The sequence below is a fragment of the Podarcis bocagei genome (assembly GCF_964188305.1).
Source record: "Podarcis bocagei genome assembly, chromosome: 14".
NCBI classification, from domain to species: Eukaryota; Metazoa; Chordata; class Lepidosauria; order Squamata; family Lacertidae; genus Podarcis; species Podarcis bocagei.
The window spans coordinates 30562861-30706497 of NC_138139.1; the positions used below are offsets into that span (position 1 = coordinate 30562861).

The window sequence follows — 143637 nt, forward strand, 5'->3', positions numbered from 1 at the left end:
ACCATTTGGCTGTAAAACTGTAATATTAATGACTGCCTTATTTATGGTCATATTACCCCATAGCAAGGCCTTGATATCATTCGGGGAAGAGCAAGGGGGGTTGTCTGCTTGGGTTATAAATCTTTACCTAGTTCTGAGTCCATGGAGAGGTCTGTCTGACAACTGGAGCCAAGCCAAAACAGGGGGCAGGCATTCATGACAACAGTTCACTTTTCACTCTCTCACACAAATGGAAATAAGAACCTATTTTGCCAATCTTGTGTGTGCAGGGCTGACAATATTTGCTTCCTTTGAAATCCTGTTGTGCACTCCTCTTTCCTGTGGAGTGCTTTGCCAAGAGAAGGTGGTGGATCATGGTTGAGCAGTAGCAACAGCAATACAATGAATGGGTCCCCCCCCCCACAATGAATCCTCCTCTTTTGCAGACAACTGTAACCCTTCCTGCCCCATAATGGCAGCTTCCACTGTGAAAAGTGAACCCCATCAAAACTGAGTGCAGCTTTTTATACAACACAGTAGCCTTGTAATGTCTAATCCAGTCACAGGGGCTCTCCAGAGTGTGTGGCAGAAAGAGGAAATCTTTCACAAGAACGTAAGAACACAGTGGCCATCCAGATACCCATTATGGAAAACCTCCAAGCAGGAACTGAGCACAAGAGCAGTCTCTCCTGTGGTTTCCAGTAACTGGTATTCAGAAGCATCATAGGCTCAGCCCATGAAGGCAGAGCATGGCCAAGGAGGCAGACTATAATGGTTGATCATCACCACCACTGACAGATAATAGATTTCATATAACCTGTTTCCCGGGAGGTACTGGGTTTTCTATATGTAAAAAACATGATCTGCCATTGCAGAGCTGTGGTCCCTCTGTGGGTGGGCTACTTGGGCCGCCATCAGGTCCACAAAAGAGGTTTAAAGACTGTCTCAAAGCAAATCTTAAAAAATGTAGTATAAACACTAACAATTGGGAAACACTTGCCTACGAGCACTCCAATTGGAGAACTGCCTTTACCAAAGGTGTCATGGGCTTTGAAGACACTCAAACTCAGGACGCAAGGGAGAAACGTGCTAAGAGGAAGGCACGCTTGGCAAATCCACACCGTGACCAACTCCTGCCCAGAAACCAATGTCCCCACTGTGGAAGGACCTGTGGATCCAGAATTGGCCTCCACAGTCACTTACGGATTCATTATTAAAACTGTGTTTATGGAAGACAATCTTACTCAGCAATGAGTGATCGCCAAAGAAGAAAGAATGTAGTAATGTGTGTGCTGCAAGGGTGCTGTCCCGGGTCCTGAAGAGCCTGCCTCTCACGTGTTAATTTTAACTGCAACAATTTCCAGCTATGTTAGGGATCATCCACACATCCACTTGCCTGCCACTTTCTCCATGGGAAACCCATTGTTTACTGCTGAATTGGAGCAAACTTCAATTGGGTTTTCTCTGGATTGACATTTGCTCCGATTTAACACTAAAGAGTGGGTTTTTCCAGGGGAAAGGCCTCTCAGTTCACACCTAGAAAGCATGGAACTGCTCCAACCCATGCTTTCTGGACACAGGACAAGAAGAAGTGTAGACAAGCCCGGAGTCTATTGCCCCCAAGCAAGAAAGAGCCTGGCTGTATATTAAAGACCACCACATTGATTAGCTATGATTCCTGCATTGCAGAGGTTTGGACTAGATTACTCGTCTGATCACTTTGAGCTCTACAATGCTATGATCAGGCCATCAGATTTCATGGACTACAGTGCAGTTCATCAGATGCATCTTATGCCATGATACCATAAAATACCCAGTTTGACATTTTGGGTCTTGCTGAGATCTTCTATAGGCTTCCCCTCCAGCATTACTGAGCAGCTGCCTGTTTCTCCTCAGCCCAGCCAATCTGCCAAGCGTTGCCACTTTCTGCCCTGTCTCTTCACCCCACCTGTATCTTCACCCCACCTGCATGTCCTTTTCTAGGGCCAAAGCGAAGAACTCCCACTCTAGTAGGATCCCCTGAGAAATGGATTTTGCTATCAAATCTCAGCCTTTCAGCGTTATGAAATGGGCTTGGGTGTGCGGTGTGTGGGAGATTGTTTGGATCTCAGTCCTGTGGTTTCTTGAAGGAACACAGAAACATGAGAAACTGTCATCTTGAGTCAGACCATTGGTCTATCAAGCTCAGTCCTGTCTACCCTGTCTGGCAGTGTCTCTTCAGGGTTTCTTTCAGGCAGGGGTCTTTGCCCAGATCTACCTGGAGATGCCACTGGGGTATTGAACTTGGGACCTTCTGCATGCAAAGAAAGGGCTCTATCGCTGAGCTTTGGCCCTTCTTCAGGCAGCTCTCCCCCACCCCAAGCCAAAGAATCCGACCTCAAACACCCTCTACCCCCTGATGTGCTCAGCACAGCAGCCAAGTCTTTTCATTGAAAGTTCCAGTGAAAATCGATAGCATTTGAAACAGTCCGGACTCTGCTCAGTCACACTTTCCAGCCCACAAATTAAGAATCCATCAGTGAGAAAATTTCAGAGAAGCATTTTCACCTTAGGAGCGGGGGTGGGGTGGGAAACTTAACTGGAATTTGCTCAGAGACAGCTTTGCTCTCTCCCCACATCCCCACATTGAGGATGACGGTTGCCACTCAGCCAAGTATGCTATCTTTTTCAAAAAAAAATCGCTGTGTGCAAATCCTGCCACTCATGAGTTCAGAGTGAGGGATTTTCAGTCTAATCTGTTGTTAACAGAGCTATTAAAGAAAACGTTTAAGCTGCGAGGATCTAACTGATTACAATATTTAATCATCTTGCTCCGAGACATCTTTAGGAAAACAATCCCAGTGAGATCCTGAGCTCCCTCTGCTTGCCTGCTCCCTCCCCTCACAGCAGGGAGAGTGTGTGTGACAGCAATAGATCTCGGGAGGCTCTGGCAAGGGAGGCTGAAGACCCTTGACAGAAGCAGGAGGGCGCTGTGGAGAGCCACTGAGTTGGGTCAGCAGCAGGATAATCTTACACCCAAGAGAGAAGCAAGATGTTCGCACTGCACATATTGAGAGCATTTTGTTTTGTTTTAAGGTAGTCATGTTGGCCCATGAGAAGAGCTCCTACAAGAGGCAGAGATGGCCACCAACCTGGGTTAGAAGAAGACTAGCAAAATGTATGGAGAATAAGCCTACAGGATCAGGTCAGTGGCCCATCTTGGCCAGCATTCTGCTCTCACAATGGCCAGCCAGATGCTCATTGTTGAAAACCGGCAAGTTGGACCCAAGCACAAGAGCAACACTCTCCCCTCCTGTGGTTTCTAGCAACTGGTATTCAGAAGCATTTACTGTCTCTGACTGTGGAGGCAGAGGACAGGCATGAGGCATAGGCAGAGGAGCTTTTTTGGGTTGTGCAAGCTCTAACAGTCTCTAAGCAGACTCTTAACAGTCTGGCCCAAAGGAAGTGATAGAACTGATGGTAGCTCCCTGTGTCTTGTTTGCAAAGCATTTTGAGGACAAAATTGCTTGAATCCACCAGGATCTTGACTATGTTATTACAGCAAATGATTCTCAAAGGGTGTCCAGAGCACTGTCTAGTTCTGTTGTGTTGGATGAGTTTCAATTAGTAAGACTCGAGGATGTGGACAAGGAGCTTGGATCAGTCAGTGTGACCACATGCACTCTGGACCCTCGTCCCTCTTGGTTGATAAAAACTAGCAGGGAGGGGAGACCAGGGAGGTACTGTAACCAATGCCTCCTTGTGAGAGGGAGTGGTTCCTGAGTGCTTGAAGAAGGCAGTGGAAAACCACCCTTCAAGAAACCCTCCCTGGATTCAGAAAATCTAAGTAACTACCAGCTCGTTGCCAATCTGCTCTTCTCAGACAAGGTTCTTTAGTGGGTGGTCACAAACCAGATACAGATGCTCTTGGAGGAAACTGATTTTCTAGATCCATTTCAATCAGAGTTTAGACCTAGTTTTGGCACAGAAACTGTTTTTGGTTTTGGTTGCCCCATATGAGCACCTCTATTGGAAGAGAGACAGGGGAAATGTGTCCCTGTTAATTCTCCTCAACCTCTCAGTGTCTGTTTTTAGAGACAGATGAGTATTTGGAAATAGAAGCCAAATTGCAATGTTTGAACTGAATAAGGGCTCTGGAAGCAGAAATATTTATTGGCCAACAACTCCCCCAAATCTTGCGCAAGAGGCCCCCAGTCTGGGTGGGCAAGCAGAATGAGCAAATGCATCTCAAGAGAAGGTGAACTCAAATAGGGGGAAAGGAGCCCATAGCCCTTAGCTGCTGTTTGTATTCTGTGAGAGATATTAACTGTAGAAAATCTGAGGTCAAGGCAGTGTCATATAATTTCATGGTTGAAGACGCTGGGCCTTAGCAATGAACTCGCTGACAAGGTGTTCTGCACTCGAGGGGAAATGTCAGGTGACAGTTTCTGAGCACATCTGGGACCAAGGAACAAAGCCCCTAATGCGCCAAGCTTTGCTCCTCTGTAGGATTTGGGGGAGGCAGAGGAAGGAGAAGGGAGGGGTTAGCTCAGCAAAACACCCAGGGGAGGATTCTGTAGGGAAAGCCCAACTTATTGCCAAGCTCCTGTTGCTGTGCAAAGGGAGATGTTGGCCTCACAGGAGCTACAGAACACATCAGGGTCCCCTTTGGCATGGAGTGTGTGAGGAAAGTGTGTGTGTGTGTGTGTGTGTGTGTGTGTGTGTGTGTGTGTGTGTGTAGCTTCTTTGTGTGTGCGCTCAGTCAGACTTCCAGCAACTTTTAATCAGAAGCATTACTGCTTCTCACCATGGAGGTTGAGCTGTGCCATCATGGATAGTAGTCATGGATATCCTTACTCTCCATGAATTTGATCTTGCAGCCTTGCTTCTTCAGCTGGGCTTAGAGATGCTGCTTCTCCACTTTCCAAAAGAGACAGTTTTGTGTCCTGCTTCTCCCCCTCTATTTGCCACCGGGAGATACCTTGCCATGGTAAGTCACCCAGTTTCTCTCCCTTCTCTTCCCCATCACCAGCAGCCTGTTTAAACTCTCAGCTGTTGCTTTTCATCTCGCCTCTCTCTCCACAAGAGCTTGCCGTGGGAGGAGACCAGAATCCATTAAGGAGTGAGTCTCTGCGTGTCAGGCTATGTTTAGGATGACGGGGCTTGCCGACTCAGCGGTGTGTTGGCTTTGCTCCTTATTGGCAGCTGTGGCTCACCTCTGGCTTTTTTGTGCTCAGAATGGATTTGCGTTGCTCAGTTCCATGCAAGTGAAGCACCAGCATAGGGGAGAGCTCATTGCTTATCATGCGGCATTACACACTGAGCACATCAAATAGTCCAGTTTAGGTTCAGAAGTTGCTGTGAGTGGGTAGTTGGATATCCAACTGTCCCCATTAGAATTACTGTGGTCAAAGAAGGTCCATGCATCCTGTTCAATTCCCACTCACAGGCTAGGCAGCAGGTCCAGAAATTCCCTCTGGATCTCTTGCTTCCTTCAGGGAATCTCAACTGGAACCCAGTTAGGTGCCTCTGGAGCTGCTGATGTTGAGTCTGTGCACGGGAAAATGAAAAGTCAGTGAACATCCCTGAGAAAAATGATATGATTGCAAAGAAGAGAGTGCCTTTGGGCATCTTCAGAGTGCCCATCACTCATGCAGTAGGATCCGTCAGTAACCAATCTTCACAAACGCAGAATTTGAGAATGGTGTCCCCAGTCAGTATATGTCAATCTGAGCATTTTAAAATGCATTATCCTGCATTTTAAAAACAGATTTTAGATATGCACCAGTTCCTCTTGAATGGTCTGGGGCTGTAAAGGCTGTGACCCGCCTTGGCTCACTTCCAGGAAGCAGAGTCCTGCACTAGGGTTTTCTTCCTGGCACGACCTGGAGCCCAGAATTTAAAGGCTCTTTCTCAGAGCACTCAGTGCAGCAGTGGTGGGGTGGGGGGGCTATGATCCACATTATCCCACCCCCTGCAGAACATGGTTGCAATGAATCATTTGACCTGAGGCCCCCTTCCAATGTCATCTGAGCGGAACAAACATTATCTTTCCAGCTGGCCCTTCTCTTTCCCTGCCCTCATTCCCAAAACATGTCCTTCATTTGTTGGCTAAACATTCTGTTTATTCCGTTTTCATGCCTACAGAAATGCAAACAAGCAAAATAAAAACACAAGTAAGTAAAAAAAAAAAAAGATGCCAAGATCCAAAACCCTCCAAGAGTTGGAGAAAACCCAGCTCTCAGATTCGTCCTGAGAAGGAGTTGGGAGAAGAGGAAAGTGGGAGGGTGCCTTTCTTCTGGGAATGCCACGTACAAGTCAAATTGAAAGGCAGAGTCAGAGACTATAATGGATTAGCTCCTCAAGAGATAGGCAGACATGCAAGTCTTGAAGGCTTTCTTCAAAATGGGAACTGTCATTCCAAACAGAATCCAGTCTCTGTCATTTCCTCCTCTTCTCCCCCTTGGTTTGCAAGGCAATTTGGCCCGCAATTAACAAGTCCCAGACCCTGCCAAACTATCAGTGAAGAGAGGGGAGGTTTTGGCTCCTCCACTGCACACACAATTAAAGTGTGCAATACTTCAGTTTCTACAGATTCACAGCTCATAAAAGAGAGACAGAAATCCATGATTGCAGTAGCAGCATAGGGAAGGGGCGCCACCTCCACCACCCCATGCCATTCAGATTTGGGGAACTTGGTTGCAGGATTCACATCAGACACAATTTATTTGCCAATACTATAGGCCAAGGGAAAACAATACCACAGCGCAAAATGTGAGTAAAGGCATCTGTTTTCTTTGCCACTGTCAGGTCTCTAAATCAACTCCCATGGTAGCAGCACAGGAATGTGGCCTATCTACCTACCTAATATACTTGCACACATAGAAAAATGGAGTTGGAAGGGATCCCAAGGGCCATCTAGTCCAAGCCCCTGCATTGCAGGAGTCACAGTTAAAGAATATAATAATAATAATAATAATAATAATAATAATAATAATAATTTATTTATACTCCTCCCTCCCATCTGGCTGGGTTTCCCCAGCCACTCTGGGCAGCTTCCAACAGAATATTAAAATACAATAGTCTATTAAACAGGGTTGCCTTCAGATGTCTTCTGAAAGTCTGGTAGTTGTTTTTCTCTTTGATATCTGGTGGGAGGGCTTTCCACAGGGCAGTTGCCACTACCATGAAGGCCCTCTGCTTGGTTCCCTGTAACTTGGCTTCTTGCAGCGAGGGAACCACCAAAAGGCCCTCGGCACTGGATCTCAGTGTCTGGGCAGAACGATGGGGTTGGAGATACTCCTTCAGGTATACTGGACCAAGGCCGTTTAGGGCTTTAAAGGTCAGCACCAACACTGGCAGATTATCATCCAACCTCTGTTTAAAAGCCTTTAATGAGGGAGAGCCCACCACTTTCCATGTAAGTCCATTCCTTTCTTGAACGACTCTTTCTACCAAAAAATTCTTCATAATGTTGAGTCAGAATCTCCTTTCTTGCCTTTTGAATCCATTGGTTTAGGTCCTCTACTCTGGAGCAGCAGAAAACAAGCTTGTTCCATCCTCCATCGGACAGCCCTTCAGATATTTGAAAATGGCTCTTCTATCCCTTCTCAGTTTTCCCTTCTCCAGGCTAAACACCCCCAACTCCCTCAAAACACACACACCATTGAACTCCCACTGTTTTGCCCTACTTTTGTAGCAGGTATTGACGAGCGAGTGTTTCTCCTTCTTACAGTTTTGACTTTCATACTGTAAGGTGTTTGGGTTCTCCCCCTCCCACCTCCCAGTGTGCTTAAATCTGCTGGAGTTTAAAATTCAGCTCTGTTTGTAGGAATTCAATTATCCCTGAAGATTACACAAAGATTATCAAAGCTGTAAACAGCCGAAGATGCTCTAAGATCAATGAAGCACAACAAAGACCATATTTAACGGGAGGCATAAAAGTGCGAACGTGCAGACAGACCCTGACAAGTGAGCAGAGCGCCTCACCATCACCAGGATGAAGGTTAGAGAGTCACAGAGATCTTGGCTGCAACCTAAGCCAGGACAGGGCACAGCACTGCTGCCTGGGAGCCCAGATTTCTCCTTCATAGCTGAGCAACAAATTTGCTCCAAGAAGGGGCACCCATTAGATTATTGTGCTCCTATTATTGAGCCTGAAAGGTGAGGTTCATAGTTAGAGTTGTGCAGAAGCAGATGAGAGGAAGCGGCAGCTCACTTGAGGGGGAAATGTTAGAGAGGGAACCTGCAAGCAAAGTTTCTGCATTTTAGTTGAGGGAAAGCTCAGCTGGTAGAACATGAGACTCTTAATCTCAGGATTATGGGTTTGAGCCCCACAATGGGTGAAAAATTACTGCATTGTTGAATTAGATGACCCTCATGGTCCCTTGCAATGCTACAAATCTGTGAATCTGTGATTCATTATCTTTGCCACTGATTCATTAATCACCTTCTAAACCACAGTTTCAATACATTTCAAACAGGACTAAAACCCTAATAAGTAGATTCTCATGATAAAGACCTATTTGTCCAGCTCAGAGAGGCTTAGCCTACAGCCTCTACCCTGCCATATCCCAGTTCAGAGGGATGATGGTCTTGGCATCATCCAGTCTTAGGCAATGAGAACTTATTCCTTTATTGGGATCACTGGGAGGTGCAGGGAACCCCAGTTTCAGAGCCAGAATCAGTTTTCCTTGCATGTCCTGCTAGACGTGGCACAGGGTGTTCCAGAACAGAAGTTCTCATCTCATCATTCTCATCTCATGTCCCAGGAACTGAGCTGAAACAACCCAAAGGCAGCTTTCCACACTGGAGTCTCAGTATTGCTTCTTCTGCCTGTATACAGCAACCTGTTCACCATGGCAGCTTGAGCTGACTGAGTCTTCATATAGTTCCACTTTAGATGTTCTGTTGTGGGGTGCCACTTATCTGTGAGCACCTCAACAGAAAGACTTGCACAAGAGATCCCCACCCCCAGAGTTATGGCATTGTGGGATGGGGTGGGAAACACAGCCACATGAGAATGGCTCCTTTTAAGCAAGTCCTGTGTGGATCAAAGAAGGCAACTGGAAGTCTGTGTGTTGGGGAAGGCTTAGAGTCATGGGTTGAGTGATGCTGTGTAATCGACGGCCTCAAAGGATCAAACTATTCAAAAAATGACCCAAACTGCAATTCTGGACTATTTGACAGGCATACGTTCTGCCTTCTGGAGTCAAGAAGCTTTGTTTGCTGGCCCCACAGACTGTGGGGTGGGTAATCTAATCAGAACACTGCATGGTGCATCTCCCCACTGCCCCTGCACCAATATTTACCGGTACCTGCCGGCCATCCTTCTCCATCCCCAGTGCGATTGCCTCCCCCTAACACTTTTTTGCCTTCCAAGTCCTCCCACTTTGAACAGGATCCAGCCAGCTGCTTCTCCTTCTCATAATATATTGTCGCTATAATACCAAGCCTACCAGAACAATGAACTTTACAGGATGGAAATACCGGCCTCCTGTTTTGCAAACTAAACATTATTTGTATTAGCAATCAGATTTGTGGTTGCTGCAGCTGGTGAGTGATGATGGAAGCAGAGAGAGGAAAGGCGGGAGAACACTATGCAGGCAGGAGTGTGTGTGTGTGTGTGTGTGTGTGTGTGTGTGTGTGTGTGTGTGTAAACACAGCTTCCTGGGTGTAGTCACGTCTTTGGGGGTATCTCAGGAGCACATTATCCAGTAAATTGAACTGTCTGTGTTGAGCCTTAAGGAGAGGAAGGTGCCCAAGGCAAATGGTTGCAAAAAATATTTGGGATGGATTGGCCATGTGGGGTGAATCAGAAATGGTTTTTTTCTCTTCCTTTCCCTAGTTCTAGTCCCCACCCCAGCAGGAGGGTGTGAGATGCTGCTGGGAGTTGTTAACTGATAATAAATTAGGCAAGCACCTTTTGCTAGCAATCAATGTAAAATCCCAGAGCCATGGCTTTTACTTCAGTATCTGCACTCTGTCTTCCCCAACTTGGTGCCCTCCAGATGTTTGGAATGACAGCTCCCACCAGCCCCAGCGAGCACAGCTGTATGAGGCTGGTGCTGATGGGAGCTGTAGCCCAAAACATCTGGCTGTCACACAAGGCTTGGGAAAGCTGACTGCATCCAGCCTCCTTTTTCATCTCTTTCCTGACATTGGCATTCCAGTGGTGTTTCCCTCTTTGTTTCCTTGCTAAGTGCCAGAAGTTATTTGGGAAGAATCTCTTCCTGCTCCAGAAGACTCCTGCCTGCCTGACCCCCTTCCCCTTCCCCAGGCCTGTGGTCTCATTCTATTTCTCCCCCTGCCAATGCCTTTCCCCTTTATTTACTTCTGCTTTAATCTGCATATTATCAGCCAGTGCAAAAGTCCTCCAGAGGAATGCCTGACAAATGATGCCGGTTTTTACAAAACCCTCCATACTCTCCTCTCTTGCTGCCTTCTAATTTGTGCTGGCATTATAACTATGCATCAATAGACAGGCAATATTATGTTAAGAACATGATAAAATGCCAGCAGCTTCATAATGGCACCAGCCAAATGGTAATTTCTGCTTCAGAAATTGGTCATTTATTTTGCCTGGTCCGTTCCTATGTTCAAATTAGATGAAGTTTAATATACTGTAAAATTGAATGTATTCTATCCTTTTCAACCAGCCTGGCATGTGTGCTGTGATTTATGGTCCCCACAAACCTTCAAATGTTAAATAACCTCCTTTTTGAGGTGTTGCCTCTCGTGCCAAACACTTTAAGTAACAGGCAGGCACAATTTTATGAGCTTCCTCTGCTCAGCCGCCACTTTCCTTGGCCCACATCTCAAACACCAACACCACCAGGAGCAGCATTTAACACACGAGATGGAGTTTTAAAAGCAGCTATATTAATTGGTACATTAATTTTCTCCTATTAACTGTAATTGGGAGGGAAGCAATTCTTTCCCAAGCAAGGGCTGTGATTTGTGATTTACATGTTTAATGGTGTCACGAGAAAATGGAAAGTGCCTGGAATATGTGAGTTCTTTCCCCAAGAACTGGGGGTGGGAAGTGGGGAGGGATGTGAGGCTTGTAGCACTTTCCCCAGGTGTGCCCTTTGAGCTTTCTTCACTCACTGTAGGTGGCACTACCTGCCCCTGGGCAACTGCTGCACTTGAAGTGCCATTTAGGAGAGGCAAGCGGGAGATGGAAGCGAGTGGAAAGAGCATGTGTGGGATAAAGTGGTGAGAAATAGCAACAGTGAGAATCCTGCCTCTTTTGCTTCCAGCAGAAGATGGCTGCAAGGAGATGGTGGGGTGGCTCCCTCTTCTTTTGTGGAGATGCTGTGCCGTCAACTCCCCTCTGCTGGACCAGGCAGGTCAGGGCTTGCGCTAAAAGGCTGTCTTTCCTTTCCCAGCAGGATGAGAGAGATTTGGGTGTGTGCACAGTCCCTGTCAAAACAAACAAACAAACATCCAAGTCCACTTGGAGGAAACCCTAATGATGCCTATAATTAACCCACCTGGTGTGCAGGAAGGCCTTACACTATGGCCTTCTTAGCAATGTGCTCCTCAACTTATTTTTTTAGCATCCCTTCTTGCCTTCTTGCATTGTGCTGGCCATAGATTGGGCAAAATGTCATTCGGACAAAATGAAGGAAGCCTTCTTGGCTCAAATAGCTTATTTGCCTCTGCTCATCAACCACACTGACGTCCTCTTGGCCCTGGTAGTACTTTTCCCAATCTGTTGTTTCCTTTCCCACGGAGCTGCTCTTATTGTGGTTTGGTACAACACCCAGGCATTTGGGAGAAATTTGTCTGTCTTTCTCTTTCAGTTTCCTTTTTTACCGATCCCCTCATTTCTTTTAAAGCAAAATGTAAGCACACTGGATTTTCTTGGCAGTTGACATTTGCATATATTTGGGTTTGATAGCAGTAAATATTGCCTATTCCCAATTGGATTAACAACACTTACATCTTGTACCAGGTCCTGGGCACCACTTAAGATTAAGTCCAATGTCACTGCCCCTCTGGTGAATTCTAGGGCACAGCCATTTATGGTATTCAGAGACTTTACCTCTTTGTCATCACTGGAACCCATAAGTAGCCAGTCTATGCGAGGTCAACTGAAAGACTGCTCTGTGTAGGTACCACTCCTCATTTCCCTTGCACAGCATCAACACTGCAAAGTAGGCTAGCCTGAGAGACAGTGAGAGGCTCACTGTCATCCAGTGAGCTTCATGGCTAGGAGAGGATTTGAGCTCTGGTCAAGGAGGGGAGACTATTGGGGTTCCCAGGTGGGTGGGTGTTCAAGGCTGGCTCTTGAAGAGCCCCACAGGTTGGCACTGTGGACACATTCTACTCTTGCTACAAGGCATGCCTGGTCTGGTGATCAGCCCATCCCCAGGAAGACTCTTCACACTAACAGGTAAATCACTGGGGGATTGCAAGACCTTCGTCCCCCCTCAGGCCTTCTCAGTTGTGGCACCCAAATCCTGGAACTGAATCGACCACGAGACCCTTCCTTGACTGTCTTTAGAAAAAAGATTATGCTCACCCTCTTCCGATGGGCTTAACACTATTGGATGACATGCTCCCGTGACCATTGATTTCCTGATCCCTTGTTTTTAGTGTTCCTTTCATTGCAATCATGTTGTTTTAAATTATTATTATTATAGTATCATTGTGAATGCACATTTTAAAACATTTGTTTATTTCTGAAAATGACATCTGATCCTTACCAGGGTGGTCCTCAAGAGAGTGAAAAGACTGTTGTCCACCTTCCCCCCATCTAAAACAGCAAGAAAATAGAACTCCAGGAAGTAGGCATTCAGAACAGTGCAGGAGAGTTAATAAATTAGCATTGCTCACAGGCCTGGGGGAGCGGGGAAAGAAAAGTCTTTGCCTGGCCATGCCATGGTGGCAAAGTGGGCACCAGGAGCAAGAAGGGCATCACCACAGTTGGGAAACCATCACTGCAAAGTGTCTCTCCCTGTCTGCCACCCTCTCCCTGTCTGCCACCTGCTTTTTAAAGGTAAAGGGACCCCTGACCATTAGGTCCAGTCGTGGCCGACTCTGGGGTTGTGGCGCTCATCTCGCTTTATTGGCCGAGGGAGCCAGCGTACAGCTTCCATGTCATGTGGCCAGCATGACTAAGCCGCTTCTGGCGAACCAGAGCAGCACACGGAAACGCTGTTTACCTTCCCATTGGAGTGGTACCTATTTATCTACTTGCACTTTGACGTGCTTTCGAACTGCTAGGTTGGCAGGAGCAGGGACCGAGCAATGGGAGCTTACCCTGTCGCAGGGATTCGAACTGCCGACCTTCTGATTGGCAAGTCCTAGGCTCTGCGGTTTAACCCACAGTGCCACCCATGTCCCTCTACCTGCTTTTTAGGGACACCCTAAAAAGAGCCTCAGGTGTAGTTCCTGTCACACAGGGCAAGGCAGTCCATCACATACCTGATTCCTAAGCCAGGCCAGTCTTTAAAGGCAAGCAGAACCAATATCTTGAACTGTGCCATAGTTGATGGTGCTGAACTCAGCTGAGGGAGCCCCTGTGCTGCTCATAAGAACACTGGAAAAACCTGGTCACAACTGGATCAGGCCAAAGAGGGAACCATTGATACCCTTATCCTCCTCCATTGTCTAATTCATATTGGGCTAAGTTGGATCTTCCCTTCCCTTCCCTTCCCTTGTCCTTGCACAGCCATCTCGAATTGACCAGATTTAAATGCCTTGAACTTACAAATTGCAGTATGCAAAACGTCCAGATAGGAATCTCTCTGCATGAGAGATTGAAACAAGACACCTCAGTCCAGCAGGAATTAACATGTGCATCAAGATAAAGACAGCACAGGCGTCAAATGGGGTTTACAAGAAGACAAGGGGGAAAGATGCAATGCCAAGAATTAAGCAATGCTGCAGCCTTCACCAAGCTGATCCCCAACCTGATAGCAGTGGATTAGTACAATTCCCATCAGCCACAACAAATAGGACTTCATGATGCTGCGGCTGATGGGCACACCAGGTTGGGGGAGGCTGAAGTTGGTTTCCAAAGGGGTTCCTCAAAAAGCAAAGGCAGCCAAGTTGCTCCCTCAGAAGGTGTGTGTGTGTGTGTGTGTGTGTGTGTGTGTGTGTGTAACAAATCCATCATCAGACAACATCTTTATTAGGACCATCTGAAATGTCCCAGAATAGTGAGCAAACTCTTCCAGTGACAGTTTCACAGTGATGCCTGCTTGAGTGTATCATTTCTCTGGGCCAGGTACACATTTAGAACAGGGGCCTTTCTCCCCCCCTCCCTTGTTTGTTTTGAAAAATTGGATAATTGATTGGTGACCTTTACCTGCTTTTTGTTCTGTTTGTTCAGGCTCCTCATATTTCTGGCTGCCTGATTTGTATTTCTAGCCAGACTTGGCTGTGTAGCATGTGCCTGTATGTTGATTTCCACCTGAGTGCACTAGCAAATGCCCTTTTGGGTGCCCCACCCTGTCCCTGGGGACAGTTCCCCAATACACCATTCCATCCTAGAAACCAGAAACCAAACTCATTTGTGCACCTGAGATGGGGCCTGGAAAGCTCCTGTTACTTTATCAGTGTCCCTGGGACTTCAGGAGCTCTGGTTGTTGAGGGGCTCCTCCCTCCCTCCTTGTCATAACAACCCAGGAGACCAGCAGTGACCAGGAGCCAGAGTCAGAGGCTACAGTGTTCCTGGCTAATGAGCTGGTTCCTGGCCCTGATCCTGATCCTGATGCTCACAGCCTGAGGCTAGTAGACAGGACCCCACTTACATCAGACCCCACAGCACCCAGGCCCATAGAACTGAGGTACAGACACCTAGGGGAACCTTTCCCTGGGCCTTAAGGTGCCAAGTACATCAACACTCCTGTGCCAGTCTAATGGTGCAGGGAACACACCAGACAAGAGGTCCTTGAGCACAGAAGTGACTGTCCTTAAGCCAGATTTTAGTTTGCCAAACGTGGTCAGAGCTTGAGGCTGAGGCTTAGAAGGGCTCAGTTCGCTTCCAACCCTTGTCAGAGGAAGTTGCTCTCTTGGAGCTCTCCAAGGTTCTGCTTTGCTGCTACTGCTGCTGCTGCACTTCCTTGACCTTCAGCTGTTCCACTGGATTAGAACCAGGCACTCCTGTTGCACCCCTCTCATGTCTCCTTCTGCCTCTGCACAGGCAATGCCAGCAGGGACCCAGAACCACACATACCATTCAAAGTTCCAGTCCCAGAGCTTCCTTGGTCTCTCCTGTGTGTTCCCCACCACCTGAGATTCTGGGCCAGCAGCTGCTTGTTCAACCTCTTCCTAGTTCTGTCCTGACGCTGCTTCTGTGCAGCTCCAGCAAATCTCATAAGACCTGGGGGCCACATATAGAAATGAACCATCAGGCAGGTATGATTCCCTCCACTCCCCTTGTGGTGTTGGGCTTGCAGCCCCAGCCTGGCTCCCTGGATTCCCCCCCTTCCCCCTCTGACCAGCAGAGTCATTTGTGAAGAGAGAGAGAGTCCACAAGACATTTCAAGAGAGCCAGTCAAGTATTGTGGTTGGACTAGTATGTTAGACTTGGACCTCAAAGACCAGGTTCAAATCCTCTCCTAGCCATGAAGTTCACTGGATGACGTTAAGTCACTCACTGTCTCTCAGGCTAGCCTACTTCTCAGTGTTATTATAAAGGTAAAGGTAAAGGGACCCCTGACCATTAGGTCCAGTTGTGGCTGACTCTGGGGTTGTGGCACTCATCTCGCTTTATTGGCCGAGGAGCTTCTTCCCAAAGGGATATTTGGTGTGTGTGCATGGGATCTTCATTGGCATTATGGCTGGGGAGGGAGTGGGTAAACCTCCCCTCTCCCTGGATGGTGGTCCCAATACAAATTGCCACCTTGCATCAAAAGGATCCTTTTCAGGTATGCCCCTCCTTCTCTTGTGGTTGGTCCCACCAGGTTCCAGGACATCCATCTCCTCCACTCCCCACATGGCCAGGTATGGTGCTGTCTATGGGCCCTGAGCTGGAGCTGTGCTGGGTGCCTTCACAACCCTTCCACAGAAACATCTTGCATCCAGTTAGTAAAATATGCAGATTAGCTGCATAACTGAAGAGCTGCACATTAATTAATTCAGGAGGTTCACTGTTCCATAACATTAGAAAACCCACACGGCAAGACGGAGCTCAAAATTAGCTGCTGCCGAGAAGTGTTTCCTTGGGGGAAAGGAGACAGCGCGGATGGACTAAATATTTTACAAAAGATCAAATTTGTCCGTTGCTCATCTTGAAAACTTTCAAGTCAGTTGCAGCAGCCGGTTGAGTTCCTCCGCCCATCACCCCCCCCCACACACTGATGGGATAAAACTGCAGAAACCTCATGGGTGGAGAGGGCTGGTTGGGAGGAAGCGGGTTTTGACTGAAGAGCAAGCAGCCACCTCTTGAGGAACAGGAGGCTAAGAGTCGCACTACAGAAAATGATCCAGGGGCAGAGTTGGAAAAGAGTTTCCTCACACACACATACCCCTCCCAGTAAAGCCTGGGACCCCTTTCCTGCCTGTGTTGTCTCCTCCAAGCACTCTCCTGGATGGGTTTAAAAAATGTTTTCAATGCAATAAAATATCCACGGGGTGATGGCAAGGATGAAGGGCAAGAACCCAGCTGCCTCTGGAAAGATATTTCAAAATTTCTCTGGCAGGGCAAGAAACCTAGAATAAAATTCAAGATTTTAACTGATGCAAAGGAAAGGGGGGGATTTGCCCTGCCAGACTTTAAACTTTACTATGAATCAGCAGCTTTCTGCTGGTTGAAAGACTGGCTACTTCTTGAGAATACAGATATCTTGGACTTAGAAGGATTTAATAATATTTTTGGGTGGCATGCATATTTGTGGTATGACAAGGTTAAAGCTCATAAAGCTTTTAAAAATAATATTGTCAGGAAAGCACTATATAATGTCTGGATAAAATATAAAGACTTGGAAAATAAAACCCCAAGGTGGTTGTCGCCAATGGAGGCAAAGGCTCTGAAAAAGCTCAATATGGAGGCCAAATGGCCAAAATATTGTGAAATTTTGGAACAAGAAGGGGATAAATTGAAATTGCAGAGTTTTGAGAAATTAAAAGATAAAGTGTGAGATTGGCTTCATTATTATCAAATAATGGAGGTTTATAAGTTGGACAGGAAAATTGGCTTCCAGGTGGAAAAATCAAAATTAGAAACAGAATTGTTAGAACCCAATACTAAGAACTTGTCAAAAATGTATAACTTGCTGTTGAAATGGAATACACAGGATGAAACGGTGAAATCAGCCATGATTAAGTGGGCACAAGATATTGGTCATAACATTATGTTTGCTGACTGGGAACAATTGTGGACCACCGGTATGAAATTTACGGCATGTAATGCCTTAAAGGAAAATATTATGAAAATGATTTATAGGTGGTACATGACCCCAGTCAAGCTTGCAAAAATTTACCACTTGTCTGATAATAAATGCTGGAAATGTAAAGAGACTGAAGGTACATTCTTTCACCTTTGGTGGACGTGCCCAAAGATTAAGGCTTTCTGGGAAATGATATATAATGAATTGAAAAAGGTATTTAAATATACCTTCCCGAAGAAACCAGAGGCTTTTCTCTTGGGTATGGCCGGCCAATTGGTGCCAAAGAAGGACAGAACATTTTTATGTATGCTACAACAGCAGCAAGAATACTCATTGCAAAGTATTGGAAGTTACAAGAACTACCCACCTTGGAAGAGTGGCAGATGAAGGTGATAGACTATATGGGACTGGCAGAGATGACCGGCAGAATCCGAGACCAGGGAAGAGAGACAGCGGAAGAAGACTGGAAGAAATTTAAGGACTATCTTAGGAAACATTGTAAAATTATTGAATGCTAGAATGACGTTGGTTTAGAAATTATGTGGTTTCTAGCTGTAATGATTAAGTAAAAGAAAAGAAAGGCTAAAAATTTAATTGGATAATAAGGGAGAGGATTTGCTGAATTAATAATTGGAAATTGGAATACAGAAAGGGGAGGTATGAGGAAGTCAGGGAAGTAAGTTACAAGAAAATAAGGGATTGAAATTATACTTTTTTTGTTGTTTGTTTGTCTGTATTAATGTCTTGTTAGTTATTAAATAATTTGTGAAACTTCAATAAAAGTCTTTTTTTTAAAAAAAGAACCCAGCTGCCTCCGACAGCTGAGCTACTAGAAGTCCAGGAAAAATAGGCTGCCAATAAATGGACATTTGGAGGGGCTGCCCTCAGGCACAGAGGGCTACATCTTGAGCAAGCCAAGGAGAGGCAAGCCCAAAGCAACCAGCATGGGTTCAGGGGGTCAGGCAGCACCAGTTCTAGGTAAAGCCTCTCTCTCATACCCCCCAACATGCCACAGAGGAAAATCACAACGTACGACTTTGGGGCTGTGCTCTTTTCTGGAGCCAAGTGACTTGCACAAGAGTATACCCCCCCAAAAAACCCCCCACACGTGGCTTTTGGGACTGCACTCCCACACGAGTTATGTAACTTGCATGATGGCAACACTCTAGCAGGGGCCAGGTGACTGGTCCATGGGCCCAGACCAGAAATGGGCATCTTTGGGGACCATCCACTCAGAAACTGGGATGGCTTCTGTAATTCTGGGATTACCTGCTAAAAGTAGGACATTTGAGGGGTATGCTCTCTTGACCTCTCTGCTAGCAGGCTGGAGGCAAGAGCTGTCCCTAAATTCTCACAAGCAGGAGAAGGCAGGAAGGAGACTCCCCCCCCCCAAATATCAGTATAACCCTGGGAGTGATGGAGCACAGATGAGGGCCACTGTATGCCCCCCTGTGCCAAGAACTCTTATTAATCCCTGGGCAACTCACCAGCAGGCCCTTCTCTAACAAGAGGACTCAACTTACTTTGTTCTAATCAGTAGCCATACCTTTCGCTTTGAGTGCCAAGTTGCCCCTTTGGGCTCACTGAAGTGATCGTCGTTGTGAAAATCCACCTGCTGATCATGCAAATATGCCCAATGATCAGCCTGGCAAACCCCCCCCCCAGCGGCTGGCATTTGCACCCCCTGGCGAGTGGTGCACACATGCCTGGCGTGTGGTTTTATGCAATCGGCGGTCAGATCTTCACGATTGGCAGTGGACGCGATCTGTGGGCAAATCTGTTTTGCGCCCAACCCTCCCTAAAAATTGGGTTAACCTAAAAAAAGCTTAACAACTCTGGACAACGTTCCCAAATATTGCAATGTGGGGGGTGTGTGTGACAAAAACGAGTGGTTGGCTCCCATCAGACCACCCTCTGGTGCAGGACACACCTATCAGCTGCACTGGCTAGGAGCACCAGTCCATTTCCAGGCCCAGTTTAAAGTGCTGGTTTAAACTTTCAACACCCTGTCTGCACAGCTTTGAGGCCAGGGGATCTTCTCCCGAATGAACCTAGCCAGATCTTAAGATTTGCTGCAGAGGTTCTGCTCCAGGGGCCACCAGTCAGTGAAGTAAGGCAGATGACCACCAGGAAGATAGCCTTTTCAGTACTGGACCCCAGTTATGGGACAGCTATCCCAGATACTGACCTGACACCTTCCTTGGAGTCTTGTTGGCTCTAGGTGATGAAGACCTTTCTATTCACTCAGGCCTTTTATAAGGGTGGTATGTATATAGATGCAGCTATCATATTTTAATATAACTTCGTCTTGCTGGGTGGTTGACAAATGTCACAAATAAACGAACAAAAACTGGCCTTTCAGACTGCAGGAAAGGATGCCTGCCTCATAACAGTAACTTGGAGCTGGGCTTCCAACATTGACTTCCTCAGTTCTGTGGAATAGAGTTCATTATGAGATGTGACAGGTGCCCACTGTCTGTACATTCTGGAAACAATTGGAGACATTGATGTTTTGACAAGCTTTTCCATGTGGATGAAGGCACCTGCCATACCTGTTCATTTTTTATTGTTTAAAAACCCCATTAGTTATTTTCTCTACTGTTCTTATCACACATTTGTTAATAGCCTTGAGATACATATAAAATGGGATATGTTGTTGTTGTTATCATCAGTGCTTTTTTCTGGGGGTACGCAGGAGTACACATTCCCCTAAACATTTTGTGAATCTAAGTTTGGCCTCATTGAGGGGCAGTATTTCAATATGAGTAGGAAAATGAGAGTACCCCTAAACATTTTTTTTGAAAAAAAAGCACTGATGATGTTGATGATTATAATACTTGCCTGCCTATCTATCTAGGGAAAGAGGGTGGAGATTTCCATCTCTCCTCCTGCCTCATGGCTCCCTGCAACAAGCTAGCCCTTTAGCTTCCTGGTTGCTGGGGTTCCTGAGGGCAATGATATCCCTAGCTAGTTCAGAGGGTCCTTTAGAAAAAGATGAAGGTATTGTAGGATCCCTTCTGGCAAAACCAGGGTGAAAGCCTTTCTGTTCCCTGAATGTAGGCACAAGACGGTTCTGTTCCTGCTGCCTCTGCTATGGTACTTAAAGCACAGAGAGTAGATTGTTGGTGTTGCTTTACAGGCTTGCACCTGCTGCATATGCCCCCACCAGGGGCTGCATCCATCTGACCACTCATGTATGGAGTCAATGGGTTTTTGGGGCTCGTGTGCCTGTCTTGGACTGCAAAAACTGAGCAGGGGTGTCTCAAGATTCTGGCAGACCACATCCCATGGAGAAAGGGATGTGTTCCATTTGGTGCATCACAAATTGTGCAGATCTGCTCTTTAAGAAAATCTGCAAAGATGCTTGACACAACTCCCAGAATTCTTTGCTTTTCTCACAAGCTGCTTTTGTTTTAATGCTGTACAGCAGCAGACAGCATTTTCCCTTAGGCTCAAGTTCAGGGGAGAGTGGAAATGCCCAATCAATCAATCATCATAGAGTTGGAAGGGACTTCAAAGTTCCTCCAGTCCAACCTTACCTGCTCAGTACTTGTGTAAATCTGATGAAGCTGAGTATTATAAAATACAAGACAGACAAAAGGAAGTACTTCTTTATGCAGTTCAGAGTTAAACTATGGATCTCATTCCCACAGGAGGCACTGAAGGCCAACAGCTTTAAAAGAGGATTAGACAAATTCATGGAGGGGAAGGCTATCCATGGTTATTGAGCCATGATGGCTATGCTCTACCTCCATGGTCAGAGGCAGCAGTGCTTCTAATTACCAGTTGCTGAAAACCACAGGCAGGAGAAAAGCTCTTGTGCTCAGGTCTTGTTTACTGGTTTCCCACAGGCAACACATTGGCCACTGTGAGAACAGGAGTCTGGACTAGAAGGGCCATTGGTCTCATCCAGCAGGCTTTTCTTGTGTTCTTAGTTCATGAGATCCACTTCCAAGGCATTTCTGATAGAACGCCTCTACTTACAACTTCTGAAGAGGGAGAATTGGCCAACTTCCCAGGCCTTCCCTGCTCCACTGCTCCACAGTCTGTACCATTAGGACTTCCTTCCTCCTGTTTTGCCTCAATCCCCTTCCTAGCAACTGGGACCCTCTAGATCAGGACCTGCCCTCTGGAACAGCAGAAAACAAATTTGCTCCTTCAACTTCCTGACATCCCTTCAGATTCTGAAGACGGCTGTTGCACCTCTTAATCGCCTCTTTTCTGGACTAAATATACCAAACTCTTTCAACCTTTTCACATAGAACTTTGTATCCAGATGAAAGGGAATAGAGAAATCTTGTGACTCACCATCCTATTAAGGAGAAAAGACACTATTTCTGAAAGGAATTGTCATTTGAAAGCTTGTTAGGCAGGAAGCACGACCAGTCCTGCTCCATTTTTGCAAACTCTAAATCAGGGGTAGCCAATCAAGTGACTTCCAGATGTTTTGGACTACAACTCCCATCATCCCTCATGCTTACTGAGGCTGATGGGAGTTGCAGCCAAGCCTGCTCTAAATCAGAGGCAGATTTAGGGTGGTGTGAGCCTACACCAGGCGTGCAGCTGAGGAGCGTGCCTTCCTAAAGCCCAGTAAGTGCTTGTCTGGCTTTGGAAAGGAGGCATGGTGGTTCTGACAGGGTCCAAAAGTCTTCCTTCCTCCTTTCCAAAGCCAGGCAAACACTTTCAGGCTTTGGGAAGGAGGTGTGAGGGCTCTAGACCCCTGCCAGATCCTCATGACTCCTTCTCAAAGTCCGGCTTGGCTTAAGCCAGGGCTGCAAGGGCTTTGGGGAGGGCATCAAATGGCCTCGCACTGGGTGGCATATTATAAAGGTCTGCCTCTGCTCCAAATGCTGCCATTGTGAAGAATGCCAACCCATGAGGGACTCCTACCATTTCCATTCTACGCTTTTGCATTCGGCTCCCAGGCCTGAGATTCCCCCAACCCTGATCTATACTGAGGCCTCAATTATCTGAGGCTTATACCATAAGCATTCGGCAACGCTCAAATGGAAAGAGAGGGTGGTGATGTATCTGCATAGGATAGGACAAATATCATGGGAAACATCCATCCCAATCCTGAATGAGTGACCGAGCAAGGAATGTACCTCTTCATAAGTGTGGTTCATGCCATGCATGAATCAATTCAACAGACATTCTGAGTCTTGTGGCCTTTGTCATTCAAGCTCAAATGTACACAGATTTCACTTTCCGCTTCTCAGGACTCTGTTGCTGTCTCACCCAAGGCTGGTGCTCTTTGTGGGTGGTGGGGGAGAAGCTTTCCTTTAATAGCAAGACCCACACTTTATTTTGGGCAGTGGCTCCAACTGTGGGACACCAGCCTAGGCAGGAGGGGGAAGGGAGCCAGCTTTCTGCTTGGCACACTGATGGCAGAGCCCTGCAAAGCTTTCAAGGGAACAGCAGGTGGGCACAGCCCTCTGTCTGATTATCTAAAAGTACAATGGCCCTTGCATCTTCAAAGGGCACACAAAGAGGAGAGTTTTCTGCCTTTTCCTTGCTTTCATCTTAATTCTGGTGATTATTTTGTACAGCTGCAAGGATCTGTCTAACTGAAGCTGAAAACCTTACTCAAAATATTTGCCTGTTTGCCTAACACAATGCCACCACATCGCCATTTGATATCTAATTGAACCTCTGGTGACTTTTTTAATGTCTGGTGGAGGCGTGGAGTGGCTGCAAGGAGAGTGAGTGCACTCAGAGATGCTTCCTGAGCAGGAAGGGCTTTGGCACCAAAACCTTTCTCTTTTGCCTAATGAATATTCCACCCTGCTTTGGTAACACCCACCGCTAATAGTGCTTAATGGTGCCTGTAATTGGTGTCTCAAGTTATTCAAAAGTAAATTTACTAGAAAATAATTAGCAATTTTATAGTTCACTACTTCTTCATTTTGTTGATTAAAAAAAAAGAGAGAGGGGAAAAACCCAGTTGCTTTTTATCAGATGACACAATAGCATGAGGTTGTGAAATAGCTAATCCCAGCTTCCTGAACTGGGATGAGTGGGTGCCAGACAGGAAACCTCCAAACCTATTACCCTTTGGGGTCATTATGCAGCACAAGGGGAGGATTTAACAGACCTGACCTTACCCACTTTCCTTTTAGCCAGGAAGTCTAGGCAAAGGCATTGCCACAGCTGCATTCAGATGCCCTGCAAAACCCAGCTGTGGAATATCTTGCAGGTCTGAACTTCCATCAGCTTCAAAGTGGACAGTTCATGAAGGACCTACTAAACCACAAGCTGGTTGGCAGGTGGAGTCACAAGTCACCATTATGGCCATGGCTCCTCCTCACATGGATTTATGAAGCTGAACAGATGGAGAGCAAAAGTAGGCAAGCAGCCACCACCATCTACCCATTGCACTCTGGGAAGCTCAGATCATGCAGAACTGTGGTTAGTGCCAATCATAGCTTGGTGTGATGTTAGAGTTGAGCCTCACTGAGATGAGGGGCCCTTTCCTGTGCAGGGCAAGGAGACAGGCAGCTCCATAGCTTACATCAGGAGCTGAAGAGGCAAGATAAGGCAGCTGAGAGGCTGGGGTGGCTGGGACTGGGTTCTGATCTCCACTTGGCATTGAAGGTCACAGTGCTTCCGCCGGTTTCAAGGGAGTCCCAGTCTTTCATTCTTGCTGCCCTGTCTCACAGGGTTAGTGGCAAGAACGAAGAAGGAAACTTTCCTGAGCACTTTTAGAATGTAAAAAGAGCCTGCTGGATCAGGCCAAATGGGCCCATTTAGTCCAGCACTCTGTTCTCACAGTGACCAACTAGATGTCTGAATGGGAAACACTGTTTCCCCCTCTGTGGTTTCGAGCAACTGGCATTCAGAAGCACTGCAGGCTTTGGGAGAAATAAGAGGATGGAGACATATGTGGGATAAGTGCCACGGTTCCTCCTTGGACCTCTCCTCCTGCCTCACCCCACACCGTAGTTCTCCAATCAAGGTCCAGCTCTGTCTAGCAAAGAGGCAACAAGGCTTCCTTCTGTTGACACCAATAGCCCCAGCTAAAATTCAAAGGGTGTGTGTGTCTGTTGTGCTTTGTGCTCTTTCACTACCTCATATTTAATCCTCCCTTCCTCAGGTAAAACAGAGAGTGGCTTTGTCAGGTTTCCTGCTGGCCGATCAAATCCCGCCCCCCCCAAAAAAAACAACAGTGGCAAATGCAGCAAGCCCAGCCCTCCCCCACCCCCCTGCCCACCTCATAAAGGGAGCAGAGAAAGGCAACTGCCATGACAAGGTTTTTATTGTTTAGTCAGGTTTGGCTCCAGATTCACGCTTGGTATTTCCATATCTCTCAGGTAGAGGGTGATGACACAGAGGGGGGAGGGGAGGCGTGAAGACAGCGAATGGATGGAAGAGGGAGGCAGCTTAAGCAATTTAGCTCCTGGGCGATGAATGCTCCCATTGTCAATCTCTGAACTCCCCCCTCCCCCAGCTTTCCAGGACAATGACTCATCCAGTCTCTGTGAGTAGAAAATTAAATATAATTTATGCTTTGCTAATTGAAATCAAATACAAAATTCAATCTTCTGTGTGCTGGGAATGCTGACATTTAAAGAGGGGAGGCAAAAGCCCAAATCCAAGGGAGCGCTTTCTGAGCTGGTGGCGAATGAGGAGGTCTTCTTGCGTAGCAAAAGCGGATGGGTGGAGCTGAGGACTTTCACCAGTGTGGCTGATGCAGGCTAACTGCCAGGAAGAATAAATCCCCCAGATGCCATCAGCTCTTTGCACTGGGAGCTCACCAGTATGCTGAGACTCCAGGCCAGCAACTTCTCCACAGAGGTGGAGGGTGGGTCACATGAACGGTAAAAAAACAACACACACGCACACACGTAAATAGCCCCACTTTTTTGTGCTTGGGAAGAACACTGGGATGCTAGTCAGATTTCCTGAATCTCTGGGTGGGCGAGACCCAGGCCTTCCCTTCCCTTTGGCCTTGTGGGGCCGCTCCCGAAGTCAATCTCAGGGGTTCCACCCATATCAAAAATAAACATCTGAATGTATGGTGCAGGATGCAGGGTGTGTGTGGAATGGCTCTTGCCCTTCACTCGCATCAACTGGGCATTTCCCCAGCACAGTGGCCACCTCCTGCTGCAAAGGGACTCTGGACAGAAAGAAGCTCCTAGCATCTCTTGCCAAGGTCTCAGTCAATCCTTCTTCCTCTCTGGATGCACAAAGAGGATCAGTTGACTCCACCAAGAGTGGCCAAAGAGGGTCTTCCCTCGGTGTGTCCTTTATGCTCAGGATCCTGCTGGTCTGGAAATGTGGGGCGGAAGGAGGCGATAGTCCAGGTGCAAAAGGGATGGTGTTGCCCCCATCTTTGTCCATTGAGCAAATTCCCTTCAATTATGGTGGCCAGTTCTGGACCCAGATTTCAGGCTAGGCAAGTCCGGCCCTTTCCCCAACTCAGGCAGATTCTGTGTGGAGTGAGGAGGAGAAAGGCAGCAGTTAGAGACAGCCAAGACATAAAATCATAGAACTGTAGAGTCAGAAGGAATCTCAAGGGTCATCCAGGCTAACCCCACACAATGCAGCAATCACAGCTAAAGAATCCCTGACAGGTGGCCATCCAAACTCTGTTGAAAAACCTCCAGTGAAGGAGAGCGTCCACCACCTCTTGAGGGAGTCCGTTCCCTCTGGGAGCCAGTGTGGTGTAGTGGTTAACCCTGAACTGTGTTCGCATCTCCACATGCAGCTGCTGGGTGACCTTGGGTTAGTCACACTTCTTTGAAGTCTCTCAGCCCCACTCACCTCACAGTGTTTGTTGTGGGGGAGGAAGGGAAAGGAGAATGTTAGCCGCTTTAAGACTCCTTCGGGTAGTGATAAAGCAGGTTATCAAATCCAAACTCTTCTTCTTCTACTGTTGAATAGCCCTTACTGTCAGAAAGTTCTTCCTAATGTCAGAAACTCATTTCTTGTCATTCAGGCCTTAGACCAGGCTTCCTCAACCTCGGCCCTCCAGATGTTTTGAGACTACAATTCCCATCATCCCTGACCACTGGTTCTGCTAGCTAGGGATCATGGGAGTTGTAGGCCAAAATCATCTGGAGGGCCGAGGTTGAGGAAGCCTGCCCTAGCCTCCGGAGCAGCAGAAAACAAGCTTGCTCCATCTTCCATCTGATAGCCTATCAGGTATTTGAAGATGGCTATCATACCATGCTCTCAGTCTTCTCTTAACCAGGCTGAACATCCCCAACTCCCCCAACCGTTTCTCATAAGGCTTGGTTTCCAGACCCTTTGTCATCTGGGTCACCCTCCTCTGCACACCTTCCAGTTTGTCTATGGCTCCAAAGTCCCACACATGAGGATCTCTTTGGCTTTGCAAAGAGCTATGGCTACTTTGCTGTAGCTCATGTGTGTGTTTAGTTTGAATAGCTGTGGCTGGCAGGCCACTCCACTTTTTAAGTTATTCTCCTATTTGTTTTTATTAATGGTCCTGATCTTGGCCTCTTGTAACCTGAATGTTCCCCCTCCATCAGCTGATCTCCAATTGCCATTTCTCACCTAGAGGAAGAACCAAAGAAACTTTGTCACTGTTTTGTTCTGGCTGGTGCAAGATGACAAAGGAGCAGCAGGTGAGTGCCATTGCTCCAATTTTACAGCATAGTCCCAACTCCCACTTGACTAGCAAACTGTCTTGGTCCTGAGCAGAGGGGTGGCTACATGACTCCCACTGTATTTATCCAACATGCTTCATTTTACCATGGGGTCAGGATTGTGGGGGTAGGGAATCATGCTGAGCTGCATGATGAGGGCGCAGTTGTGCCCAGTGATTTCCCCTCCACTGAACACTGGTGGTTTTTTTTTTCAATGAGGGGCATCCCCCAGCTAGTCAATGAGGAGCTCAAACCTGGTAAGAGTTAAAAATGAGTCCTTCACCTGAATCCATTCATCACTGTGAATTAAATTGCACAACAACATGGCTCTCATTTAGCAGAGGAAATGACAGTTTAATAACATGTGAAACAATTTAAAGTCAGCCCTGGTGCAGATTTCCAATTTTCATGCAATAATAATTTGAGTGGGGGGTGGAGATTGCGGGGTGTGGGGGGGAGGAAAGAATGTTTTATGTCAGATGCTGTTTTTACTCCTAATCGGGCTAATATGAACCGACATTTACTTGTGTGGAAACAAATGGTCCCATCCTGGAGCCCAGCCTCCTGCCAAAAGTTGACAAATGAATTTAGCACCTTTTTCCTGATCCCAAGCTCGGGGGCCACTTGACTGGGTAATGAAGCGCATGATGTGCTCTCAGCCCCGGGGTGGCTTTGCCTCGTTACGGAGCCATAGCTGCCTTCCATGGCATTTCCAGTATTTAGCTTGATCAAGAGGGCGTCTGCATGCCAGAATCAAAGCTGAGCCTGGAGTTTGGCAACAGGCATCATACACGTGCATCTGTGGCAACGAGGCCAGGCTGACAGATGCGGGGAAAGAAAAACAGCTGCGAAAACGGCTCTAACTCTCATTAAAAAAACCAGAGGGGGACTAAAATGGACTGATGTGGAAATGAACTGCCGCAGATACCCCACCCCCCTAATACATGAATGGCAGTGGAATGGACTCCCTCGGAAGGTGGTCAACTCTCCTTCCTTGAAGGTTTTTATATGGAAGTTGGATGGCAAGCTGTCGTGGATTCACCACCACCACCACCACCACCACCACCACCACCATCATAAATTTATATCCTGCCCATCTGGCTAGGTTTCCCCAGACAATCTGAGTGGCTCCCAACAGCATATTATTATTATTATTATTATTATTATTATTATTATTATTATTAGAGCAATAAAACATCAAACATTAAAAACTTCCCTAAATAGGGCTGCCTTCAGATGTCTTCTAAAAGTCAGGTAGCTGTTTATTTCCTAGACACCTGATGGGAGGGCATTCCACAGGGTGGGCGCCTCTACCAAGAAGGCCCTCTGCCTGGTTCCCTGTCACCTCACTTCTCACAGTTAGGGACCGCTAGAAGGCCCTCAGTGCTGGACCTCAGTGTCTGGGCTGAATGATGGGGGTAGAGATACTTCTTCAGGTATACTGGGCCAAGGCTGTTTAGGGTTTTAAAGGTCAGCACCAACAATTTGAATTGAGCTTGGAAACATACTGGAAGCCAATGTAGGTCTGTGATTCCTGTATGACAGGGGGTTGGACTTTGGGTCTCTACAGTTCCATGATTCTAAACTTTCTTCTTTACAAAGCTTTGTTTTCATACCCACTTACATGGGCTGAGGGAAGACCAGGGAGGTAGCTATGACAGGCAGGAAACTGGGCAGCCTGGCTTGAACTTAGGAAGGCTAGAGGAAGCGGCCTTACACTAAGCCAGACCACTGGTCCATCAAGCTCAGTGTCGTCCACAATGGCTAGCAGCAAAGGCTCTCCAGGGTTTCAGGCAGGGTGTCTCTTCCAGCCCTACCTGGAGATGCCACCAGTGGGGATTGAACCAGGACCTTCTTCATGCCAAGCAGGTGCTCTACCTCTGAGCTATGAGGCGCCTTCCCCAGAAGTGGTGCAATTTCAACTAACCCTGGCAAAAAAAACTTTCTCCGAGGGAAGGAGAAATTCTCAACTGTGTCCTGGAGCCCCTCCCTTTCATTGCAAATAGAAAGTGAGTCACTGATGGAAGCCCTAAGGCAGGGGTAGCCAGCACAGTGACCCCCTTCAGACATTGCTGAACTCCCAACTCTCATCATTCCCAACCATTGCCCAGGCTGTCCACTGGGGCTGATGGGAACTGGAGTCCAACCACACACCTGGTTGTCTCCCCCTGCCCTAAGGAGTGCATCTGGAGAAACCCCAGGCAGAATCTTAGAGGTTCTTTTCCAATGGGAAAGCCTTCCAGGAACCCAAAGTCCAGTTTTGCAACCCTATCAGGCCCTACAGAAGTGTTCCATCACATGCACACACACACACATACTGCTGATGACAATTCATTTACCTCTGGATAGGAGACAACTTCTTTCTGCCTGCCACAGCATCACTTATCCCCCTCTTCCTGCTCCCACTGGAAATCCTGGCCCGTCATTTGGTAAAACATGACATTGAAGGGCTTGTAAAATTTCCGGAGCCTCTGAATTACATCCCGATCAATTTTGGGGTGAGTTCGGCCCTTGGACTTGCCCAGGCACCGGGGGGCGCTGCTGTCCTCCGGCTTCTTCAGGCAAGGGAACCCCTTGGTCTTATTGAAATAGAAATATTTCTCCGACACCACCCTCTTGAGGCCCAGGAAATCCTGCACTTTGGCCATTTCTCCGGCAGGGTCCGTGATGAGCCGTTCCCCGCTGACAAAGTGGATCTGGGAGAGCGGGAAGTACTGGAGCCAGCTCTCCAGGTGCAGAGCATAGATCCCAATGCGGATGGCGCTCCAAGAGGCATCGATCAGCCCGAGAGTCCGGTTCTTGAAAGCCAGCACCTCAAAGGTGGGGATCTCCGGCTTCTTGGAGAGCGTCTGGGTGTAGTCGGAGATGGCCCTGGTGACGGGGTTCCTGACCACCACAATCAGCTTGGTGTCCTTGGCCATGGAATGGATGCGCTTGGGGGCCTCATTGGTGACAAAATAGCTGGGCGTCTTCTCCATGGTGAGCTGGCCCTCCAGAGTCTTGGGCATCACATCCCTAGAGGGCAAGAGAAAAGAGGAGTTTTGTTGGCCACAGACAAAGGCAGTGCCTGGATGTCCCACCCACCTGCCAAAGGATCAGCCTGAGCACAACATCAGAGTTGGAAGAGCTTCAGAAAAGGGCAACTAAAATGATGAAGGGGGTGGAATGGCTCCCCTATGAACAGCATTTGGGGCTGTTTAGACAAAAGGCGAGTAAGCGGTGACCTCATAGAGGTTTATACAATTATGCATGGCATATCTCCTGACACTAGAACTCTTGGACATGCAATGAAGCTGAAGGTTCAGGACAGATAAAAGAAAGACCTTCTGAACACAGCACATAGTTAAATTGTAGAACTCAACCTTCCCCAGGAGGCAGTGATGGCCACTAACTACTTGAATGGTTTTAAAAGAGCATTAGAGCAATTCATGGAGGAGGGGGCTATCAATGGCTACTAGCAATGATGGCCATGCTCTGGGTCCACAATCAGAGGCATTAATGCTTCTGAATCCCAGTTGTTGGAAACCACAGGAGAGGAGAGAGCTCTTGTGCTCAAATTCTGCTTGTGAGTTTCCCATGGGGGCGTCTGGTTGGCCACAGTGAGAACAGAACGTTGGACTAGATGGGTCATTGATCCAACAGGCTAGTGCTCTCAGCCCTTCACTGCAACAGAAGATAGAGCTTGGCCACCCCTTGCCTTTGAGCTCCAGGGCATGGCAAGTGTTAAAAGTGGCCTCAGGAAGCCATTATACAGTCAATTTGCCATAGGCATATGTAGACAAAAGTTAATTGACAATAAACCTGTCCCATACCTGCCTGAGCAGCAAGCCATCTGCTCAATTAAGCCTATTCACTTCAGAGCCTTGTACCAAAGTGGTACATTTAGGATTACACAAGACCTTTTTGTTATGATGACATGCTTTTAAATGTCTCTGCTAATAAAACTTAATACAGACGAAGATCCCCTGCCTCTTGTCCCATAATTAAATTTATTTACTATCTTGCGTGCAAAGGAGGAATGACTTTTCTTTTATCTCTAATTCACATGCTCTGTCAATAATTAACTGCTGCTGGGTTTTGAGGTTCCTCTGCAAAGTGTTTTTTATGAGGCAGGAGGAACTTGCTTGCCACTTCACTAGTCGCGGAGCTGCATGGAGCTCATTGGCAAGGCGGTTGCCTGCGCACCATGGCAGCTGCAATGCAAAGGCTGGCCCAGCCCACCAGGGAAGGGTAGAGCAGAAGGGGGTCCACCAGCATTCCAGATGCCCCTCTGCAGGGTGTAGCAGACTGGAATGTTTATGATGACACTCTGTGGATTCCCATTTGGACCTAGTCAGCTGCTCAGACGTAATTGGGCAACAACCAGAGAAAATGGCTACTGGCATGGCCAGTTTGGTGTAGTGTCAGACTAGGACTTAGGAGAGACCAAGGTTTGAATCCCCACTCAGTCATGAAGCTCACTGAGGGCCAGTCACTGCCTCGAAGCCTAACTTACTTCACAGGATTGTTGTGGGATTAAATGAGGAAGGGGAGAACTCCTTGGAGAAAAAGGTGGAATATACAGTGGTACCTCAGTTACAGACGCTTCAGGTTACAGACGCTTCAGGTTACAGACTCCGCTAATCCAGAAATAGTACCTCGGGTTAAGAACTTTGCTTCAGGATGAGAACAGAAATCGTGCAGCAGTGACGCGGCAGCAGCTGGAGGCCCCATTAGCTAAAGTGGTACTTCAGGTTAAGAACAGTTTCAGGTTAAGAACGGACCTCCAAAATGAATCAAGTTCTTAACCTGAAGTACCACTGTAAATGGAAATAGATAGATGGACAGATGACAGACAGGCATCCCCCACATCCAGCTCTGCTCTGGTAGCTTCTGGGGTTGTTTTTTGGGGGGTGGGAGGTGGGGGTGGGGAGCCTAAGCTGCAGGATAGGAGAACCCTCAGGACTTTCTTGAAAAGTGAGGCGTTATCTGGCTCCGAAATGTCCAGCATTTTTTCAAGAGGAAGATGATGTAGAGGCATCCATATGAAAGGCATTTTGCTACCAGAGGCTTCTGCTGCTGCCACCCGTCAAGCTCTAGCACCCATCACAGCTGGCTCTTCCATGCTCCCCCCCCACCTTTTCCCTATCACTGCCTCAATCTGAGGCTCTCGGGGTCATTGTTGATCACATGTCTTTGTGCAGCACCTCTGCCATTTCTGCAGTGGCAGATACTGTTGGAGGTTGGATTAACTGTTTGGTTTTAGATTATTCATATACTTCTGGGCATTTCCAAAAGGGAAATCTCTAAGTGGTCTGGAGACATCACAGCCAGAAGGCAAAACCCCATAGATTAAAACCCCATAAAAAATTACAGATAAAAATCAATGCCAGTCAATAAATAGCAGAAATCCCATCATTTAAATCAATGCAGTCAGGAACCACAACAAAGTGTGAAACTTTGAACAAGTGCTGTCTGTGGCCACCTCGCCTATAATGTCTCTTTCTGGAGAATAACCCTTGGTGTTAGGAGCACTGCAAGCATTTTACTGCAGTGACAAAGTGGCAGTGGTGCTCCTGGTGAGCCTCTGCTGGCCTGGGGCCTTGGTCCCTGTATGACTGGGGTATCAGCAGGGTCAGCAGGAGCAGCAACCTCTAGCTGGGTACAATGGAACAGTGGCAGGCAGCAATGGCAGCATAGGAAGCAATAGGCCAGAGACAGCAGAGGGAGCCTCTAACAGGTGGTCCTGGAGGAGCCTTGCGAGCTCAGCATTTCCTCCCAGGAAATCTTCCTGCTGTCTGTGATGCAATAAGAGGAAGGAGAGGGAAGGACCCTCGCCAACATCAAGGGATGATGCTAATGCCAAAGACAAATTAATTTCAGTCAGCCACTAATAATAATAATAATAATAATAATAATAATAATAATAATAATAATAAAATTTATTTATATCCCGCCCTCCCCAGCCGAAGCCGGGCTCAGGGCGGCTAACAACAATAAAACAGTACAAAAGTACAGCATAAACAACATTCTAAAATCATTCATTATAAAATTAATTAATTCAAGCCACTGGCAACCATTGGGCCAGAGCTCCACGAAGATTTCCGAGGGAGGGAGTCAGGCTGTGCCCTGGCCAAAGGCCTGGTGGAACAGCTCTGTCTTGCAGGCCCTGCGGAAAGATGTCAAGTCCCGCAGGGCCCTGGTCTCTTGTGACAGAGTGTTCCACCAGATCGGGAGCAACATTACAGTAGGGAAACTTGGGCAGCAGCCATTTTTCAGTGAAATTAGCCGGGGGGCTTAGTTCCTTTCTGTCACTATTCCTTTTGAATGTTGTGGAGGTCTGGATCCCATATCTGTTTGCAAACAGCAAAGCCACCCAAGTGAGGTCCAGCTTGCTCCCCGCTCCCCTAAATGAAGCCAGTGCTTCCATGCAAAAGGGAGGGTGCCACCCAGGAGTGCCAGCTTGGCCCCATGACTGTGGGTGCCCAGGGCCGTGGGTGCATAGCTGTCAACTTTTCCCTTTTCTTGCGAGGAATCCTGTTTGGAATAAGGGAATTTCCCTTTAAAAAGGGGAACAGTTGACAGCTATGCATGGGTGCCATGAATCGTGCAGGGCCCTGGCACTGAAATTTGTGGGTTCCCAGCCCTTTCATGGGGAATTTTGAGGGTGCTTGGGCACCCAGGGCCCCAGAAAGTTGGCACCTATGCTGCCACCTTTTCCAGAAAGGGAGCAACTGAGCTCAGGCAAGTCATCTTGGCTGTGCATCTTGAGGACTGATGCAAGGAGTGTGTGTGTGTGTGTGTGTGTGTGTGTGTGTGTGTGTGTACGCCTGGGAGGGCATTTTGGGCCCATTGCACAGTGTCCCACCATGTTTGCCTCTCTCCCTCCTGGGGCCACAGAGGCAGGGCTCATGAATAAAAGGGAGAGGCCAGCAGAGCAGAAAAAAACCTCATGCTCTTCCGTTCTCACCGCATCCCTCCTTGTAATTTTCATGAGTTATTGGAGAAGGTCATTGGCTGCTCTGGCTGGCCAAATATTTGATTAGCTGGCACTGCAATCCAAATGCTGGAGCTGGTGGGCACTCAAGCCTTCCCCTTGGCAATCAGACCTCCCCACAGCCCTCTAGGTCAGCTGCACCCATTGCTTTGGGCTCTGGGAAGCCTGATGGTGACGCCCCCAGATGCTGCTCCTCCTCTGCATCGAAATGGGGCCCAGAAGTCTCTTGGTATATTGGGGGTATTCCTGGGGTGCTCAGAGGGGCTGACGGTGCCTTCATCCTCTATATGCGAAGCTCCAATATCCTCCCTGGATTATGACCCTGCCTTAGGCAGGAAAACTTGATGGGATAATTCCTCTCCTGTCGGAACAGCCCACCTCTCTGTTCCATTTAGGGCACATATTATTTATCTGCAAGCGGGAGGAAATTTGTCTCCCGTCCCTGGTTGCGGCAGTGAAGGCTGGCTCCGAAATGCCTTTGAGGGGGAAAAGAAGGTGGCTGAATAATGGCTCTTAACTGCTGGCTTCAAACAAGCTCTTAATTCTGAAAGGATACATTTTATAAATTTGCGAATTTGCATGTTGCCAGCCCACCCCCCACCCCTTTGTGACTTATTTAAATCCAGATTATCCTGTTTATTCCTTCAGTCACAGCTGTCATTTATCTCTGCGTAGGCTGCTTGTTCATTATACGGGCGGAGGCTTCCTGCAATCCTGCACGGAAAGGCACCTTTTGTTGGCTGTGTTTTGATGCTTTTGCTGCAGAAGTTTAACAGGAACTCCCGCAGATCAGGGCCACTGAAGCGAAGGTGTCCAATGGGTGCCTCGCCAGGGGTGGCCTCTGAGCAGCAACCGTCTCCTCTGAGTGGCGTGGAGCCAGCTGCTCACCAACATAGCATGGGAGAAACATCTGTTTTCATCTTTAAACAAGAAGCTTGTGGCTTCCTCCTCCTCCTTCCCCATTTGTACATTAACACATCCGGCTGTAATTGCTTGGCCTCTCAACTGTGCCCTGTTAGTATCCCAGTCAGACAAGCTAGGAATTTTCAAGGGGATTGAGCCTGCCTGCCTGCCTGCCATTAAAGGCAGCAATCTGCATGAAAACCAAAGTCTATTTGCTGTAAGCCCTCGAGTCAAATCTCTTGTTGAATTTGCTCAACAAAAAAAAGAAGAAAAAAGAAAGAAAGAAAGAAGGGAAATGGGGGGGGGAGAACCCACCCTTGGTTTCTGCTGGAATTTGCATAGAAGTAATGTCTTGTAAATCTCTTTCTGCTCTCTGAATCCATATTCAAGACCAAAAGCATTAACTTTGAAATGTTGTGCTTAATGCTGAAAATAATTTTAATCTCTCCAAAGCCCCATCACCAAAGTGTGCCCTCCAATCCCTTTGAATAAGCAACGCAGACCCCACAGCTGCCGCTCCATAATGGGGGCATATTGCTTTAATTCCCTGGGGTTTTTAACAAACCTTAAACACGGCTTGTAAAGAGCTTTACTGAGGAACATCCTGGTTACCCATATGCTCCTCATGGAACAGGAACTAGCCCACAGCAGGGAAATGGGGAAGCCATCTTCCGCAGGGTATTGGTGTGCACTGAAGGTGCTTGACGGGTTGGGTGGCAGCAGAGGGGGGCCTGTAGATGTGGCAGGAAGGAGGGGTACAGTCTGGCCTCCAAGGAACTGCCATATGTGGACAGAAGGTGATCCAGGTTGTATGGAGGTGACCTCAACACTGGAGGGCAGCAGAGGATGCCTTGTGTGAGCCAGACCAATAATTCAGTGTTGTCTGCACTGACTGGCAGCAGCTCTCTGAGGTTTTAGAGAGGAATCTTTCTTGGAGATGCCATTGGGGATTGAGTTTGGGACCTCCTGCACACAAAGAAGAGGCTATTCCTGCTACAGGTGAGAGCAAGGAACATCCCACCATGGAGAGAGGCTTTGCAGTTCAGCCACCACCCCTTGCAAGAGGTCAGGGGCTGCCCTGTGAGTGAAAAGTCATTTCCCCTCTAGGTCTCTTTTGCTCTGCTTAAGGGAAGCATTCCTGTGTTGGAAAGAAGTCTGTCCTGCTGCTCAGCAGGTGCTTCCAAGGAAGTTGACACAAAATAATAATCAATGTCTAACATTAAAACATTAAAGTATTTTTAAAACAGCACAATAATAACAAAAACAGCAGTAAGAGCAGCAATAAAGACCGAGAAACTACAGGAATAAAATTAACCATCCATGAAAAGCTATGGGGATTATCGTTGTCTTCTTCACTATCCTCCCAAAGGCTGTCCATCACAGGGAACAGCACTTCTGAAGTCAGAGGAACCGAAAGCAAGATTCCTGCCACAGACCTTAAAATCTGGGCAGGATCGCACAGGAGTCCCAAACTTCAGGGGGCAGTTGTGCTTCCAAAACCCAAAGTAGGTAGTTCATGTCCCCTGGAACAGAATCAGTGGTGTACCATGTGTTGCCAGTGTCCAGGGCCACACCAAGTGGAAACGGATGGAGTATGCATGCACATTCAACTGCCTAATGGTGTCCACACCACCCAGAAGACTGCAGTCACAGATAGAAGAAGAGTTGTTCCATTGCCTGGAGAGGTCACTTCCTGGTTCACATGGAGAAGCTGTTTTCACCAGAGCCCAGTGATGGAAACATTCAGCTGTATTGGGATAGCATTGGGTGTTGAAATTTTGTGCCCCTAACAATTTTGCACCCGGGGCAACTGCACCTGTGCCCCTCTCCCAGCTATGCCACTGCATAGAATAGAACATGGGTAGGCAAACTAAGGCCCAGGGGCTGCATCTGGCCGAATCGCCTTCTAAATCTGGCCCATGGACGGTATGGGAATCAGCGTGTTTTTACATGACTAGAATATGTGCTTTTATTTAAAATGCATCTCTGGGTTATTTGTGGGGCATAGGAATTCGTTTCCCCCCCCCCACAAAATATGGTCTGGCCCCCCACAAGGCCTGAGGGACAGTGGACCGGCCCTCTGCTAAAAAGTTTGCTGACCTCTGGAATAGGACCTTACAACAAAACCATACATATCTTTACTCAGAAGTGATTAGCTTTCATACTGATGAGACACCCCTCCTAGGAAATCCTGTTTAGGAGTGCAGCCTCCAATCAGCCAAGGTCTCCTTGTCACTGCCACTCAGAACAAGCACCGGTTTATCCTCCTTTCCAAGTTCAACAGTTGTAGCACTGGTGGGGGAAATAGGGACATTCAGGGATCAAATCTGTGTGGGGGTTTGATTTCTTTGGGAGAGGCAAATATCCAATTTTTCCAGTTTTGAAAGGTGTCCACAGGCCTCTAAAGGCGCGTGCACACACATACACACACACACACACCTGGCTGAAGGCAGGAATCTAAGCCTGGAGCCCCCGCCCTGAGCAAGGGTTTCTTTTCAAACAGGGCATCAGGGCAGCTTCTTTCTCTGTGAGCACCTGAAACTTGCATTTGGTATCCTTCAGAAAAGTGTGGATGCTTCTCCTCCCCCCTGCCCCCCCCATAATACCATGTCAATGGAATGTGTTTGTGAGTATTACCATAACAACCAAGGTGCCAACGTCAGCTACAACCTGATAGGATCAGGAGAAGCAGAGGATGGAAAGAAAGGAGTGAAGTTGCTACAGCAACCAGACCGTGGACTTAGAGACTGTGTCAACAGACAAGTTACAGAGGAAATCAAATGGTATCTCCACCCGCCACCATCTGAACAGCAGTGTTGCTGCTCAGGTATTCAAGGAACATGTGCAGAGGGTGAAGAGGGTGCATGCGCTGTGGTGCATTTGCGGCACCTCCCCACAACGCCCTGCTCCTGGCCTGCAATGACTTCCCCAAATTGAGCAGGAAAGGCTGAGGGCGGCTCACCAGTGTATCCACCTGAACATGCTTAGAAGCCCCGGCCAGGGTGCAGCTCATAATGCAAGGCTCCTGATTGTGTGCCGGTGTGCATGGCGCATGTGTCTATATGTGTATTTGGGTTTCTCCAGACCTGCACTCTTGAATCCATTCATTCAGCTGCCCAAATATTATTCTTCCCCATACAACTTCCCCATCCCTGCCTCAGCTCTGAGCCTTTGTCATAGATGGATTTCCCTTAGCAATAAAGGCTGCCCTGCATCCTCCAGGATACCCCTGGAGCATGGGTAGGCAAACTAAGGCCCGGGGGCCGGATCCGGTGCAATTGCCTTCTAAATCCGGCCCACAGACAGTCCGGGGATCAGCATGTTTTTACATGAGTAGAATGTGTGCTTTTATTTAAAATGCATCTCTGGGTTATTTGTGGGTCCTGCTTGGTGTTTTTACATGAGTAGAATATGTACTTTTATTTAAAATGCATCTCTGGGTTATTTGTGGGGCATAGGAATTCGTTCATTTTTCTCCCTCCAAGATATAGTCTGGTCCCCCACAAGGTCTGAGGGACAGTGGACCGGCCCCCTGCTGAAAAAGTTTGCTGACCCCTGCCCTGGAGTATCCTCAGTGCTGGTGAGTTCCAGACAGACACTTTCTGCAAGACCAGGATTAGGAATAGGTTCTAAAGTGCTTGAAGGCTGCCTGAACAATGTGCCCGGTCGAGGACATCTAAAGCATCCTCCATCCCTTTTAATCTGGCTATGTGACAGAGACAGCATCCCCAGTCCAACACCCTATAACCTCTCACTAAGCGAGGCAAAGAGGTCATTCCCGACGCCTCCCAACGGATGCCCGACTTTCTCAGTCACTCTGGCTGCATCTTTCCCTCTCCCTGCCTGTTGCTTCTGCCAGCAAGGCAGGGGGACGATCTCAGCACAGCAATTCACCCAGATTGCAAAGAGGCCACTCAGAACTCCCCTGGGGTGGGGAAGGAGTTCATCAGTGGAGAGGAAATAAGGAGAGTGCGTGTGTGAGAGAGAGACAGAGATGTGACCAGGCAATCTGAAGAAGTGTCAGAGATAACAATCATCAGGGCCTCAGCAGACACTGTGGCTCCCTGTGAGGCAGCGCAAGGCCCAAAGGCTGCTCTCCACAGACAGAGCTCAAGAGGTCTCTGCTGCATGGCAGGAAGAAATAAAGGAATGTCTGAGAATCGGAGGGGGGCTGGTCGAGGTCAAGGAACTTTCCCCCCACCTGTCTCCTCCTCCCCTCACTTTGCTCCCAGGGATGTGGGTGGCGCTTTGGTCTAAACCACTGAGCCTCTTGGGCTTACTGATCAGAAGGTCAGTGGTTCAAATCCCCGTGATGGGATGAGCTCCCCTTGCTCTGTCCCAGCTCCTGCCAACCTAGCAGTTTGAAAGCACACCAGTGCAAGTAGATAAATAGGTACTGCTGCGGCGGGAAGGTAAATGGCGTTTCTGTGCGCTCTGGCACTCGTCACAGTCCTCCGTGCGCCAGTAGCGGTTTAGTCATGCTGGTCACATGACCTGGAAAACTGTCTGTGGACAAACATCGGCTCCCTTGGCCTAAAAGTGAGATGAAAGCCACAACCCCATAGTCACCTTTGACTGGACTTAACCATCCAGGGGTCCTTCAACTTTACCTTACTTTGCTCTCATCTCCAAGAGGAGAGAGGAGGTAAAGACTGTCCCCCACCCCAGTCAACAAGTCGAGTGAGGGATGGAATCAAACTGCGTTTGTGTGTGTTCTAGGGTTGCCATATTTCAAAAAGTGTTGAGCTTTTTTTTTTTTTTACACTACCAACATGTGCCGCCATATTTCTGGATTTTCCAGGACATTTCAGTGATTACTGCCCAGATGCTGCTTAAGAGGGCTGAATACCAGCTGTGCCCAGAAAATTCCAGACGTATGGCAACCCTAGGTGTGTTTGCAGGGGGGGGGGTGCATTCCCAAACAAACCCTTCTCCCAGAAATCAGCTCCAGAAAGGATGCAGTGGTCATCTGAAAAGCAGCCCCAGTTTTGGGCACCGCCATCCATGTTTTCCTGCTTGGCAGGGGGTTGGACTCGATGGCCCTTGTGGTCTCTTCCAACTCTATGATTCTATGATTCTATGATTCAGAGGAAAGTGCATAAATGGCCCAAAAACATCAAAAACATTTAGCAGAGCTGCTGACAAATGCCCCTCAAAATAATTTCAAAGTGGTATTTTTTTTTTTGACAAACCTTCAAGAACTTCCCCATGTGAGAGAAAGTGGAGACAAGCATGCTCAGTGCTACCTGCACCCCCTTTCGGGAGAACACCACAGTAGATCATCAGGGGGGAGCATCCCAGGTTTACTCCCCATGGGTGTCATCTCCAGGCTGGCTGGGAAAAGACTCCTAGCTGAGAAACTTGATTGTAGGACAACCCTAAAGGCTCTCTATTCAGTCAGTTTTGGACACTTAGCTCTGTGTCCCGCCCCCCCTCTCTCTCTGTGTGTGTGTGTTTGTGTCTTGTGCTTGGGTCCTGCTAGCAGGTTCCCCACAGCCATCTGGTCAGCCATTCTGTAAGAAAAATGGCCTGACCCAGCAGGCATCTCCTGTTCTTATATTTTGCTGGTGTTGTTTTTTTTTTTTTTTAACATGCCTCGCACTTTACATTACGAATTTATGATTTTTTTGGTCCTTAATATTCTGGGTTTGAGTACGTTCTATTCTGCCTTGGAAGGGACCCTCTAAACAGTGAGATACAAAGTAAACACAATAAGGAGGGTATTATGCTGAAAGTGGTTCACAGAAGACAGTAAGTCGAATAGCCATAACAGCTAAAAAAAGAGAGAAAGATGTCCTGCCATGTACCATTGACATTTCAACCATTACAATTCATTTAAAACATAACAACAGTTTAAACAAGGATGAAGCGATATCCCCAACACCAATAATATCAACATTATATCCACAAGGAGCAATTCATTTAGTGGTTCCTATTAAGAGACTGAACAATCAGATAACTCACCCACGCCAAACTACCAGCAAAAGAGACCCTCCTACGGTTTTCAGCAACTGGGATTCAGAAGAATTGCTGCCTCCAACTATGGAGGCAGAGCAAAGCCATCATGGTGAGGAGCCATCAGTAGCCCTCTCCCCCTTGAATTTGTCCAGTCCTCTTTTAAAGTCATCTAGAGGTTGGGTGCTATTACTGCCTCTGGTGGGAATGAGTTTCATCATTTAACTATGCACTGTGTGAAGACTCTGTCCTGAATCTAGTAACCTTCAGCTTCATTGGATCTCCATGAGTTCTAGTCTTTTGCGAGAGCAAGAAAAACTTTTCTTCCACCCACTTTCTTCATGCTCTGCATAATCTTATAAAATGAAGTTTACAGCATCTCCCCACTAGGAATGCTGGAAAATTCCAAGAGAAATGGAAATGGGAGGAGGAATTGCAGGTGCTCACTTATTTTTCCCCCCAGGCCCAGAATGGAAATTGATCCAGTGAGTAAGATTGGGATTTGCTGTTTCTGTTGTTTTCATTCTGTAAATCATATGCAATTTATGAAGTTTCCCCTCCCACATTTGCACTGTGTTTTCTTTGTGCTGAAATGGATGGTGTGGAGTGTAACAATAATGTAATTAGTAACATTAAATTTTACCACAACAGACAGCGAGATGAATAAAGTACGCTTTGTCAGAAGCTGGACTGCAGGGGAAGAGAAACAGTGCTGCTTGCGACAGAGATGGATTTGAATGGCAGGGGGTTGGACTCGATGGCCCTTGTGGTCTCTTCCAACTCTATGATTCTATGATGCCTTCTCCCATCTCAATTTCCAGTTCCACATTTTTACAGCTGAGCAATGCAGGAGCCTCCCATTTCTGCCATCTCAGCCAGGTAGGCCCGCCCTGTGAGGTAGCGAAGAATGGCTCTGGAAAGCAGTACCCCCTGCAAATCTCTCAAAGGCTTTGGGGGAAGAGAAAGACATTTTGGGGAGGCGAAAAGCAATGCAGCTCCAGGTTGCACAAGCTTCTTCAAACTCAGCCCTCCAGATGTTTTTGGCCTACAACTCCCATGATCCCTAGCTAGCAAGACCAATGGTCAGGGATGATGGGAATTGTAGTCTCAAAACATCTGGAGGGCTGAGTTTGAGGAAGCCTGCTGTTGCAGCATAAGAATGTAAGACCCCCACAGTAGGATCAGGACAAAGAGGGACCCCCAGTCTTCTGCTCTCACAGTGGCCAACTAGATGCCCCAAAGGGAAGCCCAAGCAGGATCTGAGATCCTTCTTCTACTCTTTTTCTCCAGCATTCCAAAGTAGACTGGCTCTGTCCATGGAGGTTCCAATTAGGAATAATAAGAAACTAAGAAGAGCTCTGCAGCAGCTCAATCAGGCCAAAGGGTGTGCGTCTCATCCAACATAGTCTTCTGCTCACAGCGGCCATCCAAAAGAAGCTCACAAACAGGGCCTGAGCAAAACAGCAGCAACTCTCCCCGCTTGCAATACGCAGCAACTGGTATTATTCAAAGGCATTCCCCACTTCCAACAGTGGAGGTATAGAGTACAGCCATCAGGCATGCCTCCCCCCAGTGAACAGAAAGAGAGGAGTTAGGGGAAGGCACTCTTGGCCTCAAATAAGCTGTGCGGATCAGCTTGCATTGTGACTAAGGGTGTGTGTGGAATGCAGGGAATCCGGGCTAAGAGTTTTTAAAGCCCGTTCTCTTCTTTTGTTAAAGCTCTAAGGAGCTTTGAGAAGCCTTCCTGCTATCATTTGCCTGCATCGGTTTTGGGTGGGGTGGGGCTGGGACTGAGCAGTGCGTCTCGAGTGGGGTATTCTCTGCCTTTTAATGCCATCTCTAAAGGGCCTGGAGGGAAATGCCTTGACCGTCTTGATCCCTTTGCTCCCTGGATGCTCCCTTCTGGGCCCATTTCCCAGCTACTCATAAGACAAGGACATAAGAAGAGCCCTGCCAGATCATGTCAAACGAAGCCCATCCCTTACTCACAGAGGCCAGCCAGATGCCCATTATAGGAAACTCTTAAGCAGGATCTGAGCCCTCTCCTTTCCTGTGATTTCCAACAACTCGGATTCAGAAGCATTGCTGCCTTCCACTGTGGAGGCAGAGTGTAGCTATCAGGACTAGTAGCCATCACTTTCCTCCATGAATTTGTCTAATCCTCTTTCAAAGTCATCCAAGTGGATGGCAGCCATAACTGCCACCTGTGGGAGCGAGTTCCATAGATTAACTCTGCACAGAGCCTAGGACTTGCCGATCGGAAGGTCGGCGGTTCGAATCCCCGCAACGGGGTAAGCTCCCATTGTTCGGTCCCTGCTCCTGCCAACCTAGCAGTTCGAAAGCACGAAGTGCAAGCAGATAAATAGGTACCGCTCTGGAGGGAAGGCAAATGGCATTTCCGTGCGCTGCTCTGGTTTGCCAGAAGTGGCTTAGTCATGTTGGCCACATGACCCGGAAGCTGTACCCTGGCTCCCTCGGCCAATAAAGTGAGATGAGCACCGCAACCCCAGAGTCAGCCACGACTGGACCTAATGGTCAGGGGTCTCTTTACCTTTATGTGAAGAAGGCGTTTTTCATCCCAGATGCTCCCTGCAAGCCCAAGTCCAGTCCTTGGCACTGAGGGGCATAGGGTCTCTTTGGAGCTAAGCTGAGGGTTTATGCTAAAGGAAGAGAGAACTGCGTAGGGGTCACAGGAGGGGAACCTGGGATTTCAGGGAGCAGAGAGGGAGAAACAAAGATGGAATCCATTTTCCTTCCTGGGTAACGGATGCCAGGAATCACAAACCTCCAAGAGAGCTGCCTTCCTCTGTGGATCCTGCAGAAGTGTCAAGGGGTTTGCTAATACCCAATATTAATATTATGGGTTTCAATTGCCGGTGTGAATCTGCAAAGTGAGCCAGCAAAGGGAAACCAGGCGGCTTCAGCCAAACCAAGGGAAATAAAAAATTGACTCATCTGTGCAATTTAGGGCTATCTCACCCTGCACCCCCCTCCCCAAAAAAGAGAGCAGTTGGTGTTTCTGAGGAAGAGAGGGAGGCTGTCAAAATGGAATGTTTAAAATATAATGCAGTAGGTCTCTCTGGTGACGAGTTCAGTTTCATCGCTGGGGGAATTTACTCCCACCCAAAAGAGCAGATGAGAAATAATGGTCCTCTAAATGAAACCCCCACCCCCCACTGGATCAGCTTAAAAAGCTTTTAGGAGGAAAAAAGGTAAATAAATTCCACTGCTGAGCTGTGGATATGGATGTTATCCTAACCCAGCACGAATAGCCAGAGCGATAGTAATGGGGGAGTCATCAACAGCTAAGAAGATTGCAACTCTTAAGGGAGAGTGGCAGCTATGATTGAGCTGGAGGAGAGGAGGGGTGGGCAGGGGGACTACATGCACACACACATCCTGCTCCCCCCTCATTGTCTTCCTATTTCAGGAGGAATTTAGGCAGGGGTGCTAAATAGAAATTTCCTATTTATTGGCAAAGGGGAGGAAGCATCACCCCGGTCCTGGTTTCAAAATCAAATCTGATGGGCCCTGTTCATGCATTATTCATACGTTGGGCACCATTGTGTAGTCTGTGGAGTGGGTCCTGATGTTGTCTTTACCAACCTGGGAGCACCTGGGAGCGTCAGTTCGGAGGGGATCCCTGCATCCGGGATGCCCACAGAGCCAGGTGCCACAATGATGTGGGAGACCCTACTTGGGAGCAGGTGCCTGCGTGTTGTACTTTCTTTTCCGATCATCTGCACACAGCACAAGGTTGTTGAAGGAAGATGTGATTTGGAGGCTGTGCCGGAGGCTGGTCTATGCAGTTATGCCACATGGTTGAGCAGAGTGTGAGTAGGGCTGCTGTGACATCATGACACTGGTGCCAGGATCACTGACTGGCTGGATCACACAGCCAGCAAGAAGGGCAAAACTCTTAAGAACCGCAGCAGCAGCAGCAAGGTGGGCATGGTGGTGAAGTTGGGTGAAACAAGGTGAAAATGGCAACGTTTGGAAAAGTCATCTGGATAATGTTTTGAGGACCCAGAACTCCACCTTTAACCACCTACAAGGTTCTGCCTGCAAAAATGTAGCTTGGTCCTCCTAGCAGCTAGAGAGTCACTCACAGTGGTGGGTTTTGCACCACAAAGCTCAAACAGCAAAATGACACGGCCCTTATAAAATATGTTAGGTTGCAGAGAGAAGAAGAGGGAGCATGTGGTCCTCTCCCTTTGGCCTTGAAGGGAATTCCCAGCCATTTCAGTGATTGCAGGTAGGTGGAATATAGAATCATAGAATTCTGCAGTTGGCAAGCACCCCAAAGACCATCTAGTCCAGCCCCCTGCAATGAGGGAATCATAGCTAAAAAATCCCATCCAACCTCAGTTTAAAAACCTTCCAGGAAGGAGAGCCCACCACTTTCTAAGTTAGTCCCATTCCACCGTTAAGCAGCTTTTACCCTCAGAATGTTCTTCCTAATGTTAAGTCGGAATCTCATTTATTGTAGTTTGACTCCATTGGTTCAGGTCCTCCTCTTTGCCTGCTCTGGTCTCTTGCCAGCCCACAGACCAGATGCATACCCCTCAACTGTACTGATTAAATTGGGAAATCCAATTTTTTGGGGGGGCATGCTCTCATGGGTCATGCAAGTCATGCAGGAGCGTGGCCCAAAAAGACAGGTGTCCAGGTTTTCAACTGCAACATGTTGGAAGGTATGCAGATGGACCAGACCAGCCTACCCAGAGCACCCAGGAGGCTTCATTAAGAGGACTGAGAAATGGTCTGGTTGTGCAATGCTCTTTTCCTGGGAAGCACCCCCTTTGTGGGCACTTGCCCTGCACCAACGTAGAGCAGGCTGCCTGCTCCCTTCACACCAGAAACTGCTCTTGTGGTGGGAAAATGGATCAGCATTGCTCAGCTTGCCAGTGCCTCTTCACCACCACCAATGCCATCTGTGCATACAAAAGATCCCATCTTCAGCACCCAATGGCACCTCCAGGTAGACCTGGGTAAAATCCCTGCCTGAACCCCTGCAGAGCCATTGCTGCCAGTCAGTGTAGACAATACTGAGCTAGATGGAGCAAGGCAAGTTCCTATGTTCTCTTTTCTGCAGCTGCAAAGTTTGGTGTGGCCTCCCACTGAGTTGCTTGCCCCCACTCAAACAGTCTGCCCTTTGACCTTGTCATGGGCCAAGCAGGATCAGAGCCTGCCCTGAATCTTCCAACATTCAGCTTCATTGGATGTCATGTGGCAGTAAGCTCAGTATCATGAGAGAGAGAGAGTTCTGCTACCAGCAGCCTGGTGGTCAGATGTGCTTTAGAGAACCTTCCTTCTCCTCCCCATTCTGAGTACTAGCTATGAACAAGCAAAGGTTGCCACCCTGAGCCAGGCCACTGGCCCATGTGGTTGGCAATAAATCTTAACAACAACAACAACCCCTTTGCCCAGCACTGACTGCTCTGAGTTACGTCAGCTCTCAAGGGTGGGAAGAACTTGTAAATCCTCCTATCGCCTAAGGCAGTCAGTTGACCCTAAGGACACCACAACTCCCACCCACCTAATATTGAGCCAGAAGGAGGCAGCTGTCACCCAGGCCAGCACCCAAGGGCAGTCCTGCTGTTTGTGCCTTCCCTGCCTTGCTCGTGCCAGGGCTGAATTTCATTCATTATCCATGCAACTATGGTAATTCCCCCCATCCCCCCTGCATCTGCCTGTGTAGCATCCAGCATCCTTATTATTCCAAGTATTTCCCCCCCCCCCATCATTTACTGGCTGGCCTTATTATGGTCCCTGCACCCTCCCTGTTCTGTAAGGTGCTTAATTGCAACAGAGGTGCAATCAGAGCCAGCCATGTGGCTGGTAATTGACTGAATTCTAATAACCGCCAGCCCAGCAGAGCCACAGTGGCAGGCAGAGCCAGTTGGAGGGGGCAAGGGGAGCGCTTCCTGCCCCCCAGGCCCACGGGCAGTGCCTGGCTGGGAGTGCCAGCAAAACAGACCCGCTCACGCACTGGCATACCGGGTGACAGTTTGGGCATTAACATAGATAGAGTGCTATTTATATCAGTTTGTACATTTAATCAGATTTTTTGCAGTTTTCAGCAAGATGTGGACTCCATCCCTGTCCAAGGCATTTGGTTCAAATCAGTTGAGACAGAGAATAATCAAGATTTATGATGCTCATTCTGAGTCCGGATCACACAGTCAGTGCAGCTGGAACGGCTCCGGTGCTGCCTCTCCCAGAGCCCGGCTGGCTGGCGAAGGCTTCGCTCTCCCTCGTGCGGGAGATTTAATGTCCATCTTGCAAACTGTCAAAACATGTCAGCTGCTGCAGATAAGGGCAAAACAACACACACACTGTTTCTGATCAGCACTTTCCCTCTGACTAAGGTGGGCATCTGTGCCCAGGAGCTATTTACCTCCAATGCATCTAACAGAGGCTGAGAGGACAATAGAGTCTTCCTGGAGGTGATGCTTTTAAGAAGCAAAGCCAGTGGGAAGTATCCAGCCCACCTGACGTCATCACAGGAATGCTGCTTCACACATCATCAGGCTACCTGTCCATCTGGCTCAGTATTGTCTACACAGGCTGGCAGCAAAGCCTATCCAGTGTTTCAGGCAAGGACTTCCCCAACCCAACCTGGAAATGCCAGTGGGGACTTTCCATATGCAAAGCACTTGCTGTATCATTGAGCCATGCCTCCTTCTATCACAAGTAGCTATGGCGGCCTCTGCTAGTTGTGAGCCAAAACTGTGCAGGCCATCACAGGCTGATAGCAATGGCTGGAGGGAAGGGGAGGTGCTGCAGGTCTCCACTTCAAGATGCTTATTGCCCCCCAGAAAGGCCAGGATTGTCTTGGTGGGGGAGAAAGAAGGGAAGCTCAGTGAAGCCACTTTTCAGACCACATAAATGCCATTGAATTTCCTTTTAACAACTGTGGTGGTAGTGGTTTTTATGGTTGTTTTCACCATGAGGTCCCTGGGAAGGATGTAACAATTTAAAAAGGCTATATTAAAACAAGGGAATAGGATGGGCCTTTCCATCTCTTTCTCTCTCTCTGGTGTCCAAGGCCAGAGGAAAGAGATGTGTCTTCAGCAGATGACAAAAAATGACACACAGAAAGTGCCCAATATCTCTTGGTGAGGAGGAAATTCCACAGCTCGGGGTCTGACACAGATAATGTCATTTCCTGGGCCAATCCCAAAAAACTTATGAGGATGCAACTACCACCAACCTCATGAAAACAAAACCCCTAAACAGGGCCGTCTTTAGCATATGTGCTGCCGGGGTGCAAAGATCCGCCCAGTGCCCCCCAATTTAGTTTAGCCCCCAAATTAACTTTTATTATGCTTATGAACTGTAAGTGATGAAATTAAAATGCTGTGATGGCCTGGGATTTGGACTCAGAGGCTGAACCTGAGGAATCCCAGCCTGCACAGGAGTCCCCGCCTCCAGAACCAGCTGGGGCCTGAGCCTGAAGGGTCCTCACCTGTGCTGGATCCTCAGGTGCAGGCACCAGCTGAGTCTGCTCTGGCTCCTGAGGGGATGGAGGACCCATTGCCTGCAGGTGCTCCACTCTCAGCCCCGTCAGGGGAAGAGGAGGTTGCCTCTGGGTCTGGTAACCCTCCAGCCTATCCTGAGCTGCGGAGGCTCAGGGCAGAGAGGTGGAGGGAACTAAGTTCCTGCAGGAGGAGTGTTCACCTCCAGGTCAGGAGAGGCAAGTCACCTGTGGAGTGGGGCCACCCTATGCCTTGGGGCAGATAAAAGCCAGTCAGCCCCAGTACCAGGTTGCGGAAGCAACATTGTTGCCAGCCTGTTCCTGCCTGCACCCTGTCCTGCTCTTCTGCCAGAGTTCCTGACCCCACCAGACTCCCTGCCTTGGACCCAGCTACAGCTTTGACGGACAGCCTCCAAACCGCACCCCCTACCTCGGACTGGACTCGGACCTCGCCTCTCGGTAGCCCCCAGGACCAGCACAAATGCGATTTGCAATGTTTCACTTGGGGTCAGCGACACCTTTGACACGACTGATCTTGCACTGCCTGCCTGCCTCGAGATCAGTCATGTCAAAGGTGCCGCTGACCCCACTGCCGCATAGCAGTTCAATACAATACGTAACATAATATTTTGATGTAAGAGTTAATTTCGCGTGCACGGTGCCATTGAGTCTGACAAGCGCTGTCATTGTGAATGACAAGCGCTGCCACTGGCGCTGGCGCAGCGTGGCTTTGGTAAATAAGTGCACAAAGTCGAAAGTCCTTTAGTGAAACAGTAGGTATACAATTTGGTAATACCTAGGTATATATGTATTTTGTTTTTCTAGCTTGATCAGAATTATTTATTATTTCATAACAGGTAGATAGTTAAGTGCTTAGGTGGCTTCAGTGGTGGGCGCCTGGCACCCCCAGAATTCAGCGCCCGGGTGCACCACACCCCTTGCACCCCCAGGTAAAGATTACCCTGCCCCTAAACTTCAGAAAAACCCAGTGGTGGCAATTTTATTTATTTATATAATTCAGACATTTATATACCATTTAATGGTATATAATGGTTTGCATTTCTAAGCAGTGAACATACAAACAATCCACAGCAAATGGCACAATAAAACAATAAGAAATTATCATAAAACTGAATGGGGCACCACCCCACCAGTCCCAGTGTCTCCTCTCCTCAGCCAGCCTTCTGACTCCTATCTAAGGAATGGTGGTCCTGGCTGTCAGCTTTCACCTCCTCAATCTCAGCAGCGGGGATGAGGATGCAGACAATATCCACTCATCATTGGTTCTGGTTCCACCTACTATGGGGCCCCCTGCTTCCTGGCTTCCTGACTTCCTAGTCCCTTTGGGCACCAGCTACCACTTGAGAAACACATGCAAGAAATCCCTGGGCCCTGCCCTGGGGTGGATTTCTAGTATCACTGGGTGGAAAAGGGCTCAGCATCCTTTAGAGAGGCAGCCAGATGAATGCAGTACCTGGAAAGTCTTGGGCACAGTCATCTTAATTTCCTTCCTTAGGAATGTAGAAAGCTGCCTTGTACAGAGTCAGAACTTTGGACCACGTAACTCAATGCTACCTACACAAAGTGGCAGTGGCTGCCCAGGGTTTTAGATGGGGCATCTTTCCCCACCCTGCCTGGAGATGCCATTGGGGACTGAGCTGTGGTGGTGTAGTGGTTAGAGTGTCAGATTAGGACCTTGGGAGATGGGTTCAAATCCCCACTCAGCCATGAATGAAGCTCACCTTGGGCCAGCCACCACCTCTCAGGCTAACCTACCACACAGAGCTATGGGGACTGATGGAAGAGAGGGAGAACCATGTTCACCACCTTGAGCTCCATGGATAAAAGGTGGGATATAAATGCAATAAATAAAAAACATGCTAAGCAGGTGCTCTACCATAAAGCTATGGACCTTCCCACAAATCCTGCCCACCCTTGATGCTGGTGTGCGAAGCTGCTTGGAATGAAAGAGGGTTCAACTCACAGCTTCCTCCCAGTGTGTGAAACCCAAGAGCAATTCCCCATCAAGTCAATAAGGTAAACAGAGCCCAATTTGGGTAAACAGAATTAGTGGTGCTGAAGAGCTGTGGGCATTGCTGCACATACTGATTAGCATAAATGCTCAACACAAACCAATTAACACTCTCCAGTCAGCTTATCCCATGTCACTTTGCACAAACACAAAGCCCGACACTAAACACACATCGATTTCTTCGTAAAGCCCAGCCTCATGCGATCCCAAACTCAGCAAAACTGAAGGCAATTACTCCTTCCAAAGCTCACATTTCCTGAGAAGCTGATGAAGGTGTGCTGAGTGAAGACCCAACCTGCCTCGAGGGGGTAGACTGCAGCATGTGTCTCCCCTCTCCTCAAAAAGGATGTTCAGAAAAGGGCAACCCAAATCATCAAGGGGAGGCAGAGACTCCCCTATGAAGGAAGGTTGCAGTGTTTGGGACCTTTTTGTTTAGAGAATGGACAGGTAAGGCAACATGGTAGAAGTTTATAAAATTATGTATGGCATATCTGCATAGAGTCTGACACAGCAGACTCTCCTTATGTTCTCTCTTCCTGCGGCTAGTGGTAAATCGCCTTCAAAAGCCCAGCCCCAGAAGACACATGTTGCTTTCTGGCCAGGGACCTTGCTAAAGAGCCTGTTGGCATTCCAAACAAGGCAGCACTGGCTGGGAGCCTTATTGAAAGGGGTTGCTGAAATCATCTCCCCCCACCCCCACCCTACGGATGGCTCTCAGCAATGGTTGCATTAACGAGTTTGGGTCCCTGAAAATGGCTCATGTTCAGGTGCCCAACAACTTGAAGTCCCTGCTCCCTCTCACTAAATCAAGCAGTCCGGAACAGCTGCACTGGTTGTTTGTTTAAGGCCCCTATGTCCCAAAAGACGATCCTAGGGCATTTTTACACAAACCCTTTAGCACAGAGCCTCCAAGTGTCCCTGTTTTCCAGGTATAGTCCCAAATCGACAGAAGCCGTCCTGGTTTCTGATTTGATCCTGGAATGTCCCACTTTTCCTTAGGATGTCCTTATTTTCATTGGAGAGGTGATGGAGGGTATGATGGTAGGACATCAATTATTGCCCAATAGCTTGTTAGGGGAGGAGAACTTCCTGAGACCAGAGTATGGTACTGAGGATAGCCTGGTGGAGTAAAAGATGATCAGCACTAGTTGGTTGTTGGAAAAGACAACAGTGGCATGGAGAGCAGCATTGCTCTCCTGTCTCCACAGTTTCTTCCAGACATTTAGTCTGGAATACGAATAATTCATTTGCTCAATTTTTATGGAGAATCCAGATGCTGTTGCTGCCAGGTTATTGCATTTCACTCTGCTTGTGTTGTCTTTTTTTATATATATATAAAATCTAATTTGTTGTGGTCTTTTGTGTGTGTGTGTTGAAATGCAGCTGCAGCACCAGCCTGCCCACTGTGGCCTGCAAAGCAATACTGAGGCTTTCCAGGGCTACTGTCCCTTTAGTTTTCTATCCCTTGATTTGTTTCAGCCTCTTAACTCATGACATTCCTGAACCAGCCCCTTATTCAGTAAATTCCTGGGATGGTGGCTCTAATTACTAGATGCCTCTTGCGTGGACAGAGCAATTACTTACTTTTTAGGACTAAGCAGAAATCCTCCATCTGCTTGTGTGGTTCCATTCATGGACCATGAGAGGGGAGGGCATTTTTTGCTATTTTTGGTGGGTGGTGGCATGAAATCACTGTTGCTCCCCTGCCACCTTGGTTGCTGCTGGCTGACATGTTTAAATCTCTACAGTGGCTCAGGAATGCATCATCCACAAGGAGTTGGGGAAGTGGCAGTGAGCCTCACCCTCAAAATTCAACCCCACCCTTGAAATATGAAAGTGGGGAGGCTGCTTTGCACTCCCCTTTCACCATGACCCACCCCCTTTCAGGATTCTGAAAGTTCAGCCCAACACTATTTTATTTTATTTGTAAGGATCAGAGCTGTACAACTGCAATTAATTTTAGAAATGCAAAGAGGAAACTAGAATTTAAAGCGGCCACTGCCATGATCCCCCCCCCCCCGGGAAGGAACAGGAACTGACTAAGAGCTCACCCACACTTACCTTTGCTTCACATTTCTATGCACAAGTCCTGGCTTTCCAGGTCTGTGTCCTGGGTTCGGTTTTGTTTTCTCCCAATGCTTTGCCTGCAAAAACCCTCTCTTTACCACTGAATCAGAGCAAACAGCAATCCGTGAAAAACCTGAATTGCTATTTGCTCTAATTGGATGGTAAAGATCAGATTTTCCTGGAGAAAGCAGTGAGGCAAAAAAAAGTGTGCCTAGAAAGTGTAGGGCAAAAGAAAAGTGTGAATGAGCCAGGATTAAGAACTGGATGCAAGAACACTGCAAGTGAACAGGAAGCACTAAAATAGCAGAGCTGATTTCAGAGAAAATGGAGATGAGAGGGCAATGAATACACAGGGACAGTTGCAAGGAGAAGCAGGATGCGAGATTACTCCTACATTGCAGCATTGCAGGAGGTGAACCAGATGACCCTTTGGTTCCCTTCCAGCTCAACAGTTCTATGATTCTGTGGGAAAGATGGTGGGATCTTGCTCATGGAGAAAGGGTGCTGCTGGATTTGTAAGAGGAATTTAACACTCTATTAGGGGCTTTCTGAACTGCTGTTTTAATTCTGCTTCCAGCTGTGTGTGGAAGAGCAACACTTTTATCAGTGCTAACTGCCCTCCAACATTTCTCCAATGAAAATAGGGACACCCAGTGTCTGTTTTTCTAGAAAAAGAGGTGCTGGAACTCACCATGAACACCTCCCTTGTTCTAAGAGTGTGCAATGGCACCCACCTGAGAGGTGCTGGAACTGAGTTCCGGTGAGTTCCAGCTGAAAAAAAGCCCCGAGGTTTGGGTCCAACCTGGTGGGGCAGTGCCTGAGCTGTTCCCCTTTCAGAGGAGGGGCAGGACAGTGAGATGCATGAGCCGAGAGAGCCATCTGCTAACATGCCTAATTGCACGAGCTAATTCCAATGCCATCCAGGTGTTGCAGCCATCAACAAGGTTAATAAAAGATGAGGGGGGCACAGCTGGCACTGCGGCTTGCAAGGTGGACAGGCCAGGAGAGCCAGCTTGGAGCAAGGCGCAGACAGTTTGGCTCCAGCCCTCAGCAAGCACTGATTAAAAATAAATCTCCTTTTCGTTTTGGAATCTGCCCGTCAGCGCCTCCTTGTAGGTGGAATCCATTAAAAAATTATCCTTTGCAAAGGTGCTCAAGTCTTTTTGACGGTTAGCAGCAGCAACAGCCTGCATCAAGGAAGGTGGAGGGGGGAGAGTCAGGGGAGCTAATTGGTGCCAACCTGCCTCCATTGTGGGCCAGCATCAATAAGCAAGGCTGTGCCAACAGGCCGCTGACTCAGGCAGAGCCCATTCAAGCTCTCCTGCTGTGGTCGGGAAGGAACGACTTCTGCGCTTCATGCTAATGAAAGGTAATTGAAGCTCCAGTCATGACTGCATCTTGCCAAGCAAAGTCTGGCTGCTGCAAACTCAGGGTGGGCCAGTGAGTAAGTAGCTAGCAAGGTCTCATTATCTCCGCAGAACCAAGCCGTGGAGGGGGGGGAGGGGGGAGGAGGACGAAGGGAGAGAGAATTCCTCTCCATAAAAATTAACACTTTAGCAGGGAGCCAAATGGTGACAGCTAATGCACTTTTGAGCGAGATCTAAATTTTATTCATAAGCTTCAGTGTCAGGCCTAAAATAACATTTTTACAGACACTCTGAGCATAAACAGCCCCGCTGACTCCAAATCAGGGAATCTGGGCCTGGGAATGAGGCAACTCAGTCATTTGGAACAAGGAGAGGCGCGTTTTGAGCCATTGCTCCCGATAACAAAGGAGGCCGATGTGCTCCTCACACCATCTGCTTGCCTGCAAGGGAGCCCGTCTGCTGGAGGGATGGCAGCCCAGGGCTCCAGCCGAGGAGGAGGAGGCGGCAGAGGCAGCAGCACACTAAGACTTACACAGGGTCCTCAAAGGGAGCTAAGCCCACAGCAGGTCCTGAGACTCTGATGTCCAGAGGGGCACCAGCCAGCAATCCAGCCATGGCATCATCCCCACAGCTCTGGCCAAAGGAGGAAGCCATAGGCAGGAGAGCAGCCACATGGTCCGGAGCTGTCTTCATGCATCAGGAACTCTAAAGCAGCACTCTAAAGCCTTCAGACTACAATTCCCTGCCAGCACAGTCATTGGCCATGTTGACTAGGGCTGATGAGAGCCGTAGTCCAAAATGTGTGCAGGGCACCAAGCTGGGCATGGCTGCTCTCCAGGCTTCCAGGTGAGGGATGCTCAGAGTCCATTCCAGCTGCTCCCCAGCCCTGGTCCATGGCTTAACCAGGAATAGGTCTTGCTTGGAGCCCCTCTGACTTCATCTCTCAGTGTCTTGGCCCCACAGCAGGGCTTACCTAAGACCATTTGTGGAGACAATACCCTCAGCACACTGGCTTGAGTGAACCAAGAGTGCCCAGGATGGAGGGGGAGCCTTTGGAAAGACTTGGGCCCCACTCCTTTTAACTCTGGTCCCTGCTTCAATATTCATAGATTTATTTTAAATCTATTTATTTAGAGCAGCTGGCCAATCTCTGTCATAACGAAAAGGTTCAAGGGGCAGGGAAGCGTTCTCGACACATAGGAGACACCTCTCCTGGGAAACAAGGCACCCCAGGGCTTCTTCCTAAGAAACATTGAGCCCTCCCATTTGGCAGCTTTTCTGCCACTCAAGTCTGGAATGGATCAAGCTGGGGAGGGACGCACACATACAAAGAAAACCCAAACAAACGTGGGAGCAGAGACAGGCAGAAGGGAAGCCCAGCAGCACCCACAGCACCCAGCTCTTCCTGCCAAACTAAATCTGTCTCCCAAGGAAGCCGGGGTCACTCTACCAAGCTGCCACCTACAGTTGCCATTGGGATGTTTCCCAGAAAGGGCGGCGATGGGTGGGCGGCCACAAGCCTTCAATCAATATTTACTCAACACGTAGGCTACCCTTTGGAGACCCTTAATTGCAAATTAATCATCATTAACTGACAGTAATTGAATTTGCTTAAAGGCAAGTCTCCCGCTTGCTCCCATCAGCAAACAAGGCACTCGGGATGCTGCTGCTGCTGCTGCTCTCAAGGGTCTGCAGAGGGACATGGAGCCTTCTGCTGAGTCGGACAATTGGTCCATCCACTTCAGTAATGTCTACACTGACTGGCAGCAATGGCTGTCCTGGGGTTCAAGGAGGGTTCAGACACCCAGCTGAGCTCAACTTGGACTAAGTTTGAACCCTTGCCTTGTGGCTCCCTCTCTGGCAGCCGCCTTGCTCCAAAGCATCCCAGGGAACTCAGAGCACCAAATGAGGAGGAGGAAGAAGAAGGAGGGCACAATTTTTCTAGAGGGACTTGTGCTTCAAAAGGCACCTCCACCAAACAAGTCGGGGAGCATTTCAAGGGAGTCCCCATGGTAAGGCTGCCTGCAGAAGGAGCAAGATGGGACTCTTGATCTGGAGAGACAGCAGATCAGGGCTCTGTGAGCTGATGACTGAAGCCATGAAGACGCAGAGAGTTCCTGTCTCATGTCAGCACTGTTAGGCAGAGGCACTGAAATGGCACTTTAGCCAACCAACCACCTACACTGATAGGGAACTTGTTTTTCCTGCCATGCCCAAGAAACAGAATGTCTGTATCACCAGTCCTCTTGGCAGGTTTGGCATGTAGAATCACAGAATTGTAGAGTTGGGAGGGACCTCAAAGGCCATATAGTTCAACCCCCTGCAAGGCAGGAATCACAACTATAGAATCCCTGACAGATGGCCATTCTGTGGGGAAATCTGTAGTTAAAATGATAATTAGGTTGGCTAAATAAGCATACAAAGTGGTTGAGACTTGCAGAGTTCCTGTATTCCTGGTGAAGACAGGTCTGTGTGATGTCATTTCCCCTACTTCCTGTGGCAAAAAATGGGACAAATGATATTAATCTTTTCTCCTTCCTCCTTGCCTCACTTCATCTTTTTCTTTCAAGCCAGCAGTGTGAGCAGACATCCATGCCTGGGGTTGGCTCAGAGCCCAGACTCTATTTTGGAAACTAATGTTGTATTTTGCAAATAAGAGGGATTTTTACCTGTGTACTACTTTAATATATATGCTGCCTGCATTGGAATGTAAGTAAACCTTTTAGTTTTTACTAAAATGTGTGGTTCATTCTTAGCAATGGGGACAGAAAGGGGAAAGGTCAGCAGACCACAAATAAATAGGGATAATTCCTAGCTTCCAGTAAGCTGCAAAAGCACATAAGTGTTTTTACTTTGCTAAAAGGGCTTCAGAGCCTGCTTACTCTTGTATTTCTACCACACATGTGGGACAGGAGGTTTAAATTTTAATTTACAGATTTAATCCTCAATCCATCTCCATCATATCTGACCTTTGTTTAAAAGCCTTCAATGAAGGAGGGTCCACCACCTTCTGAGGGCATCCATTCCACCAGCAAACAGCTCTTACCATCAGAAAGTTCTTCCTAATATTTGATCACAATCTACTTCCTTGTCATTTGAATTCATTGATTTGGGTCCTACCCTCTGGAGCAGCAGGAAAAAAGCTTGCTCCGTCCTCGAAGGGACAGCCCTTCAGATATATGAAGGCTGCTGTCGTATCACCTCTCTGTCTTCTCATTCCCAGGCTGAGCATTTGCAACTCCCTCAACCATTTCTCATAAGGCTTGGTTTCCAGAAATGAGAGATCCTGTCTCCTCTAAGTTCAGTGCAGGGGTAGCAGTCAACATCTAGCCCTCCAGGTGCTGCTGTTGGACTCCAATGCTTATAAGCCCCAGGAGCCGGCATTCACAATGGTCAGGGATGAGGATGGGAGTGGGAGTTGCAATAACATTGGGGTGGGGGTGGGATCAGACTGGCTACCCCTGATTTGGGACAAATACCTCTGGGGACACCTGGCCTGCTGTGGGAGAAATGATAGAAAGCAGGGAAATGTGCAGTTCTGCTTCACAAAACAGTCAAGGAGCAAACACGGCCTCACAGAGGTCCAAGCAGCAGCCAATAGTCCTTGGGGCTGGTAGGGAGGAAAGCAGGGAAGCCAATTGTAGATGGCACCGGAGAAAAAACAAGCAAATCATGTGTGTCAAAATGAGATAAATCTCATTTCTTCTTTTGATGGAGTTACAAGCTTGGTGGATCAGGGAAATGCATTAGTGTCTCTTGATTTCAGTAAGTCTTTTGATAAAGTCCCCCATGATATTCTTGTGAGGAAGCTGGTAAAATGTGGGTTGAATGAGGTAACTATTAGGTGGATTAGCTGGTTGACTGACTGAACTCAAAGAGTACTTACTAATGGTTCCTCATCATCCTGGAAAAAAGTAACAAGTGGGGGTGTTGCAGGGTTCTGTCTTGGGCCCATTGTTGTTCACTGTCTTTATAAATGATTGGATCAAGGAATTGAGGAGATGCTCATCAAATTTGCAGATGACACCAAACTGGGAGGGGTAGCTAATGCCACAGAAGACAGAATTAGGATTCAAAATGACCTTAACAGATTGGAGACCTGGGCCCACCCTAAATGAGATTAGTTGTGATTCCTGCACTACAGGGGTTGAACCAGACGACCTTTAGGGACCAGCCACCAGTGGCTCCAAGTGTTTTAGAAGTAAAGAGCCAAGTGTGGGCAAGATCCCCAAAGCACAGGTTGGAAGAGCTTCCAACTCTTCTCTTCTGAGCCAAGGACTAAGAGGCTGAAAAGCCATTTCATCTTGGCCAGCCACTCAGCCAGCCACTCAGCCGTTCTGCTGATGATCTGGATCCCATTCTTGGCTATAGGCAGCAGAAAGTCTTCTCTCTCTCTCCTCTGCTCCCTGGATGGTGCCCTTCCACCTTTGCTTAGGAGCTACTGGGGCAATGAATGATTTACATCTGAGCCAGGAATGGAGCCTTGGAGGATCTTCATAAATTCTCCCCACCACCACCACCACTGGAGTGACTGCCATATTTCATCTGGGAGGGTGTCATCTCTGTGTCTTCTCCTTTGTTGTGATCCACACAGAGCCCCAGCAGTTGTGTGATGTGGGCGAGGAGGGCAGCTCCTCCTGCGTCTGCCTTTTTCCATGGGGCTTGACAATGTCATTTCAAAGGGAGCAACCACTGTTTAAAGATGAGGCCGCATGTTTTTCGCCAGCTCTCGCTCTCCCTGGCAAGCTCGTTTTATTTTTCTGAAGGGAAGCGACGGCTAGGAGATATCAGCATGCAGGCCTCTGCACATGTTGAGCTAGGGAGGGGAGGGAGGGGTGTACAGGGGTGAAAGGGGAAGCTGGTTTGCATGCAGCAATGGCAGCAGGAGCCAGCCGGAAAGCAATCGCCTCCTCTGCCTTTTGTAATGTCAACAAAGGAGCCCAGCTGCAGGGCAGCTCGAGACAAACTGCTGCTCCTGGGAGGCGTGCAGCACCCAGCCAGCCCCTGAGCCTCCAGCAAGCCAGAGGGACATAGAATAATAGAACTGTAGAGTTGGAAGGGACTCCAAGGATCATCTAGCCTTTGCAATGCAGGAATCACAGCTAATCTTACATACACCCTTCTTACGCACAATCAGCCTAGAAGGTCGCTTCTTTCTCCTTAGCTTCAGTGTTGTCATTGGAGACTTCAGAGGAGAGTGGGGAGGAGGACAAAGTCCAAATCCATGGGCTCTGCTTAGAATCTCAGAATTGTCATTGGAAGGGACCTTAAGGGTCATCTAGTCCAACCCCCTGCAATGCAGGAATCTCAGCTAAAGCATCCATGATAGATGGCCATCCAACCTCTGCTTAAAAAGGAGAGTCCACAACCTCCCAAGGGAGTCTGTTTTCAAATATCTAAAGGGCTGTCACATGCAAGCATATCATATGTCCTCTCAATCTTCTCTCCTCCAAGCTAAACATACCCAACACCACCCCCAGCTAATCTGTGCGGTTCAGTTGGGCAGAGAGGGGCTATTGCCCGCCCACCTTGCTCATTAAATTACCAATCTGATGGCCAGAGAATGAGCAGGTAGCAGCACCATAAGAGTGCTGGGCTCTGCCCACCGCCTCAGCCTGGTGTCTATCCTATATTCCTTTCTCCACCCCCCCTTTTTTTGCTGCCACAGTTAAATTCAGGGGTGATACCTCCAGGTAAATCTGGCCTGGGAAAAGACTCCCTGCTGAAACTCTGGAGAGCCACTGCTGCCAGTCAGTGTAGATAATACAAGATGGATCAATGGACTGACATGGTATAAGACAACTTCTGGTGTTCCTATGTGCTTAGCAGGCTGGGTCAGGCTCCCAAACTGGGTAGTTAACCAGGGGTAGCTCTGATACAAGGGTAGGGAAAATTTTTGGTCCCAGGGGCCGCAAACCTTCCTGGGGAACTTTCTCAGGACCAATTTCTATGCTCCATCCAGGCAAGAAAGAGCAGTCCGGATGCCCCCAGAGGACGTGTAGGAAATCAGAGGACAACTTCTGAGAATTCCCACATCATGACTGGCTGCTGATACAGAGCTGCCTGGAGCCTCCAGGTACCTCTGCAGACGGGCAGGTCAAGTGGACCTGGGGAAGCAATAGTCCTACCAAGTAAAGGTAAAGGTAAAGGTAAAGGTAAAGGTAAAGGTAAAGGTAGAGGTAGAGGTAGAGGTAGAGGTAGAGGTAAAGGTAAAGGGACTCCTGACCATTAGGTCCAGTTGTGACCGACTCTGGGGTTGTGGCACTCATCTCGTTTTATTGGCCGAGGGAGCCGGCGTACAGCTTCCGGATCATGTGGCCAGCATGACTAAGCCGCTTCTGGCGAACCAGAGCAGTGCATGGAAATGGCGTTTACCTTCCCGCTGAAGCGGTACCTATTTATCTACCTGCACTTTTGACGTGCTTTTGAACTTCTAGGTTGGCAGGAGCAGGGACCGAGCAACAGGAGCTCACCCCTTCATGGGGATTCGAACTTCCGACCTTCTGATCAGCAAGTCCTTGGCTCTGTGGTTAACCTACAGCGCCACCTGCGTCCCTTAGTCCTACCAAGTAGAAGGGTGTAAAAAGAGCAACTTGCCTCCCTGGTCCTGGACACAGCAACCTTGAGAAAAGCAAACCACTGCCTTTTAGACTCTTATAATCTAGATGGTGGGGGTGGGGGTGAAGAGAAAGCCCAGAGAGCAAAAAGTGGCTTCTAGGTACCAAATGCCTTATTTAAAGAGATACCCAGATGCCCTCCTGAACCATTTTCTTGCCCCTCACCTCTGTCCTGGAAAGGCAACTACAAGGGAGCCAAATCTCCTCAAATCACTGCAGAGATTCCCTTTGCCTAGCTGGGCATGGAAGCTGCAGTTTACCTGGGAGCAAGAGCAGGGTGCTGGGGTGAGCCACAGCTCAAGCGCCAATGACAAATTAGACCTTCCCCCCAAGATGAAGCAATCACAGATTTACGGTTTCATCTGCAAGGGCCTCAACACCTCCTTCTGTGCAGTTATGTGGCCATTATGAGGGCGATTTAGCAATAAAATGTGACTGACTTCATTAAGGGCAAAGAAAAAGAGCACGGCGGCTCTTAAATCACAGGCAGGCCACACACAGGAGGAGCGGGACACCCACGCTGGCTTTGCGCAAGGACCCTGGTGCTGCAAGGGTGTGGGGTGTGTGTGTGCGCACAGTGATAGTACTGCATTTTAAAACAAAAAAACAGTTCCTGAATTATGTTCCCTAGTCCAGACCCCAAAAGAGGAAAAGGTTCTTCCTGGGCAGAGGACTGCCTCAGGCTCTGGCAGTGGCGTAGCGTGGGGGTGCAGGGGGGCCCCGCCGCACCGGGCGCAACATGGGGGGTGGCGCTCATACTTGCAGCTCTCTGCCCCCTGCTAAAATCCATGGGTTAGGGGGCGCAAATTACTTGCCTTGCCCCGGGTGCTGACAACCCACGCTACGCCACTGGGCTCTGGTGTGTGCTGTGCTGGATTTGAAATGGCTACCAATGGCTACTAACCACAATGCTTTGCTTCCACAGTCAGAGGCATCAATGCTTCTGAATACCAGTTGCTGGAAAGCACAGGAGGAGAGAGGCCCCTTGTGCTTGGGCCCTGCTTGTTGGGGCATCTGGTTGTTCATCAGGGACCAGATAGCCCATTGACCTGATCCATCAGGCTCTTCTTATGTTCTTAAGGCTGGGGGCAGGGAGTGATCACTGTCAGTATTGTGCTAAGGCCACCTCTCCCCACTCCAAGCCCAGAGCAGGAGGAGAGCAAAATCTGAAGGCTTGGCAAATGGGGCACGGGGCACAAGATCACAGCACAGGAGGCCACAATAGTGTCCTGCTTGTGGGCTTCTTCCCATTGGGGCATCTGACTGGCCACTGTGAGAACAGGATGCTGGACTGGATGGGTCCCCTTTGGTCTGATTCAGCAGGGCACTTGGTGCCTGTAGATTCAGTGGTTACCAGATGACCCCTGACAGATTCTTCATGGAGCGGCTCAGCCACTAGCAGAGAGGGAATCTGCTTTCCATCTCCCAGCCACTGCTGCCTCTTAATTTTGTTGTTGAAGGGTTCACACCAGGGGTTTGGGGGTTAGGCATTTCTTCACCGGGGGTTGCCCTCCCCCTGCCACTGGTACAGAATTCAAGGCCGCCAACGGCCAGGGCTGCATCTAATAATGTCTCTTTAAAGCTGTGGCACGTGTTGGGGGTGGCGGGGGCAGGGGAGGAAGTTGGCAGGCTGTGCCAGCAAAGGCAGGGACTGACTTTCTGTTCTTGGATATATTTAGACACATGCTAAATGGGAAAACCTAGAAAGTTTAGGCAGAGCTTATAGGTGGAGGACAGCTGGATGAATGGCTCTCCTGCAGAGATGGCAGACTGGCAGGCCAGCAGGAGGCTTCAACCAATGGAAAGTTCCCCCTTTCACAGAGGCAGGTTCTCTTTGCAGAGGGATTTGAGGCTGGTTCCCTGGGCACTTTGTGTGGCTTCCTTTCTCCCCTCTCACCACGGGGGGGGGGGACTCAAGAGGTGAAGCAGGTCCTCCAAATGCTTCACCACAAATCCAGTCTGAAGTCATGGCCAACTCAGGAGATGGAACATCGATGGCAAAACACTGCCCCTGTCCATGCTGACAGTAACAACAAAAGGTTGTGTCAACCAAGGACCTGATCTGTGTAGCTGACGCAGCTTCATAACTGGGACAGAGCCAGAAAGGGAAGGGGGGTGCAGATGGGGAGACCCAGCAAATGTAGTAGGCAGAGCCCACAGGAGGAGAACAGTTGGGTGAGAGGCTTTCCTGCAGAGATGGCAGGCTGGCAAACCACTGTGCACCCAGCAGTTTCAGCTGAGAAGTGGCTGTTGAGGCTGCCTCCTTTTTGCAATCCCCGCTGGCTTCCCTGCTGTGCTTGGAATGTGGGGGTGTCAGGATTTCCACCTGGCATTCCTGGAAGCAGCTACCAAATGGGCTGGAGAAGGGATGCCATCTGCCCAGCAGCACTCTTGCCGCCGCCTCCTCCCCATTCAGGGTTCATTAATAAAAAGAGCCAAGGAGAGAGGTGGTTGCCAAGTGGGGAGAGGCTCCAGCATCTCTAACCTATCAGCTCCCAAAATGACACCCAAAAACCCTTCCCAGGCAGCAAAGACAGGTTGAATAAATATGCACAATAGGCTCTGCCCAGCTCCTTCTGCCCCATCCTCTCCTGCACTGCTAAGGGTCATCTGGACAGAACTGCTGCCTTCTCTCTCTGCATTGCAGGGGGTTGGACTGGATGACTTCTTGGGTCCCTTCCAACTCTACAATTCAGTTGGGCTGCCAGCATACTGAATACTCCTCCATGATTATCTGAAAGGGGGCAGGAAGGGAACTTGAGATGGGGGAGGCAGAAGACATCTGCCAGGCAGGAGACACCTGCCCTTCCCAAATAGCAGGTGCACATCTTGAGACAAGGGAAACTCCTCCCTCTTGCTCCCCAGGTTGGGAGAGGGGAGATGTTGCAATGAGTAGTGGAGTGGAGGACAGTTCCTAAAGGAGCAAGGTGAACTCTCAGGGCAGGATGACACCAAGGAAACTCAAGAGAGAGAGAGAGAGAGAGAGAGAGAGAGAGAGAGAGAGAGAGAGAAAGAAAGAAAGAAAGAAAGAAAGAAAGAAAGAAAGAAAGAAACCCTCTGATCAGGAGAGTGTGTGTCTGTGTGGAGGTGGCAAGATGAGTGAGAGCCAACCCTGCCTTCCCAAGGCATCCAAGGCAGGAGGCAGTGGTGTAGCATGGGTTGCCAGCACCCAGGGCCGTGCAGAGGGGAGTGGAAAGGAGGAAAATGCAGTACACATGCACATTCAACTGCCTAATGGTATCTGCATCACTCAGGGGATTGCAGCCACAGAGATAAGAAAGAAAGAGTTATTCTGTTGACTGGAGAGGTCACTTCCTAGTTTGCATGGAGAAGCCATTTTCAATGGAGCCCAGTGATTGAAGCACACAGCTGTAATGAGGCAGCACTGGGGATTGAAATTTTGTGCCCCCAACAATTTTGTGCCTGGGGCAACCACCCCTGTGGCTCCCCCATGCTACACCACTGGCAGGAGCAGAAAAAGCCTGCCTAGGCCATTATTTTCACACCTGGACGCTTGTGATGGGGATATTGAAGGAAAAGGGCTAATTGCTTCTTTGTCCCCTCCCTTCCCCTCTGTCTTAAGCCCGCTTTCTTGAAGGAGGGTGGCAGCTCAGTGGCAGAGCATTTGCTCTGCATGCAGGAAGTCCCAGCTCCAACCCCTGACAGCATCTCCAGGTGGGGCGAGGAGAGGAAACCCTGGAGAGCTGCTGCCGGTCCTAAGAGCATAAGGCAGGACCTGCTGGATAAAGTCAAAGGGGGACCAAGCAGATGCCTCTTCCAGGAAGCCCACAAGCAGAACCTGACTGCAGCAACAGCTGCTGCTGCTGCACTCTCCCCACTTGTGATCCCCAGCAGCTGGCATTCGGGGACACCATGCCTCTTACAGCAGAGGGAGGACACGGCCATGAGGGCTACTCAGCGTAGACGATGCAATGAATGTTCCGACTCGGTACAAGGCAGCTTCTCGGCTGCTGCTCTGTTCAGTGCCCATCTGTGCCGAAAGCACAACCAGGCACACAGAAGCAAGCAGCCCCCAGCCTCTTCCCCGCCTCTCCTCCGCATTAAGAGCTGTGAAATCCTAAATGTGCTTGTTAAATGGAGAGCCTTCTCTGCACTCGGGCAGCTCCGCTGTTATCTCAGATAAGTCAGAGCCAAAATCAATTTTGCTTGACAGGTGATGCACTTCAAGTAAACCTGCTCTACAGGCCTCGGGGCGCTGCTGACTAGCTGAAGCAACTTGGCTTCTGTGAAGAGAATATAGAGTGGGATGGGCTGCTGCGGGCACGGAGGCAGTGAGCAGGGTTGGAGGGGGCAAAGGGGGCCTTGAGCGAGCAGCAGAGCATCTAGAACCAGCCAACACTCTGCGAAAAAAGAGGAGGGGAGTGGGCGCTGTGGACTGTGCCCTGCTCTCCCAACCCAGGAGCGTGACCTGGCCATTCTGCTGCAGAGAGAGATGTTGAATCCAATCTGCAGGCAAAGGGCAGGGCTGGTGCAACAGGAATGCAGCTGGCTTGCGCAGCCACATAGGGTGTGTGTATGCATGAATAAGGTAGTTCTTTCAGATTATGGGGGGAGGAGAATGCACCAGAGGGTAGAGGGGTTCCCCAGAGAACACCCCACTTGAATTCTGCCTAGGGCCCCCTTTATAGCTGCTTGCAAGCTCCTGGTTTTTATCAGGGTTAAATACCAGTGGCAAGGAGAACATAGGCTGGAACTGAGGCCCAAGCACTGAGCCCAGCAAAAGGGTCTGTGTCATTTTCCTGCCCTTAGAATCCGCTTGCACACTGCTGCCTGGGGATCAGGGGATGCTACTGGAGGGCTCAGTTTTCCCTACATTTTTCAAATCAATAGTGCTTCTGTTCCTGCAGTGAGGCTCCTACAAAACCAGGTGTCTGCAATTGCATGTGCTCCAGTGAGTCTTCTGCTGCCCCTGGTGAGGATTAGGAGGCCACAGCCCTCGGCAGTGCAAGGCAGAAATGGCAAACTTTGCTGGCAATGTGCAGGGGAAGTGCTCTCTTTGGAGCTGCACTTCCAAGGCACTCCATGGAGCAGGGGTGGGGATCCCCTCCATCACTGTGCTGTGCTCCAGAAGGGCTCCATGCTAGAAGCAAAGGAGGGGAGCTGGCAACGCTCACTGCCCCCCTTGCACTCCCCTCTTGAGGCACAGAGCAAAGTGAGGGAGATGTCTTGGTAACACAAAATGTTGTTCAGCTACCAAGGCTCCTGCACAACACCTTTGCATGACATGGGCCTGATTCAGCTCTTGTGTAGGGAAGGATCCTGCCCACTCAGAGCCTCAAAGCAGCAGGTGCAGGGACAGTGCTATGGAAGGAGCAACAGCCACCAACTGTCAAGTTTCCCTGTCGGATCCCCTGGATCTCCACTAGGGATGGGCAGAAGAGCTGACTCTGCCATTAGGCAGACTGAAGTGGCTGCCTCAGGTGGCAGAAGCCTGCAAAGCATCAGCCCTGCAGGCCCCCCACCTGCTCTGCCACCGGTGCAGAAGCGGCACCAGTATTGGCTGAAATTGCATCCAAAATCACATAGGATCCCGCAGTGCTCAGAGATCTCATGCAATTAGGTGAGATCTCACCAAAATAGGTGGGACATCACCCCAAATTGGTGTCAATGGAGGCAAAACTTCTCCACCAGCAGTGGAGACAGCAGGGTGGGCGGAGAAATGGCGTGGCCCCAGCAGGTATGGTGGCAGTGGCAGGGCAAGGTGGCACTTTCATTTCAAGTGACATGCCATCACTGGTGGGCAGGGCTTATCTTCCAGAACCCTCTGCAACCAGATCAGCCCCACCATGAGGCAGGGAGAGTCTGGGGTGTGATTGAAAAGCAGCAAGTAGTTATTTAAAACTTACTGTTAATTGTTTTTTATATCTTAGAATCATAGAATCATAGAATCATAGAGTTGGAAGAGACCACAAGGGCCATCGAGTCCAACCCCCTGCCAAGCAGGAAACACCATCAGAGCACTCCTGACATATGGTTGTCAAGCCTCTGCTTAAAGACCTCCAAAGTAGGAGACTCCACCACATCTTACTGTTAATTGAAGGGACATGGGTGGTGCTGTGGGTTAAACCACAGAGCCTAGGACTTGCTGATCAGAAGGTTGGCAGTTCGAATCCCCATGACGGGGTCAGTTCCTGTTGCTCCATCCCTGCGCCTGCCCACCTAGCAGTTTGAAAGCACGTTATGTGCAAGTAGATAAATAGGTACCGCTCTGGTGGAAAGGTAAACGGCGTTTCAGTGTGCTGCTCTGGTTCACCAGAAGCGGCTTAGTCATGCTGGCCACATGACCCGGAAGCTGTCTGCGGACAAACGCCGACTCCCTCGGCCTATAGAGCAAGATGAGCGCGCAACCCCAGAGTCGGTCATGACTGGACTTAATGGTCAGGAGTCCCTTTATCCTTTACCTTTACTAGATTTCTTAGTCACCTACTGCAAACAATTCCTCAGGTGACTTGCAGAAAATGCAAAGCATACAAGATGTAAAAGGAAATAATATTCTCAACACAGAATCCGAAAAAATGACAACATCTTATAATGTGGCAAAGACAAGTGTAGTCAACAGATACGAAACACAGCTTGATATCCATCACTCAGATACCATCAGATACCGCCAAATGCCTTCAGTGCCTGGGAGGAGAGAAAAGTCTTATCCTGGTGTTACAAAGACGATAAGTTGGCACCAGGCAGACCTCTTACTGGGAAGGACATTCCACCAATATGGTTCAGAGACAACTGCAAAGGCCCTTGAATTTTTACTGCCAGGAAGGGGAGAGGTACTTGCAATATTTTCTGCCTCAGGGGCCAAAAGAACTTGGCTGGCCACTTTGGGTACTAACATGCACCTTGATCAGGGGGCTGGGGATCATTTGCAGCTCTGCTTCAGGCAGCACAATGTCTTGGGTTGGCCCTGGCACTGCACATTTGATACATGACGCTCTCTCCTCCCTGGTCCTTGCCCTGATTAGCCTAACTTAGCCAAATGCTGGGTGCTCTGCTCTCCAGACAGTAGCTGGGTGACTTTGCCATGGGACAACCTACTCCCTTTTCAGGTGATCAGACTCTATATAAAAAAAGGTATGTACCCATTGGGGTGAGGCATTGCTTGGAATCAAACAGCTAAACAGCTAAAAAGGAGCAGAATGATAGCAGCCTCTCTTAGGGGTACCCCGCAGCAGATGCTCTACAGTAGCAGAATGGCTCTGAAAGTGTGTGTGTGTGTGTGTGAGAGAGAGAGAGAGAGAGGGGGGGGGACTATCATCCCGGCACCAATTTGCATCAGTGAGAGCAACCATTTGAATCGGGGGCATGCAGATTTTTATCAGCAGTTATTGAGAGGGGACACGGGTGGCACTGTGGTCTAAACCACTGAGCCTAGGGCTTGCTGAAAGTTCGAATCCCTGTGATGGAGTGAGCTCCCGTTGCTCAGTCCCTGCTCCTGCCAACTTAGCAGTTCGAAAGCACGTCAAAGTGCTAGCAGATAAATAGGCATCACTCCGGCGGGAAAGTAAATGGCGTTTCCGTGCGCAGCTCTGGTTTCGCCAGAAGCAGCTTAGTCATGCTGGCCACATGACTGTCTGTGGACTGTCTGTGGACAAACGTCGGCCCCCTCGGCCAGTAAAGCGAGATGAACGCCGCAACCCCAGAGTCGTTTGTGACTCGACTTAACTGTCAGGGGTCCTTTACCTTTACCTTTTTATTGCGAGGTGGACAATGATGGGTCCAAAGAGGCAGAGGCCCCTGTGGTGGTAGAGAGAGGTTTAATGGTTCCCTCTAGAGCACCAGGAGGCTCCCACCTCAGTGGAAGGAAGTGCTGTCACATGGAAGATGGAACAATCTTGTTTTCTGCTGCTACAGAGGGGAGTACCCAAACCAACAAATTCAAATTGCAAGAAAGGAGATTCCAGCTCAACATTAGGAAGAATATTCTGACAAGGAGAGCTGTTCAACAAGGGAATGGACTCCCTCTTCTTTCACTGGACATTTTTAAGCAAAGGATGGATGGATGGCCATCTGCCAGGGATTCTTTAGCTGTGATGCCTGCCTTGCAGGGGGTTGGACTAGATGACTCTTGGGGATCCTGACTCAGCAACTCTATTATTCAATGGGGCAAAAGGGTTTGGCAAAGGCAGCCCGCGGCTTATGAGGGGTCTGTGGCAGCAGCGGCAGCAGCTAAGCCCCACTCCCCCCACCCCACCAGAGCCCTCTGAGGAAGAAACCCTTCTTCATATCAAGGGCAAAAGGAGCCCCAAACCTTTACAAGCCAATTTGCCAATGACACCTCTGCCTCCCGCAGCCGTAAATCCTACCGGTACTGCGGGGGAACAGCTGGCTTTGCCAGTCAGATTTGTAAGTCACTTTTATAGTAGCCACAACTCTGATATATCTGTTTTACTGCGGCTCCATTTCTACCTCCTTAAGGCAGGCCTGACTCAGCACTTCCCACCTGGAACGTTACTGCTGCTGCTGCTGCTAGGACTTTATGGCTCAGGAATTAACCCTGGCAGCAAAAGGGGGGGGGAGGAGGAGGAAGGAGCCTGGATCCCATCCCTATCCCCCATAATAGTCCACTGTGGCTCACACAAACTGCCACTCATTGCACCCCACAGAGGCCACTCCAGCAGCAGGTGAGCAAGGCAGGAGTGGGAGGCTCTTTCTTCACTGCCCCCATCTGCTCATTCACCCTGTCCCAGTCCAGGCACAGTTGCCCCCCTCCCAGCTTTGGGCTGCGGCCTCTGTCTCCCTCTTGACCTTTCTTCCCTGAGTCCACCTAGGCAGATACTGTCATTATGCAGTTTAGTCCCTAGGTGGCACTAGGCTGAGTTGCTCCTAAATTGGGGTGTTTTGTTGGAGTGGGAGGTGTTGCTGTTCTCTCTCTTTTTGGAACCTTTATTTTATATCTTGTTGTGATTTATGTTGAAATTCATAGAATCATAGAACTGGAGAGTTGGAACGGCCCTGGGAGTTATCTAGTCCAACCCCCTGCAATGTAGGAATCTCAACCAGGTCATATACAGTGGTACCTTGGGTTACATACGCTTCAGGTTACAGACTCCACTAACCCAGAAATAATACCTCGGGTTAAGAACTTTGCTTCAGGATGAGAACAGAAATCGTGCTCCAGCGGTGCGGCGGCAGTGGGAGGCCCCATTAGCTAAAGTGGTGCTTCAGGTTAAGAACAGTTTCAGGTTAAGAACGGACTTCCAGAATTAAGTACTTAACCCGAGGTACCACTGTAAATGGAATCCATTGGTTTGGGTCCTTGCCTCCGGAGCAGGAGAACACAAGCTTGGTCCATCTTCCATGTGACAGCCCTTAAGATATTTGAAGATGGCTATCATGTCTCCTCTCAGTCTCTTTTCCAGGCTAAACATACCCAGCTCCTTCAACCTTATAAGGCTTGGGTTCCAGACCATTGATCACCTTGGCTGCCCTCCGCTGAACACATTCTAGCTTGTTCAGTTTGGTTATTTTTTTAATGTCTTATTTATTGTTTATGACTGCTGGATACATATTTTTTTCATGTTGTGACCCACTTTGAGCATGGTTTGAACTGTGGAAAGGCACCATACAAATAAAATTATGTGTGTATGTCTATATGTATGTTATGACCCCCGGGATGGTCATGCCGAGCGAGCCCCAGCCTTTACTCCAGGGTCCATGACTGCCCCCATAAGCAACTCTTTTACACCTGGCTCTGGTTGCTGGACTTTGGGGTTGTAGCAAGAAACAAAGTAGACCCTGCAAGGCAAGAGCCTCCCCACTACTGGCTTAGAAGGCAGCCCAGTCAGGAGGCTGGATAAGGACTTCATACCCAACAAGGGTCCCATTTTAAGTGGGACACTCCAGATCACAGAAGCCAATCCTGGCTTCTGTTTGGATCCTGAAATGTCCCATTTTTTGGTCTGGTACTCTGGCATGAGTCCTCATGCAAGAACAGCAGACAGAAAGATGTTTGCTCTGGCATGAGTTAGCAGGGTCACTCCAGCTCTGACTTGCCCCAGAGCGCTGGACCAAAAGGTGCTCTGGTGTGACCATGCTGAGGAGCACCAGAGTTCCTTCTGCTCTGGCACTCTGGTGCAAGTCAGCAGGGTTGCACAGAGGAGCCTCCTTCCAGCTTCCTGAGATGCTGCTGCAGACGATCAGCAGAGCACCGGACTGAAAGGCACCCCGCTCTTGACAGTCTAATTGGGAACGAAAATGTTGGGAGGTATGTAACTTTACTGTCTCTTCTTAAAGGAGAACAGAACAGATGGGCCACCCTCTGCATGCAATGCAGATACTCTGTAAATGAGCTATACTGCCTTCTGTTGAGTGAGGCCATTGCTCCATCCAGGTCACTACTGTCTGCATTGAATGACAGTGGCTCTGCAGGGCTCCAGGACACTCACAGTCCTGCCCAGAGGCTGAACCTAGGATCTTCCGCATGCAGTGTGTGTTCTCTGCCTGTGAGAACACAACCCTTCTGTTGGCTGATGGAGGGTGTGTGCCTGCCCCACCCGGCCCCCATCTAGCTGACAGGGCAGCTCTCCAGGCTGGTGGGGGTGGGGGCAAGAAAGGCCTCATTTTAGCCAAGTGTAAGTCTCCTCCTTAATGTGCTTCCTGGAGGGCAGGTGTTTGGCAAGAGCACTGCCCATTAAAGAAATCAATGGCCTTCGACTTTCCTTCCTGTGGCCCACCCTCCAGGGGGATTTGACAATGATGGAAAACAGATTTGTGTTAAATACTGCCAATAGGGCTTCATTGTTCAAGGTTACACAGGCTCTGCGGGAGCACCAGCGGCTTCTAATCCACTGTATGCACGGGGAAAGGCTGCTTTGCACCATCAATTATGGCGGGGGCGGGGGCGAGGGGGAAGACTCAGAAGTTGAAAGAAAGACAAGATGGATATCTGTAGAGCCCAGCTCTCACTCCATGCAGGAGGCTAGGTGTGTTGAGGATGGGGTGGTCTGCAGCACCTCACTGGGACCCAGTCCACCTGGAGAGGCACAAGACCTATGTCTCATGGATGACACCAAAGCTCATCCTTCTGCAGCACATCCTCGAGATCTGCATATTTCAGATCAGAATTTATCACCACCTGTTCCGGAAAAGCTGATGGGTGTCAGGCCATTTCTCTCTGTGTGTTCAGTGAAGTCCAAATTACAGGGTTTGGATTGACCAATTTAGCCTGGATTTTCAATAGTCTCCACCTCCAAATTTCTCAGTTTGCTAAGTGCCCTAAATGCCAGCTCTGGTCTCGGATAAAAAAACCAAAACACCTCGATCCTGTTTTGAAAAACAAAGCTAAAATGGGAGGGAGTGGATTTGGCTTTCCTATATGCAAATAGCAGCTGTGGGGTGGGGAGTGGGGATGGGGATGCCACAAAGAACACCAGAAGACCTCTGTAGTGCTGGATTGGGCCAAAGGGAGGGCATCAAGTCTAGCATCCTGTCCTCACAGTGGCCAGACATATGCCCTAATGGGAAATCTGCAAGGGGAGCAGGATGGCAATAGCAACCCTCTCCTGACTGGTAGAATAGAGCCATTATGACTAGTAGTAGCCAATGGCTAGTAGGAGGAAAAGGTGCTTTGCAAGCCCTCCTCTGTTTCAAGACTGCTACCACCTTGGACTGGCTCCATAAGGGGAATGAGATGGGGACAGGACAAAGGGGTGCTTCAAAGGCTAATGCAAGTCAGGACAGGCCCATTGAAATTAATGGACATGATTAACTTAGGTCCATTCATTTCAACAGGTCTAGTAAAGTTATATACAATCCCAAATCTCCAGACGATGGCAAAATGCAGCTGTTCCAGGAGTTGGTGACAAGGAGAACTTCACAGCTTCGTAGGCAAGATGCAAACGCTCCCATTGCAGGCTGGCTCAGGACCACGCCAGAGAAGGTGCTCAGCAGGACAGTTGCTGCCCCCACAGGACTCTTCTATACAAGCCAGAAAGGTCACCCAGGCACCACTGTAGCAGCCACAGCTTCTTCTGGTTCTTCAATGGAACAGAGAGCTGGGTGCTCAGCCATGAGAGAGTGTCACTGCACCATGCTCCTAAAGGCTGAGCACCAGAAAATGAAAGGAGCATCAGGAGATGCCTAGGAGTGTGTGTGTGTTGGGGGGGGGCTGGAGCATGCAGTACCAAAAACCCACAAATAATTTTTGTTTGAGAAGCTCAAAACTCGAGGAGCGATATTTGTACCAAACTCCATTTACACAATCCAGAGAGAAATGGGATGGTTGCAGGATCCACCTGGCTGCAATTTTTTCAAACAATTATTAAATGTTGCATTTTAAATTGCTGTGACTAGCCCTGGGACCTAAGGGTGAAGGGCAGGAAATAAACCAAATTATCAATATCATTAATATTAATAATAGCAATACATTTACTTTACTTATTATTTATTTATAGTTTATACTGTATATGTTTAGATGGCCCTTCAGCCAAAGTTTCTCAAGGTGGGATACCAGGAATACAAAACAAAAAAACAAAAACATACCAGGAATGCAAGTTTCTCAAGGTGCAATAGATACCAGGAATACAAGAAAAGACAACTAAAATCAACAATACAAACCCTGCAGAGAAGGCACACAACTGCTCCCTTGTTCACATCACAGGAGGTGTCTCCTCTCTGGCCAATGGCATCTCTGCCCACCCACATGAGTCTCCCCAAGGCCTTACAGAAACTGGCTGCCGGTGCCCTTTCAGGCTCAGTTCTCAAGTTGGAATAGAGAAAGTAACACGGAAAGCCGTTTTATGGGACATAGAAAGTCAGACCGTGGATCCTTCTTGGCAGGGAACTGCCATCAGCTCAGAGGCGAGAGGTGGAAGGGCTGCTCTGGTGCAGACAAAGCCCCACCTCCAGTGGAGAGGAGGTGCAGGGACCAGGGGATGCTAGGGAGAGCCTCAACACCGAGTCTGAGCAAACCGGAGGGGAGGGAAGAACCCCTTTGCCAGCGCCCATTCTGCGCAGTAGGTTTTGGTGCAGGGAGGGGCTGAACAAGGCTCAAGCGACTGTTATGCTGGGGGAGGTACAAAGACTGACCACTCCCAGATTCTGCTAGCGATTGAGCCAGACATGAACTTACGACGCTCTTCACTGTAAATAGTTTTCACTAAGAATAAAAACTGGAAAAGACAGGTCGGAGTCTTGCCTGTTTGCTGTCGAGCAACCACACCAGCACCTGACACTTCTAGTTTAGTATTTAGGAACAGAGGAAGCTTGGTCCATCTGGCTTAGTGTTGTCAACACTGACTGACAGTGGCTCTCCAGGGGTTCAGACAAGAGAAATTCTGAGCTTTCCCTAGAGATGCTGGGGATTGAACCTGGGACATTCAAGGCAGGTGCTCTCCTTCCCTTTAGGAATATAGAAATCTGCCTTATATATCAACCATTGTCCCATCTAGCTCAGTATGGTCTACACTTGCCTGGCAGCATCTCTCCAGGGTTTCAGGCCCTTGCATCTCTGTGGATTTAGCCTGGCACCTTCTACATGCAGAGCAGGTGTTCTCTCGCTGAACTCCAATGTCTCTTCCAAAACCCTTTGTCCTCTGAGTGATCACAAAAAGCCTTGTCCCCATCCAAGCCACTGTGTCTGCTTTGCCAGCGCCTTTGTGCTGGAGCTCATAGAGTCCAAGTTGAAAGCACTGGCTGCAGCAGCCCAGCACCAAAGCCTCATTAGCTCTTGGGTGGAAAATGGGAGCCAGTGGCAAAAGGATGCAGAGCCAGATAAGAGCAAGCTGTGGCAGCCAAGACCAGCAGGAAGCCAGACGCCCCCAGTCTCACTGCAAGCTACCAATGAGGGAGATCAGGGTTAAAGTAACAGGTCCAGAGAGTGGGGTTTGGTGGAGGTGGGGGTGGGAGATGCTCTTGCCCACCACCCAAGGAAACCTCTTAGGGCATAGCTTCTTAATCCCCCTCTGTGCTGCCAGATCCATTATTTATTTGCTCTGTTCCCATGAATAATGCAGGCATATCTATAACAAGCAGCAGCTGCTCAGAATAAGGAAACAGAACAAGGAGGATTCAGAGCAAACTTAGGTAACAGATCCCTTTGAGCTTAGCTTCAGCTCTAGTGTGTGTGTGTGTGTGTGTGTGTGCGTACGCATTCCAGCACTCACATGGGAATCTAACTGAAGAGAAATCCCCTTTTGACAGAGACACCTGCCCACGCATGAGATTACCCATGGCTAGTGTCATCCTGGTGGCCAAATTGCTACTTAATAAATGTAAGAAGAGCCTGCTGGATCAGGCCAAAGGGGGCCATCGAGTCCTACATCCTGTTCTCACAGTGGCCAACCAGATGTTGCTTCCTTTAACACCAGAAGCAGGACTTGACCACACCGGCAGCACTTCCTCCACGCTCAGAAACTTGGATTCAGAAGCATCCTGCCTCTAACTTTGGAGTAACCCTTGATAGACTCCTCCTCCTCCTCCTCCTCCAAGGATTTTGTGGGATATTTAAAATGCAGTCAAAACCAACCATTCATGTTTTGCTAGAAAGGCACATGATAGGAGTTGAAACTCACAGTGTTTTCCTGTAAACTTACTGGAGAAAACTCTATGAGAAATACTCCCACTGTGACCTGACAGTTGGAGGCCAAAGCTATATATTGTCCTACCTTCCTGGACAACACCCTCTTACTCTTTCCATCTTTTCCCACTCTGCCAGCAGTGGATGAACACCAAGCTCAGTCCACTATTTTAAGCTAGACTTAAGTATGTCTTTGTAACCAAATTACCATTTTACGCTTGCCTGAACAAAGCTGCTGTATCTGTTTCTCTTCAACAAGTATTCCAAGTGAGTAAATGTTATTTTTACCTTTTACAAGTCTGTTTGTGCAATTGTCGTTTTAAGGGGGAAATAGCAGAAGAACCCAGTCTTTCTTAAAACATTCTGGATTACTAAAACTAGCCTAAGTTCCCTTTTAAGCTGAAAAGGAATGACACTCTGCTGAACTCACAAATGTGAGACAGGAAGGATATTTATACCGAATAAATATATCCACTCCTAACATCTATTCTATTCACATCCCAACAGAATTGTCTAATCCTCTTTTAAAGCCATCCCAGTCGGGGGGCAACAACTGACAAGCTTCCCTTTGCTCTCTTGTTCTTGGTCTGTGGGGCCTGGTCTGTGGAGGCTGATTGGGGAAAGGACCAGCCTTTAGATGGCCCTGCCTGCCAGCAGGGATACAGAAATACAGCATGGTGTGTGCTATAGAACTGTAGGGCTGTAAGGGACCCCAAAGACCATCTTGTACAACCCTCTGCAATGCAGACTAAAGAATCCCAGACAGATGGCTATCCAGCCTCTGCTTAAAAACCTCCAAGGAAGGAGAGCCCACGACTTTCCAAGGGAGTCCATTCCACCATCAAACAACTCTTAGCACCAGGAGATTATCCCTAATGTTCAGCTGGAATCTCCTTCCTTGGCACTGAATCCATTGGTTCAGGTCCTGCCCTCTGGAGCTGCAGAAAACAAGCTCTCTCCATCTTCCATGGGACAGCCCTTCATCACCTCTCAGCCTTCTCAACTCCCAGCTAAACAATCCCAACTTCCTTGTATTTTGGGAAATAGAAAAGACAAAGGTAGCAGCAGCCCCCTTTCTGCATCTGACCTGCCTGCCGCACCTCCAAGCCTTCAGCTCAGAATATGTTTAGTATTTTAAGAGTCAGGAATGTGTAGCAGGCAGCTCAGTGGAAGCTCAATGGCCAGGATGTCTTTCCAGAAGATTTGGGGAACCTCCAGAGAGGGAATGAAACCTTCCCCATTCTGCACCCTCACCCCTTGACCATCTCTAGCCTTTTAGCCTGCTAGCAAATCACAGATGTAGCTAAGAGGCAGGCAGACAACATTGAACAGTTAAGAACAAACTGTGGGCGTTGGAAAGAGTTGTTCTGTGAATGGGGGTGGGGCGCAGATAGATGGGGAAGCCTTTCCTGAGTGCTGGGTGGAGTTTGTCTCCTTTGCAGCTTAGAATCCTCAGGTTGATATTAATTAGGATCAGATGAAGCATTTCCACAGCCACTCCAATCCCCAAGGATGGTTTGCACTGGGAAGGTGGCAGAAGCCTTTAATAGGGGGTAGGGAATTCTGACCCACAGGATGAGCCGGTGACTTTGACCACCCCCATCCCCCGCAAAACTCCCATGGCTTCTGTGCTGGCTGCAGATGGAGTGGTCTTTCTTCCTCTCTGCCCAACCCTGGAGCTAAGAGAGCTGCCAGGAGATGCTCAGGATGATCTACGAGCACCATTGCAACCACCTGGGGGAACAGAACGGCCTGGAAGCGCAAGGACGGCTCTGCCACTTAGCTTATCACGTTCAGAGCCCAGTGGGAGAATTCAGGCAGTGGAATCCGATACTTTGAAGCCCCGTTAACTTCAGCTGGCTTCCTTCCCTCTTAGGCAAACCTCGCAGACTTGAAACTTCGAATTCCTTGGCTTGAGGTGAAGGGGCAGTGAGAGAGGGTGGGGGAGATTATTGGCGTGTCTCATGCTTTTCAAAATTCTGCATCTTTATATATTTGTTGCTGTTAGAGTCTTGTCTCTGAGGAACATTTCATTATTGATTGCATTTATATCCAATCTTCTTTCTCCAAGGAATTCAAGGTGCCATACATGGTTCTCTCCTTTCCTCATTTAATCTGCACAACAACCCTGTGAGGAAGGTTAGGCTGACAGTTACTGGCTCAAGGTCACTCAGTGAGCTTCATGGACAAGTGAGGAGTCAAACCCTGTTCTCCCAGGTCCTAGTCTGACACTTTAACCACCAGGGGTGCCAACTTGAATAAAATATTGTGGGGGCCCAGGTAAGCCCCGCCCCACATAATCACATGACACAGTGCACAAACACCATTTGAATGGGAATGCCCATCAACTTTGTGGTGGTCCAACGCCCTCAAATATTTTATTGTGGGGACCAAAGCCCCAATAGATCCTAGGAGTTGGCTCCTATGTTAACCACTATGCCAAACTGGTGCTTAAGAGAGATGTGAGTTGATCAGATGGACAGAAGACATTTTGCTGCTGGATGCAAAGGACAAGAGGGGACCCCCTTCCATCACCCCACAGGCAACTTGGCTGGCAGCTGAATCTTTATTCAAGGGAGGGGGGGTGCTGTTTTTGACAGAACAGCACCCCTCCCCTCCTCAGGGGGTTAAGAGTGTGAAACTCGTGGCTAGTCCCTCCCTACCACTTTCTGCCACCTGAGAAGAGCTGTCCCAATACATTTTGGTCCATTTTGAGGTGACTCACAAAGTGGCACCCCCTCTCCCACCAGGGAAGAAGCAGTGAGTGAAGGTCAACATCAGGAACAAAGGCAGGGAATTAGATCAACTTTGCCTGATGGTTGAACTGGGAATCAAAAGCCATCGGAGGGGAGGAAGTGGCCTGCTCTGAATCATGTCAGGTGAGGGGCATAGAGTAGGAGAACCAAGAAGGCAGCCCCCCCGTTCCTCCCTAGGGGTGGGAGGTGACCAGCAGTGCCTCCTATTCACTGAGGCCACTGTAGAGGCGACGTGGGGGCAGGGGCTGCCAAGGAAGAGGCAATTCTGGCTCCAAGGAGTGTGCAACAGCAGCAGCAGGCAAAACATTCCTTGGAGGCCTGATCTGCTGCCCCTGTGCCCGAGGCATTTGCTTCACTTTGCCTCATGGGTGGGCCGGCCCTGCACCTGAGTCAGCTGCCTGACTTTACTTGATGTATTTGAGTTTAAACGGTTCTGCAGCAAAGTTCCTTTTTTGTGGAGAAGCAGAGCGATTCCTGGCAACACATCTGCACTTGCTCCTAGTCACCAAGACCCTCATTTCTGCTATCCCAGAAGTCTTGATGGGCCATATGTGAGGAAGAGGACACCAGGGCCAAACCAGAACTGTTCTCCCTCTACCCTTCCCTGCACTTAAGGTAGCCTAAGGTGCATATTGATGAGCCTCATCCCTCCCCCTCAAAAGGTGCTGCATGGGGGAGAATGATTCACACAGATGCAGCAGAATGCAAATGAAGAAGAGGCAAAGGAGGGGGGGGTGAAGCTGTGCTGGGAGGAGAGAAATGGTGGCACCTTAGAATATGCCCAAGATGTTTCCAACATGACATGCCTCGGGGGTGAGAGAAACTCGCTCTCTCTTGTTCTAATAGTGACAGCTCAAAGAGTTCACTTGCAGAACTCACTTCCTGCGAAAGTGAGATTGAAATGCACCCGGGATATGTGGCAGTTCTGTTTTCAGTCCAAGGCCTGGGTTGGGGCTTTGCCTCTCCATTAGCCCCAAACAAAATGGACCCCCAGAAGCCCTTGGAGGCCTCCCCCCATCTCCAAGGCTCCTTCTCTGACAAATCCTCTTTGCAAACTGGAATAGAGGAGGGCAGGAGCAGCTCCAGGGAAGGGCAGCAAAGTGCACAAGCTCTGCAAAGACCCGGTGTGGTTGGCACTGGCCGCATTGCAGGCTGGCACTGGCCCCGGCGTTTCAGCCGCGCAAAGCCTCAGAGTCACTTTGGGGTGCTCGGCTCAGCTCCAGGCTGCGATGTTCAGCAGCGTATTAAGGGCCCATTAGCATTAAGCCAACTGATGAGAATCAGCTCAGAGGCTGCTCCTGTCTTTATCTCCTGCAGGCTAGATTACCCTAAGACTTTGCAGCTTGCCAGGAGGACCAGCATCTCCAGCTTTGCCTTTATTAAAACCGAAAGGGGGAAGTGCGTATTGATTATACTCTGCATCAGGGGCAGAGACCCACTGGCCCATGGGCCAGCTCTGATCCACCACACATTTTCTGATAGCCCCCCAGCACTCTACCCAACTTACTGGTGGCAGCATTGTCAGCAGCTGCCATTGCATCAGCAGGGGAGGGGCATCTGCAGTGGCATCAAAGGAAAGAAGCAGCCATCAGATTCTTCCCCCAGTGCCATGACCCAACGTATCACTAGCAGAGCCGCATAGAGTCCAATGGCCATGGCCAACACTCAGAAATATTGCAGCAGATCAGCAGTTGGAAGTTCAGTGTCTGATCAAATGGTTCAGTTTGGGGACTAGATCCAAAGTCTGGGACCCCAAATACAGTCATATCTCGGGTTGAAGTAGCTTCAGGTTGAGTGTTTTCGGGTTGCGCTCCACGGCGACCCGGAAGTAACGAATAGTGTTACTTCCGGGTTCCGCCGCTTGCGCATGTTCAGACGCTCAAAATGACATCATGCACATGCACAGAAGCGGTGAATCGTGACCCTTGCACATGCAGACGTGGGTTGCGTTCACTTCAGGATGCGAACGGGGCTCTGGAACGGATCCCGTTCGCATCCAGAGGTACCACTGTATTCTCAGCAACCACTAAAACAGATGGGGCATAATCCATCACACACTTGGTATTTTTGGCAGCCATTCTGAGCTCAAGAGCATGTTCAGAGTTTCATAAGGACATAAGAACAGCTTCCTGGATCAGGCCGGTGGCCCATCTAGTTCAGCATCCTGTTCTGACCGTGGCCAACCCTGTGGGAAACCAACAAGCAGAACTTGCACACAACAGTCACATCTCCACTACGTTCAGAACTGGAGGTTAAAAACCTTAACCCTCCACTTGAGAGTAAATTGAACTTGCTGGGAACTTCAAGCCACCTGGAGCATGAGAGGGGCCTTTTACCAGCAAGATGACTATATGAGTTCCTACTGAACTCACTGTGGGGCTTCCACCGAGGGCAAGAAGAATGCTGGCTCTCCTTCCAAAGTTTCTGGAAGAATATGATGGACAGGAAGCACTTAGCGTTGCATAAATTCTGAGCAGTGTTGTTCTTGGGGCCCAGGACTCACCCAGCAGGTTACATCTGCTCAGAAACCATTTTTGGGTTCATTCAGCGGGAGCTGGCAAACCGGCGCGTGAATGACAGAACCAAGATGAGTTGAAAAGGAACGGAGGAGATTTAATAAAGGAACATTTTCAAATGCATAATTTACACACACATGGAAGATGTATCGTGATGAGGCCAAATATCTCATGTCAAGCAAATCACTTGGCAGCGTCAGCTGTCATGCCTTCAAAACGGAAGATGGCAGGAGCGATACCCAGAACAGGGAGAAGATGAGGAGAAGGGCTGCCGGGGAGTGTGTTCACATTTCAAGGGCTGGCCTGAGCTGCTGGAAAGGGGAGGACAGGCCCCCTACATAGACATACACAAAGAGAACTTCTGGGATATGACCCTTCCTCAAGCTCTTTGTCCACGAGAGAGATTTAGCCAAAGTCCTTGCCACGTGCAACTTGACTGATTTTCTCAAATCTTTTGGAGCGATTGTTTGCATTACAGGGGAGGTTTTCAGGCAGGGTGGCAACTTGTTACTTGGATGAGGGGGCCTCCAACCATAGTGGCAGAGCTTAACCACCAATAACCATCTCTTCCACAAATTCGTCTATTCCTCTTTTAAAACCATCCAAGTTGGTGGCCATTACTGCCTCCTGTGAGAGCAAGTTCCATAGTTTAATTATGTGCTGCATGAACCAATGGGTTCAAATGACAGTAAAGGAAATTCCAACTAAACATTAGGAAGAACTATCTGACAGTAAGGGTTGTTCTACAATGGAACAGACTCCCTTGGGAGGTTATGGACTCTCCTTCATTATTGCTTTTTAAGCACAGGGGGTTGGACTAGATGACCCTTCAGGTCCCTTCCAACTCTACAATTCTATGATTCTATTGTTCTCTCTCAGACCGGCGCTTGACTTCCTGCTGTCTTTGCAACAAATCCAGCTTTTTGCTTTCCAGATCTCTCCTTCCCCAGTCACCACTCTAATAAATTTCTAGCTTGTTTCTACAATCATTAGAATTGTTAGTGCCAAGTGCTCTAAAGGGATGGTAAATTGAGCTAACAAGTCAGTTCCAAGGAGACAAAACAACCAAGATAATGGTGGCCAATCCTGAGTGTGTTGTGAGTAAATTGAGGCCGATTTGACAAGGACCCTGGAGAGGGACCTGCCTGGTTATGAGAAGGGCTCACTGTTTTCAGGAGGTCCTCACAAGGAAATCAAAGGAATCAGTCAGAATCTAGGGTGCCCTCCAAGTTGAGAGGCAGGCAGACACTGCACTGGAGCCCTGTGGTGGGGAGGGAGTCTGAATGCCCAAAGCCTGGGTAGAAAATGAAATAAAAAAATTAAGGTCTTATATATATAATAAATGTTCATAAATGTACCAACCAAGCACGTACATAGATATGTGGACCACATGTCTGGAGCAGCACAGGAAGACCGTCCTGAAACCATTTGGACTCCCAAACTGACCAAATGTTTTCTCTGCAAGGAGGGAGAGGGTGAGGGAACCTTCCCATTGTCTCAGGAATTGGGAAATCACCATCTCAAAGGAATGGCCAGACTACCAGGAAAGGCAATCAGATAAGGCATTATCAGATAACCTGGCAGACAGGAAAAACAGCAACATTCAAATTCCTGTTGTAGACTACCTTTTCTGTGATGTAGGTATGATCTTTGTGGGGGGTGGTCTTGGGTTGTACCCCTTCTGTGATGTATGTATGATGTATGGAGAGGTGGTCTTGAGCTCCAGGGCAGGAAATTTAAAATGTCTATATAAGGGAAGGCACACCTTGGCTCAGGGTCCTCTTCCTTTCCTGGGTGTGAGGGGAGCACCCTGTTGCAACAGTTCAATAAAGATCAGGCTTACTAGCTGCTTTGCTTCTCAATATTCTCTGGCTGGCCTCTGTTATTTTCTCCTACCGATGGAGAACCTACAACAGACTCTCTAAGGGCTCTTGTGTCCCCCCCATAAGGGAATAAGGGCAGATTTTGTTTATTACAGAAGAGGTAAGGGTGTAGCCAGGATTTTTGTTAGTGGGGGGACAGGACTTTGTTGGTGGGGCAGGATTTTTGTTAGGAGGCGCAGAACCGATGTGAATTGTCAGTTAGTTAAGTATTTTTTATTGTTTTACTTGATCTGGGGGGGTGGGGGGAGAAGCTGCCCCCCACCCCCTCGGCTATGAACCATGAGAAGAGGTGCCTTCAGTGCTTGAGTTTCCCATGAAGGATATTGGGTTTACCCTCACACCATCCGTATGGTGCTACAAAAGAGCTCTGTCCCACCACCAGTCTAAATTACCACCAGGCACATGTACACAAGTCACACAGTAACAAGAGGAGGATAATTCTCTCATTTTGCACAAGGAATCATAGAATTGTAGAGTTGGAAGAGACCTGAAGGTTTCATCTAGTTCAACCCTCTGCAATGCAGGAATCTCAGCTGAAGCATCCATGGCAGATGGGCATCCAACCTCTGCTTAAAGACCTCCAATGAAGGAGAGTCCACCACCTCCTGAAGGGGTCCCTTCCACTATTGAACAGCTCTGTCTCATCTCTGTGTGCAGCCAATGCAAAGGCAGATTTCTGGCACATGAGAGCTGCTGTAGAGTAGAGCTGCATCATCTGTGAACAGGTGTGTGAATCTGAACTTATTTCTATGGTTTATCTCTGTAGATCATAGCATAAGTGAAAAGATTGACATAACTTAAATATGACATGAGATTCTCCATTGTGAACCACACTTGACCCTGTTACCAGCTTCATCTCAAAATGGGTCCTGAAGGCATTCAGGGAGATATTCTGAGTTCCTCACACCTTATAAAGGTCAACATGCAAATTTAGTTGCCAAATACAGTCTATTCAAACTTCTAAATGGGGGCCCTCAAGGTAATGGTCAGGCAGACAGCAGACAAAGAGATGGCGAGTTTCAGTCAATAGCTTACTAAGGTCACAGTCTTTCACCCTTTTATTAAGCAAAACACCAGAGTGGGAAGCAATCAGCGTGTCCCGTTTTAGTCATTTTCTCACTAGGAAATAAAGAGTTCTTCCAAACTCTTAATTTGCAAGATGAGCAGGGTTAGAAATGGGCAGGAATTGCTTATTTCAGAGCCGCTTCCTTCCCCACTAAGATGGAAAAAATATTAGAAAACTCCCTGATTTTCAGTAGTGAGTTGGCTGTCAGTAGCTATCCTAGCTCCAATGAGGAACTGTCTCTTTCTCAGCCCTCTCAAGAAACAGCACGAATACACTTTGCTTTAAGGACAGGTATATTCTTCCCTTTCTATTTCTTGATCTTAGCACAGGTCCTGCTGGCAAAATGGTCCCTGTAGGCTTTTTAAAACAGGGAATCTTTCACTCTACAAATCAAGGTGTGTGTGCATTGTAGGAGTGCAACCTGCTTAAATTGTGATTTCGCTATCTGAAGCAGCATTTCTATATTCTGTCAGCTCTATTTTGTATAATAAATCAAGATTTCTTTATTCCTTTGGTGTGATAAATTCTTGTGGGAATAAGGTTAAGGGTTAACAAGTGCATGTCATAACTCAAGGAAAATACCCCCAACCTTTTGTTGGTGTGTGCGCAACCCTGCTCCCAGAGCAACTGTACACACAGACTGAGAAACACTTTTCATTGTCATTAGACGCATTTCACAGAGTGGCACTGAAATGACAGATGATGGTGGCAGCCCCTTATTCTCTGATGCCACAGCCCAAGTCAGGTGGAGTTGAAGGTTTAAGCTTTGGGACATCTGGGTGGACAAAGCTGCCCATCTCAGGCTCCAGGATAAAGCTTTTGTGATATATAAAGCTTCTCCTTGTTGCTTATTTTTTTTAAAAAAAACACTTTGTGGGTTGTTGTTTTTTCATTCCAGAATTTGGCATGGAACCAGCAAGGCTTGGGGAGATCTTAAGCAGGGCAAATGTTAAGATAAACCATTAGGCAGAGAGAAGCTTCTAAATCCAGGGTGGGAGGCTTACCCTCTCCAAATGGCATGCGGGCAGCAGTGGGGGGGGGGGCTGTCAGGTGCAAAACACACTCAGGGAAACGCAAACGAAACAATAGCCGGGGACGGAAGGAACCTTTCCAAGAGTCCACAGTGGCAAACCGTTTCAATCAACGCCCTTCAACGTGTGAAAAGAACTGAAAGTGGGGTGTGTAATTATTAATTAGAAGGATGGGAGGCCGAGGGGGAGTGGGGAACCTGCTACTAGTTTGCACAAAAGCAACACTGGAACGAAGGCACCATCAAAGGCGTGGAGAACAAAGGGCTCCACTTGATTGCTCAGCGCTGGAGGAGGCAGGACGAGGCGGAGGAGGCAGGGTGTTTAATGAACAAGTGAGGGATGGCTTAAAAGCATGCAAGAGAGTAATTAAGTGGATCCATGTCCACATTAACAAGCTATCAGTTAAAAGGGGGCTGGCGAACACAGGTCCAATTCATTCGGCTTTCCAAAGCTGAATTCCAGAGAAAGTTGCTCAAACAAGGAAGAGGTTGTGGTGGACTCCGCCTTTTATCAGGATGGATGAAAGGAAGTCCTTCACCCAGAGCATCATTAAACTATGGAACTCTGCATTTGAAAAAGGATCAGGAAAATGCATGGTAAAAGTCAAGGGACCCCTGACCATTAGGTCCAGTCGTGGCCGACTCTGGGGTTGCAGCGCTCATCTCGCTTTATTGGCCGAGGGAGCCGGTGTTCAGCTTCCGGGTCATGTGACCAGCATGACTAAGCCGCTTCTGGTGAACCAGAGAAGCACATGGAAACGCCATTTACCTTCCCGTCGGAGCAGTACCTATTTATCTACTTGCACTTTGATGTGCTTTCGAACTGCTAGGTTGGCAGGAGCCGGGACCGAGCAACGGGAGCTCACCCCGTCGCAGGGATTCAAACCGCCTACCTTCTGATCGGCAAGTTCTAGGCTCTGTGGTTTAACCCACAGTGCCACCCGCATCCCTTAAAATGCATGGAGGTGAGGGCTATTGATGCGATGGCTCTGCTCTGCCCCTGTAGTTGGAGGCAACAATCCCCGTTGCTGGAAAACACAGGAGGGAGAGTGCTCTCATGCTCAAATCCTGCTTGCAGGTTTCCCATAATAGGCATCTATTTGGTCACTGTCAGAACAGGAGGCCAAGCTAGATGGGCTCCCTTTGGCCTGATGCAGCAGATGCTGGTTTAGATTGCTGCAATGCATTGTTTGTGGGGCTGCCTTTAAAGATGGTCCAGAAACGGCAGCTTCTAATGGATGTCGCCGCAAGCAAAAGTGCAAGAAGAACTTTCTTTCCCAAAGAAGTTACTTTACACACAAAATACTTGTGTATGAAGCTCAAGCCTTGGGCAGTTTGAGAAAACTAGATGCCAGGCACAGAAATAAGCTTCTCTGGCCCCATCTCCCCCCTGACACTGGATTTGCTTCATCCTCTAAAGGAAAAACTCACATTTTACTACAAAACGGCCACAACACCCCCGTGAAGCAGTCTATTCCTGCAGACAGGGTTGGCAGCAGCTTGAGTCACTGCAACCAGCCTTAAGGGGAGATTGGTGCTGGATCCGAGGCAGGAACAAATCTTTAACAGGGGGCAGAAAGGAGGACCAGCTCTAAGAACTCAGCCTCAGCATTTTCCTGCTTGGGAATCCATAATCCATCACAGTCATATCAATTCCATCAATACATTGGATCTTTTGAAAAATGGCTGCAGCAGGATGTGCATAACTTTCAGCAAAAACAGCACCTGAAAGACTAACACATTTATTTTGAAGCAAGCTTTAGCAGACTCCTGATGAAGTGGACTGTAGTACATGAATGTTTGTGCTGTAATGAATTTCCTAATGTTTAAGTGGGGGCCAGGGCTCTTTGCTGCTTTTGCAGCTAGTGGCTAACAGTCATTGACACCTCTCTGGAAATGATGACTTTAAGACAATTGTCACTGCTAGCATTATAATATCACACAGCACAGATGCAAATTGTGTTTGGGCTGCAACATAAATTTTATATTCGGTAAACCTGCCATTGTATATATAATGATATTGTGCTCTGCTTGTGGATTGAAGCAAATACATAAATAATTTTTTTAGCTATCAAAAGAAAAGGAAGGAAACCAGTCAAGAGGGGCAGAGTGTGGAGAAAGAGGCCGCCAGGGAGAGCTACTGACCCAAGAAGAGAATTTGGGGCCTGGGGGAAAACTCAGTGCAAGGCTTGCTGCACCACTGCAGAAGGAAAGTGAGGAGCCAGGGGGAGGAGAAGCAGAGACCCCCAAGCCAGCAGCCTGGAGAGAAACAAGAGCAAAATTGCTGCCTGAAGAGTCTCTGTGGGTGAGATCTTCCCACTCAACCCCAGTGCCCAGGAAACCCTGGGCCAAAGAAAGAAGCAGTTTGGGGTTCAGCACCCACCTGGCAGGATGCAACCTCTGGTTGCCCCATGATGAGGGATTAGGGCCCTGACAACCCTGCCCCCAAAGAGGAAATGCAGGGGGGGGTACAGATTTGCATATGGCTTGCATGTGCTCATTTAGATGTACAGATCCACAAGTAGAACTAAAGACTAGGATTCAAACAGAGATGCTAGCGAGACAGAGACGCAACACAGTGGAAGCAAAGTGTTTGCTCACTTTGCTTTCCCTGGGGATGGGCAACTCCCAAGCAGCCCTCCTGCTCTCCGTTCTGATGGCTCTTGGACCAGAGGACTGTCTTCTGCAAAGCAGGGCACATGGCTGCCTTTGCCCATGGCTCAGTCCTGGTCTAGATTAGTTAATAGCTCTATGGATGCCTTGGAGGCACTGAGAGTGATGTGGGGGATCTCCAGCAACAGAGCTGGTCCCCAGCCACTGCAACCCCATCTTCCAGCATCCCATTATCTTTTCTACCATCTTTCTGGAACCTCCTCCTCCTTTGGGGTTCCCATCACTCAGCCCTGTATTTGGACTCCTGGGAAAGGCAGGCAGGCAGGTGTGTGTGTGTGTGTTTGTTTAAGGAAGGACCAAGGCTGTGCAAAATGGCTGTGCCTTTATGCTCCTGCAGGAAAGAAGTAGGTGCTTCTAATACAGTCTCCCCTTCTCACGCCCCCCCTCCCCTGTTTCAAACTCCTCTCCCCCCCCCACCTCTCCTTCCTCCTTCTGCTCTGTGTCAGGTGGGCGGTTTGCCTTAGACTATTTTCTCCACAAGCACCTGCAGGCCTTCCCAATTAGGCATTTGTTCTGTGCCTGTTTTTTTTTTTTAAAGGCTACTCCCCCTCCCCTTTTTCACACACTAAAAAAAGCTCGGGGTGAAGAACATACCCTACAACATATCTCTGATGAAAATAGGGACGTCCTATTCCTCCTCCTCCTCCTCCTCCTCCTCCTCCTCCTCCTCCTCCTCCTCCTCCTCCTCCTTCTTCTTCTTCTTCTTCTTCTTCTTCTTCTTCTTCTTCTTCTTCTTCTTCTTCTTCTTCCCCCACCCATCTGACTGGGTTTCCCCAGCCACTCTGGGCAGCTTCCAACATATATAAAAACATTAAACATTAATAAACCTTCACTACACACGGGTGCCTTCAGATATCTTCTAAAGGTTGTGTAGTTACTTATCTCCTTGGCTCAGGGGTCACACAACTCCATACCCTCCAACATTTCTCCAACGAAAATAGGAACATTCTAAGGAAAAGCGGGTGGTGGTGTGGGTTAAACCAAAGAGCCTAGGACTTGCCGATCAGAAGGTTGGCGGTTCGAATCTCCATGAGAGGGTTAGCTCCCATTGCTTGGTCCCTGCTCCTGCCCACCTAGCAGTTCGAAAGCACCTCAAAGTGCAAGTAGATAAATAGGTACCACTCTGGCAGAAAGGTAAATGGTGTTTCCGTACGCTGCTCTGGTTCGCCAGAAGTGGCTTAGTCATGCTGGCCACATGACCCAGAAGCTGTATGCCGGCTCCCTCAGCCAATAAAGTGAGATGAGCGTCGCAACCCCAGAGTCAGCGATGACTGGATCTAATGGCCAGGGGTACCTTTACCTAAGGAGAAGCTAGACATTCCCAAATCAAATCAGAAACAGGGATGGATTATTTTTGTGATGACTGACACAAAGGGACAGCCAACCAGTGCTGGGCAACACCCACCTTCCCCTTGAACTGGAAAAACAGGGTCCTGTTTCCCCACACCCACCCCAATCTCCCCACCAGCATGCCACCCAGAAATGCAGACAAGGACATAAGACCATTAGCAGAGCCTGCTGGATCAGGTCAAAGGAGACCCATCTAGTCCAGCATCCTCTTCTCACAATGGCCAACCAGATGCTTGTAGGAAACCCACAAGCAGGGTTCAAGGACAAGAGCATGGATAGGCAAACTGAGGCCTGGGGGCCATATGCAGCCCAATTGCCTTCTAAATCCGGCCTGTGGACGGTCCGGGAATCAACGTGTTTTTACATGAGTAGAATGTGTCCTTTTATTTAAAATGCATCTCTGAGTTATTTGTGGGGCATAGGAATTCATTCACCCCCCAAAAAATATATATAGTCTGTCCCCCCCACAAGATCTGAGGGACAGTGGACTGGCCCCCTGCTGAAAAAGTTTGCTGACCCCTGGACAAGAGCAACTCTCCCCTTCCAACTTCCCCTTCCAGGAGAATTGCGGCCTGCATACAGGTTCCATGATAAGTCTGCTTCCTAAAATGATCACATGGCACAAAACTAAACTACACCCAATGTGGGACAAAACACCCTTGAAACCAGTGGTGTGTGGTCAGTGGATTAGGGGAACTAGTTTGGTCCCCAAAATGTTCCCCTGGCACCTTCTTCTCAAAGGCTAGGAAGCTTCTGCTTGGCTTAGGAAGAGAGGCACCAACAGGTTCAGCAGTCCTTCCACCACCTGCCCCAAACCACCACCTGCCCAAAACCACCTTCCACCACCTGCCCAAAACCTGCCTGGCTTTGGGAAGGAGCCAGGAGGTCTCCAGCATTCTGTCAAAGACCTGGCACCTCTTTTCTTTAAGCCTGGGAAGCTTCCGCCCAGCTTAAGGAGAGAGGCATGATGCTCACGTGTGTGGTGTTATGATGTCACGTGTGTGATGTAACCCACCTCCCCATTGCCCTCACAAACTAGCGCTTCTGTCCCAAACTGTGCCCCTAGACCAAATTTCGCCACACGTCACTGCTTGAAACTATCATCTTTCTTGGGTCCCCAGAGGTGAACAAACCTGTCCATTGGATTGCCAGGATTGTAACTCCCTCATGCCCCTGTGGGGGTGAGGGGGGAAAGAGAGTTTGTCCCATGCCAGGCCCTTCCTTCTCCAGCCAGCTTCCACACGTCCAATATAAGGAACTCCCTTGGCACTGAGAAATTAAGTAGGGCCCCAGCAGTCCTGCATTTGTAAACAGGTCGCATTTCCCAGCCTGCCAATTCTTCCCTACAACTGGATCTATTCGGTCATGTTATTATAGATTGCAAACTCCCTTTAAAGGTCAGATAACACAATACAATTGAATCATATTAGGGGGCAAAGCGTATCTCCACTTGGTATTTTACTGCAAAACCCTATAAAGCAGGTGAGTGGCTGCGGCGAAACATACATCGTATAATAAAGTCGGCGTAATTGTCTCAAGAAACAAACAATCAGTTTATGAGAAAAGCCGGCTGTAATTGCAAGCTCCCCCCCCCCCCGCCACCTGCACAGCTGCTTTTGGCACCAGGGGGCCGGGAGGGAGAATATCGAATGCAGGAGGTGATATTCCACAGCACGCATCCTGCAGAATTTAGGTACAGTGCCGAAACGCCTAGCAGAAGGACTAGCCGGGAAATAAACAACTTCCAAGAGCATTGTTGTGAGACAAATATTCAATATGCAGTTTAATGTATGGATTGCTGTTAGCGGTTAATTTAAGACAATGGGGACAGGGGCTCCTTCTCTTTCCACGCAGGCAGCTATTAAGGAAATGCAGAATTGATTGCAGGAATGATTGAAGATTTCGGAGGAGGGCAATTCCCAAGCCGGCCATGCCCTGCATGGCACTCCTGAAAATTTGTCTGTAATCTGCTCTAGCAAATCCTTTTTATCACGTTTATTTCCTTCCTACGTTCCCATCGCTTTGATTAATTGCTTAACTTGGACGTCTTTCTCATCCCATTCTACAGTCTAATTTTTCATCTGGCTGTTAAACGGTTTTCCATCCTAAATGGACATCATTTCTTTGTGGGCTTTGTCACTCCGTTAGATTATTAACAGGAGCTTCCAATCAGCTAAAACCTAGTCCTAAAGATAGTACTGTATTGTATCTGGGGGAGTCTGCGGGAGGCCAACCTAATTTGTCACTGCAATGTCTGTTACAGAAGGGCTTGCACTCCTTCTCCGTATGTGGTTGGGCTCTTCCTAGATCCAGCGGAACACAGACTACAAAGCACAGCCAAGCAAGGGTCCCACTCTGGAAATTCTCAAGCCAGGCCACAAGAGAGGAACAAGGAACACATGTCTACACCATGATTATTGGCCTGATCCTGCACAATCGCTCAGTCGGTAAAGTGGGAGACTCTTAATCTCAGGGTTGTGAGTTCAAGCCCCATGTTGGATAAAAGATGGTTGGACTAGATAATCTTTGTGATCTCTTCCAACCCTACAATTCTATGAATCTGCAATTAAAGGCATAGCATAGCTCATATTCACACATTGCTCCCCTTGGCAGACACGGGTGTACATAGAAGGCCAACAGCCCCACACAGAAGGCCCCAGGTTCAGTTCCCAACAGCATCTCCAGGAAGGGTTGGGAAAGATTCCTAGATTTTAATTGGATACGCAGTAATAAAAAGATATAGAATAAGTAGCTGCAGAAAGGAAGGGAGGGAAGTCGAAGGGAAAGCAAATTGGATTCGTAAAGATTTTGTTTAAAATATTTGTAAAATGTGAAAACGAAAAAATCAGTTATAAAAAAGGAAAGTATTCCTATATGAAACCCTGGAGAGCTGTTGCTGCTGACAGTCAGTGTAGACAATACTGAGCTAGATGGACTAATGGTCTGACTTCCTATACTCCTGGCACAGGCAAACCATTTTACACAGGGAAATGTGGCTAGCCTAAAGTACAGTGGTACCTCGGGTTAAGTACTTAATTCATTCTGTTAATTCATAAGTACTTAATTCATTCTTAATTCATTCTGTTCTTAACCTGAAACTGTTCTTAATCTGAAGCACCACTTTAGCTAATGGGGCCTCCTGCTGCCGCCACACCACCAGAGCACGATTTCTGCTCTCATCCTGAAGCAAAGTTCTTAACCTGAAGCACTATTTCTGGATTAGCGGAGTCTGTAACCTGAAGCGTATATAACCTGAGGTACCACTGTAAACCAAAGCATTCTGCATGCATTCACTTAGTGATCTCCACAGCAACCTTCTAAGAAGTGTTTTCAAATTGCAGACAGGGACTTGGGTGGAGATTGTGGCTGGTCAAGGCTCAGCTTCGTACATGTCTCCCAGGACACTGATTCTGCCAAGTGAGCCACCTCAACAACTGTAAATGGCACACCTACGGTGGCCCCTTCACTGCCACACCTTCCCATGCACAATGTTGAAGGTTCACCCAATAACCTCCATGGTGTGCTAGCAGAACAATGCAATGTGAAACTGCTTTCCTATCTAGATGTGAAAAATACGGGGGTCAGTCTATTGGATCACCCAATGTCTTATCCTTTGCTATGAAGCATCAGATGCTTGGGGACCTGAAGCTTTTCCCTGACAGGGTCACTTGCAGCTTTGGGGCAGGAGATTCCCCTTGGGCAAGCAATGCAGGTGTGAGGGGGAAGCCTTTAAATAAAATAAATGGATGAGCCCACTATCAGTTTCAACCAAGGACTCGTTCACACCTCCATTTGCCCTACTGCTTCCCCCACCAAATTTGAGGTTTATTGTTGAATTGGACCAATCAGCAATTGGGTTTCCAGTGATACTTTCCAGCTGCAAAATGGCTTGGACCCATGCTTTCTAGGCACAAGACAAGTGGAAGTGTGGATGAGCCCCAAACTCCTCTTTTAAATTGTAAAGTAGCCTTCACAAACATGATTCCCTCCAGATGCTTTGGACTACAACTCCCATGAGCCCCCACCCAGTGTGGTCATTTTGGACTACAACTCCCATCAGTCCAAATCAGCACAGTTATGTAGCACAGTGCGAAACAGGAATTATTTATGGGTTGCCTAAAGCTGTTTGGTGCCTGCTGATGCCACAGATCTCCTAAAATGGTAAGTGGAAAAGGAAAGGCTGTTAGTGGCTGGAGGGAAAAGACCTTTCATTGGCCTTGCAATGCCATTAAACCCAAGGAGAAGGTGAGGAGAGGGGAGAGCATTATTCCCTAGCCTGGATGGAAGTCATGTGGCCCTTTGTGAAATCACATTGTCTTGCTGCAAACCCTACTGGAGACATATGACAAAAGCAAGTGGCGCCAAAGAGATGTTTGCATTAAATGACACTTCCTCCCCTCCCTTTCTCATGCAATACCAAATGCAGAGGGTAACAACTCAAGGTTGCCTTTCCCAAGACTGTCTACATTACAAACCAACACTTTGTTTTCTAATGTTCATGATGAATTAAAATAAATTTCATTGTAGTGTAGATTCAAGGATTTCATAAATAGAACACCTCCCGTCCACACACACCTTAATTTGCTGACACCCCTTTGGATTCTTTTTAATTCCCATAATAAACTAAAATAAATTAAACTTAATTAATTCATTATTACTACATGCACACATACACAACCCAACATTGATTGGCTTCCTAAAGATCACATGCATGAATTAGGCTAATTTGCATTATTACAACACAGCACCCCGGCAGTAATTAGCTTCGTAAAGATCACGAACACATAAATTAAGCTAATTTGTGATTTTCCAGTTGAGAATTATCCGATAAAAACCCATATCAATGCCACCTTCTGAGATGGCCCCTCCAGGAAGGGCCACCTCAGCCTCATCCACCTCCTAATAAAAACGTGTCCACGTGGTCCAGAACAGCAACATGGCAGATAGTACAGAATGCCACTGAGAGGCCACAGAATCATAGAACTGTAGAGCTGGAAAGTACATTGAGGGTCATCTGACCCCCTGCAATGTAGGGACCACAGCTAAAGAATCCTTGACAGGTGGCCATCCAATCACTGCTCAAAAAGCTCCAATGAAGGAGAGCCTGCCACCTTCTGAGGGAGTCTGTTTCACTGCCAAACAGCTCTTACTGTCAGGAAGTTCTTCCTAAAGCTTAGTCAGAATCTCCTTTCTTATAATGTGAATCCATTGGTTTGGGCCATACCCTCTGGACCAGCAGAAAATGAGCTTGCTCCTTCTACCATGTGACAGGTCCAAGGGAACCGTCAGGGCAGCATCCATTCTACAGTATAAGCCTACAGCCCAGGTGACCAAGGCAGTTTCCCATCCGTAACTAGACCTGGATTGAAATGTACCCAATGTTCCGAATCAAGTTCTTAGCCGCTTCAGACAATACTTTTTGATCAAGCTAAATATGAAAACAACAGAACAAAGTCCCGAGAGATACTCTGCTGGGGGGGGCTACCTCACGGCAGAGAGTCCCCGGGGCCCTGGAGAGTCAAAGGCTGGACCTGTTTTTCTGGAGGTTCTGCAAGACATTCACCTCCAATAGCTAAGATAAACAACTCTCCCTCACCCCACTGTAGTTGCTTAAAAAATAATTGGCTGAAGTTGAGTTGTAGGTTCAGCTCAGTTCCCTGCTCTGAGCACTCAAAGAAAAGCACTTGCAGTCTCAGGGGAAAACGCCTACATGCAAATCCACATCTCAGAGGTCTGGTGGCTAAAAGCAGTCTCTAGAGAAAGACATTTAGAACATTTAGAAGGTGCCCTTTTCCAGCCAGCTGTTTCTCTGCCCCAAATCGCACACACACCGCAATGACTTCTCGCCATTGGTCTTCAATTTGCCTGGGGAAGTTTTGCTTGTGCCTTGCAGGGTGGAGCCCATCAGCGGCATGAAGGAAAGGGTGCTGCGACCTCATGCGTAAGGCTGCATGCACATCATACATTTAAAGTGCTCCCCCCAAGACTCCTGGGAGTCATAGTTTGTTAGGGGTGCTAGGAGTGTATTTTAAAATGCAGCCAAAACCAATGATTCATGCTAGATAGGCACATGATAGGAGCTGAATCTCTCAGAGGTTTCCTGTGCCCTGACAGTGGGATAGTGCAGCTATATATATTCCCATACCTGCCTGGGCAAACACTCTCTTTCTTCTCTTCATCTTCAACTCATCACCAACCCAGAAATGTGAGGAACATCTGCTGTGTCTCAGCTCCGATGCTCAGACACCATTTTAAACGAGACTAAAGGATGTCTTTGGAACTGAATTGCCATGTTAAGCCTGCTTAAACAAAGCTGCTGTATCTGCTACAAATATTCTAAGTGAGCAAATGTTATTTTTACCTCTTACAATACTGTTTGTGTGATTATTGTTTAAAGGGGAAGAAAAGGGGGAGATATTGGGAAAAACCAGTCTGCCTTAAAGCATCCTGGATTACTTAAACAAAAAGGCTAAAACTAGCCTACCTAAGCTTCCCTTTCAAGCCGCACTCTGCTGAACTCACAAACGTGAGCAAGGAAGGATAATATCTGATAAATATGTCCTCTCCTAGCATTTATTCATATCCCTACAAACTATAGCTCTCTGAGGAGTAAGCTACAGTTCCCAGGATTCATTTTTGAGGAGTGCGTGTGTGTGTGTTCTTTCAATATAAGGAGTGTACACAGCCTAAGATCCTAAAACTGAATATTGGCTACTTAGAAAAATAATGTTCATGTTTATTTTAGGGCACCCTCCACAGCTGTGCTGAGCTGGACTCTTTTTGGGGGGTGGGGCAGCAGCCTCCAGGGCCCACACACTGGAGTATTGTTTGCTTAGAGCAGGAGTGCCCCCCCCCACTGTGCCTGTTCAAGGGCTCTTGAATTAAAACTCGCATCAGCCCCCCAAAGTCAACAGAGCCAGTGGGAAGGGCTGGCTGGTGCAACAGTCCGGCATCACCTGAAGGGACACAACTGCACCCCCACATCACCACATATAGCACACTACCACCACACACTTATAAAGGAGCTCAAAACTGCTTACTAAGATCTGGAGTAAGACAGTCCCCGTCTTCAGGCTTGGAGTCTAAAAGGCACACGAGAAAAAGGGGATCTGGAGGGTGGAGGAAAAAAGTGAGCTCAGGCTCTTGTTCTTAAAACCGCAGCTCTTGACTGGCTGGGGTGGAAACAGTTCGAGTTATTTTATATACCCATTAGCGTTTATAGCCTTACTCATGCCAAAGTTTTGTGTCCTGTAACAGCGAAGCAAAAACAGGCACACAAATCCTGAATCAATCCTTGAGTTATGCTGGATAATAAAATCCCCCGTCCTCCCATGGCTTGCACTAGCCCAAATGGAAAGGTCTTGCAAGACTCCCAGAGGGCAGGCAGGCTCAGGCTTAGGTGTGCTTTGAAGGAGGAAGGATGGGGGGGGGAACCACCCTCAAGCTACCCACCCCTGCACACACTGGCTGCTTTCTCCCCTTGGGCAAAGATGGCACTGCCCAGAGGGTACTCCTGTTCAATCCATCTTGAAGAGTCGGTTCTCTGGAGCCAAGAGCCTTCTCAGCAGTAAGAGCCGTTCAGCAGTGGACCGGGCCCCTTGGGAGGTTGTGGACTCTCCTTCTTGGAGGTTTTCAAGCAGAGGTTAAATAGCCGTCTGTCATGGCCGCTTTAGTTGTGATTCCAGCATTGCAGGGGGTTGGACTACATGACCCTTGGAGTCCCTTCCAACTTGACAATTCTATCATGCCTATTCCTCTCACTTGCTTTACCTAAAAACCATTTGAGAAAATACAGTATCTTGAAATACAGTGGTATCTTGGGTTAAGAACTTAATTCGTTCTGGTGGTCCGTTCTTAACCTGAAACTGTTCTTAACCTGAGGTACCACTTTAGCTAATGGGGGCCTCCTGCTGAAGCTGCGCCACCAGTGCACGATTTTGGTTCTCATCCTGAGGTAAAGTTCTTAACCCAAGGTACTATTTCTGGGTTAGCGGAGTCTGTAACCTGAAGTGTCTGTAACCTGAGGTTCCACTGTAGAAGCCTATGGTTGGCCGACTTTGTGCTATTTCAAGATTAGTCTCACCAATGTGCCTTCACTGGCTTGGGTCCAAGCGACAGGTTTGGAAGGAGAGAAGAACGGGAATAGCAAGAGTGCATTTGGCTGGCAATGCCCAGTGGGCTTGTGGAGCATTCCTGACCTGCTCTCAGGAAGTCTCATAGCTTTGTCTTCAAAGTCTGTGGGAGATCCAAGAGAGGATAGTAATGATATTTACTTAAGTATTCATATAGCGCTCTTCATAACTCTTTTGTTTAATTAGCAAAAATATTTTTTGTTGATTTATGGCATGCATCGGAGCAGAGAGTACTTCTTTGTCCAAGACCCTTCTCCCGTATTTAACTCTCCTGCTACACACCTTTATTGGCCCTCCCTCCTTCTTCTCCTATTAAGCACTGGTGGAGAAGCCTGCAAGCTGCCTCCACCTCAGGGCCTCCTTTCCCCACTTTTAAAAAAGTGTAACGTGGAGCCAAATGAAATAATGAGAGAAGCTCATTTTAATGCCACAGAGGGAATTGTTTTATTACTAAAGCAGCAAATAGAACTAATTGAATCCGCAGTTTAAGAAGAAGAGGAAGAAGAGAGCAGAGGGGGGGTGGGGGTGAGGAATGAGGATGGCACATATATGGAGGGAGCAGCAGTGCCGGGGGAGGGAGGGGCAAAGTGGGTCCTGAATATTCATAGGCCGAGAAGCTGCAAATCTCGGGATGCAAAACATCTTCATAAATGGGAATGTTGCCAGAGGCGAACCATGCCGAATCCGCAGAGGAAGCAAGTCTGTCACAACTAAGGCACTGTTAAGAGGAATGTGCAATGGTGGGGGGAGCCCTTTCCCACTGGCACAGCGATGCCAAGCTGCAGGGAGTTCATGCCCTTGACTCAGAGATGTGGAAAGGCCATAGATCAGTGCTAGAACATCAGTGTTGCATACAGAAGGTCCCAAGTTCAATCCCTGATGGTATCTCCAGTTCGGGCTGAAAGAAACTTCTGCCTGAGACCCTACCTCAGTATTGTCTACACAGACTGGCAGCAATGGCACTCAAAGGTTTCAGACACTGGGATCTCTCCCAGTCCTGCCTGGAGGTGCCATTGGGGTTTGAACCTCAATGCATGTGAAGTGGATGCTATACCCACTGAGCTACGGTGACCCTCCTTGTGCCCACAGAATGCCTAGGTCTTAGGAACTCCTTGGAAAGTGAGGTGAGCAGCAACAGGTGAGAGACCTGCACAGCTGGGCTGGCACAGGGCATTTTGGCACCTGAGACAAACCACAAAATGGTGCCCACCCGCCGTCAAGGAAGAAAAAACATATCTACTTCAGGATCTGCTGTCCCTGTGAATCCTGCTGCCTGAGGCAGTCACTTCACCCTGCCTCATGGGTGGGCCGGCACTGCTGCACAGGGGGCGCCAGCATGAGGCCAGGATTCACCCACTCAAATGGGACAATTCGGAAGCTCCATGAGGGAGCCACAAGAACACAGATCCCAAGAGCAGAGCCACACCGCCCAACTTCCTTTGGCCGAGCCACCACAACTCACCATGGAGAAGAGGAAGGAAGAACAAGGACTTCCCGCGACATGCCACAGATTTTGCCACAAAATGTTTTAGCTGTCCACAAGAGCTTGAGCATTTTGTGACAGTCTGATAGAAAAGAAGAGCTGCCTCTGAAACCCCAGAAGCTGTGCTCAAATGAAGGGGAAAGACCACCTGCACTGTGCTTTGCCTGTGTATTTTCAAAGGTGCCTGACTGGAGACTTTTGGAAACAGAACCTGGACTGGGTCACAGCTGAGCCACAAAGAGGAAAGCAGGTCTACAGAAGAGTCAGTGGCATGGCTTGCCAGGGGCTGGATGAGGCTCCAGTGGGCAGTGGCATTGCAGGCAGGCAGGCAGGCAGCAACAGCAGCTTAAGAGAGTCCTTAGAAGTGAATTCTTACCTCAACAGCATCACAAAATTGTAGCGTCGGAAGGGACCAAAATGGTCATCTTGTCCAACCTCCTGCAATGCAGGAATCTTTTGCCCGAGGTAGGGTTTGAACCCACAACCCTGAGATTAAGAATCTCATGCTCCACCAACTGAGCTGTTTACATAAAGGCTTGAAGAGTGACTGTTTTTGCAGCCTGGACAGTTCTCTTCATCCAAATGGATCCTAACTCTCTTTTCTTTCTTTTTTTAGCCTCTTCAACTCTTGGCTTTCATCTCAGCGTAGGCAGACCTTTGGTCTCATGCAGCTAATGGTAGTGCTTATATGTCAATCCATAAGGTAAGGTAAGGTAAGGTAAGGTAAGGGACCCCTGGATGGTTAAGTCCAGTCAAACGCGACTATGAGGTGCAGCGCTCTTCTTGCTTTTCAGGCCGAGGGAGTCAGTGACAGCTTTCGGGGTCATATGGCCAGCATGACTAAACTGCTACTGGCGCATGGAGGACTGTGACAAAATGCACAGAAATGCTGTTTACCTTCCCGCTGCAGTGGTACCTATTTATCTACTTGCACTGGTATGCTTTTGAACTGCTAGGTTGGCAGAAGCTGGGACAGAAAAATGGGAACTCACCCCATCACATGAACTGCCAACCTTTTGATCAGCAAGCCCAAGAGGCTCATTGGTTTAGACCACAGCGCTGACCGCATCCCTGCAAGTCAGTCCACAGATCGTTCCCAAACCCATCATGGTTGCCTGGCAAGGATTATTACTTACTGTAAGTGACCAAGACAGGGGTTATATTATATACAGATTGGTGCTGACGGGCCTACTCAGGTCCTTAAAGAAATTGCCTAGCAAATCCATGTCTGCCCTAGAGCAAAGGTGGGAAACCCAGGGGCTGAATGCAACCTTCCAGACCTCTCTGCTTGGCCCTTGGAACTCTCCCCAGGCCCCATCTTTCATTGGCCCTGTTTTGCACCCTGCTTGAGTGTTTTTGCCAGGCTGGAATGCTGCCCATGAATTTCAGTGAAGCCTCTTGCTTCCCTGGATAGAGGCTAGAAATGGGTGTGTGGGTGTTGGTGGGTGTGTAAACTAGGGTTGCCATACGTCCAGAATTTCCCAGACATAGCCAGGATTTGGTCATTGAAAACAATGTCTTGGAGCTGAATTGCCTGGGGAAATCCGGACGTATGGCAACCCATGTCGGAAATGTAGAATATGGCAAATTTCATTAAGAATAGCTCTAAAACTCCACCCACTTTTTTATCTGACACTGCCCACCACTGGAATGTGGCCCTTGGAAGCTTGCCCAGAAGGAAATGTGGCCCTTGGGTTGGGAAAGTTTTCCCAACCCTGCCCCAGAGGGAGCACTGAGCCTCTGCTTTTGGCCTTTTGTGACCAAACTCCCCTCTTCATTTGCTGGTGGGCAAGGAAATAAAAAGGGGCCTGTCCCTGGGTGCTCTAGGACTTCACACCTGGGGTCTGGAGACCACCAAGATTTTAGCACCTGGTAAAATTACTTCCTGCCAACTCTACCTGAGGCTGACCTGGTGGGTGGAGGAATCCAGCCGACCCCATCATTCTGCAGCTGAGCGTTTAATGGCTCCATCCTTTCAGCACTGCACGCAATTCAATTAAACTTGCCCTGGCTCTTCCCTGACTCACCACCATTTCCAATGGCAACACAAATATTAATTACAACACAAAAACCTGCATTAATGTAACACCGAGGTTATTCATTAAATGCCGAAGAGTCAAGCAATAAACACGCACGGGGGCTCACACATGTTAACAAAGAGGAATTGGTGCTCCAGGAGGTCGGAGTGGCAGAAAAGTGTTGCCTGCATTGAGGAATCTTTGAATGCAAGGAGGGATCAGGAGCCTTGCAGGAACAGGGTGACTAACTAGGAGAGTGAGGCACAGCCATTATGGCACACAAGGGACCAGTGGCGTTCAGTCCAGCCCCTATCCTCACTTCTTTGCCTTCCAGCACCCAGGCAAAAGGCTTCCTGATAGCACACCATGACTGGGCTCACACAAGCATTTCACAGAATCATAGCACTAAGAAGGAACCCCAGGGATCATCTAGGCCAACCCTCTGCAGCACGGGTATTTCACATCCCATCTATCAAACCCTCCACATGTTTTAGCCAAGGGGAACAAAACCAGCACAGGAAAGAACAGATTCTCTCCCTTTAAAAAGTATTGTGCCACACTTCTGAACTTGCCCATGCTGTGCTTGCAAGTGCATCTTGGGAGATCACCCATAACCAATGCTACACACCCATTCCCCATCCCAGAGTCTTCACGGCTCCTGCCTTCAGAGGCTTGTATTATTCTATTTTACTGATTGGAAAGCATCTCCGTCCCACTGCTCCATGCTGGGACATGAGAAAACAAAACAAAACAGCAACTTATTGCCAACGTAGCAATATAAATAAATACAGATCAGAAAATATATGAAGCAGAACAGCAGGCGGTAATGAACAAATGCCAGGGTAAAGAAATACGTTTTTACATTGGCAGTGGAACATGAGATTGTAAGATAAGCCTGCTGGATCAGGCCAATAGCTCATCTAGTCCAACATCCTGTTCTCACAGTGGCCAAACAGATGCCCCAATGGGAAACCTGCAAGCGGGATTCAAGCACCAGAGCCCTCTCCTCTCCTGTGATTTCCAGCAACTGGTATTCAGAAGCAATGCTGCCTCCAACTGTGAAGGCAGAGCCCAACCACCATGGCTAATAGCTCACCAGGGCAGATGCCGACAAGAAAAGATGCCATGCTATAACTGGGGTGCCTGGCCAGTGATGGGAGGTGTGACGCCCCTCGGTCTGTGTCACCATTAAGAAAAAGAGGTCAGAATAGGCCAGTATATATGTGGACTGTCCCTGGATGAAGTGACTTTTCTTCTTTCAGTTCTCAAAGTTCTTAACCTAGCTCAAATATGTCATCTGAACTAGCCAGATGTTTAACTAATAATCAAATACCATTAACCCATCATCTAAGAAACAAGAATTTAGAGCTGTCTTGCCCCAAAATGACAACTAGACATTCTGTTTTGGCTACTGTAACCTTGGTTTATGGAGCCATTTGGTGCCTAGCTTATATCTCTGAGTTTCTAACACTGCCTGGGGGCCAGATAGGAAGGCTTAGAGGGCCAGCGTTGGTACCCAGGCCCAGGGCTCCCCACTCCTCATCCAGACATGATATCACTGCTTTTTAAAAGTGATGCCTCAGCTCTGGAATTGCTGCCGAGACCCCAGGGACAGTTCAGTTCACGTCAGCGCGCACCCAGAGATGATGTGAGACCTACTTCTGTGGACCAAAAAGAGTGCAAAGCAGCCCTTGGTATGAAACTTTAACAAACCTTAATGGAGAGCCTAACAACATTTGCTCTAACATCATCTGTACAATTTAGGAGCAATAAAGCATCAGGCCCAAGTCTGCACAAATAAGCTTTCAGCTCAGGTTGCAAAGTTCAGCCCATTAAACAAGGCCAGCCATCACCTCCCTGCAATGAGTAATGATGCCGAATAGCATTTAGAGAGATAAAAACCCTTTTTGCATAGGAATGAGCTGCGTGACTCGCTGGATCTTCCAGCTCTGTGGCCGGAGGTGCTGCTTTGCCAACGAAGTCGTGGCTCCAGGCACTCCTCTCTGGCGCTTTGATTTGTTCAGACTTCCAGAGGATTTTGAGCTGAGTAAGGAACCTTGGCTCCTCTTCATCTAGGTGTGCGCAGAGGGTGCCCATAGCATCAGACATGCCCCTTTTCATCCGCAAAGGGGCTGGCTGATGAAGTTCAGGCACTGCACAGCTCCACAGACCCCCCCTCCCCGCTTCCATCCAAAGGCAACTGCTGGGAATTATCATGGCTGTGTGTTCATGCATGCACACACAAACCAGCATACATTTTCCCACTGTACATCTGACAAAGAAAGAGAAGACTGGTACAAAAGCTTTCTTTGACAACCAAGCAAACTGACACTGTGACAAGTTTTCAGAAATGCCAAATTTTCAGAGCAAGGCAGCAATGCATTAGTAATGGCACTGGGCTGAAATTGCTGAGAATGTTCTCAAAATACAGTCATGTAAACAGAAATAATAACAGTCCTTCTCTTCCAGCCATTTACCTGCAGTGGCAGTGAGCGCGCCTGCCTCTTCACTTATGCTCCTCTCTCAGTGAAGTCATAATGTAGCATAAAGCTGATTGGCTACATACCCTCATGACATCGGCCCTTTCATGGTGTGATCCCCAATTGGCTGGGATCAGCCAAGTGACTATTCCTGAGAACATGAAAGCAACACCAGCAGCAAAAAGCATCAATGAAGGTTTGATTAACCAGATTCAAGGCCTTTTCAGGAAAACTTCTTCCCCCTACCCTGCACTATTTCCAGTCAAACACAAGAGAATATTTGGTGCAGTCCTAGTAATTAACACATCAGTCTCCAAGATAATAGTGACAAGACAAATTGGCTCCTGTGATCTTATGCAAATAGGAAAACAAATCGTTAACCACTTTAGGACAGAGTGCTCTGGGCCCTTTGTTTGTTTATAGAGATTTGCTTGATCTTATTGTTTTAAAAGTTGTATTAGGTCATCCTTCCTCAGCTTAGCGCCTTCCAGATATTTTGGACTACAATTCCCATCAGTCCCAGCTAGCCTGGCCATAAGATGGTCTGGTGGTTGGGAACATGCCCATGGTGGCTGGGGGCTGATGGGAGTTGTAGTTCAAAACATATGGAGGACAGCAGGTTGGAGAAGGCTGTACTAGGCCAGACACAGCTTTGGAGATGGAACCCAATGCAAAAGGTACCATAGACACTAGAATTCAACCTTGGACCAGCCCTTAGACCTGCCAAGGCCTCCTGGGTTTCTTGACTCCACTTCCAAACAGCTCCAGCAAAGTGGATTTCACAAGCTGACAACTCTATTTCTTCTGGAAGGGGTACTTCTTGTGTGACATCATCATACCTATGCAGGGAGCAGCAGGACAGACAGAGAGCCCCAATTTTAGCAAAAGCCAATTTCATTTTACTTTAAAAAAATGGTGGGGGTGCATGACTCTCTAACAGCACAGACATAAGAGGAGGAAGTGGTGGCAACTCCATCGCTACCTTCCTCTAGACTTCTCACATACCCAGAAACGGACCAGCAGCCAGCACGGAAAGGAGCATTCAAGGTGGTTGATGATATCGCCCAAAGCACCTACAAATCCAGTCGCTCTTAAGTATGAGAGAGAGCCAGTGTGGTGGTCAGTGGGGGATCGCGGGCCAGTTACAGCCTCTCAACCTAACCTACTTCACAGGGTTGTTGTGAGGATAAAATAGAGGGGAGATAAGTATGTACACCACTTTGTTGGATGAAATGTGGGATGTAAATGTAGTAGTAGTAATAGTAATTCTAGAAGAAGCAGGTGGTTCCTGGAAGACCAACCAGGAATCTGTTCAATTCAATGGGATTGGATTGAGTGCAGTGGGATTTTTCTCACTCTGCATGGGAAAGACACCCTCTTGAAATAGCAAGCATCAAATCAGAGGGATGCTCCATAAGAAAGGAATAGGAAGGAAAAAGTGATGGCAAACACACCAAGACATCCAAAAGAGTAGCAGAGGCTTCCCTAAATTAAGGATGGATAGTGTAATGTGTATGGGTTGCTTGTGCGTAAGTTGCCGCCTCTCCAGGCTTTGTTGCCTTGCTAAACCTTTCAGTCTGGGCAGCCCTTCACTTCGTGGCTGCCTCAGTCGCTAGCAGAATCTGTCAGTGGGTGTTTCTTAAATCTTTTCCAACATAAAATTTGTTTGACACCCAGTCTCCTCCTACTCTCTCTGCGCGGAAGTCTTCTGCGCAGGGTGGGCGTGGGTAGCGGAGGACCCGTGCTCTCCCCATTGGTGTCGGTGAAGAGTCCTGGAGCCCTCTCGCCGATTCCCCCATCAGCCTCTCTATATCCCTGGTGTTGCGCTGATTTGCTTCCCCATCTGCGGAGCTGCCTCTCTCCCTGCTGGGCCCTTATCCAGCATCATTTGAGAGCCTTCCCTCCGCCTCTATCTCCGATGTCAGTTCCCTGACATATAGGGACAGAGATTTCCTTGTAGCATTTCTGACTCACTCACCTAAAACTATTGAGCCTGGAAGCAGGGTGCAATTCAGGCAGGGCACTTCCCTTGTGTGTGGCAGCAAGGATCTGCACAGCAGTTACGGCAGCTGTTCTCTGGGTCAGTGCCGGAATGGGGCTTGCCTGGGCTTGTGAGATGAAGACACTCTCAGCCCAAGTGAGCCTCCCATATCTACACTGTGGGGCTGAAGCCTTTAGCCTGATATCGATCCTTTCTCAAAATGGATTGGAAAGCCATGGCCCTGTTTGGTGACCCAATCCTATACCTTGTCTCCTTCTTCCCTGGTCTGGGTCCTTTCCTGTAGGCCCCTTCAGCCAACAGCACACCCTAAGGCACCCGGTAAAACACCTAATGAAAATAAGTGGCTGAGGCGTGTTAAACGTACGTGCTGAGAGGTCCTGAATGAGGCTTGGATTCATTTAGTTCAAATAAATAGTCGGGAAATTAGCCAAAAGGGGAGAGAGCTGACTTTGCATGCAAAATAGGGCAGGATCGATGCCTGGCTGTATCCTCTGAGGGAACAGCCCATCGTCAATCAGAGACCTCCTCCAGGAGAGCCAGAGAACCATCTGGAAGCTACCAGCCCTTTTTTTGGGGGGGGGGAGCTTACACAGCTTAAATGGAGCTGGAGGGACACACCAAACTCTTCCATGGAAGGACTGGTGGACTCCCGAAGGAGGAGGTTGCACCAGGCAGACAGGTGGAACTGTGGGGCCTCTTTAGGAAGCTGGGATTGAGGCAGGGACTATTTTATTCCTGGAAGGGGCCTCCCTGATCTCAGCAAACAGATCTCTCTCCTCTGTTCTATGACTTTGCATGCCAGGGGCATGATGAAGGGTCAACACTGTGCCTAGGTGCTGGAGACCACCAGCCCTAACCCATTAGCAGATTCACTGCTTACTTAAATGGACCAGTTGTTAGCTCTTCCATCCTCATCACAAAACACACCCTGCACACCACTTCCATATGACCACACACCCTTCAGTCAGCTCTTTCCCTGAAGAATGCACACAAAAACACACGTGAGCCCACACTTTTTGTTGGTGGCGGAGGTAGAACTCCAGACATGGAAGAGGGTTATATATTACCCAAGCATGTAGACTTTATGCTATCTTACTCAGTTGAGTATCTTGACCAACAGAGAAGATGATGCCATTTATATCCCTTTCTGCACATGGCACCCTCCATATATTTAGGACTACAACTCCCATCAGACCCAGCCAGCATAGCCTAGTTGGGGAAGGATGGTCAGGTGCAGAGGTGGGAGCCTCAGGCCTGAGGGCCAAATGTTGGTCTCTATCTGGTCCTTGGGACTCTGCCAAGACCACCACCCCTCTCCTAGCCACCCCCTCTTTTGCCAGGCCACACCCCTCACTGCCCTTGCTTCACATCCCCCTTGAGTGTTTTGCCAGGCTGAAATGTGCCAAATTGGGCTCTGTCCTTGCCTCGTGCTTGCCTGTATGAAGGACAGAGAGGGTATGTGTGAAGAAACTAGCCTCCTGTACAAAGGTAAAATTTACATCTGTTGCTTCACCCACTTTTGCCTTGGGCCCCACCCATCACTGGCATGTGGCCCTCAGAATGTTGCTCAGAAGAGAATGTGGCCCTTGGGCTTTAAAGGGTTCCCCACCCCTTATCTAGTGGGATTCCAACTCTCTTTGTCTGGCTTGACTTTGTGGGTGCCTTTGCTGCTCACCTCTCAGCCCCCTCCCCTCAAAACTGCACATGCACCACAGCCTTGAAGGCACACATGGCTTTAACGCCTACAATGAATTTTAGGTACACTCTTCTCCTGTTTATGTAGCAAAATAAATTCTTCGGAGAAGCTGGCACACTTCATGGGAGAGCTTGTGGAGGTAAATACCTTCATTTGCATAAAATGTGCCTGGCGATTGTAATGCTGAAGTCATAAAGAGCTGAGGGGTTTATGATCCATACTTTGATGCTTGCAGGATGTAAAATCTGACATGACGGAGGGAGGAGAGAGAGACAACATTTACCAAACTGGTTCTAAGGAAAAGGGAAAATGGAAGATTTACAGAAATAGCCAATTCTTTTTATATAACTACAAATTCTGTCTCCATCTTTCAAAAGAGTTTTCCTTTTTTTAAAAAAGGAAGGGGGTTCTTTCTACCACTTTTGAGATAAATTACATTGAAAGGAAACAGCAGCGTTAAGCATGGAACAAGATTGAAATGAAGAGTTCCCAGGATGAAGACTGTGGGAAGGAGAAGGGTCTGCAATGGGCAGGTTTGTCCCCAGGAGCTCAGATTCCTCTGAAGGTGCAGAAGGTTTTGCAAAGCCTGCTGCAGCATGGCAGCCTTCTGGTGCCTGACAGAAGCCAAGAGGAAAGGTGCGCAGGAGGATCCCAGCAACATCATAGAATCATAGAACTGTATGATTCTATGGAAGAGTTGGAAGAGACCCCAAGAGCCATCTTGTTCGATCCCCAGCAATGCAGGAATCACAGCTAAACTATATCTGACTGATGGCCACCCAACCTCTCTTGACAAACCTCTAATAATAATAATAATAATAATAATAATAATAATAATAATAATTTATACCCCGCCCATCTGACTGGGCCTCCCCAGCCACTCTGGGCGGCTTCCAAAAGAATATTAAAATACTATAATACATCAAACATTAAAAGCTTCCCAAACAGGGCTGCCTTCAGATGTCTTCTAAAAGCCTGGTAGTTGTTGTTCTCTTTGACATCTGGTGGGAGGGCGTTCCACAGGGAAGGCGCCACTACCGAGAAGGCCCTCTGCCTAGTTCCCTGTAACTTGGCTTCTCGCAGTGAGGGAACCGCCAGAAGGCCCTCGGAGCAGGACCTCAGTGTCCGGGTAGAACGATGGGGATGGAGACGCTCCTTCAGATATACTGGACCAAGGCTGTTTAGGGCTTTAAAGGTCAGCACCAACACTTTGAATTGTGCTTGGAAACATACTGGGAGCCAATGTAGGTCTTTCAAGACCAGTGTTATGTGGTCTCTGCGGCCGCTCCCAGTCACCAGTCTAGCTGCCACGTTCTGGATTAGTTGTAGTTTCCGGGTCACCTTCAAAGGTAGCCCCACGTAGAGCGCATTGCAATAATCCAAGCGGGAGATAACCAGAGCATGCACCACTCTGGCGAGGCAGTCCGCAGGCAGATAGGGTCTCAGCCTGCATACCAGATGGAGCTGGTAAACAGCTGCCCTGGACACAGATTTGACCTGTGCCTCCATGGACAGCTGTGAGTCCAAAATGACTCCCAGGCTGCGCACCTGGTCCTTCAGGGGCACAGTTACCCCATTCAGGACCAGGGAATCCTCCACACCTGCCCGCCTCCTGTCCCCCCAAAACAGTACTTCTGTCTTGTCAGGATTCAACCTCAATCTGTTAGCTGCCATCCATCCTCCAACCGCCTCCAGGCACTCACACAGGACCTTCACCGCCTTCACTGGTTCTGATTTAAAGGAGAGGTAGAGCTGGGTGTCATCCACATACTGATGAACACCCAGTCCAAACCCCCTGATGATCTCTCCCAGCGGCTTCATGTAGATGTTGAAAAGCATGGGGGAGAGGACAGAACCCTGAGGCACCCCACAAGTGAGGGCCCAGGGGTCTGAACACTCATCCCCCCACCACCACTTTCTGAACACAGCCCAGGAGGAAGGAGCGGAACCACTGTATAACAGTGCCCCCAGCTCCCAGCCCCTCAAGATGGTCCAGAAGGATGTTATGGTCGATGGTATCAAACGCCGCTGAGAGATCCAGCAGAACTAGGAAACAGCTCTCACCTTTGTCCCTAGCCCGCCGGAGATCATCAACAAGTGTGACCAAGGCAGTTTCAATCCCATGATGAGGCCTGAATCCTGACTGGAAGGGATCCAAATGGTCCGCTTCTTCCAGGCGTGCCTGGAGTTGTTCAGCAACCACTCGCTCAGTCACCTTGCCCAAGAATGGAAGATTTGAGACTGGGCGATAGTTGGCTATCGTGGCCGCATCTAAAGATGGTTTTTTAAGAAGCGGTTTAATAACCACCTCTTTCAGCGGGTCTGGGAAGGCTCCCTCACGGAGGGAAGCATTCACCACCCCACGAAGCCCATTGCCCAGTCCTTCCCGGCTAGCTTTTATAAGCCAGGATGGGCAAGGATCAAGGAGACAAGTGGCTGGTTTCACTCGTCCAAGCAGCCTGTCCACATCCTCGGGGGGTAACAGATTGGAATTGATCCCACACAACTTGACTAGACAGGACTCTAGGAAGGAGAGTCCACACCTTTCAAGGGAGTCCACTCCACTGGTGAACAGCTCTGACCATCAGAAAGTTCTTTCTAAGGTTTAGTCAGAATGACCTTTCTTGCCATTAGTTTGGGTCCTACTAGCAGAAAACAAGCTTGCCCCATCTTCCATGTGAAGGCCCTTCAGATATTTGAAGACGGGTATCATATTGTCTTCTCCAGGCTAAACATTCCCAACTCCCTCAGCTGTTCCTCATATGTCCAGCATTCTGTCCTTACAGTGGTCAAACAGATGTCTCTTCTAGGAATCCCACAAGTGGAAAGCACTCTCCCCATCTGCAATTCCCAGCAATGGGTATTCAGAGGCATTTACTTCTTCCAGGTGTTTTGGGTGACAGCTCTCACTACCACACACTGGCTCACTTAGATGAAGGAAAGCTGCTTCCAGTAGGGTGACCAGAAGTGGCTAAGGGGGCAGAACCTTCTCTCCACTGATTTCCTCATTCCACAGCAGTGGAAATATGCAAGATCATGCATAGCTCTAAATTATTCCCATTTTGCAGATGAGGAACAGAGGCTAGGAGAATGATAGATAGACTGATCTTCGAGGGGCAATGGCCAAGAATGGGTAGAGGGGTTCAAGTCTCCCAGATCAAAGGCTACCTCTGCATCCACCAGACCTCAGTAGCTCTCATGGGGTGTGGAGTGGGACGGAAGCAGGTGTCTCAAATCTTTATGTGGAAAGGGCTGCAGGTACCCCATTGGCACATAATGCTAAAGATTTGTAGCAGGCAAAAGGGCCAGCCTGTCTCCTGCATGGCTGGAATGAGGCAGAGGCCATGGACTATGGGACCCACCAGTAGGGGAGGTCCCCAGGTGGCACCATCCTCAGGTACCTCCTTTCAGTGGGTTGGGAAATCTCTTTCAACCTGAGGGCCAAATTTCCTCATGGGCATGATCCAGGGGCCACATGCCAGTGTTGGCAGGGTAACAGATGTGACTATACTGTAGCTGCAGTTCATCCATGCAGGGCACAGAGCTCCCTTAAGTGTACATCTCTCTACCCAGGCAAGCAGGATTGTGACAATCCAAGGACACATTCCAGCCAGGCAGGGACACTGGAGGAGCATGTGGAGCAGGACCAGGGATTGGACATGGTCTGGGAAAAGTCCACAAGGCTACAGAGAGGGCCTGGAGGGCTGCACTACAGCCCCCTTGCCCACTCCTTGAAGATCTAAGGCAAGAGGCAAGTCCCCAGCTCCTTACAGCCTAATCTTTACAGCAGCAGGCGGAAAGGGCTTGGATAACAGGATGAAGGTTAAAACTTTGGATAGCAGAAATAAATTGCCAATGAAACTTTGGGGGTCATTGGGGACTCCATGCAATACATTACAAAGAGGATAGAAAAGCAGATTTCAAAGAAGGTTTTAAATTACGGTGGCCCGCTGCCTATTTATGTAGTGCCAGCAAAATTATAATATCCACAGTGAATGCTCGAGGAAGTTTGATGGTGTGTGTCCCTCCGCTGGATTCGGTGCTAAAAGCTTAGCCATTCATTCATACTCATACCCTTCTCAATTCATTGAAACCACTTCAAGCAAAAATCATTTGAAAGAAATTACCACTGCACCATGAGCAGTGAAAAATGTCCCACATGAGCCCCACCAGCCCCAAAAGCAATAAAATTTCTGCTGAAGTGCACAGTATAATAACTCAGGGAAAAAAGGGGGAAGGTCCCCATGACAACAAGAGGAAGGAAGAAAGCCACAGAGCAATGCAGGAGATTCAGTCCTCCCTCCATACAAGGTGTCACCAATTTGTGCTGCCGTGTGCTGCCGCCACAGCTCTCACTTGGAGCCTTCAAGGCCTTCGCCTCCAGTTCTCCTAGGAAGCAAGTTATTAGATTGTTTCCAGGGAGCAGTGAATGCTGCTCTTTCTGAAGCAGGCAAAGGGCATGGGAGGGGCCCTGCTTTTTGCATATCTATAGACCCGTTAATTCACCTAACTGCACCCACTACTGACTTTCTTGTTGCCTAAACCAGGGAATAGTCTTTTTATTTAGTGCATGACTATTCCACCCTTTTGGGAGAAAAGCAATGACAAACCTAGCATCTTAAAAAGCAGAGACATCACCTTGCCAACGAAGGTCCGTATAGTTAAAGCTATGGTTTTCCCAGTAGTGATGTATGGAAGTGAGAGCTGGACCATAAAGAAGGCTGATCGCCGAAGAATTGATGCTTTTGAATTATGGTGCTGGAGGAGACTCTTGAGAGTCCCATGGACTGCAAGAAGACCAAACCTATCCATTCTTAAGGAAATCAGCCCTGAGTGCTCACTAGAAGGACAGATCCTGAAGCCGAGACTCCAATACTTTGGCCACCTCATGAGAAGAGAAGACTCCCTGGAAAAGACCCTGATGCTGGGAAAGATTGAGGGCACAAGGAGAAGGGGACGACAGAGGACGAGATGGTTGGATAGTGTTCTCGAAGCTACCAGCATGAGTTTGACCAAACTGCGGGAGGCAGTGGAAGACAGGAGTGCCTGGTGTGCTCTGGTCCATGGGGTCACGAAGAGTCGGACACGACTAAACAACAACAACAACAATTCTGCCCTTCCTCCTGTGGGAGCCTATGAATGATGGAGTAGGAGGTGCAAGGGGCGTGAAAATGGGTGCCTGCTACACACTCAAGGTTCCTCTCACAGTCGCAAAAAAGGGAGCAGGAAAGCCAAATTGGACATGCAGCTCAGCCCACATGTGAAATTTCAGGTTTCCAATTGGGTGAAGCTTCTTTTGGCCTGTTAGGAACTCATTGAGCTGTCTCTACTGCAGTCCCAAAACCTTGGTCACTGCCCATAAGTGTCTTTGGCATGACATGTGCCATACTGGGACAACAAATAAGCCCTAAGATTATCTAACTCAGAAATTAAGGCAGCCAGGGCCAGCTGGCTGGGGCTGATGAGTGTTGTAGTCAAAAACCTCTGGCTCCACGTAGGGGACAGGGGCAATTCTGGCCCAACTGCACTGGCTGCCAATTAGTTTCAGGGCCTAATTCAAAGTGCTGGTTCTGACCTGTAAAGTCTTAAATAGCTCAGGGCTGCAATACCTCAAGGACCACCCCTCTCCAAATGAACTGACTAGGATCCTGCTGAGATAATCTGAGGCCCTTCTTTGTGTGCCCCCTCCATGAGAGGTCTGGAGGGTGGCAACACGAGAATGGGCCTTTACTGCAGTGGCTCCCCACTTGTGGAACGCTCTTCCTTGTAAGACTCAACAGGCACCTTTGTTACATATATGTCAGTGCCAGGCAAAAGCATTCCTCTTCTCCCAGACCTTTGGCTAATTAAACAATCTATGACCTTTTAAACTGTGTATGGGGGGATTTTTTTTTTTTTGTTTGCTATTATGTTATGTATTCTTTGTCTTTTTATATTGCAAACTACCCCCTGGTCTTCAGATGAAAGGTGGTAGAGAAACTTTAATCATCATCATCTGTTGGCATTGTGTCTGGTTGCCTATTCATAAGCAAGGCACAAGGGGAACAACCTTCCCCTGCAGCTGGTGTTCTTCAAAGCATGGGCCCTGGCAAGGTCATGGCCAATAGGTTGGAAGTTTGGTTGCAACTCAGCTTTCAGAAGAGGGCATGGCATGGGGTTAAGACAGATAAAGCGAGGGACCTCCACATTCCCAGAATATCCTTGTACAGTGGTACCTCGGGTTACATACGCTTCAGGTTACATATGCTTCAGGTTACAGACTCCGCTAACCCAGAAATAGTACCTCAGGTTAAGAACTTTGCTTCAGGATGAGAATAGAAATCGTGTGGCAGTGGTGCAGCGGCAGCGGGAGGCTCCATTAGCTAAAGTGGTCTTCAGGTTAAGAACAGTTTCAGGTTCAGAACGGACCTCCGGAACGAATTAAGTACTTAACCCGAGGTACCACTGTACCTTTAACCTGTCACCTGTCTCTACAGACTTGCTGTTTAGACTGATACAGTGTATCTTAAGTTGCATTATGCTTACAACCTCCACCTCCTGCTTCTCTCTTGGACCCAAAAATGAGTTGGTCCTTAGATGAGGAGACCTCACTGAAAGGAGCCCCACCCTAGCAACACCTTGAAGAAAAAAGGTGGGATCAAAAGGTAATAAGTAAGAGCAGGGATGCACATGTATTTCCATGGATCTTTGGGGCAGTTTGTTTTCCTCCACAGCTCAAGACATGCTCAGCGCAACGGATCCACGATGCACCTGAAAGGCCCCCCCCCCAGCGATACGGAACAGCACTCAGCAGGAGCCAAGAAAATCAATAGCCCTTCCCAAAGATATAAGAAGCGAGCGGATATAGAACACACCTTCCCCCTCCAGACGCACAAGAAGCATCCGCCAAAACGCAGGAACTGCCAAGGGGTTGGAATGGTTTATATCGCCAGGCAGGAAGAAAAACACACTGCCCCAGTCCAGATGCTTTCAAAATCTCTCCAATGTTAACAGGAAGGAGCAGGCGTTGTGGATGCCAGCTCTCCTGGCTGCTGAGAGCCCAAAGGCTTCCAAGTCTGTCCTGCAGCCCAACCCATCAAAGGGGGCTTGCAGAAAATGGACTCCATTTCGCAACCGCACCCACTGCATTTCTAGGTTTATGACTATATTCAAAGTAAATTATCCAGTCAATGAATGAGAGAGTCATTCAGTGAGCCAAGCACACAGAGTCCGTGAAGCAGCATTTCAGGGACTAAGGACTGGTTGAAGCAAGCTTTCAGATCACACAGGGTTATTCTTTAAGACTGAAGGCTTGGAGGAAAGAGATGTCCTTGTGCCAGGCAGGGGTGGTACTTGCCCAGTTTTGTATGATGAACTTCTGTAGTTGTTGCTGATATAGCAAACAGAAAGCGTAAAAGGTTTGTTTTTTTTTTAAAAAAAAAGCCAGCTTACATTAACAAGAAGAACTTCCCATCTGTTCTAATTTAAACAAATAGATTAATATAAGAAGTCCATATGTCCAAATAGGCATCTCAATGAGAGTGATGATTATAAGCTGTAGAAAGGGCAGTGAGATTTTCTGACCCCTGAGTAGGAGATGGTGAAGAGTGTGTCTTTCTGGCCTCACAGCAGAAGTTTCTTGGTCACCATAAAGGCAAGCAAAATATATTTTTATTTTTGTTGTCCTCATACCACAAGGATGTAATTTAAGTGCAGGTGAACACCCCCAAATACTGGGGATTTCTGCAAAACAAATAATTAATTTCTTACCAGAAAGAAGAAGATGCCACAGAACATGCCCACATCGGAGAGCATTATGTCACCAGTGTCTATCAGAAGTAGCCAATTCCTTCCTGTAGAGACAGTGTGGAGCCCAACATATCCCAAAGTATCAGGATGGACTCTGCTGCTACGTGTTCAGAGCTTTCATTCACGAAGCTGCTCTGCTCTATTGGGTGGTATCAACCATGAGGCAAAAGGAACCATCACACAGCAGAGCCTTCTGTGCAGATAACTCAGGACTGTCATCAGTCAGCAAGCACTTGGGCCTCCAAAACAGAGAGTTGTGTAGGCAGCTGAACTGATTGTCTTTTATTCTGCTCTTGAGTCATTCCCCCTCTGCCTATTGCAATCATCCTCTCCTAATTCATGTTCTCCACCTGGAAGCAACCTCAAGTGACTCCTACCATGCACACTTTCCCCTCCTCACCAAAATCTGAGCTGTGGGTAAAGCAAATGCATGAAAACAGGCCACTGGAACAGACACCAAAACTGATTGCTGCAGCCAACCTCACTATTCTTGGGGTGCTCAGTATGCAAGCTGGTAGCACACAAACACCTTGAGATGATTTTGAGTAACAAAACACTCTAGACGGGAAGCGTTGTAGCCAACTAAGTCCTATTTAGAGTAGACCCATTGAAATGTGTCTGTCTCAGCTTAGCCGTGAGTCAGTGGTGTAGCCCACCCACCTGCAAGTAAGGTTGATCCATTGCTCACATGTCCTTAGACTGACATAACCTGACAGGTAACTTTAGGATTAGTAATTAAAAAAACTGAAAAAGCAGTAGCTTGAAAGGAATCTGTTGCAAGTTTGCATCAGAAGAACAGGCCTTACACATTTAACTAGCTTTGAATTAAAAGGTTGTGCATCTTGAAAAGCTGTTTTGTGATATTATAGGCTGCGCAAATGTGAAAGAAAGAGCTAACATTTACCTCCTTTTTCAAATTAACCAAGTAAATGTATTTGTGCCATCATTTGGATGGTGTCTGCCAGTGTGTGCCTTTGCCTGTCCTTTCATTGGGGTGAAATGGGGTGGGGTGAGGGACCCTGTGACGTCTACCATGGGGCAACACTTTCTTGCAACAACCTTACTCAGTGTAACAACCTTCTAAGCAGGTTGTCTGGTGACAAGGAGGGTGGCGGGTGGCGAGGAGAGAATTATTAGAGGATACAGCCAGTTCTGCTTTATCACATACACTAAGAAGCAGCCTGTTAATATGCATGGGTGGCACCCCAGCTTAAATCCCTGGCCCAGGCATGACACTTTGGCACAGCAAGCCCAAGGCTCCCACAACCCTTGGAAAAACATTGCCTGCCGAGAAAGGGACTCCATTGATTCTCTGCAACGTGCAAGCAAAGCCATACAGACGCAATCAGATATCTTAGACTCGGAGACACCCAATTATAATTGGCTCTGAACTGAACCGGATTAGCCACACACAGAGCAAATGACAGAGAATGTGGGATCAACAGCCTGGAGGAAGCTTGGTGTTCTCGTTGCCCAGGCGGGGATGGGGGAGGGGAGGAGGAAGAGGAGGGGCCGGCTGCAGAGCCGATCAGGCAGCTTGTGGCTCCTCCATCCACTCCGTTGCGCAAGGAGAGCAAAGGGTCCTTCTGTGCAGCAGATCGGTGGAAGGGGTCTGGGGGCCGGAGTTGCAAACTACCATTCCGAAGAGATTCGCGCACGCCCGACAGAAAGACACGAGCCTCCCCTTTACATCTAAGGCCGGGAGAAAACCCTCCTGGAAACACCAACGGGAGCATCATGTCACCGTAACGCTTCTTCCGGGGCACCCACCAATTGCTCCTGTTCTCGGATGCCCCAGAGGAAGACTTCAAGTTGCCCAAGTGAAGCGGGAGCTCAGGCACAGCTGCACCCGCGGTGGGTCTGGGTGCCCTGGACCCCTCTGGGGCATTCCCACGCACGCACCCCCAGCTGCAATTGCTGCTGCTGTTCTGGTACCATAATCGGTCTAAAACCTCTTTTCATGAGAAGGAAGCTATCGCCGAGCGAGCCCCCCAGGCGCCCCCCCCATTTCTGGCACTCGCAAAGCAGGAAGGCCCCAGAGCAAAGCCGCCGCTGTGGCCCCCGCCCGCAACAAACTGGCTGCCTCGCACTGGCCCTTCCAGCCCATCTATTCATTATATTTCTTAATGAACTGCATGCACTTTGCGTTAAGTTTTATAGTGCCTTTTTATTTAAGCTTTCAAATATGTTGCGAGTCACATGGAGACCTTTGTGCGTAACAAGAGACTAACGAACTAAAGGTGATAAGAATAATTTACACTTCAGCAAAAACACATGAGGGAGGCGCTCAATAAAATGAAGCCTTGGCTATTTGAGGACGCCCCATCCGAGAGGGTCCCCATCCCTGCTCCTGCCCGCTCCTCTCACCTTTACAGTGCAGGCAAGTGGCTGCGGGGATCTCCTTGCCCATCAGCAACCCGGTTCTCCTCGGACTCCTCGGCACCTGAACAAGGCAGGCTTAGCGCTCAGGCACAGAAACCTGAGGGGCTGCTGAAGCCTTCAAATCTCCCTCGGAAAACTTGCCTAGAGGCGTAGAGTCCCTGCTCGATAGGGCGACACCTCGCACGGAGCTCATAACTCTGCCCTCAGCCTGCCTTGAGGAATTTCTGCTTTCTGCCCCAGGAAGGGATTGAGAAGAGCCCGTTTTGGAGAGCGCACCTTGAACAGCATTTTACTGCAAAACCCGGTGGTGATGGTAATACTCAGAGCGTTTCAACACAAAGTTCTTATCCCAGGGGATCAGGATTGAGTTTTCAGGGGTTCCCCTCAATTGCACAGGGCCACGGGGCCGCTTTCCAAACCCAAATTCGACCAGGTCTAGGACTTTGCTGCTCTTGGAACAGGGGTGAGTGGGAGGGTGGAACGCAGCATGACTTTGTTTGGGGACATCTCCGAAATATTGTGAACAGCTTTGAATAGCTGGGCAATCTTCTTAAAATGAAAGGGACACGCGCAAGCGGCTCTCAGGAGGAGAGCTGAGCTGAGCTCCCCTGTGGCACTACAAGGACTCCTGACTCCCTAACTGCGTTTTGACAAGCAAGGAGCCACCTGCGGCTCATGGGCAGGGAGAGTCGCTCCGGTCTTTTGGCCCGTCACAAGCTTTGCACTCGGCCCTCGGCTCTCCCAACCATTGCTGGTCCCTTCTCCACAACGGGGCGGCTTTCAGGACCATGGACAGCGCTGCGCAAACAAGCTCCGCGCCTCGCTTGCTTTGACACCCTTCCGCGGCGGGAGCGGCTCTCAGACCACATCACCTAGCCTCTCGGGGAGGTGGTCTTTTCCCAGCCTAGGTTCCTGGCTTGCAGGATGGCACGTCTAAGCAAGTGGAGGCGAGAGGCTGCCCTAAAGCGCCGGGAGAGAACGAACTTTCGCCCTTGGGATTCCCATGCCAAGGGTGTAGGGCAACACGTGGCGGCAAAAGCCCCGCCACTCGCGAAGGTGAACTGCCCCAAGGAGAAATCGAACCCTCGGAGGCCAGATTCCTGTCCCGAAGGGACGGAGCCCGCCACCCACCCAGGGCTAAGCTTGGTTCCGAAGGGGGCAAGCTCCAATCGCCCTGGCCTAGGGTCCTTTCGGCGACATGGACAGCCCCGCTTTCTGGCCACCACCAGGAGGCTCAAGGCCGGCCGCCGGAAAGTCCTAGCCATTACTTCGTGCCAGAGCAGAAAGGCCCCGTTTCAATCCGCGGCAGCATCTCCGGATCAGGCTGCAAAACGGACCGTGTCTGGATCACCGGAGAGCCGCCGCCAGCCCGTGTGGACAATACTGAGTGAGGTGGACCCCCATGCTCGCTCTTCCTCGGTGCCAGCGCAACCTCTGGGCGCCTTTACCTGGCGAGTGCCCCCTTCCCGCGCCCGCGCGCTGCTCACCTGTACCAGTCGAGGCCCTTATCGTAGTTGCGGTCGAAGAAGTGGGGTTCGGTGCCCACGGCGCGGACGTCGGGGTGCGCTCGGAGCGCCTCCAGTAGGGCGCGGGTGCCCCCTTTCTTCACGCCGATAATGAGCGCCTGCGGCAGCCGCTTCTCCCCGTAGTCCGGCGTGGCGGTGGCAGCGGCGGCGGCAGCTTCGGAGCCCGCGGCGGCAGCAACGCTGGCGCTGCTACTGCTGCTGTCGCCGCCAACACCGAGGTCCCGGTCCGGGGCGCTGCTGGGGCTGCTGGCTGAGGGTGGGTCTGTCTCGGTCCAGGCGCGGCTGGGCTCGGTGGCCTCGAAGACAGAGGGTGGCGAAGGGGTACGTAGCCACGCGGGGCTCCCGTTGCGCGGCGGAGGGGTGTCGGCGGCAGAGGGGCTGAGCGGGGAGCCCTGCGGGGCGAGCGGGGACGAGGGGAGGGCGCCGGGGCCGCCCATGAGGCTGTAGCAGGCGTAGGTGAGGCAGAGCGAGAGGCTGCACATGCAGAGCAGCTTGCGGGCGGGGGGGCCCTTAGGCGGGGGGGCCATGCCGCCTGCCCGTGCCCAGCCCCGGCCGCATCCTGTCAGCCGCCCGCCGGCCGCCGCCCCCCCGGCCGCACGGCCCGCCGCCGCCGATGCTCCTGCTGCTGCTCCTGCCGGCCCCCGGCCCCCCAGCCGCCGCCTCTGCTCGGGGGGAGCCCCGCATGGCACAGCCGCCCGGGCGGGCCCCGCGTCAGCCCAGCCGAGGCTGCTGCTGCTCCTGCTGCTCCCGCTCCTGCTGCTGCTGCTTCCGAGCGAGGGAGTCCCCGGCGAAAGTTTGTGCTGGGTGCTGAGCAGGAGGCGGGGCGGCGGCGGGGCGGGGCGGGACGAGGGAGGGAGGGATGGACGGAGGATGGACGCGGCGAGGGCTCTCTGCTGGGGCGGGGACGAAGCAGCGGGCCCGGCAGCTACTAGCTCCGGCAGCCCACCCAGAGAGCCCCTGACCTGCTGGGAAGGGTCTACCGGAGCTTTCTCGGCTAGCCCGGTCCCAAGAGGTGCCTACGGAGATGGAGGCTCAAAGACAGCCAGCCGCCTCCGCCTCCGAAGCCGGACGCAGTGAGGGAGTTCAGAGCCGTTTGCCTCTAGAATGGGGTACACCTGGTCCCAAAGCGCCCGGCTTCTGCCTTTCGATTCGCTGGTTGGGTCGGGACACGTGGCTTCCTCTCTGCCCCAGTTTCCCCCTTGGGAACAGCAGTGGCCTACCTGGCCTGGGTGCTCTGTGTGTGTTTGTGTGACGGAATTAGCGATGTCACCTCTGTGTGATGCGCCTATCTGATCCTTGGGCCGGACATTCCGTGAGCAATGCTCTGGCCATGCTGCGTCGGAAGTGGCATTTGGACGTGCCCCACCCCTGCTCAGCGCTCCCGCTCTTGACCACTACTCTCCTCCGGGCCGAGGCAGGTTGCACGGCCCATAAGTTGAGAAGGGAAGCCAGAGACCCGAGTTCACGCGTCACTTGGGAAGAGGCTCCTTGCACGGAGGAGGCTTTCCTTCCGCGGGGCTTGTTAGGTCCTGCTCGCCTAGCCAGGCGGCGGTGACGGCGCTCGCGGGCTGACTCTGAGCATCTGACAGGCGCGTTGTTTGGAGAAGGGAATGGTGGCGTGTCCTGATCCGAGGCGTCCATAAACCCTTCCCAGGATTCCTGTCCGGCCTGGCTGCCCAAGAGCAGCAGCAGCAGCGAGATTTCAGCTCGCTGCTGCTCTCCGCTGGACAAGCGGTTCTGCTCGCAGCTCCAGTCCAGATAAAGATTATTCCTTTCTAATATATTTTTATGGTCCACATGAGACCGCTGAAATGGAGAGCCTGGGCGTTCCTGTAAATCATTTTCTGTAACTGGTGGATTCCCCCCTCGGCTCCCTTACGGGCGTTAGGCAAACGCGAGACTGGGACTGACAGGCCGAGCAAGGAGGCTCTTCTCCGGCTTTGACAAGTCCTGGAAGAAGCAAAGCAAGCCTGGCTCAGCCTGGTGTTTTTGCAGAGGTTATTCCTGGGAAGTGTGTGGTGTATGGGCGTGTGCACGCGCCTGTTTGCATCTTTCTCTTGCCCCTCTTTCTCTCTGCAGGACTGCCTTGCAAAGGGACAGCACTGCTCCAGCTCCCTTAGCACAGATTAATTACTCCCTTGATACCCTTTTCCTGTTCTATTGTGCCAGCCTGCACATTACAGGTCAAATGCTCATTTAGCCCAGCATCCTCTTTTCACTGCAGCCAGCCAAGTGCCACCTTCCACTGGGAAGTCCCCAAGGAGAATTTGAGTGCAACAGCAGCAGGAGGACTCTCCCCACTTAGGATTCTCACTCAGAGGCATATTGCCTCTGATAGGGGAAAAAGTCATTGTGGCTTGGAGCCATCAATAGCCTTGTCCTCCAGGAATTCTTCTCATCCTCTTTTGAAGCGATCCAAGTTGGTGGCCATCACTGTCTCCTGGGAAAGTGGTTTCCATAGTTTAACAACACGTTGCATGAACAAGGACTTTCTTTTATCTTCCCTGAATCCCTCCTAGAAATGTTAGGTGCTTCCCCACAGAGGGTGTTGCTCATTTGGCCCCAAACTCATTTGTCAACCACTTTTCCAGGCCTGAACAACAAGGATGGCCTTGGGCATTCAAAGATTGCTGAGGCCTATTTGGGATTCAAGAACTGCCCGAGCCCCAGCCTTGCTCAGATCCTCCACAGCTGGCAATGCTGTGGGATGGGAGGGGGGGTGTGGTTCCCAGTCCAAAAGAAAGGCAATGGGATCAAGCCATGGTAAGGTGTGGTGAGCAATTGTGGTTTGGAGGAGCCATAGCAAAGCTCTGACAGCCGTGGCTGTCTCCCCCACCCCTGCTGATGGCCATTCACAGCTTCACATGCAAATGGGCAAAATATCTTCCATTTCCATGCCTCAAGGCTGCCATTTCCAAGCTCCCTTTCATGGTGAAATGATAAGAGTGGCCCTGCTTGGCATTTCCTCCCCCATGATATGTTGAGCGACAGATCGTAAACCTGAAAGAACATCGCTATTAGGGAAGAAAGCGAGATCCACCCGCCACCTGGAAATGAAGAGGAATCAGGCTAGGCTTGGTGCCTGGTGATTTGTGATTCCCATATCCATCTCACAGGGAGCTGGAAGCCAAGACCCTTCCTAATAAGCTCAACTAGGCCCATTCTGGCTCAATCCAGGCCCTCCTCACTTGGAAAGGTAGAAAAGAGACCGCTAGCAGAGAGAGAAAGAGAGAGCGAGGGAAGGCGGGCTGTGATGGAGAGCCCCTGCCTGGCATAATACGATGGAAATAGATAGTGTAAGTTATTCCATCTCCTGCCTCAGAGATATCAGGGCGAGAGGAGGCAGGTCATTTGCAGAGAGGGCTTGGCTCCCAGGCCTCCTTCAGCTAAGTGGATTTTGAAAGTTTAAATGCGGCATAAATCAGGAAAATAGGAAGATCTTCACACTCCAATAAGAAGCTATTACTCACCAGCCCAACGCATCGCAGCTCCTGGCCTGAACTTGCCAGCGCGTGGCAGCTGTCCGGGGTCAGGGAGGGCTGAGAGGCAGGCAGGAGCTGAGTGGAGAATTGCTATCTGGGGGGCTTCAGGGCAGCCCCCACAGGCTGATGTTTTGCTCCGTCCCCGTCCCCCAAATCATCCCATTTCCTTCCTGAAAAGACTTCCTTTGAAACATCACACAGCAAAGCAAAACGTGAGATGTACAGGACAGGAAGAAAACATGGCAACTGCAAAAACTAAAGACTACTGTTGCACACCACCCCAGTCTCTGGTGGTAAAAGATTCCAGGGGTTCCAGGTTCAGTTTCCTTTGAATTAAGGTCAGCAGAGACTGTGGTGTCTTCAGGATATGTGGATTTGTTTACATATATATAATACCCAAGCACAAGATGGAGGGACTCACTGCATTAACTCCCCAACAGATTCCCCCCTTCTTTCTCCCCCCCATCTCCTCGATTCTCTCCCTACAACCTCACAAAGCTCATGACATCAGTGTCTCACAACGAATGTAACAGACCTGTAGAAAGGATTATATGAATTGAAAACAGAGATGTTGTGTATACCTTTGTTACCCAAGAAAATATTTCAATGAAAACAAATTGCATTGAAGTATTTGTTGCCTGCATTGAAATGTAAGTAAACTTCTTTGTTTTTACTAAAACATGTGGTTCATTCTTAGCAATGGGGACAGAGAGGGGAAAGACCAGCAGGCCACAAAAAATGGGGATAAGCGATGTAATTGCCTCATTCCTAGTTTACTGTAAAAACTATGTTTTTATTCTACTAAAAAGGGCTTCACAGCCTGCTTACCCTCACATTTCTCCCACACACATGGGACAGGAGGTTTATATTTTAATTTACAGTTTTAATCCTCAATCCATCTCCTCCTCGTGGTAAGCTCACAATCAGTACCTGCATGGAGGAGCCTTCCTGTGGTTTCTGATATTCAGAAGTATTGCCACATCCAACTGTGGAGGCAGAGCATAGTCATCTGCCCAGACACTGAGGTCTAGCACCAAGGGCCTTCTGGCAGTTCCCTCACTGCGAGAAGTGAGGTTACAGGGAGAGGGTCTAATAGCTATTGATATACCTCTCCTCCATGAATTTGTCCAACCCTCTTTTAAAGCCATCTAGCTTGGCAGCCATTATTGCTTCCTGTGAGGCATGCCCCACAGTTTCAGTGCCAAATTGAATAAAATATGGGGGGACCCCCGCAAGGTAAGCCCACCCCATATAATTGATCACACGACACAGTGAACACACACCATTTGAATGGCAATGCCAATCAACTGGGGGGTGGCGGCCCCATCAAATATTTTATTGGGGGGGGGGGCAAAGACTCCTCAGCTCCTATGTACTGCGTGAAGAAGGACTTTTCTTTTGTCTGCCCTGAGTCTTCCGGAATTCAGTTTTGTTGGATGTCCATAAGTTCTAATGTTAAGGCACTTGACACACACACACCCTGGAGACATGAAGTATGGCTGTAATTTTTTCTTGCTTTTATAATTTTCTCTTTTCGTAAACTGATCTGAGGGCTTTTCTTACAATCAAGCGGTGTATAAATTCGTAAACCAAACTGACAAATGAGGAGGGGGCAATAGGGTGGGAGATGGTGCTGCCTAAAGGAGGGGAGGCATGTTTGGGCGGCAGGCATGCCAAGCGTTGCGATCTGATTAATTTTTCCTTAATGCAGCGATGGCTGGCTGCTCTTTTCGCCATCCCAATAAATATACAGAAGCCTTTCCCAGCTCCAGCAACGGGAGGGAGCCTCACTAAGTCTTGTTTCTGCCTTTGATTTATGACACGGCTGGTAATTTAAACATCTCTGGAGGTCTCTGCCTTTCCTGAGTGATGCTGGAGTTACTGCCTTGATGTGGAAGGCGAGGGAACCACTTTGCCTCGCGCAGAAAACAAGGCAGCAATCCGGAATGCGAGGGGCGGCTGGGCGGGGGGCTGTGAGCTGGCAGAAGCAGCCAACACATGACGTTAATCACATTTTAAAATGGGGAGGGGATGTGTGTGATCATGCTCAGCACTACCAGTTTTGATTTGAAGGGAAAGCAGCAATAAAGGACCCTATCCAGCTCTGGAGTGCAGAGCCAGATTTTGCTTTTCCTACAAAGTAAAAAATTAAGCATGCTTTTAAAAAATAAAATAAAAACCAGTATTAACAATACATGTTGGGTTGGGGCTACAGAGGAAAACAAACATAAGAAGAGCCTGCTAGATGAGACCAATGACCCATCTAGTCCAGCATCTTGTTCTCACAGTGGCCAACCAGATCCTATGGGGAACTAGCAAGCAAGATTTGAGCACCAGAGCACTCTCCCCTCCTGCAGTTTCTGTGGGAATGTTCAGGGAGGCAGGAGAGGATATATTATTTATTAATATCCTTCCTAACTTGCACTAGCAAATTCTATAACTTAGCAGAGTTTTAACATTCCCCTCAATATAGATTCCTGGTATGATCCCTTATTTCCCTCTTAAAAGAATGAACACACCACAACCTTATTTAAGAGCTATAAAAGTAGTTTACTCACAGCGTCATCAGTTCACAGATGGATCCCTGAAGGCAGACTTAGTTACAGATACATGTGATTCTATCCCATATGGATATATTCTCTTTGTCCTCTGTTGGCTGAAGCCCAACAGTGCATATCTGGCTAAACAGTTGCTCCAACGAAGAGAGGAAATCAAAAAGAGAGAAAGATGGCTGAATGCCTTGTGCTTTTGTTACCTGCACAGGTAAGGTCACGCCCACCTCTAGACACATGCAAGAGGAAGGATGCTCCAGGACAGGAGGAAACAGGATGTTTTCGATTGGCTGGAACAAACATCCCCTTTTCATGTCCACTTTAGGAAAACAAGGATGTTGTACTTGACTGCTACTTATGTATCACATCCCACAGTTTCCAGCAGCTGGTCCAACCCTAATAGCTACTGATAACCTTACCTGCCATGAATTTGTCTAATCCTCATTGAAAGCCATCTAGGTTGGTTGACATGGCCTCCAGTGGGTGTGAGTTCCATAGTTTAACAATGCACTGCATCACAAGCTGGTTGTTCCTGTACAGTCACCCTGCAGCCTGGCAATCTGGGTGGAGTCCCTCTCCCAGTTGTGTGTTAGTTAACAAAAGACAATAGCAGAGTTGGGAGGGGAGGTTGCCAAGGTTACAGGGGGGCATGATGTCACCACAGGAAAAAATAACTTTTTGTGTGAGGCACGGGTTGCAATTTTAGCAAGGGTTTTAGGAAGAAGGGTGGGGCAATAGGTCATGCAGGCTGAGGGATGGACACACCGTGTGGAGGAGACCCAGAGATGGCATTTCGGTTGCTTTTGAATCCAGTGCTGTGGAGAGGATGACTCTCTTGAGATGTGATGCTTGGAACCTTCTCTCCATCCAGACTCAGGGGTAAATATGTGTAAATAAACCATATTTCATAAAGACACTACAGTCTCCGCTGTGCCTCATTTTCCCCAAGGCAAACACAAACCCTGGTTGACTGACAAGACCCCTGGAATCTCGCGCTGCTCAGCAGAGATTGGGGTGGCTGGTAACAATATGTTCTCAATACCCCCTGAATAATATCAGCACCACAGAGATACAATGTTATTTCTGTTCAGGCTATGAGATGCGGATGTGACCTTCATTACGATGATTTTTTGCCAGTCACTTTAAGAGCCTCTCAGGACAATAGAGCTGGATACAGGCATTCTGAATGAATGAATGAATGAATGAATGATGACTGAATGAACACATGAATGAATGATCCTAGCAGGATATGACTGGGAAGTTTCACCAAGAGGGAGGATTTACTTTAAAAAGTGCCCTATATTGAACAAATGTTTACTGAACATATTATGATTCATATGATAGGTACCCACAATTATGGAGAACAATGTTTAAAGCTTTGTAAAAAGGGCAGCTCTAGAACAGAGGAGCAGTTCCCAGAACCTAGGAAGCATCAGAATAGATCAGGCATGCCCAAAGTCTGTTTCAGGGGCCTAATCCTCAATTAAATACGGAAATCTGGCCCCTTTGGCAGTATATGTCCTGGGGTAAAATCCTTTAAAAAAGCTCAACAACTTTCAACTTTGGTCGGCCCTCATGCATGTTCACTTCATCAAATCTGGCCCTCTTTGAAAAAAGTTTGGGCACCCCTGGAATAGATGAAGAGCCTGTTGGATGAGGCCAGGGACCTATCCTGTCCAGCATCCTGTTCTCACAGTGGCTTGCCCGGGTCAGGCCAATATATTTTTGTGCCCTGAAGTGAACTATAATATGATTTGTTCCTCCCCACCGACAAAGAAGGGGTAAGTGAAGATCTACATGAGTAACAAGAAGGGAATAAAGATCTCCATTGGGATCTGCTGCCCCCACGGATCCTGTTGCCCGAGGTGGTCACCTCACCTTGCCTCATGAGTGGGCCAGCCCTGAGACAACCAGACACCTGTGGGAATCTGGCAAGCAGGACCCAAACAGAAGAGCCCTCTCCCCTTCTGTTGTTTCCAACAACTGGTATTCAGAAGCACTGCTGTCTCCAACTGTGGAGGCAGAGCAGAGCCATCATGGTTAAAAGCCTTCAATGCCCCACACCCTTCATGAATGTGTCCAATCCTGTTCTAAAGCCATCTAGGTTGGCGGCCATCACTGCCTCCTGTTGGAGCGAGTTCCATAGTTTAGCTACGCTCTGCAAAGTGTCCCAACTGGGAAAATTTGTTTCAGGATGAATTAATGAGAGATAGAAAAGAAATGGTTGCACTACTAACAGGGTTTATTCTTGGCTAATTGGGAGGGAAACATGAGAGATCTCATAAATGAATCACAGCTCTGGACTCTGAGGAACCCCACAAGGAGGGAGGGGAGCGGGGTTCTTTGGCAAATGATTATAGTACAGCATCAGATTCTGCTCCCTCCTCTCTTTTCCAAAGAAAAGAAATCTAGCAAAGGGTCTTTCTCCAGCAGAGACCAGAAACAACATCAGAAGAGCAAGAGATGTAAGAAGAGGACTTTGATTTACAACTTTTCTGACTTTTTTTTTTTTTTTTGCCAAGCAGCCCTAGGAAGCCTTGAGCAGTCCTGGACCAACCATGTTTATTTTAAATTTAAGACTGAGAAAATAATTCACAGACTCTGTGAATGAGCTGCACGCCTGCAGCTACTCCTAAATGCAAGTCCCTAGAGCTGTTCCTCCAAGACTTGTGGGTGGATGCATAAAATACCCTTTCTGAAGGATGTGGATGAAGCTAAAAGGGGTTAGAGAAGATTTGCAGTCAACCTATTTCTTTAATTTTAAGGGTGTTTTTAGTGGTGTGTAACAATGTGTTTTAACTTAAATGTTGTGTTTTAATTGTTGTAAGTTGCCCTGGGACCTTAGGGTGATGGTTGAGTAATAAATTGTAATTATAATCAAAGGGGAGCTTGATAGGTTTGGGCATGGAGCTTCTGGGGCACTGCAACTAGGAAGTCAGATTGCTCAGTTAGGTAGAGCATGGGGCCAATGACACCAAGGTCGTAGGTTCCGTCCCTGTATGAGACAGCTGCATATTCCTGCATTTCAGGGGGTTGGACTAGATGATCCTTGGAGTCCCTTCCAAGACTACAGTTCTAGAATTCTATTATTCTAATAGAAGGTGAGAGGTGGGGATGTGCCAGATTTTGGTGCCACACAGGGCACCACTTCAATTTGAGACACCAAGGTCCGACTCTTGTAATAGCAGTAGTAAGGTAAAGGTAAAGGGAACCCTGACCATTAGGTCCAGTCATGACCGACTTTGGGGTTGCAGCGCTCATCTCGCTTTATTGGCCAAGAGAGCTGGCGTACAGCTTCCGGGTCATGTGGCCAGCAGGACTAAGCCACTTCTGGCAAACCAGAGCAGCGCACGGAAACGGCGTTTACCTTCCTGCCAGAGCAGTATCTATTTAGCTACTTGCACTTTGACGTGCTTTCGAACTGCTAGGTTGGCAGGAGCAGGGACCGAGCAACGGGAGCTCACCCCATCGTCAGCAAGTCCTAGGCTCTGTGGTTTAACCCACAGCACCACCCAGGTCCCTTCAATAGTAGTAGTAATAATAGTCATCATAATAATTTGAAAGATGGCTGTATTTGAAGATCCACAGCAAAGAAAGATGGTTTTCTTCTTAATACTAACCTCCACACTCCATATTTTTACATATTCCAAATATTTGCAGGGGGCCTCCCTTCCTCAGCAAGGCTAACAGGATCTGGGTGTAACTCTGTTTTGGACCCATTGTTGAAATATGCTGGCATCTCTTTAAGGCTCTTTGTTCTCTAGTTGCTGTTGCTTCTATAAAACAAAGAAGACTCATGACATTGGCTCAAGTGACATCTCAGTAACGTTTGATATGGTGCCACATGGCGACACATCAGCGTTCCCCAATGTGAACTGTTGGCAAGGATGGGAAAAAGTGTTAAAGCCTAGAGAGAATGATCAGAGATCAGCTACTCCTCCTGGCAGGCAAGGAATGCATTGAACAACAAAAGTTTTCCCCCCTTCCTCTTAGGACCAATTATTTTTAGCTAGTGCTGTGCCAAAAATTTCTCCTGCTTTTTAAATTCATTTCGGCCATTCTCTATCAATTTATGAGGGGGGGGATTACACTTGGAAATTATGAAAGGAGGGAGGGTTTTCTTTGTGTGTGAAATATGCATGGATTGGGGTGCAGGGTTTTTGTTGTGCTTGCCATACTTTCAAGGTGGCTGTTTTGTGAGGTTCCTCTCCTTCGTCCTGCAGAGCATCTCTCCAGTAGGTTGCCCTCTGCAGCCTTCCTGGCTGTGGTCATTTCCTGAAAAAACTCATGACCTCCTCAGTTGGGCTTTTCTGTTGGGGTGGGGAGGTGGGGAGGCTGCCCACCAGTAGCCGTGATGGCCATGCTCTGCCTCCACTGTTGGAGATAGTAGTGCTTCTGAATAAGACCGCTTGCTGGAAACTGCAGAGGGGAGAGGGCACCTGTGCCGAGCCCTGCTTGCTTCTCTCCAGCTTCCCCTTTTGCACAAGAAGAGAGCAGGAAGCCAATTAGCCTGAGCACATCAGAGGAGCAGGGTCCCCTGGGCTCGCCACAAGCACACTCCAAACCTCAAAGCCAAATTAAAGAATGGTTTTTATTAAAATCCATGAACCAAGAAGCAAAAAGTCCCCCTGAACGTTAAGAAAACAAGCATTAAAGAACTAGCAAACCTCTGGAACATCTGGGGGGATGGCAGTGCTGTGCCAAAATCTGAACTTCAGCATCTCAGACGTTTTCTTCTCCTGCAAAAGAGGCTCCAATATTTCTGCTTCATTCTTAGGGCACTTTAGGATTTTATTGCATGTGGGGGTCTTTCAGCTAACCTTGCCCTTTTGAGGTGGCTGAGGGCGGAGGGATGCTTTTAATTTCCACTTATCAGATTTCCCTGCCCTCTTGCAGCCTGCCTGAGCTCCCTACACTTCCTGATCTGATTGGAAAGCCTCCCTGTGGGAGGAGTTGGCTTACCATGTCTGGTTGCCTCACCTCGAAAAGGATATTGTAGAGTTGGAAAAGGTTCAGGAAAAAAAAGAGCAACCAGAATGATTAAGGACATGGAGTGACTCTCCTACGAGGAAAGGTTTGGGGCCTTTTAGTTCAGAGAAAAGGCGAGGAAGAGGTGACATGATAAAATCGTGCATGGCATGGAGAAAATGACTAGGGGAAAGTTTTCCTCCCTCTCTCCTAACGCTAGAACTCATGGGCATCCAATGAAGCCGAATGTTGGAAGATTCAGAACAGATAAAAGAAAGCAGCACATGGTTAAACTATGAAAGTTGGTGGCCATGACAGGAAGCAGTCATGGCCACCAACTAGGATGACTCTAAAACAGGAGCAGACAAATTTGTGGAGCAAAGGACTATCAAAGGCTACTAGCCATGATGGTTGCACTCTGGCTACATAGTTGGAGCCAGTAATGTTTCTATCTATCCTTAAGGAAATCAGCCCTGAGTGCTCACTGGAAGGACAGATCGTGAAGCTGAGGCTCCAATACTTTGGCCACCTCATGAGAAGAGAAGACTCCCTGGAAAAAACCCTGATGTTGGGAAAGATGGAGGACACAAAGAGAAGGGGACGACAGAGGACGAGATGGTTGGACAGTGTTCTTGAAGCTACCAGCATGAGTTTGACCAAACTGCGGGAGGCAGTGGAAGACAGGAGTGCCTGGCATGCTCTGGTCCATGGGGTCACGAAGAGTCGGACACGACTAAACGACTAAACAACAACAACAACAACAACAATGTTTCTGGATACCAGTGAAAGGAGCTGACACCCAGCAAGGTGAGCTCTGTCAGGGCAGGCTGGCCTCACACGGTGGTGGTCTCAATTATAGTATTGCTGGTCTTCTGCAGAAGGAAGGCTATATTATTATTACAGCAACTCCATCATGTGACAGCTACACCAAGTTACTTAAGCCTTCCAAATTAGGCAACAGGAATACACACACACACATTCTTATTATTTTAAAAATGTGAACAACCTGATACTCTGGAATACTAACGAAGCCAGCTTGAGAAAAGCCCCTGCCACTGGCAAAGGCCCCATTCCATATGGTCTGACATAAAAATTATGCAAATCCATGCAAATGCAACTTGGCACCAAGAGGATACGATAGAACCAGTGGCACCGTATGGCAGTCATTTCAAAACGTTGTTTTGCCTTTGCTCATTAAATTACTCCTTAAAAGGCTGCTCAGATCCATCCGCTCAAGGACTTTCCTTTCCCACCAAACAGGCTCTGCTGCCCGCTTGGGGCTGGCGGGGGTGGGGGAGGGGCTGCAGCCTGCTGGGGAGGTGTGTGTTTGTTTTGGGTGGGGAGATGCCAGACTGAATGCAAAAAGGGTTGCCTGCAGGTCCTTCTTGCTTTCCTTCCATTTCCACTCTTTCTTTCCACTCTCAACCACACAAGGCCAGACCCAATGAAGCCGAACATTTGAAGATTCGGAATAGACAGAAGAAAGCCCTTCTGAATGCAGTGCACAGTTGTACTATGGAACTCACTCCCACAGGAGGCAGGGATGGCCACCCACTTGGATGGCTTTAAAAGAGGACTCTCCTTCCTTTGAGGTTTTTAAGCAGAGGTTGGATAGCCATGGATGCTTTAGCTGAGATTCCTGCATTGCAAGACGTTGGACTAGATGTCCCTTGGGGTCTCGCCCAACTCTACAATTCTATGATTCTATGAAAGGGTCATTGGTAGGCATCCTCAGTCAGTTGGTTAGTCAGGGCCCCACTCTCCTCAGCCAGGGGGAAAGAAGCTGGAAAGGCAGAGAGCAGGTCTTGAAGGATGCACAGCCAAGATGGTCCCTCAAGATAGTCTCTATTGCATGTGGAAAGCTGGAAGGGGGGCATGGATCAGTGAGAGGATTTGTGTGCATGAAGTGGGCATAAGCCAGCTGTTTGTGTACATTCAAGGGTATAACACATAAGAAAAATACTCTGTGAATCTCAGATACTTAGTTGTGGGGAATCTCCATGTGGAGCCCTGTATTGTGCCTTAGCTACTGAACCTACCCCATGGCATAAGAGACAGGTAGACTCACACTTCTTTTTCACCCGTGTTTGCCCCCCTCCCCATAACTGGGAAATGACTATGGCTTTGAGCACATGCTTTGAGGGCAGAAGGTCCCAGGTTCAACCCCCAATAGCATCTCCAGGTAGGGCTGGGAGAGACTCTGGAGGGCTGTTGCTGCCAGTTTATGTAGACAACCCTGAGCTAGATGGAGCAATGGGTCTGGCTCAGCATAAAACAGTTTCCTATTTTCCTAAGGAGCAGTGGAGTGTGACTCACAGGAATACAAACCAGGACCAGCCCAAGACATTTTGGCACCTGAGGCGAACCACACAATGGCACCCCCCTGCCGGGGAAGAAGGGGTGATTGAAGTTCTTCGTTAGGAATAAGAGTGGAAGAAAGATTTGCAGCCCCTGTGGATACTCCCTCCTGAGGCAGTTTCCCCACTATTACTGTACTGTGTCAAGAACACTATACACTATTACTGTACTGTGTCAAGAACATGTTGTAGGATTCACCCTCAGTAAGAGCCCTAGCATTCTTCTTGACCTATGCTGGGCACAGGGGGGATGTCGGTTTCATGGTGCCCCACTGAGTCTAAGTACCCACTTTTTAATACAGTGATATAAGGGTTGACTGTGATTCCAGCATTGCAGAGGGTTAGACCAGTTGACTCTTGGGGTCTCTTCCAACTTTAAAATTTCATGATTCTATTCTTCTCCTCAGAAGTCCTCACATTCCTTGTTGCTTTAAAAGTCTCATTATCCTTCCTAAAATGTGTGGTGTTTTCACTGAACCCAGAGTGCAGGCTCATCTCATCTCATCTCAGAGGCACTTCGTGTATTTTATCATTATTTTTTATGCTAGTACAATTCTGATTCTGTATTCTCTCCTTGACATTTCCTCTAAAAACTAGTTCACACCGAAACATCTAATCTAATCCAGGAGTTCCGCCTTGATAAAATATGCATGTACTACACTCGGCTCACAGGGGCTGACAGGCTGATCCAGCCATCCTGCTCCACTTGCTGAGTGCCTGCTTACACCAGCGTAACACCAGCACAATATTGTTATGAATACTTTGCACTTCCAGCAGCAAAAGGGAACAGTGAAAAATAAACCCACAGCAGGTAATGTAACAAGACCAGCAGGCCTCAAAAAGTATATTGTAGAGTTGGAAAATCTTCCGAAAAGGGCCGCCGAAATGATCAAGGGGACAGAGTGATTCCCCTATGAAGACAAGCTGAAGCGTTTGGGACTTTTTAGTTTAGAGAACAGGAGAGTAAAAAGTAACACGATAGAAGTTTATAAAATTACACATGGCATGGAGAAAGGGGATTGATAAAGACTTTCCTTTCCCTCTCATAGCACTAGAACTTGTGGACATCCAATGAAGCTGAATGTTGGAAGATTTAGGACGGATTAAAAAAAGACAGTATTTCACATAGTGCAAAGTTAATCTATGGAACTCACTCCCCCAGGAGGCAGGGATGGCCACCAATTTGGATGGCTTTAAAAAAGAATGAGAAAAAATCATGGAGGTAAGGGCTATTAATGTCTACTTGCCATGATGGCTATGCTCTGCCTCCACAGCTGGAGGCAGCAATGCTTCTAAATATCACATGCCCTCCAACATTTATCCCATGAAAACAGGGACCTCCTAAGGAAAAGTGAGGGACGCGGGTGGCGCTGTGGGTAAAAGCCTCAGCGCCTAGGTCGGCGGTTCGAATCCCCGCGGCGGGGTGCGCTCCCGCTGCTCGGTCCCAGCGCCTGCCAACCTAGCAGTTCGAAAGCACCCCTGGGTGCAAGTAGATAAATAGGTACCGCTTACCAGTGGGAAGGTAAACGGCGTTCCGTGTGCTGCGCTGGCTCACCAGATGCAGCTTTGTCACGCTGGCCACGTGACCTGGAAGTGTCTCTGGACAGCGCTGGTCCACGGCCTATAGAGTGAGATGGGCGCACAAACCCCAGAGTCTGTCAAGACTGGCCCATTCGGGCAGGGGTACCTTTACCTTTACCTAAGGAAAAGTGGGACATTCCGGGATAAAATCAGAAACCAGGATGGCTTCTGTAAATCTAGGACTGTCCCTGGAAAATAGGGACACTTGGAGAGTTTGCCATCCAATACCTTTGCATTTTCATTTGAGTTTTGTTGTCATGCGTTTCAACCCAGCTTCCCATTCTTTCAAGAGCGCTTTGCATTTCACTCCTGACTTATTCAGTCTTAGCTGTCCGTCCCAGTCTTTTGCCACCTGCAAATCTGTTAAGGCTTCTCTTTACCCCCTCATTAAAATCATTGATAAAAACGTTGATGAGTACCAGGCCCAGTACCAAGCCCTGGGGACGCCACTCAAAGCTGCTTCTATAGCGTGATGATTGAACAGAGCTTCTTTGAGCATTTTTGGAACAGAGGAATATAGACTACTAGACATCCAGCTTTGTGTTGCTGCACTGGCCTAACAGATCACTGCTATTTCCCCAGGCAAGAACAAGCATTAGAAGATCTCTGAAGAGGAAGCAGTGTCCAGAGAGCTTGATCTGCTCTCCTTCTTATACTTTTCAGTTTTCATTCAGCAGGTTGTTTATTGGTTGGGTTGTTTGACTTTTAAGGCGCCTCCAAGGCACATAAAGCATTTAACTGCTGAGAGTTCGGACCCATTTACTTTGATCCCCTCGGAAATTATATTGCTCTCCTAGCCCTCCTCTGTTTGGCTTGTCTCTGTTTCATTGATGTTGACAGAGGGACTGGGTTATTTAGACGTGGGATGGGCTGGCCGTGGGGTGGGGGAAGCAGGGGAGGAAGCTGTCCTCCTTGATGTGGCATGGATCAATTTCAGGAGTCAATACAAAAAGCCTGTCAGCCAACAAAAGAGAAGAGATGGATTGTAGACAATGAATGTAACATGAACAACACAGTTATGGGTATTCCAGGTGGAGGACACTCCCTACAGAGTAGCAGGAAGTGATGTCATCATGATGCTTGGAGGCTAGGATGGTGACATGTTATTGCCCACTCTGCACCCTAAGAGCCCAGGGAAGGCTGCAAGTTTTAAAAATACAACTGGAAAGTGATTTCAAACACTAGAATAGGATAGGTCCTAATATATATATATTTCAGGTGTAGAAGGCCAGGGTAAAGAGATGTGTCTTCAGTTCAACATGAAAGCTGGATGCTGGAGGTGTCAGATGCATCTCTCTGGGGAGGGAATTCCACAACGTTGATGCTGCCACAGAGAAGCTCCTCTCTCACAAAGTTTTGAGGGTGGCAGAGCTACTAAGAGGGTTCCCCTCTGCTCATCTCAACACCCAAGAGAGTCTGTAGGGAAGGAGACAGGTTCTCAGATATTTGGGGCCTTGGTCATTTAGTGCTTTAGATAGCAAATTGAATACCTTGAATTAGGCTCCCAAATGATATGGAAACCAGGGCAGCTGTTGGAAAACAGATGTTATATGAATGTAATTCTAGCCATTATTTTGGTTAATGCGTTCTAGACTTGTTGACATTTCTGAGTCATCTTCAAGGGCTGCCCCACATAGAGTGCATTGCAATAACCCAGTAGAAAGTGAGCAAGCTCCAGCAAATGTCAAGATAACATAACCTTCCTTTTCCCAGTCTTTGGAAGCATACCAGGCTGCTGGCAGCTTTGCACTAGTCTGGGAATGCTCTCCACTAGTTAGATGTGTGATAATGCATTGGAGGCAACTACGGAGCGTGAATCCAACAATCCTCAGATTGACTGATGTATGTCAGCTTAGATCATAACAAAGGGAAAACACTTCTCAGTACAACAAAGCTGAGCATGTCTTGGAAGAGCAGTTAATTAAAGACAGCACCTCTCAACACCTTTCCTCTTAGCCAGTTTTGGTACAAGAATTGAATCATTATTATTTTCATTATGCTCAGTCTGTATCAGTGCCAAAGGCACACAGGAAAGTTCTTTGGGGCAGACAGGCCAGGTGATGGAGAATGCAAAGCCAGTTGATTAAAAAGTATCCTAATAGGAAGCCCTCAAGTAGGATCCAAGCACAAGAACACTCTGTCTTGCTGCTGCTTCCAGCGACTGGTATTCAGAAGCATTACTGCCTCCAACTAGGGTAGCAGAGCAGAACCATCATGCCTAGTAGCCATCATTAGCTCTCTCCTCCACAAATTTGTCCAATTGTCTTTTAAATCTATCCAAGTTGGTAGCCATCCCTGCCTCTCAAGGGAGCAAGTTCCAACTATGCACCACGTGAAAAAAGCCCTGTCTTTTGTCTGTCCTGAATCACCCCAAATTTAGCTTCGCCGGATGTCTGCAAGTTCTAGTCTTATGAGGGCCCTAACTTTATAACAGTGGTGTGTGGGTGTGGGTGTGTGTACATGGGTGATTGGTAGACTCTGAGTTACAGAAAGATAGTTTGTTTCTCTCTCTCTTGGAAATGACTCATGCAGTCTAATCCTCTGTATATTTTAATATATGTATGTATTGTAAGAAGTTGCTGAGCTGCTCTTTAACATAAGCTCCCCAGAGGACCAGCATCTAGTTACAACAGCCGCTCACAATCAGCTCCCCCGAAGATCTTTTCAACTCCACATCCCCAGAATCCCACTGGCAGTGCTGGCTGGCTGGGGCTGATGGTGCAAGTTGCGGTCTGAAATATCCAGTAGAATTCAAGCAGTCACTTTTTATATTGTATGCCTCTCAGGGTGGGTTGTCCTCTGCTTTTTACCATAAGTAACATTCCCTCTAAGCGACTGGCCTGCCTCAGGTATGCTGGGCGACACTATCCCACAGCCTGTTCTGAAGGTGCCATCTTAGCCCCAAGCAGCAAAATGTCTTGCGCCAGCTCATTGAACGAGCATGCTTTACAAGCGAGTAAATGCCTTAGACTGCAGAACCACTTTCTATTCTGGCAGCACCAGACCCATCTGGGGCAGCTTAATTTGTAAGAATTCACCGTAAGGAGGGGAGGATACAGCAGCAGGATCTCTTTATCACTCACTGTAGGCATGAAATACTTCCCTGCCTCTGAATTCTGCTATAGGAAAAGCAATTTATCACTCTACGTGCCCCCTCCCCCGACTAGTTCTGCTGCTGAGGCACTAAATAGCCAGCTGCCAGGGCCCCCGTTGCTGTCTGGCTGAAGGTAATATGATAGATACCAGGGTAATAATCAATCGATACTTTTGCTTAGGCCCTTGTCTATCAGTCTGGCATTGTGTGGACTAATTAGATGATAAAATGTGATGAATGTGTATTAAAGTCAACTTCTCCCTGTTAGCACTCCAGGGACCCTTTCCATTTTCTCGCTGACCTTTTAGATCTCAGCTCCATTGTACGTGAATGCAATTAAATCCATTTGTCAGATATTTGCATTGCTCTGGCTTGTTCAGAATTCAATTAGTCAGTGTCACTTCCCCGTCCTTGTGAGCCTCTGGAACAACAGAAACAGCAGCTACTTAGTCTTTTATATATCTAAAGAGCTGTCTTAAAATTGCAAGCCCCACTCCTTGTTGGCTAGCCTTCTCCTCCCTCCCTATAGCTCACTTGCCCCTTGGAGGGAGACACCCCCCCCCCAATTAAACCCAATGCTTTCTCCAATCCAGTCTTCTCCTTCCTCTCTGGCTGCTGGAACCAGATAATGCTGCTAAAAGGAACAGAATACATTGTTGGGGTCATTTTTTGCATTTGCAAGAGGGGGAACTCAGGGGAAGGGTCCTCCTTTGCATGCAGAAGCTCCCAGGCTCACTCCCCGTTAGAAGCCCTTCCAGGTAGGACTGGGAATGTCTCTCACCTGAACCCCTGGAGAGCCATTGCTGCCAGTCAGCGGAGGAGTCCTTCTTGACTTCAAAGTGACAACATCTGTCAGTGCAAAAGAGGCCAGATGTTAATCATGTTAAGCAGCCCACCTTGCCTTGTGACTCTGGTGACATTGCTGCTGGGATGGCTTCTGAGCTGTTCTGAGCTGGCAGCTAACTCAGCCACACTGCAGAGCAGTGGGGAAGCTCAGAGACAGAGCACCTGCTCAGCATGCAGAAGGCCCCAGTTCCAGTCTCAGAAAGATACCCTCCCTGAATGAGATCCTAGAAAGCTGCTGCCAAGTCAGTGAAAGCAAAAGTGAGCTGGGTGGACCAATGGTCTGGCTTGGGGCAAGGCACCTTCTGATATCCCTGCATAAGGAAAACTGGGGTTGGGGACATGCACTAGAAGTTTATGGATGTACAGAAATGCAAGAATTGGCAGTCAACCTGTTAAATTGACAATGTGGCACAATGGTTAGAGTGTTGGACTATGACCTGGGAGACCATGGTTCAAATCCCCACTCAGCCATGAAGTTCACTGGTTGACCTTTGGCCAGTCATTGCCTCTCAGCCCAACCTACCTCACAGGGTTATTGTGAGGATGAAATGTGGAGAGGGAGAGAACCATGTGCACAAGCTTGAGCTCTTTGGAAGAAAAGATGGTATACAAATGTAGTAAATAAATTAATTAGAAAGTACTTCAGTAGGCAATGGCTTCACTGAGATGTCATGCCAAACTATGGCTGTGTTATGTCTGAACCTCTGTCAACTCACGGTTTATGGGGACTGCCAAGCCAGGATATCAAGCAACAGGTCAAAGCTGCCTTTGTAGACCTCAATTCTCACTAACTGTGGTTTGCTGCTACCTCTGAATTAAGAGACTTCCTTTGTTGCCATTGCTTCAGCTCAGGAGTCTTTTATGCTACAGTGAAGGCAAGCAGGAGCAAGCTATGGGAGTTTGCAGCCAAAATAGCAATGCATTCTTGTGTTTAGTAACTCTAGGGACTAAGAACCAGAGAGCTAAAATTTCTAGATAAACAGCTTGCAAAGAAAAACAATGTAATTGGCAGAGACAGAGCTCTGTGTGATGTGAGTTCTTTGGCGGGAAAAAGACAAAAAGGTTTTAATCTTTTCTACTCCCTCCTGCCTCAGAACTCATTTTCTTTTTTTCAGTATGCTTCTGAGGCAGACGGATGTCTGGTCTCCGCTCCAGTGAACACTCCATTTTGAACTCTATTTTGTAATCTAGAAGTAGAATTTGCCTGCCTTGTTTTTGTTACTGTTACTGGGAGAAATCAAGTGCAAGATTTTATGTAAGTAAACACTATTTTTATGCTTACTTTACAGTCCGTTGCATAAGAGGGGGAAACGGGAAAATCCAGTCTGCTACCTTAGCCTGGATAAATACAACCTGTACAGCCTAGACTCAAAGTTTCCACTTTAATGCTGCAAGGGATGGTATTTTAAACTCTGCTAACTAAGCATATTAAGTCTAAACACTAAACTGATTACTTTAAGCATTCTGCTCACACATGTAACGGGGAGGATAAACAGTAAAATAATACATTCTGTCCTCCCTACAAAATCCATCCAACACAAATTTCTAGAGCTGAGTGCTGAATGGATAGAAACTGTGAGCAGACAGACTACTGGAAACCATGCTTTGCCTACAGGACATTTGCAAGCTCAGAGCATGGGGTGGTTTCTTAGCTGTGGCTGGTGCAAACAATGTTTTCATGTGTCGACCCATTGGAGTTAATGGGCCTGTTAGTTATGTGCATGAGGGGTGTGAGCTCTAATCATTTTCTAGAAAGAAGGAAAGAAAGAAAGAAAGAAAGAAAGAAAGAAAGAAAGAAAGAAAGAAAGAAAGAAAGAAAGAAAGAAAGAGCACGTAGTACTTCCTGGTGTAGTTAACCAGGGGAAGCCTCTGGCCTCCTTTCAAAAGCCCTCTGTGAGCGATCAGTTCAGATCCATAGCAAGAGCCATCTGCACCACTTTGGCAGGCTGCTGGGGGCAGAGAAGGGGGGAAAGTGGGTGGCTTATAAGCATGCAGACCTTGACAGATTAATCCCAAGAGAAAGCGATCCTTGAAGAAATATGACTGTAGGCAGACATTCATTCATTCATTTACTGTATATACCGCCTTTCCTCCAGACCTAGACTCAAACAACACAGATAAAATACAAAAGGCTAAAAAAATATAAAAGACAGTTGTTGCAAAATAATTCAGCTGTAATGGAATTAAAACAATGCAAAAACAAATATATAAAAATACAGATGGTAAAAACAGCACAGCACTACTAAAATCCATTTTCTTAAACACGCACGCATGCACATGTGCACATACACACACAGTTTCCAAAAGCCTGTCATCATTTGCCAATGGAAGGACAGCAAGGAGAGAGGCTTCTCTGGGAAGGGAGTTCCAAAGCCTGGGAGCAGCCACCGAAAAGGCCCTCTCCTGCTTCCCCACCAAGTGCACCTGTGATGGTGGCAGTACTAAGAGAAGGGCCTCCACCCAAGATCTGTGCCTAGGAAGGTTCATATGGGAGAATACAGTCTTTCAGATAGCCTGGGCCTAAGCCATATAGGGCTTTATAGTTCATAACCAGCACTTGGCATTGTGCCCGGAAACAGACAGGTAGCTAGTAGACCTGCTGTAGGAAGGGGCAAGAAGAGGAAGCTGTCCTTCGTCTCCAGCCTCCCTCTGGATTTGTCCACACTTCTCTTCACTGTGCACTCACTGCATTTCCAGTCCTGGGCTTTTAATCCACGTTGACACAATGCTATCCAAAATGCAGGCGTATCCTGTACTTTGTTATAAGATGCTCCTCTTTGATGCCTTGTTTCTCAAACCGGCTGGAGTCTTTAAGCCATTCCTGATCCATCTCCATGCAAGTTGGGAACACCTTTGCAGAGGGCAAAGGCATCCCTGCTCATCAATGCTGTGAACAGAAATGAATCTGACACTAATTAAGCCCTGCTGATGTGAACAGTGGGTGGCAGGGAGAGAGCTGGGAAATCCAACAACAAAAACAACAACTTCACTGTGCTTTAAGGTGATAATGTGAACACACACACACACACAATCTTAGCCCAAATAGGAACACTTCCCCATGGCAGTCATGGTTGCAAAGCCCCCCCCCCTTTTTTTGAAGGGGAATCCAGAGTGTTCATTATCTCATTGGTTTCATTGGGGAGTGGAATTGTGTGCTGCCCCCTCCCCAGCTTCTTGCTGCCGATGGAGAAAAACTCATCCAGCCCAGCTGTTCTCCCAGGGGAGACAGAAAGAGAGAGAGACGCCTCCTTACTTACATGGAACTGAGACAGCATTTGGAGCCTTGCAATTATTTTCCTTCCTGCTGCTATAAAGTGATGGTGCTTTTATCCATATTTTATCACACAGGGAGAAACTCAAACAATCTGGATCCAATTGCTTGATTTGCAGGTGGCAAAATAGTAAAATTGGCACTTGCTTGTTCTTGAAGAAATGGGGAGAGGCCAAAGGGGTCCCTTCCAATGTTGTATTGCCTCTGGGTGCCTAAGCTCAGCTCACCCTCTCCAGGGGCTGGCTTTGAACTGTAGCCTCTGTCCCAGCAGAGAAATGCGAAAGGGAGTAAAAGCTCCTTGTTATTGACTTTGCCCAGTAAACCAGTGCCTGACTGCCCTGCTGCTACCCCTGAAGGGATCTCCAGGAAGACTGGGAATGCTTCCTGCCTCCAATCCTGGGGGGCCATTGTTGCCAGACAGTGCACGTTCAATGGTCTAATTCAGGAAAAGGCAGCTTCAGGTGTCGCTACTGCTGGGCCTGTCAGTGGCCTTTGATGCAGGTGATTCTCAAGCAGTGGCGTAGCGTGGGTTGTCAGCACCCGGGGCAAGGCAAGTAATTTGTGCCCCCTAACCCGTGGATTTGCGCCCCCTAACCCTAACCCCCAGATGTTGCACCCGGTGCGGCCGGCCCCCCTGCACCCCCCACGTTACGCCACTGTTCTCAAGTGCAGAGTGAATCCAGATGACCAATTAACCACACAAGTTGTGTTGTGAGCTACCCATGGGATCTGCAAATGAAGGGCATTACTAAATATATAAATAAATGTGAGGAAGTTTATCTGCTTTGCAAATGTGTGTAGCCATACAGGCAACAAGTGGCTGTCTCTGCCTAATTATGGGATGGCTGCAACCTCACCCTTAGTTACTGATTTTTTCTGTTGCTATGGAGGGGAGGCTTCTCTGCCCCTCCATTCATCCCTTCCAGGTTCCTTGTTTAGGGAAGAAGATACTTTCATGTGTTCCTGAAGGCTCCTTCCAGGTGAGGTCTGTTTGCTCTGCAAGAACTCTGCTCCCCATTTACTCACTTTGGAGGGGAGCAGCCAAACCTCAACAAACCATCACCCTCTGCTCTCTCAGTGCTGGTGCTGGGTCCAGCCCACCCATAAGGCAAGGTGAGGCAACTGCCTGGGTGGCAGGTTCCATAGGAGCAGCAGATCTGGCCTTCAATGACTGCATTGCCCACTGCCACACACTACTTGGAGGCCAAATCTGCCACCTCCACAGCAGACACCCTCCACATGCCAATTCCACTTCTACAGCAGCCTCTTGGTGAATAGAAGGTACTGCTGGTCTCCTCCCACCTTTGTTCCTAATGTAGATATTTATTTCATCCATGTACCTGATGTAGATCTTCACTCATCCCTCCATCCCTGCTGGAGTGGGGAGCACCATATTGTTGTTTACCTCGGGTGCCAAAATGTCTTGGAATGCCCCTGGTTGTTCCCATTTTTAAAAAACAAACTCCGGCACTTTTGTAAGAAACTGGACAGTTGTAGTGCAGAAGTTCTCTGCCCCACCCATAGAGTGAGTATAGGAATGTAAGAGTCATGGACATCCAATGAAGCTGAATGTTGAAAGATTCAGGACAGGCAGACTTCCGGGGGAGAAACATGGGGGACTGAACATCTTTTGTCAGCAGGCTGCCAGTAGAAATAATTATGTGGTGACTGATGGTAGCCAAACATAAATATTGGCTATCAAATTTACTCTGGGGGGAAAAGCGAACAGGGGTTTAACCTCTGATTCTCTGAAAAAGCTGTTTTCTGTGTCAAGAGGCTGAGAAGTCTCCTCTCCTCTCCTCTCCTCTCTGTTTTTTCCAAGAAAGTGTTGCCTAGAAATTGAAAATAATTCTGCCGCTTGATACTTCCTACCTTGGGAAAGGAATGTGTTTACTCTAATAAGAGATAATGCTGTGAAGATTTTAAGGTGCAGACAGGAGATGTAATGAGACTGAATTGTTAATATGATAAAAAATATTCAGTATGGCAAGTATATCTTTGGACATTCCACTGACTTGGCATCCTTTGGCAAATGTCTGATGAGCAAATAAAATTGATTAGATCAAAGTTTGATCTAATGGAGAATGAAAGTAAACCGGAGACGAGTAACATGACAAACGGAATCAAAGGTGACACGGAAACTCCAGAGCAGAATATCGATAAAAGATTGGAGGAACAGGAGGGTGAAATGGTACAGAGTTGGAGGAAACATATGGTGAAATGGGAAAGTCCTTCATGCAGGTGTTTGGAAGAATGAAACAGCCAAATGGTGGTGCTGTGGTGCTGGAGGAGTGGAAGGAACCCATTTATGGAGAGACCTCTTGATCTGGCATTGCTAGAGCTCAGAGAGAAAGGGCACTGTGAACAACTTGGAGTGAAACTTAGAGGAAAAATCTATCAAATCTCTGGTGCTTTTCTTGGAAAAAGAATGGAAGATACATAAATGGAAGAGACTGTATATATATAGTGGTACCTCTGGTTACATACTTAATTTGTTCCGGAGGTCCGTTCTTAACCTGAAACTGTTCTTAACCTGAAGCACCATTTTAGCTAATGGGGCCTCCCACTGCTGCCACGCTGCTGCCACGTGATTTCTGTTCTCATCCTGAAGCAAAGTTCTTATCCCAAGGTACTATTTCTGGGTTAGCAAAGTCTGTAACCTGAAGCGTATGTAAGCTGCAGCATATGTAACCCAAGGTACCACTGTGTGTGTGTGTATGTATGGAAAACCACAAAGGAAATCTGTCCCAGCTTCCTCTTCCCACAGTTCCAATCAGCCCTCAATTGGGTACCATGAAGAAAACAGATGGTAAAACTGGGGAAATCTTCCATACCTCTGGAGATTATCATACAGGCACTCTGGGTGTGTGTAGGGTAGGGGTGCAATCTATTCTTCCAGCATCTGTTTGAAGCAACCCATAGAAAAAGACTGAAAATTTCAAGTCAGGCAATCCCAAGAAATCAGTGTGGTATAGTGGTTAGTGTTTCAGGCCAGGACCTAGGAAGAGACCAGGGTTCAAACCCCCACTCAGACATGAAGCTCACTGGTATGGCCTTAAGCCAGTCATTGCCTCCCAAGCTAACCAACCTCACAAGGTTGTTTTGAGGATAAAACAAGGAGTCATGGAGGCCACCTTGGTTCCTTCAAGGAAAGCTGGAATAGAAACATAATAAATAAATAAGGCAGGGGGGGGGATCAGCAGCAGTGTTCCCCCCTCACCCACCCCCCTCAGCCCACCCATCCCCATATCCAGGTGTAATTATCCTAGAATCACAGAATTGTAGAGATGGAAGGGACACCAAGGCTCATCTAGCCGAGCCCCCAGCAATGCAGGAATTGACAAACTTGGCTATGATGTGTTGCCAACCTTTTCTTAAATAAAAATAAGAATTGAGAAACCTGGTATTTTATGAGCTTGCTGTTTCCTGGAACAAAGAGCAAAGTTAAAAATATGGCAGGTGAATAAATGAGCCAGGAATGGCCCAAGTAAACAACCGCAGAGAGCATTTGGGCAGTAAGGGTCAAGAAAAGGGGTCCCCATCTGACAGTGGCTTGAAGTGTTGAATTCAAGGCTTTCCCTCCCAGGCTAAGCTGCCTCTGCCTTTCCCAGTGGCTTTGGGGGCAGTGACCATAGATCAAGGGGAAACCTGCTTAGTGGCTGGACTGGCCGCCTATGTCTTTTGCTCTGGAGCAGGTCCGAAATGTTTAATTCCTAGCCCCAGCTTTCCGTTTTGGCGCTCGCCATGGTGCCACAGGCCTTGTTTGGAAACAAACAAACAAACAAGCCAATGATGCAGCCACATCACTGTCACCCTGAGGGCACTGAGCATGTCTTGCAGAAACCAGCAGCCGGAAGCCAT

General features: G+C 48.5%; 1 protein-coding gene and 2 long non-coding RNA genes across 3 annotated transcripts; 2 read left to right on the forward strand and 1 right to left on the reverse strand.

Annotated features, from left to right (window-relative positions):
• Positions 1 to 24540: 24540 nt before the first annotated feature.
• On the reverse strand, positions 24541 to 118214 carry LOC308573696 (heparan sulfate glucosamine 3-O-sulfotransferase 4-like). The gene is made up of 3 exons (XM_081170914.1): positions 117587 to 118214; positions 29251 to 29926; positions 24541 to 25732 (listed from the first exon to the last, which is right to left on the reverse strand). The coding sequence occupies exons 1-2, from the start codon at positions 118150 to 118152 to the stop codon at positions 29290 to 29292; spliced, it is 1203 nt and encodes a 400-aa protein (XP_081027040.1). The 5' UTR covers positions 118153 to 118214; the 3' UTR covers positions 24541 to 25732; positions 29251 to 29289.
• LOC308573725 lies at positions 24641 to 29705 on the forward strand. Its single transcript, XR_014002160.1, has 3 exons — positions 24641 to 24780; positions 26795 to 26890; positions 29571 to 29705. It is a non-coding gene; the product is annotated as an uncharacterized lncRNA (long non-coding RNA).
• Positions 36193 to 37805, forward strand: LOC308573729. The gene is made up of 2 exons (XR_014002164.1): positions 36193 to 36295; positions 37294 to 37805. It is a non-coding gene; the product is annotated as an uncharacterized lncRNA (long non-coding RNA).
• Positions 118215 to 143637: the final 25423 nt, after the last annotated feature.

What these genes read in the sequence shown, in the direction of transcription:
- LOC308573696 (XM_081170914.1), bottom strand. Translation starts at nt 118,152, where the DNA reads ATGGCCCCCCCGCCTAAGGGCCCCCCCGCCCGCAAGCTGCTCTGCATG. An exon ending in AAGGGCCTCGACTGGTACAG is followed by an intron (nt 29,927 to 117,586) that starts GTGAGCAGCGCG and finishes CTTGCCCTCTAG; the next exon opens with GGATGTGATGCCCAAGACTC.